The sequence below is a fragment of the Chelonia mydas genome, chromosome 12, assembly GCF_015237465.2.
Source record: "Chelonia mydas isolate rCheMyd1 chromosome 12, rCheMyd1.pri.v2, whole genome shotgun sequence".
Lineage (NCBI taxonomy): Eukaryota > Metazoa > Chordata > Testudines > Cheloniidae > Chelonia > Chelonia mydas.
In genome coordinates this window covers 3855273-3994769 of record NC_051252.2, presented here as the reverse complement: position 1 = coordinate 3994769, position 139497 = coordinate 3855273, and the positions used below count along the sequence as shown (strand labels likewise).

General features: G+C 56.1%; 3 protein-coding genes, 1 long non-coding RNA gene and 2 other non-coding genes across 11 annotated transcripts; 1 reads left to right on the top strand and 5 right to left on the bottom strand.

Annotated features, from left to right (window-relative positions):
* Window positions 1–5683: 5683 nt before the first annotated feature.
* ENKD1 (enkurin domain containing 1) lies at window positions 5684–21294 on the top strand. 2 transcript variants are annotated; one of them, XM_037877700.2, is made up of 9 exons: window positions 5684–5811; window positions 9175–9269; window positions 13309–13412; window positions 14672–14896; window positions 16322–16494; window positions 18281–18442; window positions 18602–18771; window positions 19551–19687; window positions 20195–21294. In XM_037877700.2, exons 3-9 carry the CDS (start codon window positions 13328–13330, stop codon window positions 20353–20355), a joined length of 1113 nt encoding a protein of 370 aa, XP_037733628.1. In that variant the 5' UTR covers window positions 5684–5811; window positions 9175–9269; window positions 13309–13327; the 3' UTR covers window positions 20356–21294. The 2 variants fall into 2 exon arrangements, with proteins under 2 accessions (XP_037733628.1, XP_037733629.1); XM_037877701.2 differs by having other exon boundaries at window positions 13286–13412.
* An 8743-nt stretch (window positions 21295–30037) lies between these two features.
* Window positions 30038–46595, bottom strand: PARD6A (par-6 family cell polarity regulator alpha). Of its 2 annotated transcripts, none has more exons than XM_037877936.2 (3): window positions 46430–46595; window positions 44358–44580; window positions 30038–31166 (listed from the first exon to the last, which is right to left on the bottom strand). In XM_037877936.2, exons 1-3 carry the CDS (start codon window positions 46490–46492, stop codon window positions 30415–30417), a joined length of 1038 nt encoding a protein of 345 aa, XP_037733864.1. In that variant the 5' UTR covers window positions 46493–46595; the 3' UTR covers window positions 30038–30414. The 2 variants fall into 2 exon arrangements, with proteins under 2 accessions (XP_037733864.1, XP_037733865.1); XM_037877937.2 differs by having other exon boundaries at window positions 30038–31163; window positions 46430–46592.
* On the bottom strand, window positions 34263–44351 carry LOC122462591. Its single transcript, XR_006285258.1, has 3 exons — window positions 40409–44351; window positions 34571–34580; window positions 34263–34274 (listed from the first exon to the last, which is right to left on the bottom strand). It is a non-coding gene; the product is annotated as an uncharacterized LOC122462591 (long non-coding RNA).
* Window positions 46596–71984: 25389 nt separating the features above from the next.
* TRNAF-GAA lies at window positions 71985–72062 on the bottom strand. Its single transcript has one exon. It is a non-coding gene; the product is annotated as a tRNA-Phe (tRNA).
* Window positions 72063–85007: 12945 nt separating this feature from the next.
* IL34 (interleukin 34) lies at window positions 85008–137641 on the bottom strand. Of its 4 annotated transcripts, none has more exons than XM_037877790.2 (7): window positions 137354–137511; window positions 122897–123350; window positions 122089–122192; window positions 121167–121244; window positions 120059–120232; window positions 106136–106274; window positions 85008–89531 (listed from the first exon to the last, which is right to left on the bottom strand). In XM_037877790.2, the coding sequence occupies exons 2-7, from the start codon at window positions 122922–122924 to the stop codon at window positions 89269–89271; spliced, it is 786 nt and encodes a 261-aa protein (XP_037733718.1). In that variant the 5' UTR covers window positions 122925–123350; window positions 137354–137511; the 3' UTR covers window positions 85008–89268. The 4 variants fall into 4 exon arrangements, with proteins under 4 accessions (XP_037733718.1, XP_037733720.1, XP_043382314.1 ...); XM_037877792.2 differs by lacking the exon at window positions 85008–89531 and adding an exon at window positions 104011–105467 and having other exon boundaries at window positions 137354–137641; XM_043526379.1 differs by lacking the exons at window positions 85008–89531; window positions 137354–137511 and adding exons at window positions 104011–105467; window positions 126881–126993.
* Window positions 113322–113392, bottom strand: TRNAG-GCC. Its single transcript has one exon. It is a non-coding gene; the product is annotated as a tRNA-Gly (tRNA).
* Window positions 137642–139497: the final 1856 nt, after the last annotated feature.

The following is a 139497-nucleotide window of genomic DNA, read 5'->3' as shown; positions in this document are numbered from 1 at the left end:
TGTCCTGGCAGCCAGGGGCCGGGCCAGGCATCGGAGCCAAGGGCAGGGAGCCTGTCTCTCCTGTGCACTCCAGGCTCCCAGGGCTGGCTCCCAGATAGCAAGGAGGAGGAATGGTTCTGATTTAGAATGCAGAGGGATGAGGAGTGGGCCAGGGGAGACGAGGGGTTTGCAGCAACCAGGGGTGTGGGAAAAGCAGAGTGGGCTGGGGGGCAGTAGCCAGAAAAGGGTGGGGGGAGAGCTGTGGAGGAGAGAGGTGTGCTACAGAGTGGGCCAGGAACCCAGTGGTATGGTTGGATGGGAGCAGAGGGGGAAAGGGCTGGGGGCTATATAGGCACCGATGGTGGAGACGATAGGAGCAGAGTGGGAGAGGGGGCAGGAACAGAGAGGGGGGGACAGAGACAGGTATGCTGAGGACAGGGGTGGAAAGGTCTGTAACCACCAGACACATTCCCCTCCAGAACCTGGAATGGAACCCAGGTGTTCTGAGTCTCACGATTCATCTGCTGTCAGCAAATAGCTGTGAAATGCACCAGCAATGCGTGTCTCATCCCATTCTCATGCCTGATCAGCATACTCAGCCTGCTACTGCTCCCAGTTCCTTTGTTAGCACAGGGCTGCTCGGTGGCACTAAAGAGCTGGTCCCTGCTGATGACCCAGTTTGGTTCCATCATGTGATGGAATTTCTGTTTTTTCAGTTTTTAAAAGACCGTTGGAAGGTGGCTCCATCAAGCCCCCTACAGTTAGGGGATGCCAGGGTTAAGGCAACCTGTGCAACTTTGATTCAGCCCCCTGGTGCATACGCAGTCTTTAATTACATGCACGGGCAACCTTAATTGTGACATTTCTCGACTTTCCAGTGTGTGACTGCGCTACATTTGTGGCGGTCACGTTGATGTATATCGGGCAAATATAAGTAGCTGAAGCGATACTGTCAAATAGTACGACAAATGTTGTTTTCTTCCCTTTGTTATTAAGAACCTCTCAGCCAATTGAATCTGAAATGTGCAAAGTGACATTTAGTGTCTGCTCCGTGTACAGCCTTTCTTAGTGCTTTAACATTAAAACTAGGTGGGGTGGGCCAGAGACCTGGGCTATAAAGTTAATAAGAAAAGAAATAAAATCCACCCAAATATAATGTCGCTGCTTAATGACATAGCGATTTGCAGCTTCATAGCAGGTTCCAGGCATCAGCTGATTAAGCCTCACACTACCCAGGTGAGGTGCTTTAAGTAATTAAGTATAAAACAATTAAGAGGCCTCTTGTTGCTTTCAACTGCAGTTCAATAGCAGTGATTACAGTAGCACTGAGGCTCAGGGAGAAGCCAGCAGTTGGTTGATGCTAATGTTCAGATTGTCTTGATACCCTTTTATCTGTGGGTCTCTTAGAGCTTCACAAAGGCATGTCAGGCTCGGTCCCACAAGGTGCTGGGAACTCTTCCAGCCTCAAGCCAGCAAAGCACTTAAACCCATCACAAGTCCCCTTGCAGCCAGTGGTGCTGCCTGCCTGCGTATAGTTAAACCCCTGCTCAGGTGCTTTGCTTTGCCAGAGCGCTGGGTAGGTACCTCGCCCGCTTGAGCCCCATTCCACAGCTGGGGAAACTGAGCTAAAAAGGGGTGCTGGGCCTTGCTGCAGGTCAAGCAGTGCGTCTCTGGCATGGGTCTGAACTGGAGTGCTAGGGACCAGTTTTCCCTGGTCCACTCCTGGTCTCATTTTCAGCTGTGCACAGGGGGTGGAGCTATCTCCATCCTCCCTCCCCCTCTGTATGGGCCCAGCCACCAACCTGCACGCCACAGCGGAGTCCCTAGGTGTGGTTCTGACACAGCTGGGCTCCTCGAGAGCCCTGCCCGGCTCCTGGGGGAAGAGGCAGCTCCCTCCACTGGGTCATTGCTCCATGCGATAACCCTCTTGGGCACCTGCAGAGCCCTCCCCAGAGAAGCCGGGAGAGGGGCTCTGGGAGAGGAAGCTGCAGTGAGGCTGTTTAATGCCTCTCTTCAGCGGGGGTATCAAATGGGGTAGAACGACCCTCCCAGCACGCTGGAACTGAGCAGAGACCTGTGCTGCCCCCGCAGCCTTCCCCTTGCCCAGCCCTTGGGCTGCATCGATACAACGGCCCTGAGGCTACGATCAGAGCTGCGCTGCTCTGGTCCGTTGTCCTCCTTGCTCTGATACCCGGGCCCCCCACAAATGGGGCCCGCAGGAGGAGGGAGCCTGGGGCTGCTGGGTTTAGGGTTATTATTGCAGGGGGTGGCAGGGAGTCACCCTTTTCCCACGTTGGTAGGGCAGGTGGTTCTCAACTTTTTTCTTTCCGAACCCCTCCCCCACCATGCCCTAAAACTCTCTGGCCCACCTGAGCCACAACAGGGGTTTTTCTGCATATAGCAGCCAGGGCCAGGAATGTGGGTAGTAAGCCGGGCAATTGTCCGGGGCCCTGTGAAGCTAAGCTGCTCAGGCTTCAGCTTCAGCCCCAGGTGGTGGGGCACAGGGCCACGGGCTTCAGCCCCGCACGGCAGGGCTTCGGCTTTCTGCCCCGGAGCCCCAGCGAGTCAAACGCTGGCCCTGCATGACTCTGAAACCTGCTCATGGCCCCCCAGAGACCCCCGGACCCAGGGTTGAGAACTGCTGTGGTAGAGAACTTCCAGCCTCCTTAAGCCACCAGTCACCTCCCAGCTCCAGCAAAGAACACCAGCCAGGCCTCCCGCTGGGGAGTGGTGAGGAGTTCACGGGATGGTACCCTGCCAGATGTTACATGCTGGGTGGGGGCAGCAAAGGGACTCAGCTCCCACGCTGAAGGGTGACCTGATAGGAAAGGTTCCTGGGCTGTGAAGGAAGCCACCTCTGGCCTGCCTCAGTTGAGAGAGGTTCACCTCCACGCGGGGGCAATGGAGCAGCCCCAGGGCATCTTTCCTCCTGCCCTGAACACACCTTTTAGGTGAAATTTCCAGCCTGAGCTTTGTTTTTACGCCTGCAATTTTGCAGGTGCAAATAATCTCAAGGCCAAAAATTGCAACCAGCCATGCAGAGGCTGCTGAGCTTGTGAGAACAATGAAGTCCTGAGGTGTGGGCACAACCAGGTACCCAGGAGCCCAGCCCATGTGACACTTGGGCACCTGCAAATAATTGCAAGGGGAAAATGGAGGCCAACGTTGGAGCAGCTGGCCCTTAAAAGCTACAGAAATCATAGAATATCAGGGTTGGAAGGGACCTCAGGAGGTCATCCAGTCTAACCCCCTGCTCAAAGCAGGACCAATCCCCAATTTTTGCCCCAGATCCCTAGATGGCCCCCTCAAGGATTGAGCTCACAACTCTGGGTTTAGCAGGCCAATGCTCAAACCACTGAGCTATCCCTCCCCCCCGTTGCCCTCCCCGCTGTGTGCTGCTCAGATGGGATCTCCCAGAGAGCCAGTCACAGAATGGCAGCCTGTTGTGAATGAGAGACCCGCTGCAGTGAAGTCCCCCAACGCCTGGACACATGATCCTGGTGCATGGCCTGTGCCTCCTTGGAAATGATCCTCTGCCTTTGATTCTTGCTTTCCTTTGCTGCAGCAGGGAAAGCTGTTTCAGCCCTCTCAGCTCCCGCTGTTTAGCTAGGAACAGACTTTCAGGGGGACTCCGAACACCCTTGACTGTTAGCTGTTAAGGCCAGAAGGGACCGTACTGGTCACTTCAGCTGCCCTCCTGACAGCACAAGCCAGAGAATGTCAGCCAGCGACTGCTGCTCGGAGCCCAGGCTGCTGGCTGAGCTAGAGGAGAGCTCAGACTCCCCGTCTTGGTGTAAAGCGTCTCAACCACAACCCTCAGTGAGCTGTTCCAAACGGTGGTTCTCCTCACCGTTAAAAAATTGGCACCTCCGCTCCAGGCTGATGTCACCCAGTGTCAATTTCCAGCCTGGGGATGTTCTTTTGCCTTTGCTAGGTGACGGAGCCCTCTGCAATCAGAAATCTCCACCATGGGGAGGTACCTGTATATTCTTTTTAGACGACAGGCCCCAGAACTGGCACTCTTCCTGTTTTCCTTCTTCAGGGCAAATGTTTGGGGTTATTGTCCCCAGGCTGCAATCAGAGCCGGGTGGGCAGTTGCGTGTGTTCGACTCCGCTGGGACTCCGTGTGGGGGTGAGGGTAGAGCCAATGGCAGGACCATTGTTTGAATTAATGCAGCCCATAAACTAAGCAGGCCCTGCAAGAAGCTGAGTAAATGCTGTGGGAGGAGCCTCACCCCTTGGCCTGCCCTGTGAGTGCTGCAGTGCGGTCAACCCCAAGCAGGCCAAAATCACGAGATTAGCTTCAGAATCACGCGATTTAAAACAGATACATGTCGGGCTCCATTTATTTGCCTTCTGCTTTTGTCTGTAACTAGAGGGCTAGAAACATAGACCATGGGAGGGCTGATGAGCGAGGGAAGGGGGGGGGGTGTCATTTTCTCAGGCCCCTCCCCCGAAACATCTGTAACTGGGGTGAAGTGCGGGGGGGAGTGAGTGTGATGTTGCATGGCCCCGAATTTCTCTTGATGAGCTGTCTGTGCAAGAAAGTTGTGCCAGTTTACCTTAATGAGCTTTTAAATGGGTTTGGTGAAACTGGTGCAACCCCCTATATAGATGCAGTTTGAGTGGCATATTGTGGTTTAGCTTAAATCTGGTTTGAACTGATTTAAGCTAAACTGAAAGGAGCGCATTTACACGGGGCTGTAGGAGTCTCACTAATGCAGTTTAAAATCTCACTTTTAGTTACGCCAGTGCAGCTTTCCCGTGTAGTCAAAGCCTTATAAACATTTTTAAAATTGCTAAGTGTGTCATAATCCCATGACTCTGGGAGCTGGGGCTTTAAGAAAAACACCAAAGGTCCCATGACTCTCCATACCATGCTGAGCACTGGAGATGGTAAGATTTCACTGGGGTATGGGGTGTGCATTAAGCTAGGGCAGTGGTTCTCAATCTGCGGCCCGTGGGCCACTTGCAGCCCAATCAGCGCAGCGCTGAGGCCCGTGTGAAATCCTCAGGGCCATACTGAGCTAGGGGCACTGGCTGTTGCTGGGTCCTAAATGAGGCAGAGTGGGGAGGGGAGGATAAGAAATGAGGGAATTATGGATTTTCCAGTTCTTTGGTTGTTTAAAAAAGCAAAATGTTTGGGTTGGAGTGAAAGTGAAAATTCGCAACGTTTTGGGCAAATCAACAAGTTGGAAAGTGATTGTGCTGGGTGAGATGAAAGGCTTTTATGTGTGCGTTACAAAAATCAAAACATTTGTTTCACATGAGATAATTTTTGGATTTAAAAACAATATAAAATTCAAGGCCCAAGTGAAGCAAAGAGTCATTTCAAACCCAACCAGCCCAACGTTTGGCTTAGAAAATGTCAGAGTGAAATGTTTGGAGTTTAACGCTTTTCCCCCCTTAAATGAACAAGTCCAGACACTCCAGCGGCGGAACCGGGGGGGGAATCATGACATGGAAGGGGGGGTCACAACAGGGAATCGGGGGGAGGGGAGCAAGACAGAGAATGGGGGGGTCACGACATGGAATCCAGTGGGAGCAAGACAGAGAAGGGGGGGGTCACGACACGGAATTGGGGGCGGGGGGGTTAAGGCGAATCACGACATGGCCCCTGTCGCCAAATCGGGCCCCTCCGGCCACCACTCCACCTGTAGGGCTGGAGCGTCAGTCACCTGGGCTGAGCCCGGCGCGGCCGGCAGGGGGCGCTGCTGGACCGGCCGGGCAGCGAACTACAGCTCCCAGCAGCCCCCGCGGCGGCCGGAAGCGGCGGCGACGCTGTTGCTTGGAGAAGCGGGGGGGCGTGTAACCGCCTGAGAGCGCGAGCCGGTCAGTGCCGGGCACGGGGGGCCTGCGGGGGGACGCCGCGCCGTGGGGGAATGAGGGGGGGCACCTCTGCATTATGGGGAGCTCGGGGCAGGGCGCCCCCCCTATGCTGTGGGGTGGGGGTCAGGTCGGGGCACCCCCCCGTGCTGTGGGGGTCGGGGGCACCTCACACTATGGGGGGGTCAGGTCGGGGCACCCCCCCGTGCTGTGGGGGTCGGGGGTATGGGTGGGGGCACCTCACACTATGGGGGGGTCAGGTCGGGGCACCCCCCCGTGCTGTGGGGGTCGGGAGCACCTCACACTATGGGGGAGTCAGGTCGGGGCACCCCCCGTGCTGTGGGGGTCGGGGCTATGGGTGGGGGCACCTCACACTATGGGGGGTCAGGTCGGGGCATCCCCTGTGCTGTGGGGGGTCGGGGGTATGGGTGGGGGCACCTCACACTATGGGGGGGTCAGGTCGGGGCACCCCCCGTGCTGTGGGGGTCGGGGGTATGGGTGGGGGCACCTCACACTATGGGGAAGTCAGGTCGGGGCACCCCCCGTGCTGTGGGGGGTCGGGGGTATGGGTGGGGGCACCTCACACTATGGGGGGGTCAGGTCGGGGCACCCCCTACGCTGTGGGGGCATCCGGTCTGTGGTGCCGGCAGGTTGGCACAGACTCCCTGTTGCAGGCTCTGCCTCGGAGCAGGGGCCCCATACTGCTGGGGGACCCCACAGTGTCCGGGGCCCCAAGCCTGCTCAGCCCCTGATCCCCCTCCTTCCCTGGGCAGGGACCCTCCTCCCTGAGGAGCCAGGTGGAGCCCGGAGTGTCCCGCTTGGACCCCAGCATGCCCAGGCCGCCCGGGACGCTGCAGGGGCTGGCTCCCTTTGGCCCCGCGCCTAGCCCACGCTCCAGCACAGAGCTCTGCTGCGGGGGGCCAGCGCCCTGGGGCTCTGCCACATTCATCAGGCACACCGAAAGACGGGTACTAATCCCTGCTCACCCCTCCTCCCCCAGGGCTCCTGACCCCACCAGTAACCGGCTCCCCTGGCTTGTTGCCCGTTGATTGGGGGAGCTTTGTTTGCATTCTGCCTGGAAGCGGTTTGCCCTCCAAGCCAGCAAAATAAATAAAGCACAAATGCCAAGGCTGGTACATGGCCAAGAGCACAGTGCCATTGCATGGACGCCTGGCCAGATGCTGCTTGGCTGGCTGGTGGGAGTCAGGTGGCTGGAGCTTGTTTGTTCATAATTCCAGTGATGCTGCCTTGGGAAGGGTGTGGGGTGTAGTGGTTGGAGAAGGAGACTGGGAATTCCAGGACTCCTGGGTTCTATTTCTGGCTTGGCCAGTGGCAGCGGCAAAATCTCTTTTCTTGGGCCTTCAGTTGCCCTGTGTGGAAAGGAGGAGCCATGCCAATGTACCCCACTAGGGTGCTGTGCAGGTTGGTTGATAGTTCTAATGTGCGCTGGGAGCACCAAGTGGGAGATACGAGAGGAGGTTACAGCGCTAGCAATAAAGGAGGCGGATAAAGGGGCTCCCCCTAGTTGATCATACCAGTAACCTGTCCCCAGCGGGACTTTGAACACCTGGTTCTGTTCCGACTACTGAGCTTTCAGCAGCATGTGTTGTGTCTGTTCATAGCAAGGGTATTTCCAGGGCTTGGTGTGTAGTGGGGCAGTGTGAAAGGGGGGCAGGATTAAATAACTCGAGAGGCTCTAGTGCTGGGCAGCTGTAGATTGAAAAGTGGTTGGAAGGCAGCAATCGTTGGCCAGTTTAGGAGATTACAGTGGAAAGAGATAATCTGGGGAACAGGTCATGGTGGTCAGGGAGGGTCTCTCTCTCTCACTCACCTTTGCTTCAGCCCTTGTCAGCAACTGTCCAGGTCATGTCAGTTACAGTTTTTTGTGGCCATGGTAGTATACAGTAGCGATAGACTGGAGATCCTCCAGGGAGAGGGGCTGTATAAAAATATGAAAGAGAGAGAATGGCATCCATTTCTGTAGCACCTTTCGTCTCCGGGAACCCCAAAGCACTATACACGCTGTAGCTGGGGAACACTCCTCTCCTACCGAAATACAGCCACTTCTGGAGTGGAATGTGGCAGCTGTTGAACAGCACGCAGTAACACCATGCAGCAGTTAAGGACAAGAAGTGGTCCCTCATTCTGGGACGTCTCTGAAGGGCTGTGTGTATGCGGTAGAATACTATGGACTTTGGCCAATCAATCAAAATGCTTTCCCAGTGAGCCTTCCCTTAGAGGTCTCCAGGCAATGGGCTTAGGGCAGTGCCCCGCCTTACCCATAATGTGAGCTGTCCATGCCACCTTGGGAGCTGCAGGCAGGGGCCAAGGTTGGGCCCAGAGCCATGCTGGGAGCGGGGCCAGGGCCTGGGGCCAGAGCTGCAGCTGGGGCCTGGGGCAGAGGCTGGGGCCGCGGCGGGGAGCAGAGCCAGGGACTGAGGCCGGGGCCGTGGCTGGGGTGGGTCTGGGCCCAAGTCCAGGGCCACAGCTGGGGAGTGGAGCTGGAGGTAGAGCAGGGCTGGGTGGTGATTTCCTCCCACCCTGTGGGGGCTGGCCTGGGCCTGCTGTGCCCTCCCACTGTTCCTCCCTCTCGGGGGCTCACCCCACAGTTTGGGGACCGTTGGCTTAGGATATGCCTGCCCTGGAGCTGGAAGATGTACATTCCAGCTTGGGGAGACATCCCAGGGTAGTGTGCCTAAAATAGCAGTGTAACGGCAGCGGTGCCAGTGGCGGGAGGGGCAAGTCACCCCAAGTACCATCCTGTCAGAGACCCTCGGTACGGAAATGAGAACTTCCAGCTCCAGGCAGATGTACTCTTTGTGCCCAGTGCTCAGAGAGGGTGATATTGTAACCTTAGCTGAAATCTCATTTGAAAATTTTCAGCTTGGTTCCTATTGGTTCTGGTTGGCCATCTAGGGGACCAAAGCTATGTAGTGCTCCAGGAGAAACCACCAGAAGCTAGTTGAGATCAGCTGAATTATTTTAATGGAGCCTGCTGGAATTTCCTTTAGGATAGGCCAGAGTTAAACCCAAGCCTCCTACTCTACCGGGGAAATCGGGGGCCGTGGAGGCCACTAGTTTCTCCCCCAAAGGTGGGGACTACAAATGAGAGCTGATTCCAATCCAACTATATTTAACTAGAGGTCTTCTTTTGTATGGCTGAAAGCCATCAACATTGGGTGTTCAGTGAGACGTAGGGCAACTGGCTGACCTCTCCAGTAGCAGGATCTTGGGCTTTTCAGGGCTTCAGTGGCTCACACCGTGAATCGGTGGAATGAGGATAATTGCATCCACCTTTGCAAAGTGCTGTGTGATCGCTGGCTGGTCCGAGCTGCTGCGTACAAGTGATTTTTGTTGCATCGTTTCCAGGTGGACGGTCTGTGGGAACCATTGGCTGATGCACACAGCGAGTCCTCTGGCTGCTTCCTGACATCTCTCTCCTCCTGTCACCTGTGAAGTAAAAGGTAAAGAAACCTGATCTCTGGGACACCAGAACATTGCCCAGTGGAGAGCTGCATCCCCTTCCCATATCTCTTATAGGAGAGGTGTGGCCTCTACAGATCCCAGCATGCAATGCTCCATCTTCATCCAAGTGGCTGGATCATTGAATGCTGAGTCCCGTAATCTCTGCACGGTCCATGCACCCTAGGTTAAGGATGAGGGAGCTGCAGACCTTGATGTAGCCCTACTACGTTATCCTACCTGCTCTGGCCACAGGACGTACAATCCCCTTGTCCTTGGAGCATTGAGAGGATCCTGCTGCCTCCCCAGCCTCCTCTCAGGGAAGTACCTGAGTACCCTCCTACCATCCCTTTTGGAAGAGAGCCCCGTTTACCTCCTCCTTCTAGGCTGTTGCTGCAGGGTGTAATTTCTGCTTGTTGGAAAGAACATAACTGCTAAGCTGGCTTTGTTCCTATGCGCAGTGCGTGGAGACCTGCCCAGCTCCTAGGGAACAGATGTCCCCATGCAAAAGCCACCAGCACAATTGGCTGTAATTGGCTGCTCCTCAGCCTCTCTGCAGACAGGCCTTGGAGGCCCAGTGGCAGGGCAGAGGGTACAGTGAGGCCTGCAGTCTCCATGGCTGCAGTGGACAGCTCTAACCAGCACTGACTTCCAACAGGAAGGAGTTAAAGGCAGAGTCCTGCTCTGTCCGGTTGCTCTCTGCATGGAACAGCGAGTGGGGAACTGTACACATGAGGCTGGAGTCATGGGAGCTCTGAGCCGTGAAGCGAATTGCACATCAGGTATAACTTAGGGGTTGGGAAAGCTCCTGTTGGCAGGGGAAGGTGGGCTCCCATCCCACCTCTCCTGCCAACTGCTTTTCCTGCCACCTCCCGTGCCCCCACATTAAACCCACCCAGAACTGCTTTCTGACGGCCTCGGGCCTGCTCCTGCTGTCACTGAAGTTGGGGAAATTTCAGCCACTGATGTGGATGGGAGCAGGCTCAGATTCCAGTGATGTACAGCGCCCTCCCTGCTGGCTCTGAATTTGCCCTGTCTCCCCCGGGGCAGGGGTAATGCCAGCAGCTCCAAGTGGCACTCTTCTGCCCCTTCCCGCTCTGATCTGCCACCAGCTCATGCGGCTTTCCAGGCAGTGGAAGTCACCCTGCCTCATTTGGAAGACTATTTGCACAGCAAGGCCAGGCACAGGAAATGCTCCATCTGTTTTAATCCTCGAGAGAGAGAATAGAAAGGGAAAGATGGGATAGGTCGGAAATGGGCCTTTGAATTCACTTGGGAGGCCCTGCTGCTGCCATCACAGCCCTCCAGTTGAATCATGGCTCCCTCCTGGCTTTGGGGCCAGTGGACTCCAAAATCCGCTGGATTATGTCTTTCATAATAGGCTATAAATGTACTTCTGCTCACGGTTCTTTTGTGTTAATCTCTGTGACAAATTTTCTACCGATGCTGCGTGATCTCTCTCGCTGATTTCCACCGGGCTCGGCTGATAACGGTGCGCAGCTGCCTTTGCTTTGCTCTGACTGTGCGTGTTGCTCTGCTGGTGGCTTTCTTATGGGACAGGGACTGGCTCGAACGAGGGACCTTGCCAGGAGGGGAAAGGCTGACAGTGAGACCTTCTGGGCCAAGGTTTTGAAAGTGGATGAAGCGAAACCGGAACAAGGCACTCTTATTCCAGAGTAGGAGTGTCCACAGCTGGAGCTGTTCCAGAATAGCTCCATGTGTTGACAAGCCCTTATGCTCTCTTACTGACATGTTACTGTCGCCGCATTTGTCACTGCTGCATTAGCCCCTGGGGGGCAATAATTAGCTCTTTGCTAATGGGTCTCATTCCAGTAAGAGCTGTACCTCCATGACGGCAGGCTTAGGCGGATTAGCTGTTAGCATCATAGGCCGCCTTATCCCCGCTCTGTATCAATAATTCATTGGCTTGTAAATGGAATTGGGGACCGAATGGCTCGGCAGCAGTTCTGCAGAAAAGGACCTGGGGGTTACAGTGGACGAGAAGCTGGATATGAGTCACCAGTGTGCCCTTGTTGCCAAGAAGGCCAATGGCATTTTGGGATGTATAAGTAGGGGCATTGCCAGCAGATTGAGGGACGTGATCGTTCCCCTCTATTCGACATTGGTGAGGCCTCATCTGGAGTACTGTGTCCAGTTTTGGGCCCCATATTACGAGAAGGATGTGGAAAAATTGGAAAGAGTCCAGCGGAGGGCAACAAAAATGATTAGGGGACTGGAACACATGAGTTATGAGGAGAGGCTGAGGGAACTGGGATTGTTTAGTCTGCGGAAGAGAAGAATGAGGGGGGATTTGATGGCTGCTTTCAACTACCTGAAAGGGAGTTCCAAAGAGGATGGATCTAGACTGTTCTCAGTGGTAGCTGATGACAGAACAAGGAGTAATGGTCTCAAGTTGCAGTGGGGGAGGTTTAGGTTGGATATTAGGAAAAACTTTTTCACTAGGAGGGTGATGAAACACTGGAATGCGTTACCTAGGGAGGTGGTGGAATCTCCTTCCTTAGAAGTTTTTAAGGTCAGGCTTGACAAAGCCCTGGCTGGGATGATTTAATTGGGGATTGGTCCTGCTTTGAACAGGGGGTTGGACTAGATGACCTCCTGAGGTCCCTTCCAACCCTGAGATTCTATGATTCTATGACCCTGCCTATCCCTGGAGCATCACTGTGCTCTCCTTGCTACCACGGATCACAGCGCAGTGGTGCCGAGATGCAGGGTCGGTGGGAAGGACTCTTCCCTCTGGAGGGCTCGCCTATCTGTGACGATTGTTGAGCCTTCCAAACTCTGCTATCCAGGGCTGCGGCCTGATTCCGTCCCAAAGTCCCAGGGAGTTGATGCTGCTCAGCTTGGCTCAGGGCCTGGCCCAGTCTTATTATGATTTTCTGAGTGGGGAGCGAGTCTCAGTGAGTGAGCACATGTCCCCTGGTGATATGGGGCTCTCTGGAGGGCTTCCTTCGGCGCTGCAAGGGGAGAGGTGCTGGCTGCTCCCGTGTCGGAGATCTAATGCCTGCCCGGCTCTTGGGGCTAAAGGGAACCAGCAGGTGCAGTTGTGACCAGGGGGCAAAATGAGGTTCTGCCCTGAAGAGTGACTGTACAAGCGGCATCACAGGCCTATGTGTGACCAAGTCAGGCTGCAGCAAATCTGTCTAACGGATAACTAAGCAGCCAGCCCAGCCCACTCCCTGGAATCTGAGGGTCAGGCTGGGCACTTTCCTTCTCATGCATTGTTCCCGGAATGGAAGTGCTGGGTGCTTCCGTTGGGTAGGGCTTGGTATTGCACCCTTAGAGGGAGCTAAGGCTTTAAGCTACCATGCATGCTCCCAGCTCAGCACTGCAGCAGGGGCCAAAGCAGCCTCCGGTGGAACAAAGCAGGCCAAGCCCCACAGCAGCATGAGACGGCCATGGCTGGAGAACCTTGGCCATCAGTTCTACTCATGGGGCCCCGAGAGAAACCCTCTCGCGCCCCAAAGCAGCACGTACCCATCTCAGTCCCTGCAGTGAGCAGCTCAGCCTCTGATACTCCTGGGGAGTGAGATAGAGCCATTCTTACAGTCACGCTGCAGAGAAAACCCACGGTGACAGCGCGTGAGCCAAGCGACCTCTGGCGAAGGGGAGATGCCATAAGAACGGCCATACTGGGTCAGACCAGTGGTCTATCTAGCCCAGTATCCTGTCTTCCACAGTAGCCAGTGCCAGATGCTTCAGAGGGAATGAACAGAACAGGGCAATTTATCACGTGATACATCCCGTCGTCCACTCCTAGCTTGGCAGAGTACAGCAGCAAACATGGATGCTTTGCGTGGGGGAGCCGTGCTGGTCACTCACTACCTGGTGGGGTTCCCAAGTGATGCCTGCAGCTTGGTCAGTGTCCAGATTGGAGGGTGGGTGTTTGTTTTCCCTAGCTGGGTGTCTCCAGCAAAGAGCAGCAGCCCAGATGTATTTAAATATTCACTGTGGCTGGTAAATGATTCCCAGGAAAAACCCAGCTGGTTTCTCTTCCCAGTGACGTCCGCTTGTTGATTGCAGCTGCAGAGCCGTGGCCGAGATGTCTGAGGGACCTTCCAGGATCTCGGGACCCATCCCTCCCGACCCCACGCTGTTCCCGGATTATTACAAACGCCCCCTGTCAGGTGAGTGCGGTGGAGCATGGATGGGGTCCTACATAGTCATGGGGTGGCTTGTTCTCATTAAAGCCTTCTCGTCCGTAGTCCCATTTTGCTGCACAGTCACACTGGATCCAAGGAGGGGGCCAGCATGGTGGCCCGTTGAGGTGCCAGGCCAGAGGGCTTTTCTTTGGCCTGGCTTCCCCCAAGTCCTCCAGTGCAGTCAGGCAGGGGCTGGGGGTTCCTGCAGAGCCAGCACGCTCTGCTCCAAAGGGCACGGAATGGGCCTGCAAAGAAGCTTGGCACCTCTGAGATGCTGAGCACTCCCAGGACCAGTCTGATGTTAGGAGCAGCGGGGCTGGAAATTAGGAGAAGGTGGGCTGGGGAGGCAAGGGGGCTCTCCAGCCCAGGGCTGGTGCAACCACTAGGCGAACTTGGCGGTTGCCTAGGGCGCCAAGTGTTGGGGGTGGCGGTGGAGCGGAGGTGAGCTGGGGCAGGGGGGCACGGGGAGGGCCGCCTGCAGCAAGTAACTGGGGGGGGGGGGGGGGGCGGCAGCGGTGCACAGGGGAACTGCTCCCCGCCCCAGCTCACCTCTGCTCCGCCTCCTCCCCTGAGCACCGCCCCACTCTGCTTCTCTCCCTCCCAGGCTTGCGCGCCAAACAGCTGATTGGTGTCGCAAGCCTGGGAGGCGGGAGAAGCGGTGGCGTGCTCGGGGACAAGGCAGAGCAGAGATGAGCTGGGGCGGGGAGCTGCCGCAGGGGGGGCTCCCCGGGCCAAGGAGAGGGAGGGAGGGAGGGAGGGGGTGGCGGGGAGCTGCCGCAGGGGGGCTCCCCGGGCCGAGGGGAGGGAGGGGGGCGGGGAGCTACTGCAGGGGGGGCTCCCTGGGCTGAGGTGGGGGGAGGGAAGGAGGAGGTGGCGGGGAGCTACTGCAGGGGGGGCTCCCTGGGCTGAGGTGGGGGGAAGGAGGAGGTGGCGGGGAGCTGCCGCAGGGGGGGCTCCCTGGGCCGACGGGGGGGAGGGAGGGAGGGAGGGGGCGGCAGGGAGCTGCTGCAGCGGGGGCTCCCCGGGCTGAGGGGAGGGGGCGGCGGGGAGCTGCCGCAGGGGCGGAGCAGCGCAAGGTGGAAGTTTCGCCTAGGGCGTGAAACCTCCTTGCACTGGCCCTGCTCCAGCCTCATCCGAGCCCGCCTTGGCCAGAATGGGGCTAGCCCGGAGCAAGCCTGGGGCATGGAGGGAGAAAGCAATGGGGTGGTGCTGTACATCTTGACTCTCACACTTTCTCTCTCTAGCTCGAGGGAGGCTGGAAGGGAATGCCTTGAAGCTGGACTTCTTCTCTGGCCCTCTAGCCCCAGATCCCAGCCTGTACCCCACCTGCTACAGTGCCCGCCCTGCCCATCCTGCCCCGCGTATCCGCCCCAATGGTCAGGACATCCTGGAGAAGGGGCAGAAGGGGACGGTCGGGGTCTTGCTGAAGCTGGAGGGGATCTCTCTCTACAGGGAGCCTCCCCTGAAAAGTAAGTGCAACTGAGCAGCTGGAGCTGACTGTGGCTAGGGGCAGGACGAATACTTTGATTGGACGCAGTGGCAAGGCCTTAGGGTGGGGATTTCCAACCGAATAGCCAAAGGTTGGATTTGTTTGGGGCTGATTAGCTCTGGGTGGGCTGCAATGGGAGCAGTGTCCGTACCCTGGGGTTATTGAGGTCATAGCCTCACCCTAACTGCAGCATGGCCTTTGTCTGGGGCTAGGAAGGGAGAGTGGAGAGGAGACCTGCTGGTGGAGGACAGGCTGAGGGGCAGTCTGGGAGCAAATGGAGCACTTCAGTTTACCCTGGCTCAAGGTTGCGGGATAGTGGTTCAGTAGAGAGGCAGCACGCTTAAAGCTGATGAAAAGAAGTGTTTTTTACACAACACGGTTAGCCTGTGGAACTCACTGCAACAAGAAGTCATGGAGGCCAAGAGCCAAGTAGATTCAAGGTGATTATCCGGGTGCGTGGATGATGAGAACAGCCATGGGGAGTGCCTTGCAAAGGAGGGCTCTGCTGGCCTTGGAATCTATGACCTTGTTCTGGCTCCCCTGTTTGCTGCCCCAGCTCAGCAGTCTGGAGACTGTTCTGGCTTGTGCCTGCAGAGGACAGCCAGAGTGCACCAGCCGCTGTCTGTCCGGGAGCTGGGAATGTCAGTGGGAAACTCCCCCGTCTGGGGTAAATACCCACAATCCTCCTGGTGGGGAATTTCTACAACCTGAGCTGAGGACAGAGAATTTGCCCTAAAGTACTGGCTGTGGACCCTAGACCTTTCTGAATCAGTCTGGTTGGCCCTCAGGCAGGAAGGGCAGATGGGTCCAACATAGAGTCTGGCATTGCGTTAACACTGCCCCACACACACTGGGAAGGCCTGTGGTTCCCCATCCCACCCTCCCCTGGGGCAGGAGTGACCAGCAGTATTTTTCTCCCCTGGGTGCTGGTGCATTTGTGGCATGATGCTGAGCTAGAGCATTGGCCCAGCCCTCTGGGCTGTCAGGTAGTGGAGGGGGAGGGACAGTCTCCGCTTGATCCCAAACAAGAGAGCTAGGATTCAAACCAGTCCCACCTCGAGCTGCGTGGCGGAGCCTTCTGGCTCTACTGATCAGCTGTGTGACACTTGTCTGCAGCGCTCCCGGGGCCAGCAGCAGAGGGTGCTAGTGAGTTGCTCTGTGTCATGGCACAATTGAGTCACTCCAGAAAAGCCAGTGTCTTACGTGTGCTTACAAGGGGCTCAGTGGGTATGATTCTATCACCCCCTGGTGGCTGGCACACAGGGAGGATAACAGCTTGCTGCTGTTTGCAGTGAACGGACTAGCTTAGGTAGAGGCCTTGGTCTCTGGTGCCAAAGGTCGTGGGCACCCACTTATGGCTCGGGAAGGTTTGTTGGTAAAAGCTGTCTCTCCCCGGGGCGTGCAGGGAAAGAGGCCAAGGACCATGAGAAGGAGAACGTGAGGCGGATGAGGGAGATCCAGAGGAAATGCAAGGAGAAGGAGCTGGCGCGGGAGCACAGCCATCCCAAACCCATGAAGGCCCTGTGGAAATCCCAGAAGTATGAGAATGTGGAGTCCAAGGTGAAGGCCAAGCTGCAGGTACCTGCCCACTGCCCTGTAGCCCTTCATGGTCCATTGCCCCGGCTACCAGCAGGTTCAGCCCAGTCAACATGTCCCGGAGATACCAGGCAGGGCACCTCGATTTGCAGGGAGATCATGCGTAGCTCTGCAGAGCCCTGCTCAGTAGCACAGGGGATGAAGTGTTCCCTTCCCATGCTGCTGCAGAGGTGAGAGCAGAGCCATGTCCCGGGCAGGAATACCCGGCTCTGGCGAGGAGACCAGTGGCTAACATCTGGTTAAAGGTGCCTCAGTGTGATGGGAAGGGTCTGGCCACTGCCCAACTTGGGGAGAAATGGAATCCCCGCTGTGGCCGTCGTGGGATGGGATCAGAAGATGTCCCCATGGCAGTTGGCTGCTCCAGCAGGTGGGTATGACGCAGCACTCGTTGGTATGAAGAGATCAGGGCATTCCGACGCTACTAGGTGGCGGCATCGCTGAGGCGCTGCCTGGAAAGCTGCTATTGTGGTCTGTGGTCTATGCCCTGCAGCTCTCACCTATGGAATCGGACGGGTCCACGCCGTGCTGTGCTGTCCCACTCTGCAAGTGGGTCGCTGGTCTCATGCATGAAACCAGATCAAAAGGGAAGAGTGACCCAGCCCCTCAGTCCGAAGGGCACAGAGCTCTTAATAGCTCAGACCCACTCGGGACTTAGACACTTGGCATTTTAACAGGCTGTCACAGAATCACAGGGTCTGGTCTATGCCACACCCGGGCCCCAAGGACCCACACGGTTCCACAGGACAGGCCCGTGACCATGAAACTGGGCCCTTGGGCACCTGCGACCCCTGTCTCTCTCCGTGGCTCCCTGCAGCGAATCCAGCCCAGCCAGGCTCCTGTGGGAGGCTTGTACTGTCCCCTTCAGGGCACAGCGCTCTCAGGACGTGTTTGCAGTGACACCAGGCAGGCTTTTCACAGCAGAGCCGGGTTTATTGTGGGGAATTCCTTAGGTCAGCACAGAGAAGTGAAGGTTGACATGGTCCGTCCTGGCTATGCCCGCACTCCACCCAGCCATGGTGCTGTTAATTCCATCTCCAGAGAGAGTTGCTGAGTCTCCCCTAAAGCCACCACTTAGCCCTTCCCTGACAACCCACGTGGAGGTCACATGTTCCTCCAACTGGAGATTTCCCAGGCTAGGCGTCAGTCGTTCGGCCCTTGGGGCTCCCATTGTTGTTCTGGATCCTCCACTGATATGGGTCAGTTTCAGCCAGTTCTTTAATGCCCCATTCATCCCACCCCAGCCAGTGACACCTCCCTCAGTCTCCCACTCTGCCCTAGTTGCAACCACTGGGTGACAATGCAAAGTGCAGAGGGAAACTGAGGCATGCAGAGGCATAATAAAAAGATTACAGAAAATTCCCACTTTGTCACACAGGTATGCTAGTCCCTGCCACAGCTGGCTGCAGTGTGAAGCCTAGGCTTGTCTGGGGGCACTCAGGGCACTGTATGTCCGAGTGCTAAATTCACTGGCAGCCCATGGGTTTGCTTCTTCAGATTCCTATGTCATACTCCAGTGTCACTCCATTGTAAATCTGCATTAGGCCATTGAATTCACTGGCAGGATCTGGCTCCGCGTATCCCCTGCTGGCTGAGTTCCCTGCCTGGCTGCCTCCTCGAGGAGACCTTCCCGTGGCATGCAGCAGCAGGGCCTGGGGTTGCCCATCTACCATGGAACTCCTGGGTGATCCTGGGCTCTGAGGGGCTTTGCCGTGTGGTTTGCCCTGTCCCAGCAGTAGTGTCTCTCTCTCTCTCCCTCTGCATTTCGCAGGAGAGCTCTCCCCCCCGCAACCCAGAGACTCAGAAATTCCTCCGGGCGTATTCCCGCTGCGGCTCCGGGGTCCAGCCACGCCGGTCGCTGTCGCCCAGCCCTGCCAAAACGAGAGCGGTGACAGACACAGAGGCTGCAGGAGCACCGCACACTGATGCCAAGGTAAGGGACTGTGCTCCCCTGGCTCCATGCTCCTGGTGCTCCAGAATCGCTCCTGCGTCTCGCTCTGCACAGGTTCCTTCACTCCAGCCACAGAAGGCCCCATGCTGTGCAGGGGGGTCACTGCTGTCTGGCCTCTCATGCTGCCCCCTTTCCTTCCAGATCCAGGTAGAAGGCACCAGTGTCGACTTCGTCAGCCACAATGCCCGCACCGCCAAGCGGGCCCCTATGCGGCGCTCGCGCTCGCTACAGTCACTGGCCGAGGTGCTGGAGCAGAAGCGCCGAGAGCAGGAGGAGTACAACGCCAAGCAGAAGGGCCACGTGCCCCAGTAGTACGTAGGCTCCTGCCCAGCCGGCGCCTCTGTCACAAGCAAGCCTGTACCCACTTGCTGCTCCGTGCGTGGGACGGCAGCGGCTTCTCTCGCAGCAGCGTGCTCCTTCGCCACTCTGCGGAGTGAGCTCCCGGGGTCGGTGCAGTTGCACCAGCAATGAGGTTGGCCCAAGAGGATCCAACGAAATCCCCGACGAAGCTGCTGTGTGCAGGGCAGCGGGGCCAGGGAAGGCTGCGCAGCGCGGCCTGGTGGCTCTGCGCAATGGAGCTGCTGAGTGTTAGCTGCTCCTGTTGCCTTGCGGGTGCTCAGCTCTGCTGGGAATGGGAGCCAAAGTGACTTAGGAGCCTCAGTCTCATTGAAAGGCTCCTCAGTGCCTGAGTCACTTCCCCTAAGTGCCGAGCATGTCCAACAATGGCCGGTGGGGCCTCTGGAGCGACACCCGTAGGGGACCGAGCAAAGCCCGGAGCCTAGGGCTGTGTGGAGATGCCACAGGGCTGATTCCTCCAGATCAGGCCCAGGCCCTGGCCCTGTGCTGGCACCATGATGTGTGGGAAGCCTGCACTGCCCGTGCTGTGCCAGGCCTTTGGAGAGACCGAGGCCCATGGTCTCCAGGGCAGTCTGTCACTCAGTAGGGTGACAAGTCAACTCCTGCTGGGCCAGTATTGGTGAGCCTGGCACCCATCCCTGTCCCATCTGAGCCTCTTGCCCCCGGCCATCTGGCCCTTCCTGGATCCCTTCCCTCGTGGCACGTGCTGACGAACCTCCTTCTCCCTCGGCAGCCTGCTGGAGCGGAAGGATCACTGGCGCAGGGAGATGGAGGAACGGCAGCGAAACCTGCCCGACCCTGACATGCCACCAGGTCACACCATGATGCCAGAGAGCGAGCGGCTGGAAACCCTCATCAACCTGAAGCAGAGTAAGGGGAGGAGAACCACTGGCGCCCGCTGGAGAGGCCTCCCCGGAAGGGTGGGAAGAGATGAGGCCGCGCGGCTCTGCAGTGCCACACGCTATGCCAGAGGACGGTTCTGCTGACTGCAGCACTAGCCTCGGCCGTGGGGTGTCACTCTTCTAGGATCCATGGTGCTAATCTCCCCTCTCCCCCCTGGACAGTCAGACGCCCAGCCCGCCCCAGCCCCAGCCCAGCCCAGCTGCCCCCTCTCCCTCCAGCTGAAGGGCCTGCAGAAGTGTGATGCGCGGAGTGGGACACAATGTTCTGGGGGGGTCTCAGTGCGGGGTGGCTTCTTCCCCCTGTGACATTCTGCCTCTGTGAACAGGGGCCTTTGTGTGGGTGTAGCAGGTCAGCTGCCCTGGGGACCACATAATGGCCTGTTAGCTGATCTCCGGCGAGTGAGAACCAGTGCTTAGTGCTACAGCAGGAAAGGCGCGGCTGTGCCCCCTCTCACCAGCTCCCTTCCATCCGCAGGCCAGGAGCAGCTGGTGAAGGACCTTGTGATGCTGCCGGTGCGGGCCGACACCCTGAGCATTCAGAAGAGGCGGGTGGAGCTGGAGAAGAAGCTGTCGCAGATCGATGAGGCCCTGAAAATCTTCTCCCGGCCCAAGGTCTTCATCAAGCTGGACTCCTGAGAGAGGGGGGTGGTTGTGCTGTGCTTGGATCTGCCACTCTGCTGCGGGGGCTCCTGGTCACTTCGCTCTGTGGGTTGGGGGGGAGGGAAACCAAACTCAATCTGCTTCCACTGGCTGCTGCAGCAGCTCCTGCGTTGGGGATTCCCAGAGCCCAGCCCAACGCCGCACAGCCAAGCTGGCCCCCGGCAGAGGGCAGCTGGGCCCTTGTGGGTCACAACACCAAACGAACCCAAGGGGTGCTGCCAGGTACCATTGTCTTCAAGGCAGCGCCCCAGCCTCTGACTGGTGCGGGGCTCCTGAGGGGCAGACTGGCCAATGGCACCTTCTGTGCAGCGTTGCTTGGAAAGCTGCAGGCCCGGTGCTGCTCAGCTGCCTCTCTGCCACTCTGTGCGACTGGGCTTACCAGCCTCTCACTTACATGGAGTGATGGTTTGTGGGGAAAAAGGAGGAGCAGCCATTCCTGTGCTGCTCTGCCCGGCACCCCCTCTCCGGCCCGCCTTCCTCCCAGGTTGGAGCTGGGAGCCACAGTGGACGTTTGGAGGGAAATCCTTTAAGGCGGGAGATCGGCAGCTCTACGGCTTGGGAGAGTCTGAGCGTAACCCTGCAGCACCCCACTGCTGGGGAGGGTGTGACACAGCCGGGCCTGAGAGCCAGCTCCCTGCCAGCCCAGGCTGGACCTCTGCCCGGTGCTTCTCTGGCCTGGCCACCCCGCCCCTGCAGCCCTCTGTCAAAGGCCTGGGCCGAGGGGCAGCCCTGCAGCCGTGGCTTGTCCCACCTGCTAGGGATGCTTGGTAGGCTAAGACTAGCAAAGGGGCAGAGTAACCAGGTGCGGGGATCCTGTCCCTGCTGGCAGGGAGCTGGCACTGGGGACTTGGGGGGAGCTTGGGAACCCTTCTGGGGATGTGTTGGACAGCTTTTAAATAAAGGGTTTTGTAGGTATTGTGTGCGGCAGGTGTGTGTGAGGGGGAGGGCTGGGTGGGTGCTGCTTTGTGCTGTGTGGCAGGTGAGGCTGGAGTGGGTAGAGTTGGCATTGGCAGGGCCCAGGGTGGGGAATGCCTGGCTGGGCACTGCACTGGCTGGCAAGTGGGGGCAGTGCATGGTTGGTTAGTATCTAGGCAGTGGGGCCCAGGGGCTGAGGGGGGAGCCTGCCAGGTGCTGTGCTGGGGGGGCAGAGCCTGGGTAGTCTGCACCTTTCATGCTCCTTGGTGATCCAGCTGTATGCACATGTGGTGCCAGATGCTGCTGTCCTCCAGCTGCGCAAGCCTGCTGCATGAGGGGGAGGCAGGGATGCCTCCAGCTGTTCCCAGCGGCTGAACCAGCCCCTTAAGGCTGAGCAGCCCTTCCCACCAGCTGAGGATCTGACCTCCTGTCTGGGACTGTCAGTGGTTGCTGGTGCTGCTTCTCCCTGCTGCCTTGCAATGGGCCATGGAGGAAAGAAGAAACTCCTGGCAGAGGAGGAGCAGCAGCTAAAGGCCTGTAAGTCTGGGGAAAGCCAGGCCAGGCCTTTGTGGGCACGCACTGTCTGCTGAAGCTAGCCCAGTCTTGCTGCTGGAGCAGGGGGAGCGTGATGTGCAAGCCCTGGACCACACTGCCCTAGCCAGGCTCCCACCAGGGCTAGCTGGTAAAGATGGGGAAGGAGGCTTCAGGCAGTGCAGTAACCCATGAGCTCTAGAGGCTGCAGGAGATGGAGACTTTCCCTTCCCAGTGGCAGAGAGTCCAGCCCCTCTCAGCGGTGGTGGATGGTGGCCTTTGCGCTGGGTGTGTAGCTGTTTCGTTCCCCTGCTTCATGGGTGACTCTCCCCATTGCAGGCAGTGCTAAGGCACCAGCGTGTCAGGCACACAGCCCCCACGCTGGCTTGGTGGGGGTGCTGCTGCACCGTCAATGCGAATCCCTTCCGCAGCACCAAACTGTGCCCCGCAGCCTAATGAAATAGCCGGGCTCAGAGTGCGAGCGGTTCCTGCTGCGCTGGCAGAGTTGTCCGGCCTGCAGGGCAAGCAGCCCAGGGGTAGGAGTGGGATTGGAATCTGCCCCCTGGGTTTTTGTAAATCTCCAGTCTTGTGCCCTGAGAATGGGAGCGGGCAGGGCCCTGTGCCTGCGGGCAGAAAGTGTGTGTGTGTGGGGGAGATGACCCCTAAATGGAGAACGTAGCTGCTGAGGCATGTGCTGGAGCGGGCTCTGTTACAATTGTCGGCTGCTCGGGCCCTGGCTTCAGGAAAGGGAAACGGCAGAAGAGCTGGTGGACTGGTTGCAAAAGCTGCAGCAAAACCACAGTTGTGTAAAGGAGCTGAACGCAGAGGAGCTGTAACTGATGGGGCCAGGGCAAGGCGGTCGAGCTCCCAGCCTACTCTGAGCAGGTCCTACACCCGCTCCTCCCCACCTAAGCAACTCAAACACCAGCTCATGCTGCCCTGTGGCTGCTCTGTGCTGCTGGGGGAAACCAGCAGGGGAATGCCCCCGGCTCAGGAATCTCACAGCTCTGCATGTGTCAGGAGGAGACTGCCGCATGGGTGAATGCTGGGCTCTCGAGACTGGATTCCCCACAGTCCATCATTACTCCTGTGCAAGGGAAGCATGACCTGCTGCCAGCTCAGGATGGCAGCATTTCCCCCTCACTGGACCCAGGGGCAGGCTGGGGGAACATCCACCCTGCTGCATTCCAGTCTGATGCTCCAAGGCCCTGGGCAATACATCAGCCAACTAGAGCTAAATTTGGAAAAGGAGCAACTCCAGCTGGGTAATTGTGCAGTATGGCCCCCTTGTGTATTGTTAGGCTTCTTTTTGTTCCTAATATACCTTAAAAAAACTCCTCCTTATTGTCCTTAACTCTGCTGGCCATAGATTTTGCCTTGTGTCCCTTTGCTTCCCTTATCAATTTTCTACAATTCCTAGTTTCTAACTTTATATTAATTACTAGCAAGTTCCCCCGTCTTCCTTGGTTATTTTTTATAGCTACCCTCACATGCCCTCTAAGCCAGGTTGATTTAACCAATATGGCCTTTTCCCTCAAGTATGGCTTTTTGGGCATCTAGTAAAGTGTTCTTAAACAATTCCCAATTATCATTCACATTGTTCAGATTAAATTCGTCCTCCCAGCTGATTTGGCTCCTAACTGTTTTTAGCTTTGTGAAATTGGCCCTTTTGAAGCACCAAGTGTGTGTGCGTCTCTAATCTATCTGTCTGTCTGTCTCTGTTGTGGACTTTATTCTGTTTGCACACTATAAATGTGATCAAATCATGAGTCCTTCTTTTTTAGTTCTGTGATCAGTTCCTCTTTAGCTATTCGGACAGGGTCTAATATAGAATTTCCCTGTATTAGAAGCAACAGTGTTTGAGTTTGGAAATAGTTGTCTATGGTTAGAAGTGCCAAGCGTGGTTTAGTGCGGCACCAGGAGCCTTACAGCGTGTGTCCCGCAGGTTGAAGTCCCCCATGGCACTTTTTTCTACGTTAGAGGTCGGTGCCTAGGGAACCACTCCTGCTGGTCCCTGCTGTGATTTGGTGGGCGGTAGCAGACACCAATTAATACCCCATCTTGTGCTTTATCTGTTAGGCCTTGATCTATATACGTCCAAGATAATTTTCTTTCACATTTTCCATGACAGAGTGCCATTCCCCCACCCATTTCGCCCACTCAATCCTTCCTAAATAGGTTAGAACCATTGATTTTAACATTCCACTCATGGGTCCCATCCCACCGGGTTTCAGTAATACCAGCGAGATGAAATTTATGATCCTATGAGCACTTGCAATTCCTCTTGTTTGTTACCCAGGCTCTTGGCATTAGTGTGTAGGGAATTAAAGCATTTCTTCTCTTCCTGTCCTTTGGTTCCTTGGTTAATTGTATTCTCAACATCGCAATGTTGTGCTAAATGAGCGCTCAGATCATCCCTTCTTTTACCCTCCCCCTTTAACACCCTCCAGACTACTGTAGTCAGCCTATCCCTGAACTGATTGGTTTCCTGTCTACTGAAGGGGAGGTCATCCAAACTATACAGCCTCCTCACCCCGTAGGTGGTGGACCAATGTTCCAGTAAACCAAACCCTTCCACGCTACCCCACTTATCTAGCCAGCAGGTCACTTCCAGCATCTTCTGCCTTCCTTTGCTTGTGGAACGGGGAGGCTCCGAGAGGCAATCACTTGGCCGTTCTGCTTCCGGGTTCCCTGAAGTCACCTACTAGCTGTAAAAAGAACAGGAGTACTTGTGGTACCTTAGAGACTAACCAATTTATTACAGCATAAGCTTTCGTGGGCTACAGCTCACTTCATCGGATGCATAGAATGTGAGCTCTAGCATAGAATACTAGCTGTGAGCTCTCCCGTGACGCAGTGTCCATCTGAACCATCTGTGATGTTGGCAGACCAGGTGCCGGCTCATGCCTCCATTGAACACGGACAAACACCGTGCTGGGATCAGTCTGGCGCCTCTGTGTGTTCGTATTGTTCAAAGAGGTATTAGCATGTTCAGGGGTTAGACTTTATTGAATGCTTGGGAGTTGCTGCCTGCGTTAAGCTCACTGACAACAGCTGCTTTCCGCACTGTAAGGTCATGTTTGAGCAGTTGTATTATGAGCCTCTGTAACTGTGTAAATCACCAGCCAGGAGCGAGCCCCATTAATGAGTGTGAAGTGCTGGTCTCCAACAGGAGGTGTTCCGGCCTGCCCGCCAAGGAAGGCCCCTCAACACCAGCTGACAGCAGTGGAACACATGAAAGAGGACAAAGGACTGTACTGTTGACTCCCACCCCCATAAAGAGTAGTCTTGCAAGTGAATTCCTCCCATCAGCTGAAGTTGCAGCTCAAAGCAGAAGTAGGGCAGGCATTAAAAACCCCTAATAAGAAGGAACTGGTTGTCTGTGTTGCTTGGACACTGCGGGCCAGGTTTCTAGGCATAAGCGAAAGATCCCCAGTGCTTAGCCTGAGTTAGATACACAAATGAGTTTCAGGCTTCAGTTTCCAAAGGTAATAGACATTTCTGTAATAAGCAAGTTCTGTATGTCCTTTAGGCCTATGTTTACCTGCTTTAACCTTGTCAATGCCTCTCATTTCCTTTTCCTGTTAATAAATCCGTAGATAGTTTGTGATAGGATTGGCTACAAGCATTGTCTTTGGTGTGAGATCTAAGGTGCAGTTGACGTGGGGTAAGTGACTAGTCTTTGGGACTGGAAGTAACCTGGATATTGCTGGTATAAGGGAGTATCTATCACACAGCTACTCACCTGGGTGCCAAGGCAGATCGGCGTGCCCAAAGGGGACTGTTGTGACTGTTAGTGCCTGAGGCGTTTACACTGGGTACTTTGGTGAAATCCAAGTATAGAGCTTCCAGCCAGCTTGGGGCTTGTGCCCTGTTTCGTAACAGCCTGCCCTGATGTCAGCACGCTTGAGCCCCTGCAGGGCAGGGTGCTGCCATCCCCAAGGGATCTGCTCCTGGTGCCGCCCGCCTTGGCCCCATCCTTCTGTTCCTGGCAGAATGTTCCGTTCGTTCTCCTGCGGACCGAGGCCCCAGCTTGGGCGGCTGGAGAACCCTTTGTGGATAAGCTTGATTTTTCTTACAGGTTGGGCTGAGCTGCCAACCGCACGTGTGCCCCGGACATTGTGCTGGTCCCTTAGGCCTGCTGGGTCTTGAGGTATCGGCCTTAGTGGCCCCATTGAGGACCTGGTATCGATTAGAAACTCTCAGCTGTGGCAGCCCCAGTCAGCCCACTCATATCTAGCCCTAGCCGTGTAGCAGATGGCCATGCCCTCTTGCCTCTCCGATGTCGGCTTTCACCAACTCATCTGCCTCAGCACACGCAGGGCTAACCCAGCAGCAGGCTGGGGCCAACCTGGCTTGCATCTTCCAGCCCCAGGCATGTGAAAGACCCATGCTTCTCCCAGACCGCCTCTTCTCCCCCCCGCCCCTCCCCCGCACGCATATTGGTGCCTGCCCCAGGGAAAGGCAGGGGCTTTCCTGGAGTGGGAGCCATGTTTGTATGAGCGAGGCACGGTTAGAACAGGCCGGGGGTAGGAGCCTGGGGGCTGGGCTAGCTGCCTGCACTGCTGCCCCACAGCCAGCATTAGTCTAGTGCTGCCCCTCCCACCCCCTGCACCGTCAGTGCTGGGGCCCGACCTAGCTTTGCTGAGACCCCTTCATCCTGCCCTACAGCCCCGCTGCTCGTCCTGTACCCAGACCGGTGTGGCACAGGGCCCATGGGGGCTCCTGGCTGCTGCAGTACCGCACACTCCTTGAGCAGCAACAGCATGTCGCTGGCTCCGGCGCCGGGGGAGAAGCTGGGATGTGCCGGCGTGTCGGCTCTAGCACTGAAAGGCCAGCGCCTTTGGCCAGGGCAGCCCCTCCCTGCAGCACACAGCCCGTGAGCACTGAAACCAGCCGCGTGCCTGCACCTGGCTCAACCCGACTGGCTTTCCGGCTCCTGCAGGGGATTTGCAGTGCAGCCTGCTGCCCGTTCCCCGCCTACATGTGCGGGGCTGGCTGCCGGAACTGGGCTGCCTTGGCGGGAAGCCCAGGCAGGGCCCGTGGACTCTGGATACACATGCACACACCCTGGGCGCCCTGCTGCACTCGCGAGGCCAGGCAGGACGCTCGGGATGACACCGCTACATGGGGGCTGGAGCTGCCACTGGGTCTCTTCCCCAGCCAGGCAGGCAGGGAGCACCCTGCCCTGCCTGCCCTTCTTCGCGCTCAGCTGTATTACACAGGTGCTCCCTGTTCTGGCCAGCCCCTAGGGCACTGGGGCTGTATGGACACACACGCCAGTCCCAGCCCTCTGGATGGAGTTGCATTGTCAGAAAACTAATGTAATCTGCCGGGTGCATTTTTTTTTTTTTTAATGTGGGTCTGACGCTTTGCCGTGTGAGCCCAAGCCACTGGGCTAACAGTAAACGTTTCTGTGGCCAGCTAGAGCCGCTGAGCGGTCCCGCTGCCTCCGTTCACGCGCGAACAGATCACACTGTTGCCAATACAGCAGCTGGCGTGCCCACAAGCGCCCCGCACGGGAGCCACGTGCGTGAGGGGCCGGGCGCCGTTCGCCATCTCAGCGAGATGTGTTTGTTTAGCGAGATGTGTTTGTGGCTGTTGGGGGGGAGGGGGTGCAGTGTGTGTGTTTGGGGAGTGGGGGAGGTTTTGTTTTTTTTTCCTTTTCCAAGGTAGTAACCTTAGGGCCAGACGGGCGGGCCAGGGCTCGTTGCTGGCTGCGACCCATTTCAGAGGCAGGCTCCTGCTCCCACTATGCAGTGCTCAGCCCCCAGGGCCAGCTGGGACCCACGGCCTCCCTGGCCTCGCACGCATGGCCCCAGGGTCTGTCCGTGGTGGGGCCTGTGGGTGCATTACCCCCATGGCAGGCAGGTGGTGGTAAAACGAGTGCAGCACAGGCCTGCGGCCCAGCTCAGCTCTGGGGCAGCGAGGGGGCCCTGCTGACTACAGCTGTGCTAAGGCCGCAGAGCCCTTGGCTTCACCCCGTGGCCGGCGCTGGATGCTGACGGTCCCATGCTGCCCTAGTGCCTGGGAATCCACCAGGCCCGTGGCCAGCGCTCAGCCCAGAACCAGCCAGGGCCACACTTAATTCCTGGGCCGTGCTCCCTGGGCAGCACCGTTAGCTCCACCGGGGCTCCTGGCCGAGAGGCGTTTCGGGGGAGGGTGATGAAGGCTGCTCCGAGGGGGTTGGTTTGGGGGTACCGGGAACACCTGGGAGCTGAGCACAGGTCTGGGGCTCGTGGGGCTGGTGCCACGGCATGGTTTGTTCTAGGCATGCCCTGCGCCATGTGACTCCCCCCGGCAGACGGTCTCTGGTTAGTGTCAGGCCGGGGCACCGCTGTGCTCCGGGGGAGGCGGGGGTGCCGTTCTCAGCAGTACGCACAGCGGGGGTGCCACAGGGGCACAGCAGCTCTCGGTGGTGCTCAGGGCGGCCACACGTGGTGGGGGAGGGGATCCTACATCCCCCCCCCCCACACCGAGAACACAGGTTCACGCCTTGGGGGGAGGGGTCACTGCCACCATGTCCCTCTGCCCGGCTCCCTGCAGCCAGCCCGGCCTCACCCCTCACGACTTGTGTCGCCCATGAGCGGGGGGAGGCAGCCGAGCCGGGGCCCAGCTAAGCCTTTGGCCTGAGCGTTTTGAGTGTCCTTCTGCAGCAGAGATGGGCGAGGGCCCCCCCTCACCTGGCACCACCCAGCTAGGCCTGGCCCCTGGGCATTTCTGTGGGTCGGTGCGGGGAGGGAGGGAGGGAGGGGGGAGCAAGGAAGGGCACTCCCAAGACAGCTGTGGCAGCGGCTGCAGGCCTGGCAGAGCCCAGCCACCCGGGCAGCATTAGCCCCGCGCGCCCCCCCACGCGGCGCTAACCCGCCAGCCCCACCCGGGCAGCGTTAGCCCCGCCCGCCCCCCCCCCACGCAGCGCTCGCAGTTTGACCTGGAGCCACTGGGAGCTGAGGGCCCCCAGGGCCCCTTAGGACAGAGCCACACTTGGGGCTCACCCCCCAGCCCCAGAGAACAGCAGCTGGCACAGTGCCCACCTGCAGCCAGGGCCCCCCGACCCTGCAGACAGTGGGTCACAGCACCAGCTCCGAGGGGGCCAGGGAGCTGCCACCCCCCCTGCCTGGGCAGGTGGCGAGATGAGCTTTGCCTCAAGGAAACGCTGAGGCAGCCGTGGATTACTGCTGGCCCGGGGACGAGGGCTGCCTGGGCACAGCTAATCCATGTCCTGCTAGTCACAGCAGGAGTCCTCCTGCCAGGGGCCGGCCTGTGGGGGGGATACCAGGGCAGGATGGAGGGGCCCCAGCTCTCTGTCCCCCCCAGGGGGAGGCAGTGGCGCCCCAGCCCAGAGCACGGCCCTGGCAGGAGTTTGTTCCTGGGCTGCAGCGGGGATTCTCCGGGGCAGGTTCACCCGGTTCCCTGGTTCTGGCCCATGGCAGGGGCCGGGGGCTGCTCCTGGCAGTACTGCACTCAAGCGGGCTGGAAGGAGGAGCGGCCGCTGGGCCCAGAGGGCCAGGCAACGGCTGCTCACCACGGGGAGGGCCCCAAAAAGCAGGGCCCGGCCTCATGCCAGCACCTCTGCTAGAGGCGAGTTCCAGCATCTCCTGCCCCGCTGGGGAAGGCGCCCAGCTCCGACTGGCACCTCAGGGACTTGTGATGTGATTCATGCCACATCCTTGCACAGGGGGTAGTGATTTATGGCTCCTGAGCCAGTGGGGGAAGGGCAAGGGGCTTGGCAGACCCCAGTGCCCTCATGCTGAATGGCACCCAGGCCCGGCGGGTGGGTGTTAACCCTTTCGCAGCTGGGGAGGCGGAAGTCCTGCTCCGTGGGGCAGAGTGGTGCCCAGGGCTATGCCCAGGGGACGTCCGTGGGATGGAGGGGGGGGGTGCCTTGGGCAGCACTCACCTGGTTCCGGAACGTGCCCCAGGGGTCTGTAGGGCGCAGCCACTGCCCTGAAGAGAGGCGGGGACTGGGGAGGCGCCATTCCCCTCCTTACGGGGCAGCCCTGCCCATGGGGTGTTAGCGGCAGCACTGATGCCCCGAGGGCCAGGCAGGCACCAACCCCTCCCTGCTCGGCATGTTAAGGGCCAGGAGTGCTCAGGGCTGCAGTCACTAGCATTTCCGCCCACCCTGCCCTCGTTACCCAGGTTTGGGGCTGGGGCAAGCCCTGGGCCCTCTTGGGACCTGCCCCCAGGGCAAGCACAAGAGACGAGCGGGCGCTTTCTAGAAAAGGTTTAATGGCCCATCGCAATATATTAATTTATGATGCATATTTTCATAAAACAATTTAAAAAACCCACTTGATTGGAAGGAAAGGGGCAGGGGAGGGGTGGGTCTGGCCCAGGGGGTGGGGCCCGAGAGGGGCAGTGTCTAGTCATTTGGTTCCCCACGAGGGTGGGGGAGCCCCACAGCCGGGGGAGGGGAAGGGCTCAGCGCTCACGTCTCCACTCCCGGCTGCCACCCTTCCTGTGGTGGGGACAGGGCGCCCAGAGGAGGAGACTGGCTGGGGCAGGGCCCGGCTGGCCACCGCTCCCATGCCGGCGACGGGGGAGGGCAGGCGGGCAGCCCCCAGGCCTGCCACCCAGGTGGTTCCCCTATAGGGTGAGGAGCGTGCCGTCCTCCTGCAGACTGCCCCCGCGGCTGCCACTGGCACTGCCCAAAGAGTGCAGGGAGCTGGGCAGCGCCAGGCTCTGCTGGCAGCTCTTGTCCAGGAGGCCGCCGTTGGGGCAGCGGGCGGCGCCATCGCTCTCGATGACCAGGTCCCCCTCCTCGTCGCTCTCGCCCTCGGCCGTGCTGTAGTGGTTGAGGTAGTGGGAGGCGGGGCTGGGCGTGCTGTCCGTCGAGACGCCCGAGCTGCCCGAGGCCTTGCTGCTGCGGATGACGTTATTGCGCTGGTTGGCCGGCTTGACGGTGACGATGAGGTTGTGGCTGTTGGCCACCATCATGTCCGTCACCTGGTCCAGCGACTTGCCGGCCACGTCGATGCCGTTCACCTCCAGGATCTCGTCACTGACAGCCAGCAGCCCAGTGCTCTCGGCCAGCCCACCCTTCACCAGGCGGGAGATGAAGATGCCGGGCACCTTCTCGACGCCCTGGGGGGCCACACGCACGCTGATGCCGTCGCGGATGTAGAAGCCCAGCGGCTTGTCGGAGCCGTGCTTGTGCAGCCGGACGCGCCGGTGCGTCTCGGGCAGGATGTCCACATCGATGATGGAGGAGATCTGCCGGAAGTCCTGGGGCAGGCCGATCAGCAGCTGGGGCTTGGCCCGGTGGTGCGCTGGCCGCAGCAGCCCCTTCTTCTTCCGCTGCAGGGAGTTGGAGGTGAAGACGCTGGAGTCGGCTTCTGCTGCAGGGAGCAAGGAGAGCGCCCGGGTCAGACAGGAACCTGCCGGCCCCGGCCCCTCCTACCTCCTGGAGACAGCGCCCCAGCCAGGAGGGCCAGCCCCCTTGGGCGCCCTGGCCCCACAGCCAGCTGCCCCAATGCAGCAAGCAGCCCACTTCAGGATCTTGACCCAGAGCCCAGGATCACCCATGGCAGAGGCCCCTCCCTGCTTCGGCTTTGCACTCGTCTTCTTGGGTTGTTTTAATGACATGGAGCCCCTGGTATCCCAGCCCTGGGCTCCCCACTACTCTGCCGGTGCCCCTCACTCCCGACCCGCAGCCCCCTGCTAGCCCAGCCCTGGGCTCCCCACTACTCTGCCGGTGCCCCTCACTCCCGACCCGCAGCCCCCTGCTAGCCCAGCCCTGGGCTCCCCGCTACTCTGCCGGTGCCCCTCACTCCCGACCCGCAGCCCCCTGCTAGCCCAGCCCTGGGCTCCCCCCTACTCTGCCAGTGCCCCTCATTCCCGCCCTGCAGCCCCCTGCTCCCCCACAGGAGGGGTCAGCAGCTTGGCAGCAAGACTCCACGGTGCCATCTCCAGGCGGGGGGCTCCGCCACTGGGCTGAATTGGGGCAGGGGAGCCCTCTGGTCTCTGTCAACCACACCAGCCCCGCAGGGACCAGGCAGCTGCTTCTGCTCAGCCCTACAGCCAGTGTCCCAGCCCCCGCCCCTCCAGCTGGGATCCCCCCATCCCCCACAATAGCCCATAATCTCCACCCGCCATCCTACCTGGAAGAGCCCCTCCCCCACCAAACCCACCCAGCAAGAGCCCCTCTCCCTTCCCCTGCAGGCCTGGAGCCCTCTGATAAGAGCACAGCAACCATGGGGGGAGGGGAAGGACTGGGCTGGGCCCCGTCACTCTCTGGGATCTCAAGCCCTGCCCCCCCTTGGGATCCCAGCTCACTGGCCTGTGGGTGGTGACACCTCACTCCCTTCCCACTTGGTGCCCAGCCCCACACCATGGGGAGAGCCACCTGGCAGGGCTAGAGCTTGGGAATCCCCAGGACTGAGCTCTAGGTGCAGCCCCAGGGCCTCTCCCCAAGGCATCGCCACAGAGACACCTGCCTGGCGCATGGCTATCCCTGCCCCAGCTCCAGCGCCATGTGCCCCAGCAGCGCCCCCGGCTGGCTGCCAAGAGCATTGCGGGCCTGCTCAGCACAGTCCCATGGCACCAATCGCTCCTTCTGGGCACCAGACAGGGCTGGTGCTGCCCACACGAGCATCATGCCAGCCAGATGCAGAACCCAGGACTGGCCAGGGAGTGCCCAGGCTAGGGGTGACGGCCCCTTCCGGCAGGCCTGGAGAGGGGGCCACATCCTCTGACCCCCAGGGGTCAATGCATATGTCGAGCCGGGCAGGTGTCTGCCCCAAAGTGCCATGGCAACAGGGCTCCAGCCCTGCCCTGGGGCAGAGACTGCTCCTGGGCTGGCCACAGCCGGGCAGCCTCCCTCGGGCTGAAGAGAGGGCACCTGGGGGCGACGGGAGCAGGTTCCCCAGGCTGTGAAATGCTCTGAGCCTTTTGCGACACCCCCGCACCGTCCTGACAGCTCCCCAGGGCACTCGCGCGGTGCCAGGCCCGGCTGGTGTCACGCGGGCTCCGGGCTGTCATGGCAGCGGGGAGGGCAGTGCCATGGGAACGCTGCTATCAGGATTAGCTCCGCTAGACCCGGGGCCAAGCGGCCAGCGAGGGGCAGCTCCTCAGGTCTGCCCACTGCCGGGCTGGCACAGGCGCTCCTTGCCAGGGCCTGCCGAGCTACATGCGGCCCAGGGATGGGGCGAGGGGAGACAGCACCATACGAATGCTCTGCGTGGCCCGCCCCCAGGCTTCACCACCCCCACCAAACCCCTCCCTGCTTCTCCTCCCCTCCACAGCACACCCCATCTCCCCAGGTCCTCCCTCCCCACCCCGTCAGGATAGGCCAGCCCAGCCCAGCCCACCCACTGATGGGCACAGAGATGCCAGCCCCAGATATCTGCCATAGGCCCCCTTGGCTCACACTCTGGGATGCACCTCGCCCCTGGGCTCCAGCCCATCCCCTGCTCCCCTCCAACACCAGACTCCCTCTGCCCCACTGGCTTCTGCTGGGGCAGCCATCAGACCCCGTGCCTGAGAGAGGGAGGAGCCTGCATGCCCAGGCCGCTAGCCCCTCCCAATCCAGCTACCCTGCTGCCCCTTCTCGTGCCCTGCCCCCACAGAGGAGCCTGTGCCCATGGCCCCATGGAGTCTGCTGCCCAGTCACGCTCTGCACCCTCGGCTGCCAAAACCCAGGTTACGCCCTTCGTGCTGGCGGCCGAAGTCTTAAAGCCCCAAGCCGAGGCCCCCAGGCCGCGCTGAGTGCCAGCACGCCAGGCCAGGCCATGGCAGCTGGGAGACGCCAGGCCCGTGCAGGGCCTGCTCCCTGCTGCTGCCGCCATTGTCAGCCAGGCACAGAAGCAGGCAGCCTGCGGCTGAGGGTGTTACCGCGCCAAGCCTGGCCCCACCACCTCCTCCTCAAAACACCCCCTCTGCCTGCATGCCCCCCCCCCGCCCACATACACCCCCCCATCATTCCCCTCCCTCACACAGGAGCTGCTGGCTCCCCCCATCCTGGGTGGGGGTGTCTCCCTGGGGCAGCCCCAGTCCCCCTCCCCAGGCTGACTGGCAGAGCAAGGACACCTGCTGCCAGGGCTCAGGGGAGGAGGAGCTCAGGACGCTCTGCTCAGGGAGGACCTGGCATTGGCCGACTCACTGGCAGCAATTCCCCTCTCTTCCTGCAACAAGCCCAGCTCTGGGGTGCCATGCAGCCTCTGATCGGGGCCCACGCCAAGGACACCCTGCTCTGCCCCGGCCCACGGCTGTCCCTCCCTGCAGCCAGGCAGGTGCTGGCACAGCGGTGGGTGAGAGCAGCGGTGGGGCTGTACCCGCCAGTGCTGGGGGAGCAGAGGCGCTGGGCCAGGGGATTACATGGCATGTGCTGGGCTGGGATTAGAGGAATCTGAATAACTCGGCTTTAATCGTACTGTGAGTCATGCCCCTTGGAGTTAACCCTGGAGCTGCCAGCTCCCACAGACCAGGTCAGGGCACCTGCATGCCAGCTTGGCCTCTTCCCACTCGAGGAGAGGCCAGGGCTGGCTGGCATGCGGGAGCCAGTGGGCACATTCCCTAGCTCCACTGGTCGCTCCCCCATGCATGTCCCATGATGTTGGGGGTGCAGATGCTCAGGGCAGTACCATCCAGTGCTCTGAGGGCACCCATAGCAGAGATGGGGAGCCCACCCCGGGGGTGGATCACCAGAAGGGGCACATCTCTATGCCAGGCCAGGCAGACTGCCGGCTCTCGGCACTGTGGAGCAGCAGACATGCCCCCCAAGGCAGCTGACGCCAGCCGGGACAGCACGGGAGCTAACCAGAGACGCTGCCCCGAGCTGCCAGGGCTGGGACTGGCACCAGCTGGCTTGGGGTGCCGGGCAACTGCAATGCGGCTTGCGCTCCCATGACCATGAGATCAAGCCCAAGAGAAGCCAGGGAGAAATGGCTCCCAGCCCCCTCCCCCCACGGGCATAGAGGGGGGCCCATGGGACAGACAGCTTGCAGCCAGCCCTTGGCCCCAGCTGGCCACAGCTAGGGATAGGCCCCTGGCGCCTCCAGCCCAGTCCAGGCAGACACCCATCTGCGCCCAGCTTCCCCACGACTCCAGGTGCCCCAATCCCAGTGGCTGCCATTGAGCCCAGGAGGGCAGCCCACCCCACAGCTCATGACACACCGCAGTACCTGGCTGCTCCTTGGAGATGTCCCCTGCAGGGCTCCTCGCGACAGGCCCCGCCAGCCAGCAGGTTTCTTTCGCGAGCGCCGCGAAGCTTTGGGCGTGGCGTTTACAGACAGGTGAGGGGAGGCGAGAGCCTCGGCCAGGTTGGGAAGGGTCAGACCCTGGGGCCGTCCAGACCCAGCCTGTGAGCCCTGCTGGGGACTCCTCCCAGAGATGCCCGGCTGAGCAGCGACCGCCTCTCAGGGCACACGCCCGCCTGCAGGGCTGGTGGCTATAAATATCTCACCGTGCACACACCACGCTGTATTTTTAGCCCAGGAAATTCGGCAAGGCCTTTCCCAGCTATTTCTGTGAGTGATTCTCCGCCGTCTGAGTCACCGGTGGATGCGAGCAGCTCAGCACCATCTCCTCCGGGGCAGCTGCCTCTGCACACCTGGGGCAGGCCAACCCCACCGCAGAGCAAAGCAGGGCTGCCTGGCTGCCCCCGCTGACACAAGCCTGAGGAAGAGGCCGATGATGGAGCCAGAATCCACATGCTCAGAGCCAAGGCCATTTCTTATCAGGCTGCAAGCTCTTCCTTCTGCATTCCCCCCCTGCCCTGAGAACCCCCCTTGGGACTCACCATCCTCAGCAGCGGCCAGCTGAGGGCTCCCGGCCTACAAGGGGGAAGTGCGCAGGTGGCAGGGGGTCCCCACATCACAGAAGCCTTCCTTGGCCACACAGCGGGGGCTCTGCCCCCATCCCATCATTACTGCCCCAAACCTGAGCCCAGGGGCTGCTGCAGAGCAGTGCAAGCATCAGTGTGCAGCAGAAGCAGATGGCTGGGCCTGGGAACTGGAGCCAGGTTTCCAGCTCACTAGGGACGCACACCAACATGGGCGCCGCGCCCCCTGCTGTTTACAGGGGCAGTGCCCAGAGAAGTGTGGCCGAACGGGCAGAGCACAGGGCTGGGACTCAGGAGAGCTGGGCTCTGTTCCTGGCTCTGCCACTGGCCTGCTGGGTGAGCCTGGGAAAGTCACTGCCCCCTTGGTGCCTCAGTTTCCCCATGGGTGAGGGGACGATAGCCACACTGCCTCCTTCGCCATTGGAGAGTCCAAGCTGAGTGGGGGGCAGGGGGTGGAGAACAGGAGTGCTGGGGCTCCTGGTAATGCTGTCAGGGACCCGGTGGCTCCGACGCTCCCCAGAAGCCAAGCTGCTGGCCCAGCCCTTTGCTACCCGCCTCCATTCCCCACCTGCCTAGCTCCACCAGTGTACCTATGTCACACTTCAGGCAACACACAACATTCCCCCTTGGTGGGTCCAGCAGGGGCACCCGCCCCCGGCTCCTCGGCTGTCACCTTTCTTGGACAGAGACGCGCATCTCTCCACCCACTGACCAGGGTTTTTCCAGGCTGCACAGTTCTCTGCCTACACAGTGCTGTTCCCAGCAAGCCAGACTGTCTAAACAGGCCTTTGATCTCTCTCCCGACACCATGAACAGCTGTAAATTGCCCACAGTGACAAGTCACCATGCAGCCCTTTGTAAGCGAGCACGTTTATTCTGAAGGTGAAAGCACTAGAGAGAAAACAATAATTCTTACACACATCCTAAAAACTTACCTGCGGTCATGCAACAGTCTTATGGGGCCTCTGGAGGCCAAAGCCCCCAACCCTTCCCAGGAAGGATTGGGGGCCCCTTGTACAGAAGGTCCGGTCCGGCTGCTGGATCAGAAGTAGGCCCTGAGTCAGTTTAAACTCAGGCTATTGATCCAAAAGTCCTTTCTTTGTCTGTTGGCCTCCGGAGAATCCAGTCTGAAGCGGTGCACGTGAATCTCTCCAGATGGTGGTACCTCTGGAGGGCGGGGGGGGTGGGGGTTACAAGCCAAATGAATTTCCCTCATCACCCTGCACTGTTCTTAGTTCATGGGGTGAGCTGTGGCCACTCTCCCCCATGGAAATACAGGCAATCCCTGGCCCACCGTGATGATATGTAAACTTAATACAGTGAGATCTCCCAGTGATACTGCAGGAAATTGCCGTATCTGTCAGAGCGGTCTTCAGAATGGGGAACAAAGCGGACCCGGGGAGTTTTAGACCAGTCAGGCTAATTTTGATACCAGGAGAGATACTGGAACAAGTTAACAATCAGTCAGTTTGTAAGCACCCGAGGATAATAGGGTTACAAGGAAGAGCCAAGGTGGATTTATCAAAAACAACTCATGTCAAACCAAGCTAATTTCCTTCTTTGACCTCACTGGATGGGGGCAGCAGTAGATTTAATCTAACTCCATTTTAGTGAGGCTTTTGTCACAGTCCCACAAGACATTCTCGTAAGCAAGCTAGGCAAACGTGGTCTAGATGAAATTACTCTATGGTGGGTGCACAACTGGTTGAAAGGCCAGACTCAAAGAGTCGTTATTGATGGCTCGCTGTCAAACTGGGAGGGCGTATTGAGTGGGCTCCCGCGGGGGGTCTGTCCTACGTCCAGTGCTATTTAGTATTTTCCTTAATGACTCGGATAATGGAGCAGAGAGCATGCCTACAAAAACCAGCAGATGACACCAAGCTGGGAGGGATCACGTGCACTTTGGAGGACAGCGTTAGAATTCAAGACAACCTTGACAAATGGGAGAATTGGTCTGAAAGCAACAAGATGAAATTCAATAGAGACAAGTGCCATGTATTACACATAGGGAGGGAAAAATCTCCAATGCACCGATACAAAACGGGGAAGACCTGGCTAGGCGGCAGTACCGCTGGAAAGGATCTATGGCTCATAGCAGATTGATAACTGTATTCAGTTTGCAATGTGATGCAGTTGCAACAGGCTAATGTCATTCTGGGCTGCATTGGGCGCCACATTTCAGGAAGGCTGTGGACAAATTGGAAAGTCCAGAGGAGAGCAACAGAAATGATTAAAGGTCTAGAAAACATGACCTACGAGGGAAGATTTTAAAAAATTGGGTTTGGTTAGTCTGGAGAAGAGAAGACTGAGGGGGGACATGATAACAACCTTTTATGTGCTTGAAAATGGTTACAAGGAGGAGGGAGAAAAATTGTTCTCGTTAACCTCTGAGGACAGGACAAGAAGCAATGGGCTTAAATTGCAGCAAGGGAGGTTTAGGTTGGACATTAGGAAAAACTTCCTAACGGTCAGGGTGGTTAAGCACTGGAATAAATTGCCTAGGGAGGTTGTGGAATCTCCATCATTGGAGGTTTTTAAGAATAAGTTGGACAAACCCCTGTCAAGGTTGCTCTAGGTTCACTCGGCCCTGCCTCAGCGCAGGGGCAGGACTAGGTGACCTCTCGGGGTCCCTTCCAGCCCCACACTTCTGTGATTCTGTCTGCTGCAGTGACAGGAAGCCAGGAGAGCGCACAGCGGGTTCCTCCTCTGTGCAGCAGCTGCCCCTGCACGACTCCTTGGAGGGTTAAAGGAACAGATGGGACAGAAGCAGAGTCAGCTCCATGCCTGGGATAATGCAGGGACGTGCTGCCCTCAGTGACTGTGCACGTGTGTGTGTGTGGGAGGGGGGGCTGGAAGGGCAACCTCCAGGACTGTGGGTTCAGGAGGACCCAGCTCATCTCAGATCCCGGCAGAAATAAAACCCCAACTCCTTGGCTCATGGGAGCCCATGGTGCCGCCTCCCCACAGCGAGGAGCCATTGCCCAAGACAGCCAGAGCCTGCCCCTGGCCTCCTGGGGGAAAGCGCGTCCCGCCCAGCAATACCGCTTCCAACAGCATGCGCACAGGCCAGTTTACAGCCAGGCTGGCACCTGGGAGTGCGGAAGTACACAGCCCTCAGCAGCAGCCCTGGGCTTTGCAGAACACCACGCGTGTGATGGCATGTGTCACCCTGAGCAATACACACACCCCCCGCCCTCAGCCCAAGCCCCAGCCAGACCTAGGGCGCTGGCCCAGCTGAGCAGGAGGGGACCGGGGCGAGTGGAGAACTCTGAGTCTCACCCTCCCTGCCCTGGACTCCAACACGTCTCAGCAGGACCTCTCTCCAAGGGGTGCCAGGGAAGGTCTCCATGGCTGGTGCCCCACCCTGGCCCCACCCCTCGCTCAGAGCCCCACCACCCATCAGCCCCAAGAGTGTCAGAGACAGAACCCGAGGCTCCTTGCTGGGCAGGCTGGCAGGGCGGGGGATGAAGCTAGGCCTGCCCCTGCTGTGCAGTCTCTAGGCTGGGCCGTCCAGCACCTGGCCCTGGACGTACAGTCAGAAGCGTGAGGAATTTGGGATTCTCCCCACAATAAATCGCTCACTAGCTGCCAGCACAGCATCCCCTGTCCCCCCTCCCCATGAACGGAGCAGCACAGTGGGGGCGGAGAAGCACAGCCCTAGAAGGAAGCCCCCTCCCCCACCCCCCCAACACTTCCCTTTCCTACAGTTCAGCGCCCTCCAGCCCTTCGTTCCTGCACTAATTCCCAACAGTCGCTTCCCATCAGTGGCCTAGGCTCACACACAGAGTCCTCAGCATAAGTCAGACCAGGGGAGGGAAGGGGAGCGACCCCAGATGAAGCAGGTCTGGCTCCATCCCTCCCCAGCCTGCGCATCCCGGTTCGTTATCCTTCGCCTCTACGGCGCCTGCTCCCCCACCCCCGAAACGCAGCCCACCTGGGGTGGGACGCGACACAGCAGTGTGGACAGGGGAGTCCTGCACCCTACCGGAGCCGCCGGGGGGGTGGGGGGGAGGGGTGTCTCGGCAAGTAGGAGGCGGCGGGGAGGTGAGGGGTAGCTCAGTGGTTTGAGCATTGGCCTGCTAAACCCAGGGTTGTGAGGTGAATCCCTGAGGGGGCCATTTAGGGATCTGGGGCAAAAATGGGGGATCGGCCCTGCTTTGAGCAGGGGGTTGGACTAGATGACCCTCTGAGGTCCCTCCCAACCCTGATATTCTAGGATACCCAGGCTGGGATCCAGAACTCAGTGCAGGCTGCAATTTAAGGGCTGTGCTGTGGGTCTCCGAGCCTCTGTTTTAGGTCTCGTCCTGCCCCCAGGGAACTTGCTCAGGCCTGACGCCCCGCCCTCCCCCCCACACTCAGGCAGCCCCACGCTTACCCTGTCTCCTTCCAGCCACTGGCTGGGCCCCGGGGCTCTGTGGGATCACAGGCTGTGGGGGCCCTGCTGCAGTTTTGCACAGCGTCCCCCCCACAAGGGGCCTGAGGCTGGGGGGCCCTGCATGTCCATCCCATGCTCTGCTCACAGGACAGGCTGGCTTTGCCAAGGGAGGGCTGCATGACAGCTGGACTCTTCCTCCAGGCCTGGGCTGGAGACCAGCAGGTGGGACGGTTGCCGGAAAGCGGCACTGCTCTCCCCAAGCAGGTCAGAGCCAGACCCTTGGCAAGCCCCCCAGACTCAGTCCCCACTGTCAGGCCCCTCCTTTCATGCTAGCTCCCGGGAGGAAGTGGGAAAAGCCAAGGCAGAGGCAGGGCAGAGACAGCTTTGGGGTTAGGCGGTGGCTTCTGGCAGTGCCCCACCACCACTGTCCTGCCTGCCAGTGCTTCAGGATGGGCAGATACAGAGGAGAGGGGTGGTTACCCAAGGGCCCCTCCCGTCTGACCCCCCTGGGACTTGGGGGTCCCTCCGCCATCCCAGCCTCGGCAGAGGTGCCCCGGACTGGGAGGGCCCTAGAACCAGATCCTCCAGGACCTCTGGGGCGCTCCCAGAGCCCGGCTCTCCGATGTGAGGGCAGCACCCCCGTCCCAACCTTTGCTCAGGGGCGGGGGACGCACACACACAGACCCTGGGGCAGACCCAAGCCGGTCTCCTTTTCCCTGCCCAGGACGTTGTCCCTTGGGGGCCTGCCCTCCACCCAGCTAGTGCCAGAGCCTCAGCCCCCCATCTGCCAAGAGCATCACTAGTGGGGCCTAGGCATGAGCCCCTCTGGGAAGGGGGGCCCAGAGTCACCGGGCCCAGGGGATGCTGCCTTCATCTGGGCCAGCTTTAGCTCCCGCCCAGCCTGGAGGTGAACTGGATCCTGTTAAAACCCCACATCAGCAGCTCCCAGACATCTCGCCCCTCACTGGCCGGCAGCCTGCTTCAGGGACAGCCAGCCTAGAAACCCCACGGAGCAGTTTGTTTTTACCAGGGCATCCAGCCAGACTCCCCCACACCCCCCGCCCCACCTTTTATCTTGGCTGCTCAGAGCACCCGGCCGACGCAGCCAGCACCATGCAGGCAGACAGACCCCTGGGCCGTGCTCTAGACCTGGGCAGAGTCTCCCATGCCTTCCCGCTGGCTGCGCTCTCAGGGCTTTCCCAGAGCAGAGGGCTCAGCCCTCCTGGCTTCAGCTCGAGCGACAGTGCTGGCTAGGGGGCGGCAGCGTGGGGAGCAGGGCTTGGCAGCACCGTGCATGGCAGAGCTCCATGGCGGCAAGATGGTATCATCAGCCCACGGCCTGCTCCCAAGCCAGTGCTACAGACAGCAGCCGCCAGCCACTGGGTTTTAGGTCTGTTCACCCACAGACACAAACGCGTGACTATGTCATTTAAAACGAAGTCCCCACCCAGCTCCCGCTTGGTGCGGCTGGAAGCCTGGGCCTGGCTGTGCCTGCACTCCTGGGGAGTGGACGGCTGCTTTAGTGCCTAGAGCCCAGGGACCAGAGTTGGCAGCTCCTTGATCGGGGGAAAGTCACTGCCCCTCTCTGTGCCTCAGTTTCCCTGACCTGGAAAACAGGGCCAGCCTCACCTCACCCTCAAATCCAGGGTTTTGGATTGGCTTAGATGGCAGGGGGTAAAGAAGGGCCAAGGATTAGACATGGGCTCTGTCTTTTGTGCGTCCTGGGCTCTGATCCTGCAGCGATCTGCCAATAATTTTCCTCTCCCTCCATGGCTGGCAGTAAGCCCCCACCCAGAAACGTGCACACTGGGCAGAGGAGGATCAAACCCTTCTCAGCCACCCCACAGGGCAAACAGGCTGAGACCAGGGGCACTCCCCAGAGGGGTTAGGACCTGGCTCTCGATGAGTATTCAGGTCCGAGAGAGTGAACAGCTCAGGGCTGCGTGGAGACCTGAGAGGAGCAGGTGTCTCCTCCCTCCAGTTCGTGCTTTGAGAGCACCCATGCCAGAGGCAGACGAACAGGTGGCTTCGGGAGCCCTTTAGAATTTTTTTTTTTTTAAGACTATCAGGGTTGGAAGGGACCTCAGGAGGTCATCTAGTCCAACCCCCTGCTCAAAGCAGGGCCAATCTCTGAGTTGCCCCAGATCCCTAAATGGCCCCCTCAAGGATTGAACTCACAACCCTGGGTTTAGCAGGCCAATGCTCAAACCACTGAGCTATCCCTTCTCCCCCCCGTACATGACAGCAGGGGAATCCCCAGCCCTCCAGTTGGTTTGGGGCATCATTCTTACCAAGGGGCTTCACAGGGCACCAGCAAAGCACTCCATCGGCATCAGCAGGGATGATGTTTGGCAACTCACTAGGCAACACTTCCAGAGAGCGGCACTCCAACCAGTGCCGTGGCGCAGCCCTAAAGGGCCTGTGCTGCCCCTCAGAGCGAGCAGCCGCTACCACTACTGGCCACATGTGGTCTGTAAAGACTCACAGGCACATTAGCCAGAATCATGATGTTTGCCCAGGACTAAATCTAGTTTACACTCAGTCTCACAATCTGCTGACTAATCCTCCCTGCAGTGGTGATCGGATATGGCCACCTCCACTTCCTGTCCTAAACTGCTGGTACAATTAAGTACAGCTTGTTCCACCCCAGAGGAAGCTGCACTTCAGCAGCGACCGGTCACCCTAGCACCTGCATGCACGTGATCATTGGAAGCACTCAGAGATCCTTCCGCATGAAAGAAGTTATAGGCATGCAGCAGATTCCGAGAGGTTCACATGTATTTCAGTTTTTGTTCTTATGATCTGCATATATGGGTAATGAAAGTAGTTTCCCTACCCAGGGAACATTCACCCATCTCTGGGGTGGAACACCGCCACTGCTCAGCAGCACGCAGCATCACCGCACATCGTGACAAGAAGCGAAGAATGCTGGGAGGAGATAAATCACAGTCCCGGTGGCTTAGAGTTTCACCTGCCCTTTGTGGAAGAGAAGAGCTACTTTCCAGGAACAACGTGTTCTTTAATTGAATTCACCCTGCAGGGCAGCGGGGCTTTAAAGCTGCAGGATTTTAAGTCTCTGGTATTTCTTCTGTTGAAACTTAACTAGTTTCACCCATTCCACAGAGAACTCAGTCTGTCCTGCAATACACTGCAAGGGCAGTAATCTGTGGCCTCACACACCAGAACCATCTCTCCCAGCACACACAACCATTAAATAAGGCCCAGCGCAGGAGGGAGAGCACAGGCAGAACCCCTCAGACACTTTGCAGTTGGCCCGTTTGTTGGATGGGAATGATGCATCAATGCAGTTTGTGAGATGGGCGACAACTTCTGCATTTTGTTAATGATTCCTCCACGCCTCCCTGTCCTAGGCTGCTGGGCCCTGCTCGAGTCCTGGGAGAGAGCCATGGCTTAAGGAACTCTCACAAGCTGCTATGAAAAGCCTCTAGGATTTTGGTATTGCTACCTTATAAAGCTCCAAGATAAACAGGCTCTGCTCCAGCTCCTATGGAGCCAGGCTGGGTGGGCAAAGCCAGCTCCAGGGCTGCAGACATAGTGACAGCCCTTGCTTTCAATGGGAAGAGAAAGCAACTTCAGCTTGCAAAGCCCCTGAGCCTGCCAACGGGGCTGGGTTGACAGCCAGGCCTCAGAGGTCAGTGCAGTTCCAGGACCAGCACTAGGGGACACAGCTGCACTCACTAGGGAGAGTGCTACATACTGCATTCTTAATAGGTCCCAGACAAACTTTCCCTAGAGCCACGCTTTCAGCAATGCTGGGATAGGTTTAAGGAATAAACCGATTCCTCGAGCATCCAGAGGATTCTCTTTCTTCGACTATAACGATCTGATAACAGGTCAGATCACAGCAGGCTCTCCCATCCCCAAATGCAAGATAAGGAAAAGGCACAGCCAGACCCCCCACCCCAAAATCACTTCTCCCATCTAGGACATTATGATAGGCAGAGCAGCTGCACGGTTAAAGTCCACCCAGCCACCCCTCCCACTGGGCCACAAGTCACCATCAAAGCAAAAGAACCACCAGAGCTAACAGTTCCCATCAGAGCCAGGGTATAAAATTCACTGGTTGATCACACGTGCCAGCTGGCTCCGCTCTCCTGTGCGGCAAGAGGTCCCGACACTGGTTGTGTACCGGAGCCTGTAACACGCAGCTGAAGGGGCTGGGCACCAACATACTGCAGAGTTATCACAAAACACAGGCTGCTGCTGGTCTGATGTTTCACGCTCTGGAATAGCAGGTCAACGCAATCCACGCCTCACTTTCCCCTTGGAGGAAGCTCTCAGTCAGGTAAGGAACCCGAGGCCAACGTGGGCAGCCGACAGCGTCCTGCGCTGGCCCCACTGGCCCAGACTTACCCCTCTTCTGGATGATGATCCTGAGCAGCGGGCTAGCGGAGGAGAGAGCTTTGTGGTAGTTATCGTCATTGTTGATGGGCAGCAAGTCCCCGTGAACGTCCGTGTACCCCAACAACACATCCACGCAGGGGATCTGATGGACCGTCTGGATCAGCTGGTAGAACTCCTGGAAGCCGCCCACGCTGGAGCGCTTCACGGCAAAGCGGCGGAACTCGGCGTCAAACTGGGGGCAGAGAAGAGGGGTCAGGGCCAGAGACCAGCGTAGGAGCCAGGGGGCTCAGCCTCAGCTCTGCCCCATGATTGGCTTCACGTCCAGCCCATAGGGGATCAGTCAGGGGCTCTCACCAGCCGAGATGGCCAGCGCTTGGTGTCTGCCTGAGGTCGGACTACACATCGCCCACTGGGTCCCCCACACCGACTCCTTCCCCAGGAGCCATGAGCTTCACCCCAGCACCCTCACCCCTCCAGGGGGCTCCTTCCCACCCCACACTGACTGACTCGCTGCTGCAGCGGGGCACCCTCTGGCCCATATGGGGTCCAGAGCCCAAGGATCTGCCTGGACCTAGCGTGTGGGCTGAGGAGTCAGACCCATGGGACGAGAGGTGCCACTGGGAATGCCAGGTGGCACCGCAGGTCAGAGGGAAGCTCCGAGGTGCAAGGAGGCCTGAACAGGGTCACGCAGCCAAGTCGCGCCCGAAGCGTTGCCTCCGCACTCGGCCAGTTCTAGCCACCGTGTGTTCACCATTGCAGGGGGCTATGGAAAGCCCCTTGCCCAGCATTACTTTGCAAGGCAGAGATAGCAGACCTGGGTCACCTATAACTCGGCTGCCACACAGGAAGGGACGCAAAAGCCTCCTCTGCGTCCCCTCGCTCCCCGGTAAGCCAAGCTTCATGAGACCCAGTAGCCAGCGCTCCACTTCCACCGCGGGGTTTACAGAGGCCCCCCCTTACCAACTGTAAGCCTGACACATGCAAGCAGCAGGGCAAGGCACGCCGGTGCCAGGAGGCAATTCCACAGTCACGTTTCCAGGAGGAGCTGCTGCCTACTAGAGTCTCTGAGTGGAAAGGTTAAAATCCATCCGGGGAGACGACTGTCAGGAGAGCCAAGCCCCCGGGTGTCCCCTCCGTCCCACGCCTCCTCCAGCGAAGCCCCGGGCCAGAGGCAACAATAAAAAGTCTACCCAGCAACTTCAGCCGCGACGGCGTGACGACTGGGCAGACCGGCACCGGGGACACTCAGAGCGGTGGCACTCAGCCCGGGCTGGCAGAATAAACGGTTAATCGGGGGGTGCAAGAGAACTTCCCTGTCCTAGGCCGCAGGGGAGGCTGCATATCCAGCCCCTCATCTCTCCTCAGACAACCCAGGCACTTGGTCCAGCAACCGCCCTCATTCCTGCTCCCCTCAGAAAAACCAGCCACCCCACAGGAGACCAAGAGAAGCGGATGACACGCCAGGTGCGGTGCTGCAGGCGCCAGCCAGACTCCAGCGGGCACAGATGCCAGAGGAGAAGCCGGGTGGATGCCGGGGGCGCCCAGCCGGGAACCTGCTTCTCTCCCCCCCGGCCAGAGACGGAAAGTTTCCGGCCCGCACACGCCGAGCAGATCGGCCGGTCCCTCCACCAGCTCCACAGGCGCGGGCCCTTCCCCGCGCAGCCCACGGGCGTCCCGGGGACCGACGCTGGAGCTGTCGCCCGGCAAGGCGGCAGCGCGGTTCCGTTGCATCGTTGCATAACCTGCCGGCTATTGCGAGGGCTTCGCGCTGCACAGGGCAGCCGAGCCAGCCCCCTGCCTCCCCCGGGAGGGACACGGGCTCGGGCGATCCAGCCCCTGCACTGAAGGGCGACTGGAGCCCCAGGCTGCAGCCCCGTGCCCGGAATAACCCGCCGGACCCCGCGCCCGCCGGAGCGGTGGATGCGCGGGCTGACTGTCCTGCCCCGGCTGCAGCCGCGGGCCGCGCGGGACCCCCCGCAACAGGGACCCGGGGCCCCCCGGGGCCGGAGGCTGCACGCGCCGCCCCCGAGGCTGCGGGGCGGGGCGGGACGTGCCGGGCGGCGCCGCTGGCAGAGGCTCACCTTGCTCTTGACCTCGATGACGGGCTCCGGGCTCCGCGCCGGGGTGCGATGGTGCTTGGCCATGCTGGGCCGAGCTGGGCCGGGCCGAGCCCGGCTGCTCCTCCCGCCCCGCCGCCTGCCCGCCCCGCACTGGCTGCGGCTCCTGCGGCCACGGGGGGGTTGTCACCGGCCATGACGTCATCCCGAGCAGGTTAGGGGCCGCCACGGGATTGGTGGAGGCCGGGCCCGGGGGCGGGCTCAGAACGTCCCCTGCGTCTGGATGGAAGATTGCTGACAACGTCGCCTAGGTAACTGGGGCGGGAGCGCTCCAAGGTGTAGCATCAGGATCTGAAGGGCGGGCGGGGGCAGGAGAGTGTCGGGGGGGCGGTGCTCCGGGGGGCGCAGGGGAGGAGCGTGGCCGTGCCCCGGGGGGCGCAGGGGAGGAGCGTGTCTGGGGGGGCCGTGCCCCGGGGGGCCCAGGGGAGGAGCGTGTCGGGGGGGCCGTGCCCCGGGGGGCGCAGGGGAGGAGCGTGTCTGGGGGAGCCGTGCCCCGGGGGGCCGAGGGGAGGAGCGTGTCGGGGGGGCCGTGCCCCGGGGGGCCGAGGGGAGGAGCGTGTCTGGGGGGGGGCCGTGCCCCGGGGGGCCGAGGGGAGGAGCGTGTCTGGGGGGGGGGGCCTGCCCCGGGGAGCGCAGGAGCAGGAGCGTGTCTGGGGGGCGGTGCTCCGGGGGGCGCAGGGGAGGAGCGTGGCCGGGGGGGGGGGCCGTGCCCCGGGGGGCGCAGGGGCAGGAGCGTGTCTGGGGGGGGGGGCCGTGCCCCGGGGGGCCGAGGGGAGGAGCGTGGCCGGGGGGGGGCCGTGCCCCGGGGGGCGCAGGGGAGGAGCGTGTCTGGGGGGACCGTGCCCCGGGGGGCCGAGGGGAGGAGCGTGGCCGGGGGGGCCGTGCCCCGGGGGGCGCAGGGGCAGGAGCGTGTCGGGGGGGCGGCCGTACCCCGGGGGCCTAGGGGAGGAGCGTGTCCGGGGGGGGGCCGTGCCCCGGGGGGCGCAGGGGAGGAGCGTGTCCGGGGGGGGGCCGTGCCCCGGGGGGCCTAGGGAAGGAGAGTGTCGGGGGGGGGGCCGTGCCCCGGGGGGCCGAGGGGAGGAGCGTGTCCGGGGGGCGCAGGGGAGGAGCGTGTCCGCGGGGGCCGTGCCCCGGGGGGCGCAGGGGAGGAGCGTGTCTGGGGGGGGGGGGGGCCGTGCCCCGGGGGGCCCAGGGGAGGAGCGTGTCCGGGGGGGCCGTGCCCCGGGGGGCGCAGGGGCAGGAGCGTGTCTGGGGGGGGGGGGCCGTGCCCCGGTGGGCCGAGGGGAGGAGCGTGGCCGGGGGGGCCGTGCCCCGGGGGGCTCAGGGGAGGAGCGTGTCGGGGGGGGGGCCGTGCCCCGGGGGGCCTAGGGGAGGAGAGTGTGGGGGGGGCCGTGCCCCGGGGGGCCGAGGGGAGGAGAGTGTCGGGGGGGGGGCCGTGCCCCGGGGGGCCGAGGGGAGGAGAGTGTCGGGGGGGGGGGGCCGTGCCCCGGGGGGCCGAGGGGAGGAGAGTGTCGGGGGGGGGGGCCGTGCCCCGGGGGGCTCAGGGGAGGAGCGTGTCGGAGGGGGGGGCCGTGCCCCGGGGGGCGCAGGATTCAGGGGCTGCGAGTTATATCGGCCCGTAGTGCAGGGCTCCAGCAATATTCAGGGCATGGGGGCCCAGCTCCACCAGTGTTTAGGGCTTGGTCTCACCCCGGCTCCGCCTGCCGCCCCCAAGTGTCCCCCTTGGCCCCCACTTGCTGCCCCCGCGCGTCTCTCCTGGGGCCCCAGAGCGTCCCTCTCCCACCCCGCAGCTCCGGCGCTGCCTCGGCTCTGCTCGCTCCGGGCGCCAGCTGCCACCGCAGGGTCCTAGCGCCCCCATGCACGAGGGCCAGGGCGGGCAGCCCTGACCCTCCCGCCGGCCTCGGACCCTTCCCTCTTCCGGCAGGACCCTCCACCAGCACAGGGGGCCTCCCGCCCGCAGTCACCACTTCTGCCCCACGCTGGGCAAGGGGCAACCCCACCCCAACCCTCTGCCCTAGCCCTGAGCCCCTCCCACACCCCAAACCCCTCATCACCAGCCAGAGCCTTCATCCCCCCGCATCCTAACTCTCTGCCTGAGCCCCTCCTCATCCCCAGCCCCACGCCTCAACCCTCTGCCTGAGCCCCTCCCACACCGCAAACTCCTCATCACCAGCCCCACCCCACAGCCCTCACCCCGCACCTCAACCCTCTGCCTGAGCCCCTCCCACACCCCAAACCCCTCATCACCAGCCAGAGCCTTCACCCCCAGGCACCCGAACTCTCTGCCTGAGCCCCTCCTCATCCCCAGCCCCACACCACAGCCCTCATCCCGCACTGCAACCCTCTGCCTGACCCCTCCCACACCCCAAACCCCTCATCACCAGCCCCACCCCACAGCCCTCACCCCGCACCTCAACCCTCTGCCTGAGCCCCTCCCACACCCCAAACCCTCATCCCCAGCCAGAGCCTTCATCCCCAGGCACCCTAACTCTCTGCCTGAGCCCCTCCTCAACCCCAGCCCCACCCCACAGTCCTCACCCTACACTGCAACCCTCTGCCTAAGCCCCTCCCATACCCCAAACCCCTCATCACCAGCCCCACACCACAGCCCTCACCCCGCACTGCAACCCTCTGCCTAAGCCCCTCCCATACCCCAAACCCCTCATCACCAGCCCCACACCACAGCCCTCACCCTGCACTGCAACCCTCTGCCTAAGCCCCTCCCATACCCCAAACCCCTCATCACCAGCCCCACACCACAGCCCTCACCCTGCACTGCAACCCTCTGCCTGAGCCCCTCCCACACCCCAAACCACTGATCACCAGCCCCACACCACAGCCCTCACCCTGCACTGCAACCCTCTGCCTGAGCCCCTCCCACACCCCAAACCCCTCATCACCAGCCCCACACCACAGCCCTCACCCCGCACTGCAACCCTCTGCCTGAGCCCCTCCCACACTCCAAACCCTCATCCCCAGCCAGAGCCTTCATCCCCAGGCACCCTAACTCTCTGCCTGAGCCCCTCCTCATCCCCAGCCCCACACCACAGCCCTCACCCCGCACTGCAACCCTCTGCCTGACCCCTCCCACACTCCAAACCCCTCATCACCAGCCCCACGCCACAGCCCTCACCCCGCACCTCAACCCTGTGCCCTTACCCCTCCCACACCCCAAACCCCTCATCACCAGCCCCACCCCACAGCCCTCACCCCGCACCTCAACCCTCTGCCTGACCCCTCCCACACCCCAAACCCCTCATCACCAGCCCCACCCCACAGCCCTCACCCCGCACCTCAACCCTCTGCCTGAGCCCCTCCCACACTCCAAACCCTCATCCCCAGGCACCCTAACTCTCTGCCTGAGCCCCTCCTCATCCCCAGCCCCACCCCACAGCCCTCACCCCGCACCTCAACCCTCTGCCCTTACCCCTCCCACACCCCAAACCCCTCATCACCAGCCCCACCCCACAGCCCTCACCCCGCACCTCAACCCTCTGCCTGAGCCCCTCCCACACCCCAAACCCCTCATCCCCAGCCAGAGCCTTCATCCCCAGGCACCCGAACTCTCTGCCTGAGCCCCTCCTCATCCCCAGCCCCACACCACAGCCCTCATCCCGCACTGCAACCCTCTGCCTGAGCCCCTCCCACACCCCAAACCCCTCATCACCAGCCCCACCCCACAGCCCTCACCCCGCACCTCAACCCTGTGCCCTTACCCCTCCCACACCCCAAACCCCTCATCACCAGCCCCACCCCACAGCCCTCACCCCGCACCTCAACCCTCTGCCCTTACCCCTCCCACACCCCAAACCCCTCATCACCAGCCCCACCCCACAGCCCTCACCCCATACCTCAACCCTCTGCCTGAGCCCCTCCCACACCCCAAACCCCTCATCCCCAGCCAGAGCCTTCATCCCCAGGCACCCGAACTCTCTGCCTGAGCCCCTCCTCATCCCCAGCCCCACACCACAGCCCTCACCCCGCACTGCAACCCTCTGCCTGAGCCCCTCCCACACCCCAAACCCCTCATCACCAGCCCCACCCCACAGCCCTCACCCCGCACCTCAACCCTGTGCCCTTACCCCTCCCACACCCCAAACCCCTCATCACCAGCCCCACCCCACAGCCCTCACCCCGCACCTCAACCCTCTGCCCTTACCCCTCCCACACCCCAAACCCCTCATCACCAGCCCCACCCCACAGCCCTCACCCCATACCTCAACCCTCTGCCTGAGCCCCTCCCACACCCCAAACCCCTCATCACCAGCCAGAGCCTTCATCCCCAGGCACCCGAACTCTCTGCCTGAGCCCCTCCTCATCCCCAGCCCCACACCACAGCCCTCATCCCGCACTGCAACCCTCTGCCTGACCCCTCCCACACCCCAAACCCCTCATCACCAGCCCCACACCACAGCCCTCACCCCGCACTGCAACCCTCTGCCTAAGCCCCTCCCATACCCCAAACCCCTCATCACCAGCCCCACACCACAGCCCTCACCCTGCACTGCAACCCTCTGCCTGAGCCCCTCCCACACCCCAAACCCCTCATCACCAGCCCCACCCCACAGCCCTCACCCCGCACCTCAACCCTGTGCCCTTACCCCTCCCACACTCCAAACCCTCATCCCCAGCCAGAGCCTTCATCCCCAGGCACCCGAACTCTCTGCCTGAGCCCCTCCTCATCCCCAGCCCCACCCCACAGTCCTCACCCTACACTGCAACCCTCTGCCTAAGCCCCTCCCATACCCCAAACCACTGATCACCAGCCCCACGCCACAGCCCTCACCCCGCACTGCAACCCTCTGCCTGAGCCCCTCCCACACCGCAAACCCCTCATCACCAGCCCCACCCCACAGCCCTCACCCCGCACCTCAACCCTGTGCCCTTACCCCTCCCACACCCCAAACCCCTCATCACCAGCCCCACCCCACAGCCCTCACCCCATACCTCAACCCTCTGCCTGAGCCCCTCCCACACTCCAAACCCCTCATCACCAGCCCCACACCACAGCCCTCACCCTGCACTGCAACCCTCTGCCTGAGCCCCTCCCACACCCCAAACCCCTCATCACCAGCCCCACACCACAGCCCTCACCCTGCACTGCAACCCTCTGCCTGAGCCCCTCCCACACCCCAAACCCCTCATCACCAGCCCCACACCACAGCCCTCACCCCGCACTGCAACCCTCTGCCTAAGCCCCTCCCATACCCCAAACCCCTCATCACCAGCCCCACACCACAGCCCTCACCCTGCACTGCAACCCTCTGCCTGAGCCCCTCCCACACCCCAAACCCCTCATCACCAGCCCCACACCACAGCCCTCACCCTGCACTGCAACCCTCTGCCTGAGCCCCTCCCATACCCCAAACCCCTCATCACCAGCCCCACACCACAGCCCTCACCCTGCACTGCAACCCTCTGCCTGAGCCCCTCCCACACTCCAAACCCCTCATCACCAGCCCCACGCCACAGCCCTCACCCTGCACCTCAACCCTGTGCCCTTACCCCTCCCACACCCCAAACCCCTCATCACCAGCCCCACACCACAGCCCTCACCCTGCACTGCAACCCTCTGCCTAAGCCCCTCCCACACTCCAAACCCCTGATCACCAGCCCCACGCCCCCCATGGTTAGTTTTCAATATGCCACAGAGTTTTTTATTGACAACACATAAGTGCCTCACATCATATCAGCCGGGCAGGAATCTCAAACTTCATTGCACCGCGACCCCCTTCTGACAACAAAAATTACTGCATGAACCCAGGACGGGGGAATGAAGCCTGAGCCTGTCCGAGCCCTGTGGCCCAGGGTGTGTGTGTGGGGGGCAAAGCCCAAGTCCCACCGCCCCGTGCGGGGTGGGTGGGGAGTGGAACTGAAGGCCAAAGGCTTCAGTCCCAGGCAGGGAGCCTGTAACTTGAGCCCTGCCACCCAGGGCTGAAGCCCTCAGACTTGGGTTTTGGCCCTGGGCCCCAGCAAGTCTATCCCAGGTCTGGTGACCCCATTAAAACAGTTTGAGAACTGCTGTGCTAGGGGAAAGCTGGAGGTTTGGGCAGCAGGGGAAGGAACAGCCAGGGCTTATGGCATCAGGGAAAGTGGGGAGGCAATTTGGGGTAAGAAAATTAGCTTGATAGTTCTACTGAAATTATCAATAGTGAAACAGATGTCAGCATTAGGCTTCAGAGTCAACCCTCCCTTTTGGTGATTGGGGCAGTTCAGGCCCCTCAGACCTATTGTTCCAGGCTCTCTGCACACTCAGGAAGCTTCCACTATTTCACATTTTCAGGTGTTTTTTTTTAAAAAACCAACCATAAGGGCTAGAAACATAATTTAAAAAAACAGAAAGCAAAGATTCTGGAGCAGAGTTTTGCTGGATCCTGTGTAGATTCCATGGCTTAGGAATTGTGGTGCACCTGATACCCTGGAGACTGGGGTCTAGGAGGGTGGGAATGAGTGCTCCTCCAGGGATGCAATTGTTTCAGGGTGACGCTGAGGACAGCTGCTTTCTGTGTTGAGATGGTATCTGTGGTGCTTTGAATGGCCTCTCTGTGCCATGGCTCCTCTAACATGATCAGAGAGATTTCCTGACACACAAACATTCTGAGGGCGACATGACACTTAAATATTCATCTGGCATCATGGCGCACACTGCTTTGCATGGCAAGGTGATGTGGCATGTGCGGGGCAGAGGGCATTGTCCAAACCCCATTTGTAAGGAGATTGCTTTCACATGTTAACACCAGGAAACAGAGGAGTGATAACCAGCGCACAGCCTGGTAGACACACTATGGTTCCTAACTAAGGGAGGGGACCGGGTTTTGTCTTTGCCCATCAGCTGTGATTGTCAGTTGTACCCAAGGTCTGACAGGGTGTTGCTGCTTTGTGGATGGGCCAGCCAAACTGTGGCTGTATTGCAGGGTTCGGCTGTCATGGCATCCCTCAGGGCCTTGCAGTCTGTTACCAGACGTGCTCTGTTGACTCACCTGCCCTCTGCCAGGCATCACACAGGGCTGGGATCAAAAGACACGTCCGAGGCATTGGCAGCATTTGGGAGCCCAAAAGAAAACGGGAAACCAGGACTCAACTGTCGTGCAGTTTGGTCCCCTGCCCCGGTTTGTAACTGTGGTGCAAACGGGAACATGTGCCACGGCCCTGGAACGGGGAGGCCCATGCTGCCCTCAAGCGTTGTCCAGTTGTCTGGTGTCAAGCTGGCGCTGGTCCGGAGAGCCCCTTCGCGTCACGCTTGCAGCGAGCACCGTTCTGCTCCCAGCAGCTTTGTCCGGACATGGGGAAGTGGTGGAGCTTAGGTCAGGCTCAGCTTTCCTGTCCTAGCCAAGCCTGGCCTCCACTCAACCTGTTTCCGAGTCGAGATGCAGAGTAACACCTTGTTGCCTGATTTAGCTGGTCGAGCTGCACATGGGCTCCTGCCTGGACTAGGACACGACCAGCTAAAATCAAGCTAAAGATGTTACTCTGGCATCTACATCAGGGAGAAGGTTTAAGTTGGGCTTAGCTAGCTCTGCTCACCTGAGCCTGAATGAAACCTCCTAGACAAGATAAACACTTTGTGGCTGGTGTCCTGAGAGTGATGGTAGCTCTCCCTGTAGACATGTGCATTTGGCAACATATTTGGAAACGGGAGCTGGATGCTTAGTCTACTGCTAGGTGTGTGGGTGTGGGTGTGAATGAGACAGCTGGTGTTTGTAAGCCAATAAACACATATACAAAAGCAGTGTGTGTCAGGATCTGCCGATGCCCCTCAATCCCGACCCGCAGCCCCCTTGTTATGCCAGCCCTGCTGATGCCCCTCAATCCGGACCCGCAGCTCCTCCCTCCATGATAACAAAGACCTCATCTATTAACCTGCTTTCTGTCTCCGGACAGTCATTCATTCTGGACCATTCAGCTGCAACCGGAGTCAAATCCTGTGCTGGGAGCCAGAGATGTTTTGGGAGGCTGTGGATCCTGTGGGGCTGGTTTAGGTTTGATAGAACTGGATAATCCAGGGATCTGTGGTGCCCCTTTGGTATGGGGCTAATTAGGGCAAATACCAAAGGGTTGGGCCCGGCTCTCTGCCCCAGGAGGGGCTGAAGGGGAGGTGAATCTCCTCCTCAGAGCCTGCACTGCCTCTGGCTGCTGGAACAGCATTCCCCAGTGCTGTAAGCCCCAGCTGCCCCTCCCCCAGTGCCCAGCTCCCACCTTCCCCCAATAGCTCCTACAAGGGAGCTGCCCCTCAGTTGTGTTGTGCATCCAGCTCCCGGCACAATGGGGTCCTGATCCCTGTGTGGGGCCCCATTTGCGCTACTGCAATCCCCATAACAAGGATACCTGCCCCACCCAGCTCCGGGCCACTTGGGGGCAGTGCAAAAGAAATCAAATCTACTGTCAAACCGTGGGGGAGAGGGCGAGGGTTTGGGAACGGCAGTGCTCGGTAATTGCAGGGTATCTGCCAGGTGGTATAAAGTACTGCCTAGAACACCCAGTACAAAGAAATCATTTCACCCACTCCCGCAATGCAGCCACCTCTGGGGTAGAAGACAGCAGCAGCTTCCCAGCACATGGCAACACAGCACAGCAAGTTAGAACAGAGGAGGCAGGGGAATCCCATGAAGCTGCTGGGGGTGGTTATGGAGGCTGAATGTAACTGGCTGAGCTGGACCCATGGCCAGGACCCAGTGGCTGATGCTCCCGCTGTTATGGAAGGACCCTGCCCATGAGCACAAGTGGCCCAGGAGCCCTTTCTCTTCAAAGAGACAGCACCGCTCGTGGCAGGCTGGAAAACTGCACCCAGCACAACATGGGTGGGAAGAGCGCCTTGACACTCCAGCCCTGCTTGCAGGAACGCAATCCCCTGCAGGAGGTCCTGGGAGGCCTCCCCGCTCAGCGAGCGAGCGCTGACCTGCCCTGCCCCCATGGGCTGCACAGCATCTCAGCTGGAGTCTGCCTGTGGCAGGAGTGACTGGTGGGGGGATGCTCCTGATTAGGTCCAAACCCCAGAACAGAGCTCAGCGTTAAATGGGGCTGGGGGCGAGTGAGGCTAGCTAACTCAAAGCACCGTTCCTGGAGCTAGCCAGGGCTCTGGCCCCTGCGAACGGACAGGGCTGCGGACAGCAGCTGGCCAGTGCCACGGGGAACAATGCTTTTGGCTGGAGAAGGCCCCAGTCTCCTTGGTCCTTCACACATCAACGGCCTTCAAGGCCAGGAACAGCAGACACAGGGAGCTGGGGCTACATTGGCCTGAGGAAATGGGGATCTTCTGCATCCAACCTGACCCCCACCCCGCCGCCCAAAGCCAGGTCCACGGGTACCCTCCCCTGGGCCCTGGAGATGGGCGTGGCTGGGCCCCTGAGTTCCCATCCTGGTTCCACCTCCTCAGTTTCAGTGCCCTACCCTGCCCCTGGCTCCATCTGCTCCTGCGCTGTGGAGGATCTGTTATCCCGGCACTCCCCGGCTCCTGTGGCCAGATGGGCCCATTTCTGGCTGGTGGGAAGCGGGGTGTGAGCGTGAGGCTGGGGGCTCTGGGAATGTTCAAGCCTCTGCTGTCTCTCTGCCCCACACTTTCCCCACATGTGGCTGGGGGGGACATGCCTGTCTTGTGGCCTCTCCTCCTCCCCCCTCCGCCCACCAGCTCTGCCCTCCAGTGCCTGTGTCTGGGGTGGGGCCCAGCTGCTTCAGTGATAATCTCAGGCATGGGAGGAGTGAGCTAGCCCAGACAGCTCCATAGGAACAGCCACACCATGCAGAGAGGGGAGAATGGGGCTGGGGCCGGAGGGGGAACCCAGGCTGGAGGCTCCCAGGGCAGGTTGGCACCTCCATGCACTTCAGGGAACTGGCCCAGAAAGGCAGGGACATGCTGCAGTGCACAGAGCCCGTGTTACCAACGGCCAGAGGGCTCAGCCCAGTGCGGCCGGACCCCAGGGGCAGACAGCTCAGTGCCAGGCCCTGGCTACAAAACGACTCCACCTTGGCAGACTCCAGAGAACCTTATCACATCTCTCCAGCTGCCAGCTGCAGCATGGCTCAGAGTAGAAAGCCCTGGGGGTGGGGGGGATCTCGCCTCTCCCCCCACCCCCCTCAGCACTGACAGCTGCTGCAGATTGAGGGTGTCTGCTGTTCTGCCTGCGGAGCATGAAGAGGGGGCTGTGCGCCTTGGCCCCATCGCTTGGGGACAGTCTGTTACTCTGCTGAGAATATACAAGTTAGAGAAAGCGCCCTTTCCCCAGACTGGCCCCTGACAAGCCCAAGGCTGGCAGCCTCCCTCTGGCATCAGGGAAATCCTTGGATGCCCAGCTCGCCCTGTCCCCAGCAGTGGGCACTGTCCCTTCCAAGCTGGTGCTGAGCCCAAGGCCCAGCAACACCCTGTGCAGCTGGAGCGTCTTTTAGAGAACGCTCTGCTGCCTCGTGGAATTTTTCCTACGTCCGGCGCTAGCCCCAGAACCTTGGCAAAATCCCATCTTGGGGACTTAGATCCCTAGCCCCAAGCAGCTGCGCCTGGAGACAGGGTTCGCCTTTATTTCCTGGCCTAGGCTTTTGAATGAAGTCACTGCATGGGAGTTAACAGTGGCTATGCTGTGCCCCAGAGGTGGCTGCATTTCTGTGGTGGGAGAAAGGAGACCCAAGTGCACACAGTGAATGCGTTAAGTGCGTCTTGCTCCTGAGGGGCCACTGTTGAAATGCAGGGGAATAAAGTCAGCTGACTGGGGGAAGGGATGTGAGGAGAGCCCCAGTGTGCTGAGGGGAGGGTTTTATCCATTAAAGTGAATGTGAGCTGCGTGGCTACGCCCCAGCAGACTAACAGGCTCGGTTCATCCCAGCCAGGGCGGCACGGCGACAGTGGCTTGGCAGATTGTGGCCCCCCTTAGCGCACTGCATCACGGACCAGGCAAGTATCAGCATCGTCAGCCCCAGCACGGTAACAGAGGGTGCCAGCTCCAAACAGTCCGGCCATTAACCTGCCCCGCAGCAAACAAATGGTTATTGCAGCTCCCTGCTAATGGGTGGTTTGTGTAATTCAAAACAAAACTGGCTCCAGCCCTTAACCTGGGAAAACCTGGAGGGAGGCTGCCCACGGGTGGGAGACAGGTGAGCAGCGAACAAGGCAGCAACTGGCCCCAGAAAAGAAGTGATGCAGCAAGTGGGGAGCCAGTGGATTCTGGCCTATAGGCTGGTTTAGGTTAAGAAATAAGTAGAAGTTAAGTTTAGGGCCTCAGTGTCAAGGAGTATGGGAAACTGAAGTTGCTACTGAGAAAAGTTAGAGAGAAGTTGGAGACAAAGTATTGTGGGAAAGTCAGAGCTAGCAAGGACATGGCCCTGGGTTATGTCCCCATTCAGTTGTGGTTATAACTGGTTGGAGCGGGGTTTATAAGGAGTGTATTCGAGAATCGCGAATGTTTTATTAAAATGCTTCTCCACTGACAGTCTGGGAAGGACATTGGCCCAGATGTTGATTTAAATAACAGGTGATGTTAAGAGTCAATAAGATGATGGAAATATAACTATGGTGAAGGGCAGTTTAATGTTGATAAGTATTATTGGAAGCAGAACTGACATCTAGTGACAATCTGTGGGACGAGGACTTGAGGAGCAGACTGTATTTGCATAGATCTGCCTACGCTGCCTGAGTGCTCAGCAAATGCAGCTGCTTTGCCAAAATGAGTTTTGGCTGGTTCTGGGTTACAGTTCACTCTAGTATTGAGTGTGGGGGTAATGAAATGTTGTTCTCCTTATTGGTACCTCTCTGATGGACTGCAACCGTGTCATGGTGGAGAGGCTTGCATGGGCTAAAAACACTCAGCATTATATCATCCGGAGCTTTTATACTCCTGCTAGGGTCCCCCTTGGCGAGCAGGCCTGAAGCGAGGCTCCTGACTAACCGTGGTCCAGACTTCAAAAGACCCCAATAGTGGATTGGATGCATATAGAGGACCTTCTAGTACTCTGTGGCTATGAAGGCGGATGAGGGCTGCAGCAGGAGGGAGGCCCCTGGATCTCCCTGCACTGGGTCAGGGTTTTTCTCCTGTCAAGTTTCATGTGGCTACTGCCCATGCACCAGGCTCCCGCCCATGCACCAGGCTCCCCATGTTAAAAGATTTCACACACAGGCCTCTGCCAAAGGGCTCACAGCCGCACAAAGTCCTGTGACGATGACTGGCAGGAAAGACAGGAGCTGTGATCTCTGGGAGTCTTTAGTCACAAATCTGCACACAGGCGGCAGCCGTGTGATGGTCGTTTTGTGCTTGGTTGAGACAGAAGTGCATTTTGGCAGCAGCAGCTGTGACTGACCAGGTCCTTTTTGGGATCCCCTCTGCTCACCCGAAATGCGGAGGGGCTAGAAAAGGTGCCCCAAATATCGGCTGTCTCACACTCTTCCAACTGGATGGCCACATGCAGTGGGATCACTCAACTCCGCGGCCGAAACAAGAGCTATAAGACAACGAATTTTGTCACCTGGAATGTCTGCACCCTTATGGACTCTCAGCTCAGCGAATGCCCAGAAAGAAGAACTGCCATAACTGCCAGAGAACTGGCAAGACTCAACATTGACATTGCAGCTCTTAGGGAGACCCACCAGGCCGACGAGGGCCAATTAAAAGAGGATAGCGGTGGCTACACCTTCTTTTGGAAAGGAAAGCCACCTGAAGGGAGACGCATTCATGGGATTGGCTTTGCCAACAAAAATAAGATGACCAGTCAGCTTTTGGAGCTTCCCGTGGGGATCAACGAGCATCTCATGACTCTTGGGCTCAAGGTCAGCAACAGCCAATATGCCACGGTCATCAGTGCATGTGCCCTAACACTCGGTGGTGAGGAAGACAATAAGGAGCGAGCAGTTTTATAGAACCCTTGATGCAGTCCTGACAACCACACCGAAGGCAGACAAACTCATCCCCTTGGGAGATTTCAGTGCCAGAGTCGGATGGGATTTCCAACTCTGGAGGGGCACAATAGGCAAAGAAGGGGTGGGAAATGTAAACCCCAATGGTATTCTCCTCAGCAAACGTGTGGAGCATGACCTGCTCATCACAAATGCCATCTTTAGGCAGAGTAACAAATTTAATCTCACCTGGAAACATCCTTGGTCCAAACACGCCTCCTTGACTATGTTATAGTCAGAGCCCGAGACTCTGCCGACGTCTGTGTAACACGAGCTATGAGAGGTACCGATCACTGTTGACAGATTTTACTAATCAATGATCTGTCCATGTACCTGCAGCTCACTCCACCAAACTGCAAACACCCAAAGACTAAGCAAAAGCGGTACAACATCAAAGCACTTCAAGACAGGGGTGAAAATAAGTCTAGGGACTTACCAGTATGGGGCTGGGCTGGGGCTGGCTCTGGCCCCCAGAAGGGGTGGGGTCTCAAGCGGAAGGGGCGGGACTGGGGGGTCAGAGCCAGCCCTGGCCCACCCTGTACCGGTAAGTGCCTCCTTCCCCCTCCCCTCCCCTCCTCCCCCCACAGGGGTAACAGCGGCAGCCGAGGGCTCTGGCAGCGGTTTAAAGGGCCCTGGGCAGTAGCGGCGGCCAGAACCCTGGGCCCTTTAAATCGTCCCTGGAGCCCCACCGCCGCTTCTCCAGGGCTCCGGCAGCAGGGCTCCGGCCGCCACTACCACCCCAAGCCCTTTAAATTGTCCCCGGAGCCTGCCGGAGCCCTGGGGAAGCGGCGGCGGGGCTCCAGGGACTATTTAAAGGGCCCAGGGTTCTGGCCCAGGGTTCTGCCGCTGCTGGGAGCCCCAGGCCCTTTAAATTGCACCTGGGGAAGCCGATCCACCCTGGTACGGCACACCATCTCTTGCCGGTACGCCGTACCAGCTTACTTTCACCTCTGCTTCAAGACCAAGCCAACTGCGAGACGTTCCAGCAACATCTGTCTGAGAAACTCTCTAACCTGCCTGACAACATCATGGACATTCAAGAGCACCGGGATCAGCTTAAAAAACACCATTCACGATGCATGTGCTGAAACCATAGGGTATTCCACACATCGGCATCAAAACTGGTTTGAGGAAGACAACAAGGAAATCCTAGCATTAACTCAACAGAAAAGAAATACATTTTGTAACTGGCAAAACGATTCCTCTAATACAGTGGTTCCCAAACTTTAACAACCCCTTTCAATAAAATGTCAAGTCTCTCGAACCCCCTCCTAAAAATGAATATTTCCAGGTATTTTCTCCTTTACCGGAGTATAAATTATAACAGCAGCGATCTTGGAAATATAAAATGTGTTTTTATGACATGCTTATTACACACTATTATTAATTATTATTTATTATTACAGTATTTTTATTACATTATGAACAGGGCAACACTCTTACAAGATCTCACTATCGTAGCTTGTATCACTTGGAATAAGCCTGTTATAAGACAAGGCTCCTAGGTTTCATCAAGGAGTGTCAGATGTGAAACAGCATGAAGATATTAAGAAGCCAACTCAGAGTTCCTCCTGCACAAGCATTCAGGTCTTGAGCAGTCCAGGCAAACAACAAAGCTTAAACTTGTTCTTCATAATCATTTTAAAAACACTAGCTGCCTATTTAATTTTAAAAACAGCAAAAAATACCCACCTCCCTTTCCATTTCTTATAAGGAATCTTGAAGTTTAAATCGCCTCAGTGTGATAGATATGCTTGCTTTGATCTGCTTAGCTTTTGGAAGTCCAGGTGCTCCAGGCTGCTGGCCCCAGGCTGCCTGGGGTCCCTAGGGACAGCTCTGTCCGCTATTAGGGAATTTTTCCCTGAGAACTCCCTGTAACATTTCACAAACCCCCAGGGTTCACAAACCCCAGTTTGCAAAAAGAAAAGGAGGACTTGTGGCACCTTAGAGACTAACCAATTTATTTGAGCATAAGCTTTCGTGAGCTACAGCTCACTTGGTTAGTCTCTAAGGTGCCACAAGTCCTCCTTTTCTTTTTGCGAATACAGACTAACTCGGCTGTTACTCTGAAACCTATCAAACTAAGTTTCCTTTTACATTTTCTAGGCACTTCCCTTTCTCTGGAGGTGATAGGAATACAATCCTGTCCTGATAGTGCCTAACAGCCCAATAGCACCTTATTTCAATGTGACTAGTTTGGAATGTGAGGAGGTGACCGGTCGCTTCCTAGCTTATGGCTGCCTCTGCTGCTTAGCCAGAGGCCTTAGCCTAAGAACAGGGCCTCAGACTGTCACAGTAAGAGAAGGCCCTTACACCAGCAGACAGTGATTTTGATTCTCTCTTTTATACCTCTAGAACTAGCCAAGTGATAAGAATACACCTAAATTCTTAAAGTACAGGCCTTTGCAGACAGGCCTGAATATCTATATCCTAACACACCCTGGGAGACTGGAGCCGCACGGAGTGGAAGCGGGAGAGGGGAGCCTGGGGGTGGAGCGTGGGTGGTGCCCTGCCTGGCTGTTTGGGGAGGCAACATGGTCCCACAGTAGCTCAGCTAATGGTTAGCACTTAGAGATCGTAATCACTCATTTCAGCTCCAGTGACCACTCAAAAAAAAATTTCTCATTTGAGTCTAATCAGCTCTCTCTTTAAATAGGCTGTCAAGGTTCCTCCCCCACTCTGAACTCTAGGGTACAGATGTGGGGACCTGCATGAAAAGCCTCCTAAGCTTATCTTTATCAGCTTAGGTCAAAACTTCCCCAAGGTACAAAATATTCCACCTTTTGTCCTTGGATTGGCCGCTACCACTACCAAACAAATACTGGTTACTGGGGAAGAGCTGTTTGGACACGTCTTTCCCCCCAAAATACTTCCCAAAACCTTGCACCCCACTTCCTGGACAAGGTTTGGTAAAAAGCCTCACCAATTTGCCTAGGTGACTACAGACCCAGACCCTTGGATCTTAAGAACAATGAACAATCCTCCCAACACTTGCACCCCCCCCCTTTCCAAGGAAGTGTTGGATAAAAAGCCTCACCAATTTGCATAGGTGACCACAGACCCAAACCCTTGGATCTGAGAACAATGAAAAAGCATTCAGTTTTCTTACAAAAAGGCTTTTAATAGAAATAGAAGTAAATAGAAATAAAAAAAAAAATCCCCCCTGTAAAGTCAGGATGGTAGATACCTTACAGGGTAATTAGATTCAAAACATAGAGAACCCCTCTAGGCAAAAACCTTAAGTCACAAAAAAGATACACAGACAGAAATAGTTATTCTATTCAGCACAATTCTTTTCTCAGCCATTTAAAGAAATCATAATCTAACACGTACCTAGCTAGATTACTTACTAAAAGTTCTAAGGCTTCATTCCTGGTCTATCCCCGGCAAAGACAGAATATAGACAGACACACATACCCTTTGTTTCTCTCCCTCCTCCCAGCTTTTGAAAGTATCTTGTCTCCTCATTGGTCATTTTGGTCAGGTGCCAGCGAGGTTACCTTTAGCTTCTTAACCCTTTACAGGTGAGAGGAGATTTCCTCTAGCCAGGAGGGATTTTAAAGGGGTTTACCCTTCCCTTTATATTTATGACATAGGCAAAAGGTCATTAGTTAACAGCTGAAATTGCTGACCAATTATGCGACAGAAACACTGTCCTGCCAGGGCCGCTGACTAGCAGCCTGCATGGCTTCCTGCAAGCCCCAGAGCTCGCAAGGTGCTAGCACGGAGCCTGGCGACTACACCCAAACATCCCGCAGAGTGGCACAGTGGACGTGTGCCCGGCCCCCCAGCCTGTGCGTCTGCCTGCCGGTGCCAGAGCTCGCAAGGCACTAGTCTGGATGCTGGGTGTTATCTGAGATGAGCTAGAAAAGTGGTGCAGCGCATGCGTGCTGGCCCCATAACCCAGAGGTGGATGGATCAAAACTCTCCTTTGTAAAAGATGGGCCTGTTTCTTTTGACTCTGGGCCTTTAATGAGTCAGCGACCAGCAGAGCGCCAAGAGCCTAGGCCATGAGGCAAGAGGCAGCTGAGGCAGCGGCCTGCCAGGGAGCTCCCCGGCACCTCTGGCTCCCGGGGCTGAAGGCAAGAGGCAGGCCTGCGCGAGGTGAGGGCCTCCTGACTTGTGTGGCTCTGCGCTCGGTCAGCCGGGGCGGGCCAGGCTGCAGACCCAGCGGAGGCTTGGCCAGCACGGCTGCGCTTCCCTGGTGAGGCATGAGGCAGGTCTAGAAGTTTGCCCAGGCACTGGGAAAGTGGGAGGGAGGCAGGCTTCGAGCCGGCACGTCTTGTCAGTTTCTCTCTTCCTGCTGGGGCGGAGGTGTTAGGGGAGCGACTCATGCCTGGGTGAAGGTTTTGCACTTGGGCTTGAGGATTAAGCCCAAGCCCCAGGCGTGGCTGCTCGGAGATGGGCTTTTACGGCACGGCCCCTGCAATCTTCCAGCCAGCAGGTCAACCCACTGTGTCCAAGAGGGCAGCAAAAGGGGACTTCACGGCTCCCAGCAGACCTTGAGGAGCCCACGAGGAGCACGCCTTCAGCGTCCCTGGGGAAGCATAAACCACCCTCCTTTCGATTAACAGCTGAACAGAGTGACCCATGATGCCACATTGACACCTACCAGCAGCTGGTTTGGCAGGGCCGCTGCCCAGCACCCTGCACCGCTTCCGGTCAGTGCCAGAGCTCGCAAGGCGCTAGCCTGGAGCCAGGGCCGCTCGGGGCTGCTGACGCTGAGACAGCAGCGTGGCACAGTGGAAGCCTGCTGGGCCTGTAACTCAGAAGCCGATGGATCAAAACCCTCTTCTGCTGGCACTGGGCCTCCTTCTTCTTACACTCGGCCTTCAAGCCAGGGGGCGGCTAGCACAGTGCCCAGATCCGGAGGCAGCTGACACCGGCAGCCTGCTGGGGAGCTCCCAGAAGTTGTTAAGGGACAGAGACTCCTAAATGTCCTGAGTAACAAGAGTTTAGGGTTCCCCGAGGCTGGTAAGGGGGTCACTCTCTCTGTCCTATCACCCTGGGTGTCCGGTTGCTGCGCAGCTTTGATCTAGAGCTCTGATTTCAGCAGCCCATAGCCTCACCTGGTTACTCCTTACAGGCTGGCCTTACCTCCCTTCCAGCCCCACACTCACCCCTAATTGTCCTACTGCCACCCAGAGCCACAGACGTGGAGGGGCTGAAGGAGGGAGGTGTGACTCTAGGATGGGGGCCTTCGCTAAAGATGGCTGGCAGAAAGGTGGTGCTCAGCTCTGTCAGCGACTTGCCTGGTTGCCTTGCTGACAGGGGATGTAGATATTTCTGTAAGGTGCATAAAGAAGGTATTTGGTTTCCAAGTTAATGGGAGGAATGTGCATTTGTGAGAGAGAATCTCTGTCCCTCCATCCATTGCAATGTGAGGCCCCAGTGGCCTAATGGATAAGGCAGTGGCCTCCTAAGTTAGGGATTGTGATTTCAAGACCCACCTGGGGTGAAAAGCTACTTTCTTCCTGTATATTGCACCCTTGGCCTTATTTTCACCAAGAAAACTGAGGGATGTTTGAACACAAAGTACCGGATCTTGGGAACAATCTCCCAGAAATGTCATCTTCCACACAAGAAGAGCTTTCTAGACCCCTCAGTAGCAAACAGTTAATACTAGTTTCAGAGTAGCAGCCGTGTTAGTCCGTATTCACAAAAAGAAAAGGAGTACTTGGGGCACCTTAGAGACTAACCAATTTATTTGAGTGTAAGCTTTCATGAGCTACAGCTCATTTCATCGGATGCATTCAGTGGAATAAATTTGTTAGTCTCTAAGGTGCCACAAGTCCTCCTTTTCTTTTTAGTTAATACTAGTGTTTGTCTGAGAATAGAGTACAGGGGAGTGTTTACTGAAACATCAGTGAGCGAAACGGACAAGAAAGAGCAAGGCCCTTCTGAAAGAGAAGGGAAGGGATCTGTCTGGAGACAAAGCAGCCCCTGAGATGTGAAAAGAAGAGGTTCAAATGTGTTAGGTATTAGTTTGGTATTTTCTTTAAATTTGCCAGACCAACCTATGCCCTTTGCAAGATGCAGACACTGGCTGTTTCTGACCTTTTACAAGGAGTTCATTGAGAAATATTTTCCTTAATTATGTTATGGAATATAGGGTGGGCTATGAAGACACCATTCTTCCTGCTTTCACCCTTCAAGACAATATGGCTACATGGCATGGGGCCTGTGATAAATGAAGGGGGGAGGGAGGAAGGTCCCTTTTATGGACACCCAGCCAGTCAATTAGCTACAAAATCCCTGTTAGTAGCTGTTCTCTACTTGCTTTACCTGTAAAGGGTTAAAAAAGCCCACAGGTAAAAGGAAGGGAGTGGGCACTTGACCAAAAGATCCAATGGGAAGGCTAGAACTTTTAAAATTGGGGGAAAACTTTCCCTTTGTCTGTCTGTTGTTGTTCTCTGGAGAGAGGGGACAGGGCTGGAGCTATGCTGTAAAAAGCTTTAAACCAGGTATGAAAAATCATCAAATTATACCTAGAACTACTCGTTGAACACCAGATATGTAAGTAGATCAGGAATGTCTAGGAACACGCGATTAGGTTTATTTATTTATGGCTTGTGGACACCTCTGTGCTAACCCCAGATGCCTTTGTTTTACTTGTAACCATTAAGCTGGACCCTAAGAGAGCTATTCTTGATGCTTAATTCTTCTTCTTTTTTTTTAATCTAGCAAAAAGTCTAAGTTCCAATTGTATTTTCTTCCTTGTTGTTTTTAATCAAATTTATTTTTTAAGAACAGGATTGGATTTTTGTGTTGTAAGAGGTTTGTGCACATGTTTAATTAGCTGGTGGCAACAGCTGATTTCCTTTGCTTTCTTTCTCAGCTCTTCCCCGGAGTGGGGTGGTGAAAGGGCTTGAGGGTACCCCACAGGGAGGAGTTCCCAAGTGCGCCTTCCTGGGTCTAAAGAGGTTTTTTGCATTTGGGTGGCGGCAGCATCTACCCATCCAAGGTCAGAGAGAAGCTGTAACCTTGGGAGTTTAATACAAGCCTGGAGTGGCCAGTATTAATTTTTAGAATCCTTGCGGGCCCCAACCTTCTGCACTCGAAGTGCCAGAGTGGGGAATCAGCCTTGACAGGGCCTATGCGCACCTTCCAGTCAGCTGCTGGAGAGCACAACAGCAACACCGCCGCGGATGGCAGCAGGACAGACTGGAACGCCAGCCAGATGATGGTACCAGATCTCACCAGCGGGGAGGTGGCCACCACAGCATGCCCAAGGCTGAGCCATCAAGTGTGGTGCGTGCTGCAGCGTGCCCCTACTCACTTCTGCAACTGTGTTGCCCTGTGGACACTCATATGTCTGGGTAGTATCAGATCCCTGGATTGGCTCACAGAGCAGCTCAGCTCAGCTCACGTAGCAGAGATCTGACAGAGCCCCAGGAAGGGGAGGGCGTGCACTCAGGCCCTGTAATGGGGTTCACTCACCAGGATGGCGCCTCCTGCTGTTTGTCTCGGGGATTAGGTGGCTCAGCCAGCATGCCCTCTCCTGGTGGCGCCTCGTCCATCATCATCACCGCTTGCAGACCCACCTCAGTTCAAGTACTGCAGCATCCTCTTTATGACTCGGCCATCCGGCCGTGCCATGATCTGCGCTCCTCCTTTCCAGGGCAACGGAAAGTGTGTGCGGGGGAAGCATCCCCCAGTCAGGGAGTTGGGGGAAGAGAAGAGCTGAGCCCAGGCTGGAAAAGGTGTCTGGCCTGTGAAAGAAATGCCTAAAACATTTAGGGTGAGACACTACCACTTGTAATCAGTTTTTTTAATGTATTGAGCTTAATTTGCGTGTTTGTTTTATTTGCTCAGTAATCTGCTTCAATCAGTTTGTTAACCCTTATAATCACTTAAAACCTATCCTTTGTAGTTAATAATCTTGTTTTGTTTATTAAAATCCAGTTTGTGGAATTTGTAACGGGGGAGCGGGCGCAAAAAGCTGTGTATATTTTCCTCCATATTGAAGGAGGGGGAAATTTTCATGAGCTTATGCTGTACAGATTTCTGTGCAGCGCAATACAATACAATTTTGGGTTTGCTCCCAAGAGGTGGTGTACACTTGAGTGCCGGGCAATCCCCAATCTGATTCTTCTCATGCAGGGCTGATATCAGTGTCTGTGTTTTTCTGCCACTGGGTGTGTTCCTACCTCTGTGTGTGTGTGCACGCACTGGAGGAGGCTTGAGGACCTGGCACAGCAGAACAGGGTGAGGGGCCCCAGGATGTTGGAACAAGCAGGCTCAGCAGGACCCCAGTACATCAGGTGGCACCCCGGAGCGGGGGGTAACCTGTCACAGGTGTTAACTCCTTGCAGCCCTGCAGGAACTCAATCCTCTCTCTGCAGACCCTTTTCTGCCCTGCGGCTCCCTTCTATATGAGCCTGCTGGGCTATAATTGGCTGCTCCCTATGCAGCCTCCCTTGGCTGCTTTTAACCCCTTCTTTGCTAGTGTGGAGTGAACACCCCATCACAGGCCCTGTTCCTGGACAGTTCAGATATTATTGGTCTGTTGCCCTTGTAAAGTTAACAAACAGGACTTGTTTCAAGGTCAAATCCTTCCCACATGTTCCCAGCAACAAAGTTGACCGTGTTCACAAGTCATGATCTGCCCCTAAAGTCAAAGGGCTGGTTCTTTTGTCTTCTGAAGTGTGAGAGAGAGAGAACTAGAGAGCAAGGTGACCTGAGGTGTTTTTGCCCATCTCTTTTATAGTCCCGTCACCCTTTGAAGTGGATTCATCTAATGATTACCCCTCAAAGCAGCGTTTATTCAAAGAGTAAAGACGGTGACATGGAGCCTTGTGGTGAAGGAGGTTCCATGCAGTGCTTGCTAAAATGTAAATCGATCTGCACCTGCTCCCCTTCCTGGCCAAAAATGGTCACTTGACAGGTCATTGCCAGTCAACTTTGATGACACCTGGCTGAAGGCATCAGCTTGTGCTTTGTGTTTGGGAAAGCCCTTTTCCCCCTCCCCAAACTTGTCTGGTAAACGCATACCCCTTTGTTCAGGATAGGCCTGTTTAATCATTTATGCTTAGGCAGGGCTTGCGTGATTTTGAACACGTGCTAATAACATCACAGAGGGGGATTTCATAACTATATATAATGTTGCTACATACATGTCACCATGATATTATTGACCAGAGAGCTATGGTTTTTAAATGATACTTCACAAGGCACATTGTGTACAAAGATTATTACAATAGTGTGTAGGGTGTGAATAGAGGGGTGTTTCGGTCACCATTGTATGGCTGTGTTGGAGTGTATGCACACTCCATCCCCTTTTGGGGGTGGATCAGGGTTGTGAGGGCACTGCGGTTGCAGTCTACCAGACTGTCCTTAAACTCAAGATTTAGGCACGCTAAATCCAGAGTCAACCTGGCTGTCCTTGCGTTCAGGACTGCGTGGCCTAATGGCCCGAGTCATTATGGCCACCCTTTGGTTCAGGGCTGCAAGGCCTAATGGCCAGATCCAGGGGCCACTTCCAAAGGGGGGGTAGCCGCCGGAGTAAGGGGACCTGGGCCCACCTGACTCCACTCCTGTCCCAGCCCAAGGCCCTCTCAGATTGAGTGCGTTCGCAACCCAGCCAGCTGGTATCCTACTGCAACATGCTGACCTTACACGAGTATGAGATATTGCTCACTCCGCCTGCCTGGGCCACTTCCCACGTTGTTTCCTGAAGCTGTAGCCCATATATCGTTGGGGTCGCCGAGTTCCCTGGCACTGGCAGCGCCATGGAACTTTGACTCCCACCAATTGACTGTAGGTAGCAGGTTTCCAGTCTGGTCCCTGGGATCTGTGGTTCCTACAGCCAGGGACTGTAGCAGCTCCTGGCCTGGAGCCTCCACCAAGCATGCTTCTTCCTCAGTGGTCAGCCCAGACTGAGCCAAGCTGTTCTCCTTTATACTTACACAGCAGTTGGAGCGTGCCCAGCAGGGTCTGAGGGGTGGGATTGCCTACAGCCACAGCGTGGAATTAACCCTTTCTCACCTAGTGCGCGATATGCACGCCCCACCATGGACTGTAATATTTGATGTTATTATTATACCCCTCCCATGCATCGGCTGAAGTATAGGCGGCACAGAGGCTTCTTCTGGGTCTCCTTTCTCCTGGCACTGAGCCTTTTATGGATCTTACGGTGGGCAAGAAGTAGGACTTTCTGCAAGGGTAATTAACAGCCAGAAGGGCCTGGCTTCGTAGGGTACTCGTCACACCAGCGCCTAAGGGTTACCTGATGAGTCTCTCAGGGAAACCTCTCCTGTTTTTCCTGATTCTACCACAGGATTCCTTTCCTCCTTGGGAAAGGACTGTGAATGAAGGGATGCTGGTAAAATACCGGTTGACACAGACAGGGTAGCCAGATCCATGAAGGATCCCAACAAGCTCCCACATAATGTAACCAGATGCCCCAAAGTCACTGGGTAAGGAACCACTGGATGTTTCTTCTCCCAAAATATAACTGTTCTGCCAGGTGGAGCCAGCAGCAATAAGGGCCGGGTTCAGTCTCTAGAGGTTCCTTTTCAACAATACAACACAAAATCAGCTTGAGCCCCCACCCAGTGACCTGGGACAAGTACACACCACGCCCAGGACTCCTCTAAGAGGCAATACTTCCCCTCTCGCAAGCACAGAGTCTGAGTGTAGCAAAAACTTTTAATAAAAGGAAGGAATTAACTCCAGCATTAATTTGGGAAAACACCTCAACTAGGGTTCATAAACACAAACCATGAGCAAAAGACCCACCCCCAGGTAAGCTGGGCAGTGTCCTTTTCCCATCAGGGCCTTAAATCCAGCAACCCAAAAGTTCCTTTAACTTGCCTGTCCCTTCTCTGTACCCCACTCAGAGTTTCTGTCCTTGGCCAGTGCAGCCCCAGAGTTCAGAGGTTCATCCAGAGTTTACCTCCCACCCTGTGTGGAAGGCGGGGGGTGGGGGTAAGGAAGCACCTTACACACTGGGCACTCGCTCATTACACCAACAGCTGATTGCCATGCCTCTGCAGGGCTCTGCTGGCCACTTTGCCATGCCTCCCTCCAGGGCAGCCACCCTGCTAGCTGCTGGTCCCTCCTCTCCACCAGCCACCCACTCACCAAGATGTCTTCAGGGCCCCCACCCTTAACACAGCACTGAATAATTTCAGCTGTTAGTGGGGGGAGCCTCATGGCTGGTGCACACAGAGCAGTCTCTTGCAATAGAGACACTGTCCCAAAGTAGAGCTAATACTTAGATCTAGGTACTAGTGATTTCAGCTTTCCATTGAGTCTAAATTAGCTCTTTTATTATAGCATGGAGAGCCCCACACCACCAAGGACAAGCACCTGTCATCTCCCCTCTCCCCCGCCAACTCATTGGGCTTTGGAACCCATGTCCCCTGCCTAGCGAGGGCCATTCAGTTGAGGTTTAGTCCCTCCATTGGGGTATGCCAGGTACAGTTCTGCTGCCCTCGGTTCACACAAGGATAACTTTTATTACTCCTGCCCCAATAACAAGGCATCCAACACCAGCCACAAGTGACCATTTGGGCAAGCAATCCCACCATGCTGAGCACCTAGGCAGGGTGGGTGTGTCCATCGGAAATCTTTTTCCAGAGCTCACCACTAGGTGTCAGGGGAGAGCTCATTCAGACTCCGCTCACACTGGTAAGACACAGGCAGGGCATAGAATCAGAGACTCTCAGGGTTGGAAGGGACCTCAGGACGTCATCTCATCCCACCCCCTGCTCAAAGCAGGGCCAATCCCCAATTTTTGCCCCGATCCCTAAATGGCCCCCTCCAGGATTGAACTCACAACCCTGGGTTTAGCAGGCCAATGCTCAAACCACTGAGCTATCCCTCCCCCCTTAAGAAATCTGGTGCTCCAGGTGAGGTAGTCATGAAGGGGCCCAACCACCTCCCACATAATGTTGCCAGATGCCCCAAAGTCACTGGGTAAGGAACCGCTGGATGTTTCTTCTCCCTTCCCTCATACCTGGGCAAATCATGCAAAATTCCAAGGGCAGAGGAGGCCAAGGCACAAGCCCCTAAGCGGTGACTGGCCTAATGCCTCTAGCTTGCCCAGGCCGATGCAAAAGTGCGTTCTGTCACCACCCTCTGTCATGCCGGGGCGGGGGGAGGGGGAGGAGGAGAGGGCAGAGGGAAGCCTAGGCATAGGTCAGTGGTAGAAGGAAAACTGCCTGCCAGGACAGCAAGGGGAACTGCAAAAAATGAGACACTGTTTCTGCCCAGTTTCGATGGGGGCCCTTTTGCGTGCCAGGCAAACAAGGTAATCACTAAAACACAGAAATGCTACTGGGCTCTTCTGCCGCTCCCCTGAAATTCCATCCCCGGGGGTGGCTCTTGCCCTGACACGCACGGATGGGCTAACCTGGACAGAGTGGGGGCCGCAGCAGCCAACAGCTGCCCTTGATAGCTCAGCTGGTAGAGCGGAGGACTGTAGTGGCAGGCGCTCAGCAAGATATCCTTAGGAGGCCGGTTTGACTGTGGCTCGAAGGTGAGCTTCTTTTTCTGCCCCTTCCTGAGGAAGAGCAAGCGAAGAGAGGATGGGCATCTTGGCACAGCAGAGAGTCAGGCAACATCCTTTCATGGAGCAACTCTCACCAGCTCAGAAGACATGGGGCACAGCTTTAACCCCAAGAAAAACCCGCAGTGACAAAGGGCCCTACTGAAGCCCAGGATTGAACCAGGGCCCTTGAGATCTTCAGTCTAATGCTCTCCCAACTGAGCTACTTTGGCGGCTGCTGAATGCCCGCTGGGCCGGCCGCATCTCTCTCGGGGATGTTTTTGACAGCCGTAGCATGCAAGAAGGAAGCTATTGCAAGTGGCCCAGCAAGACAAGATTAGTTTTGCCTGATTCCCTCAGCTTGACTTGCTTCTTTGCCCCATTCCTGCCTTAGTACCCGGGTTGACCTGGTGGCCAAATGGGACTGTGGCCCATTGGTGGCAGGGAAGAAGGTGGGTGGCACGACCCTGGCAGCAAGAGGGTCTGGCACAAGCCTCGCAGAGGTGACTGGCCTAACACCTCCAGCTTGCCCAGGCTCATGGCAAGGCCATTCTGTCATCACCCCCTGTCGTGCGGGCAGCGGAGGGAATCCCAGGCATGGTCAGTGGCAGAAGGAGAAATGCCCTCCAGGACAGCGTGGGGAGCCGCAAAATCCGAGATGCTGTGTTTGTGCCTGGTGTCGGTCGGGGGCTGTTCTGCGTGCGAGGCAAACGTGGTAACCACAATGACACAGAAACTCTACTGGGCTCTTCTGCAGGGCCGGCCTTTGGGGTGGGCCGTACGTGCCCCTGCCCAGGTCAGCCCGTCGAAGGGGGCGCCGTGCATTGGATTCCCACCAGACCTGCTGCCCAGAGCCAGCTGGGTTGACGGAGACAGCGCACTCACTAAGGCACACACACACACACTCTCCTCAACACAACACACACTGTCACACACTCCAGTCAACACACACACACTCACACACACACCTTCACACAGTCCCCCCAATATACACACCAGGGCTCCCTGCATCCAGGTCACTTCCCCACCTGGGCTGGGCTGAGACATCAGGAACTGCTGCTCTCCTGCCCTCCCCTTACGCAACCGGCAGGGAAAGTGACCTGGATGCAGGGAGCCCTGACAGCTCCTTGCTCCCCCCTCACAGGCTCAGCCCCCTAGGGTGCGGGGGGCGGAGGAGCAGCAGTCCAGTGGGGGAGCAAGAGCAGTGCCAGCTGCTTTGTGCATCCAGGTCAGTTTCCCCATGTGGGTGCAGGAGGGAGGTGCAGGGTTAGGGGCAAAGGGGGCACAGGGCAGGGGGTAGGGGCTCAGGAGGGAAGGACAGGGAGTAGGAGTGAATGGGTGCAGGGATTGGGGCACAGGAGGGGGCAGGTGTTGGGGCTCAAGAGGGAGGGGCAGGGGTTGGGGCGAAGGGGGCACAGTGCAGGGGTTAGGGGCTCAGGAGGGAGGTTCAGGGGGTGAAGGGGTGCAGGGAGCGGGGCACAGGAGAGGAGACCATCAAACACTCCAACCTGTCAGCTTTCTAGGAGCACACCCAGCACCGATGATTTGTAATGAAAGCAAAACACGTTTAACAAAAGAGCTTGGATTCACTGATACCAAATGTAACCTTCTGCCAGCAGCAAGGGCCAGGTTCAAAAGCCAGGGGCTCCCCTTAATACAAAACAGGACTGGCTTGAGCCCCCACCCAGTAATCTGGGAAAAGTAAACACCCCCCGGGTGACAATAAGAGACAACATGTTCCCACTCGCAAGCCCCGAGTCTGTGTATAGAGCAGAAAACTTGTAATGAAAAGGAACCCGACGCGTCCTTTTCCTCCGTTTCTCACCTTCCGCTGTGAAAACCCAGCAAACCAATGTTTCTGTAACCACTCCCTCTCCCTCCACGGCGCCCCGCGCACAGGTGCGGTCCTTGCTCAGAAGTGCCTTCATGGGAGTTCACCTCCCACCCAAGGGCAGGGCAGGGGGAGGCATCCAGCAATGCCTCCGCTGCGGCCGTTCACTCTGCGGCCAGGCCTTTGCTCCTCGGCCACTGCTAGTTCTCTCCCAGGGCTGGCCGTACCATGAGCAAAGAAACCCAGGTGCCAGACTGCGGGGGGCACAAGGACCCAGAGTGTAGAAAACGGTGTCTGCTGCTGGTGCATCTGTATCCTCTCTGCTCGAGAGGCACAGAGATGGGGGAGTGCTGGGCTGGAGGGAGGAGGGCACAAGAGACAGAACAGGCAGGCAGGAGAAAAGGGGAGCGGGAATAACAGAAAGCAGCAGGAGCTGCAGGGAGAGAGAGGAGGAGGAACCTCTTATGTCCCTCTCTAGCACCCCAGGAGCCTGGAGTGATGAGCCCCAGCTTCTCAGGGAGCTTCCTGTGTCCTGCTGCTTCCCTGAACCCACTTGAGGAGAGCAGGCTGTCAACTGGAGTAGTAGGAGCCAGTTAGGCCCTAAGACACTGATATCTTCCCTCACTCAGGCCCTGCTACCAGCCTGCTTATTTCTCCCCTTCAGCTGAGTGTTGAGAGCCACTCTAGCTGGCACAGAACAGCAGCCATGAGTGAAAGAAGAAAACGCCCCTCTGGGGCAGCATTCAGAAAAAGAAAGAAAGCAAAGGAAGCTTTTCTACCTAAGCAGGAAGGAGCTCTCCTGAGATACATTGACACAAATGTTCACGGTGAGCCTTCCGGCCCTAGTGAGGATGTGAGTGGTGAGGAGATGCCTGATCTTCCAGTCAGTCAGAGTGCAGGTGACCTGGCAGCTGCTGCAGCATCCATATCTCCATCTCAAGTGGATGTAACCATGCACATTCCTGAAGAAAAGTGTAGATCAGAGAAGAGTGTGGTGGAGGCGCAAGAAACAGCTGCTGCTGAGTTTAGTTCCTTGAGCCCAGATGATCCAGGACTGTGGACCCACTTGAGCAGTAGCCTGAGGGACCTCCTTCTACTGCATGGGCCACAGCAAGTGAAAAACTTCATGTTCCCCAAAGACAATGAAAATAGAAGTTTCCATCCAACACATTACTGGCGTGAAATCCCCAATGGTGACAAAGTGGAGAGGCCATGGCTTATGTACTCAGAAACCCAGAATGCTGCATACTGGTTTTGTTGCAAACTCTGCCAGTCTAATGTTCCAGCCACATTGGGTTCCACAGGAACAAAGGACTGGAAAAATATGGCTAGAAATCTGGCATGCCATGAGAAGGCAGCAAATCACCAGAGAGCATTCCACAGGTGGAAAGAGCTGGAGATGAGACTAAGGTTAAAGGCCACCATGGATGATCAGCATCAAGAGAAGATTGCGTCAGTCTCTTTACTGGCAAAATGTTCTGAAAAGGCTCATTGCCATTGTGACAATGCTTGCAGCCCAAAACCTAGCCCTGCGTGGCACTGCAGATCAGCTGTATGTGCCAAACCATGGAAACTTCCTTAAAATTGTGGAGCTGATGGCGGAGTTTGATGCTGTACTCCAGGAGCATCTAAGAAGAGTCACCACCCAAGAAGATAGATGATGCCATAATTGCCGTTATGCAGGATACTGCTATGAGAGGAACTGTTCGTGGGAGAACAGTGGCAGAGGGAAATGGAATCACCAGAAACATACATAACTTCACATTTCTGTGTGGCTTAGTGCTGTGGCATGACATACTGTTTGAAATAAATGTTGTAAGCAAGAGACTCCAAGGTGTTGACCTTGATATATCTGGAGCAATGGAACAACTGGACAAAGCAAAGTCACACCTACAGTCTTACCAGTCAGATGGGGGATTTCAAAACGTTCTGAAGAGTGCACAGAAGTTGGCAGAGGAACTTCACACTGAAGCTATTTTCCCACCCATTCAAGAATACAAGAGTCACCAAAGAAGAAGACTTTTTGATTACGAGGCACGGGATAATCCCATAAGAGACCCCAAACAACTATTCAAAGTTGAATTCTTTAACCAGGTACTAGATTGTGCAATACAGTCAGCTGAAGAACGTTTCATGCAGCTCAAGGAACACAGCAGTATATTTGGGATGTTGTGTGATATTCCAAAACTCCTCACTATACCTGAAGAAGACCTACAGCAGCAATGCAGGGCACTAGAGACACATGATGACATTCGCGATATTGATGCGAGTGATTTAGGTGATGAACTGAAAGCCCTTTCAAGATACATTTCAGCAGGATCAACTCCAAAGGCTGTTCTGGAATATATGTGCACAAATAAGATGACCACCTCTTTCCAAATGCTTTTGTTGCTCTGCGCGTATTTCTAACACTTCCTGTAACAGTTGCCAGTGGAGAACGCAGCTTCTCCAAGCTGAAGTTAATAAAAACACATCTACGCTCCACAATGACACAGGAGAGGCTGGTTGGCCTTGCAACAATCTCAATAGAGCATGAGCTGGCCCAGACTGTGGACCTTCAGCAAGAAGCAGTTCAAATCTTTGCAACCAGGAAGGCACGGAAAGCACCACTTTGATTATCCAAACAGATACAAATGCCAGTGTTTACTGTGCAGACAAGAAACGTGACATTTGCTGTTTAGGCTTTTGAAAGTGAAGAGTTTTGAACAAGGCATTTTAAGTTGTTAGTTCTGTTTTATTGGGGTAGGTAGCAGAGCCGTACCATGAGAGGAGTAGAACGGGAAGAAGGCAGAATGGCGACTTCAAAGTTTTGGCTCAAGCAAGGGGGCATGGGGGGCGTCATTTGAACTCCCTGCCTCAGGTACCAAAATGTTGTGGGCCGGCCCTGCTGCTTGCTACTCCCACAACATCATGTTCTGAGGCTCTGCCACTTAACCCAACTCCTAGTGATTTTAGCAGATAGTGGGGAACCTCACAGCCAATGCAGCCTCTGTGTTGTCTTTCACTGTCCCCACACAAGACCTGACTCTTGGTGCCTAGACTGGCTCAGCAGTGATGCCATAGCTAGGAATCACCAACCAGAAACAAGGACTCTCATAGAATCATAGAATATCAGGGTTGGAAGGGACCTCAGGAGGTCATCTAGTCCAACCCCCTGCTCAAAGCAGGACCGATCCCCAACTAAATCATCCCAGCCAGGGCTTTGTCAAGCCTGACCTTAAAAACCTCGAAGGAAGGAGATTCCACCACCTCTCTAGGTAACCCATTCCAGTGTTTCACCACCCTCCGAGTGAAAAAGTTTTTCCTAATATCCAACCTAAACCTCCCCCACTGCAGCCTGAGACCATTACTCCTCGTTCTGTCATCTGCTACCACTGAGAACAGTCTAGATCCATCTGCTTTGGAACCCCCTTTCTGGTAGTTGAAAGCAGCTATCAAATCCCCCCTCATTCTTCTCTTCCTCAGACTAAACAATCCCAGTTCCCTCAGCCTCTCCTCATAAGTCGTGTGTTCCAGTCCCCTAATCATTTTTGTTGCCCTCCGCTGGACTCTTTCCAATTTTTTCACATCCTCTTTGTCGTGTGGGGCCCAAAACTGGACACAGTACTCCAGATGAGGCCTCACCAATGTCGAATAGAGGGGAATGATCATGTCCCTGGATCTGCTGGCAATGCCCCTACATATACATCCCAAAATGCCATTGGCCTTCTTGGCAACAAGGGCACACTGTTGACTCATATCCAGCTTCTCATCCACTGTAACCCCTAGGTCCTTTTCTGCAGAACTGCTGCTGAGCCATTCGGTCCCTAGTCTGTAACGGTGCATTGGGTTCTTCCGTCCTAAGTGCAGGACTCTGCACTTGTCCTTGTTGAACCTCATCAGATTTCTTTTGGCCCAATCCTCTAATTTGTCTAGGGCCCTCTGTATCCTATCCCTACCCTCCAATTGAATCTACTCTCAATTGAATCTAATCAGCTCTGTGATTAAATGCTAGAGAGGAGACGGTCAAAGGATGTTTAGGACTCTTGGGGAGCATCCACACCCCCACGTAGGGACACCTGTCCCCACGCACTCTCATCTTCCCTGGGGAGCCAGAGGCACCCAGTCCAGAACAAGGCAGAACCCAGTTGTTTGGACAGTTTCCTGGTCCTGCTGATGGCTTAAGGAGGGCCAGCAGGCCAATCAGCTGCTCTTGGACTCTGCCAGGAGGACTCCAGGGTGGAGTCTCAAACTGGGGCTGGGCTTCATGTGTCCCAGGTAAGCAAACATCAGCTGGTTGCCAGAGGAAGGACTGGAGCCTAGCTATTTCTATTAACCATACGGATCCAGTTTTCAGACCCATGGGTTATTGTGACATCCCCAGGATACAACCTGGGCTGTGGAATTACTGTGTCCCCTTAACTCTCCAGCCAAGGCTGTCTCCTTCACTGCTACGCTACTGACAAGTAGCCCCTCCAGGCTTTGTTCTCGCACAGCCATCAGCACGTAGAGGCATACCCAGCTAAGTTGCATGAACGCTCTCCCAAGCCACTCATGAACTGTATATAGGGAGACACCAGCAATTGCCCCCAACCTTGAACCCCAGAATGTGCATCATACACTGCTCAAGACCCCCTGATCAGAGTAAGCTCATTAATTACTTCATCATACCACCAAAAGGTACAAATATGCAGCAGCCTTTTAAACCTGAGTAGATTCGCCAAACTTCAATCAAAAACACACCAGCTTCGCTGAAACATTAAAATGAGTTTATTACCTATCAAAGCTCGATTTTCAGTGATTTATACATGGTGTTGGCACAGGAGTTCAGAATGGGTTACAGAAAGAAATAAAAGATAGAATCACAGTCTAATTCCTAAATGTTATCAAGCTAAGTCAAATTGGAAGTAATAAGGTTTCTCTTACCCAGCAACCTACAGCAGTCTGTGCTTACTGGAAAGCTTTTCCAGTTCGGACCACTTCCCCCAGTTCAAAGGTTTCTTTGTCTTTCAAACAACCTTGTTGCCTTCAGCGCAGGTGTAGGAGGAGAGGTGAGGTGGTGATGTCATTGCCCCTTATTTTGTCCTCTCCTCCAGGTGCTGGAAGGATCCTTGCTGCGTCATGGGGGCTCGGCAGCCTCATGATGACATGCTCGAGCGACTGTCTTTCGTGTGAATTGTAAACCTCTTGTTTACAACTCCCCTGCTGGTGAACGGCTGGTGATGGTGGCGTAACCCCTGGCTGGATGTTGGTCACCCCTTTGTTGTCACTACAGAGCTAGTCTGTGGGCATTTCTCAGACTCACAACATGTTTCAGTAACAAAGTAAGAGCAAAACTTCATGTGCAGTGATGTTACGAACATTTTAGCAGGACAGTGATGCTCAACAGACTGCCTTGCCCAGTGATACCTCACACGGCACACTTTGTACAGAACAGATCATAATCCTCTACCGGTGGTGAATATGGGGCTGCTATGTTGAGATACAGTGGGTCACAGATATGACATCATTCCCTCCCCTATGGGTGCACCCTGCTTTCATAGATGACATAGATTCTGCTTTCTGAGATGTTCCTGTGGAAGCCCTGAATGAGCATGGAAGCATAAATATTTTCCTTTGGCTCCCAAGTGCATTCCTTTGGGTCACAACCTTCCCAATTGATCAGGTACCATAAATTGCCCCCTTTGATCTTACAGTCGAGGATTTCATGTACAATGTATTCCTCTTGACCCTGTACCAGTGGGGGTGGTGACTGGACTCTAAGGGGAAATGCATTGTCAGTAGAGCTGTCGATTAATCTCAGTTAACTCACGAGATTCACTCAAAAAATTAATTGCGATTAATCACACTGTTAAACAATAGAATACCAATTGAAATTTATTAAATATTTTGGATGTTTTTCTACATTTTCATATATATCTTGTATTCTGTTTTGTAATTGAAATCAAACTGTATATTTTGATTACAAATATTTGCACTGTAAAAATGATAAACAGAAGAAATAATATTTTTCAATTCACCTCATACAAGTACTGTAGTGTGATCTTTGCCCTGAAAGTGCAACTTACAAATGTAGATTTTTTTTTTTGGTTACATAACTACAGTCAGAAACAAAACAATGTAAAACTTCAGAGGCTACAAGTCCACTCAGTCCTGCTTCTTGTTCAGCCATTCGCTCAGACAAACAAGTTTGTTTACATTTACAGGAGATAATGCTGCCCTCTTCTCATTTACAATGTCCCCCGAAAGTGAGAACAGGCATTTGCATGGCATTTTTGTAGCCAGCATTGCCAAGGTATTTACATGCCAGATATGCTAAACATTCATATGCCTCTTCATGCTTCGGCCACCATTCCAGAGGACATGCTTCCATGCTGATGACGCTCATTAAAAAAATAATGCATTAATTAAATTTGTGACTGAACTCCTTGGGGGAGAATGGTATGTCCCCTGCTCTGTTTTACTCACATTCTGCCATATATTTCGTGTTCTAGCAGTCTCGGATGATGACCCAGCACATGTTCATTTTAAGAACACTTTCTCTGCAAATTTCGCAAAACGCAAAGAAGGTACCAATGTGAAATTTCTAAAGATCATTACAGCACTCGACCCAAGGTTTAAGAATCTGAAGTGCCTTCCAAAATCTGAGATGGGGACGAGATAGGGAGCATGCTTTCAGAAGTCTTAAAAGAGCAACACTCTGATGCGGAAACTACAGAACCCGAGCCACCAAAAAAGAAAATCAACCTTCTGATGGTGGCATCTGATTCAGATAATGAAAATAAACATGCGTCAGTCCTCACTGCTTTGGATGGTTTTTGAGCAAAACCTATCATCAACATTGGACGCATGTCCCCTGGAATGGTGATTGAAGCATGCGCATCTGGCACGTAAATATCTTGCGATGCCAGCTACAACAATGCTATGAGAACACCTGTTCTCACTTTCAGGTGACATTGTAAATAAGAAGCGGGCAAGTCCAGGGCTTGCGTGTTCCATCACAGAGCCCAAAGAAATGGCTTCCCATGGCTGATATGAGTGTGACAGTTTGGACCCCCGTTCTGGGATGCCACCTGATGTACTGGGGTTTCACGGAGCCCCCCATGCTCCATCAGCCTGGATTCCCTCTCCCTGATTTGCTGAATTAGGCTCTCCGGCCTCTTGCAGTGCACACACACAGGTAGGGCCACACCCAGCTGCAGACACAGACTGAAGTCAGCTCAGTGTGAGAGGATTCATTCAGCACTCACGTGCCCACCCCCTTTGGGGAATAAACCCAAAACAATACAGTCTTGTGCAGTATAGAAAGATCTACACAGCGCAAGCTCATAAAAATTTGCCCATTCCCTCAATGTGAAGAGAGATATGCACAACTTCTTGTCCCCACCCCCAGTTAGAAATTGCACAAACTGGGTTTAGTAATAAACCAAACAAATTTATTAACTATAAAAGGCAGATTTTAAGTGATTATAAGGGATAACAAACAAAATAAAGCAGATTACTGAGCAAATAAAACAAAACACGCATATTAAGCTTAAGATCTTAAAGAGACTAGTTTCAAGAAGTAATTTCTCCCCCTAAATGTTATTTTAGGCAAGTTGTAGAGTTTCTGTGGCTTAGAGTTCCAGTTATTTCTTCTTACAGAGTGGACCCCTGTCTCAGTCTGGACTCACCCCTGCCTTTCCCCTCAGGTTAGTTCCTTTGTCCCTTCAGGTACTTTCACCAGTCCTTCTTCTTGGGTAGGCAATGGAGGAGAGTCCAGATCAATCCCCTCCCCAGCCTTAAAAAGGATTTACCTAAGGCAGGAAACCTTTGTTTGATCCCCATCCCACTAAAGAGGAAAAGTACCAGTAGTGTCCAAGGTGGTATATTCCATCAGTGACATTATCACCTGACCTTGTAGTGTCGCAGCTATGTCCCAGGACACCTCTCAGGAAGGAGAGAGATTAGTATCTTCACAGTCTTGTTGTTTCTTCCTAATGGCCCATCAAGACTGTGATGGCTACTTGTCTGGTGGGTGTCTCCCAAATACACACACACTTGTAATTGTTACATAGTCAATATTCCTAATGTTAGATACAGAAATGATACATGCATACAGATTGGATAATCACATTCAGTAAATCATAACCTTTCCAATGATATCTTATATGAGCCAACTTGCATAAAGTATAACTTAGTTATGCCAAATTCATAACATAACCATATTTCTATGAAGAATATGAAGTGTAACGTCACAATAAGGTGTCCAGAGGTTGGAGGAGACAGTAGGGTTTCTGGTGAGGGATCTTGGTGTAGGAACACACCTGGTAGGAAGGTCTTTATCATGGAGCACAGTCAGGGCCACCAAAATAAATGGGGTGTTCATTGTTGGGTTTTATATCACCCTAAGTGTCCTGCCAAGGTGGTCTCATGCACAGTCAGAGAACCACCACACTTGCAAGTCCAGAGGGGACCATAGATGTGATCCTTCACAAACGTGATTCTTCCTTCCACCCCCACCCGCACCCCCCGGTATCGTGAAGTTCTTGGTTGACAATGGCCAACTTGTCAGATGGAATTCTGGAGACAGAGGCACAGCAGATGAGTTTGAGCAGGCCGTGGCGGTCAGTTGCATTAAGAAAGTTATGTGATTTGAGAATGTCCCTTCAGGTTGCAGACTGGGGCCTCATGGATCAGGGCCATAGCTTTGGGACAAGGCATCAGCCTTGCCCAGGGCACCATTTAGGGAGGGTAGGGGAAGCAGGAACCCCACCCTGAGTTTCATACAGGAAGTATGCAAACTCCTAGCTGGAGCTCTTAACTACAGCACAGCATTAGTGTAAAATGTCAGTTCTGCAGAGGGGAGGTGCCCCAGGGGCAGGGAGTCAGGATTTTGTTTACAAACTGAAGCAGGGTGATTAAAATAAGAGAGGGCTGGTCGTTAAATTAAGGATCTGGAAGTCTAGCCTGTAAAACAGGAATTCCCCGGGGAGGGGGTGGGGCAGGAAGGGTTGTTTTAAAGGGAACACAGGGGACTCAGAAAAATACAGTCACGCCCTCTGAGTCAAGGACACATACGAAAAAGGGGGAGAGTTGGAGGCATAAGTGAAAAGAAGGGGCCAAAGCCCCGGGAAGGGCCAGCAGGGGTATGGAGAGGTTCCCACTCTGCCTGTGACACTTATGTGGCCCCATCACCACAGTATCTGAGCACCTCCCAGCGTCGAACCAACTTCTCTTCTCAGCCCCTTGGTGAGGTAGAGCAGGGCTGTTATCCCCATTGTACAAGTGGGGCACTGAGGCACAGAGAGACTAAAGGGCCAGATTTTCAAAGGTGTTTAGGCACCTAGTGGGATTTTCAAAAGCGCCTAGCAGGTTAGGTGCTTTGTAAACCCCACTAGATACCTAGCTGCATCTTTGGGTGCCTAAAAGGCTTTGAAACACTGTCTTTAAGGCGAAAAGAACAGGAGGACTTGTGGCACCTTAGAGACTAACCAATTTATTTGAGCATGAGCTTTCGTGAGCTACAGCTCACTTCATCGGATGCATACTGTGGAAATCGCAGAAGACATTATTATATACACAGACACCATGAAACAATACCTCCTCCCACCCCACTCTCCTGCTGGTAATAGCTTATCTAAAGTGATCATCAAGATGGGCCATTTCCAGGTTTTCTCACCCTCCGCCCCCCCACAGACAAACTCACTCTCTTGCTGGTAATTACTGGGGTGGGGTGGGGGGGGTAGAACGCAGGTCTCTCAGGGCCAGCTCCTTATTCAGGGGACCAGCCTCTCTCTCTGCTGCATGCTGGGAAAAAAGATGGTACAGAAGGCAGCCAGTTCTCGGAGACTCCAGCAAACGGTCCCACGAGGCTGGGATGGCTGTCACGATCGCCAGCATGAAAAGCAGCACAGAGGTTGGGAAGGCTGGAGAATGAGAGGCAGATTAGAGGACATCACCTAACTCCCCGGGGGGGGCGGGTTCTGCCCCAAGCTGGGTCATAGAGCAATGGCTGTTGGGCAATTTTACATTTTAACGGAAAACTATTTTGTTTTGTCATTTTTTGTTCTGTGTTTGAGAAAAGGAAGGAATGAGACAGTGTCATATAAGTATCCGATGTGTTTGTGACTCAGGTTGTTAGGGTTTCAGCTGTATCCAGGCCAGTTCCAGAACAAAGAACAGACATTGCATCCAGAGTCCATAAAGCCGACGATTATTGTCATGATTGGTATTGATTTGTATTATTCACTGGGCACCATCTGTGTGCGCAGCACTGCTCAGAATATCTCAGAAACTGTAGTCCCTGAGCGAATGTGTATAAAACGTGTAGCCCTGGCTAAGACAGTTCCGACAGTTAAGCGTGAAGTTCAGCACATGTTCATATCTGTGAGCGGAGGTGCTGATGGCAATACAAGTTTTACTGAATTCAGGACTAGAAGACCAGCCAACTTTCTTTCAAGAGGAAGAGCTGCCCAGAGCTCCTGGGCCTGGTCGTTTTCCTTTCCTGCCTGCAGTGGCCCTGAGAGACCTCGGATGTCTCAATTTTTAACTCAACTTTCAAATGAGGAAGTTTCTTGGTGTTTGGTTTTAAATAGTCTCCTGTGAGAACTGCAACTCAATCACTGTCGTGTTGTGTTTTAAGAGCCTTCTGGAAAGTAACTAGCCCTTAAACAGAAGTAAAAGCAATGTTGCCAACTCTCATGATTTTGTCATGAGTCTCATGATAATTATTGTTTTCCTTAAAGCCCCAGCTCCTGGAGTCAAGTGGAGATGTGACGATTTCAGCCTTCCTTCTTAAAGAAAAATGAAGTTTCTAGCCCTCGTGGCTGTGGAGAAAGCTTCCAAATGTGACCCCAGTGCACCCTAAAGGCCCAAAAAACAGAAGGCAAATAAAAAGAACCCCCCATCTACTATTTTTACATAACCTCCTGATTTTTGGTGAGCCTGATTCATGATTTTTGAACATTTGGGGTTGGCAGCCCTGTGAAAGTGACTTGAAAGTGTCAGTTTCACTCCTGTCTAAGGCCAGTTTCTCCTCTATTATTTGTAGGGAAGAAACACTCCTAGAGTCCCAGGCAGGTGCTGTATAAACTCATGGGGCATTGCCCTACTAGGATGTTTCCAAAGTTAAATGGTCTATTCCAACCGTGGTGAACTGCAAAAAAGTTATAGAAAGTCATCTAGATTTTTCTACAATTGTTTCAATTGCTGTATTCAAGAGTTAGTAACAAAGTAAAAATATAGATTAAAATTTTAAACCTAACCAGTGTCCCTTAAGTGACTTGACACAAGATGTGAAAACATGTTAGTATTAGAGCTGAGTGGGTCTACTATTTATTTAATTCTCTTTTTTTTTATATAGGAATTAGATACAGTGCTCCTATCTGCTAATTTCTAAGTTATTATCTGCAAAAAAACCCTAGAGTTTTCAGGTGCCTAAGTAGCCCCTGGAATCATGGTTAAAGTTGACCCCTCCTCCCCCCCCAAATCTGAAATGGTGCCCCTGGGCCTTGCCTTTCCTGGTTCCAGGGCTGTAGGTCAGGGTAAAGTAGAAGCAAGAGAAGAATAGGGCCCATTGGAGCTGTCATTATTTCAGGGCCTTAGCCTCGCCAGGTACTCCATGTTCTTGTCATCTGTAAACACTTGGACCAAATGACAGGCTCTTTCAAGTAGTGTTACTATTCTTCAAAGGCCATCTTAAGTGCCAGGTGCTCCTTGTCCAGGATCTCAGAGTTTCACTCAGCAGGTGTGAGCTTCTCTGAGTAGTAGGCAATGGGATGCAGTATTCGCTTGGGTCCATGCCTCTGGGAGAGGACCGCACCACTCACTGTACTAGAGGCATCGGCTTCCACAACGAAAGCTTGTGCCATGTCAGGGTGGGCCAACACTGGGTCAGCGGTGAAGGCAAGTTTCAATTGCTCAAATATGTGCTGGACCTCGGGCAACCAATGGAACTTGGCATTTTTTCAGAGTAGGGCAGTGAGGGGCTCGCAAATTGCGGGGGGATGCCCAGTCACTGACAGCCTGGACCTTGTGCAGATCCATCTTGATGCCTTCTATGGGCAGGATGAAACCCAGGAATTCTGTTGAGGTATAATCAAATGCTCACTTCTCTAGTTTAGTGTACAGACCATGTTCTCGTAGTCTCTCCAGGACTGTGCTGCCATAAGTGGTGTGTTGGTCCAGGTCATCCAAGAACATCAATATGTCAGCTAAGTACACTACCGCAAACTGGTCCAGTAGTTCTCATAGCACATCATTAATGAAATGCTGGAATGTTGCTGGAGCATCAGTCAGTCCTAATGGCATAACTAAATATTTGAAGTGGCTGTAGTGGGTCTGCAAGGTGGTCTTCCATTTGTCACCTTCTCAGGTACAGATGAGATTGTAAACTCCATGAAAATCTAGTTTTGGGCAAATGCAGGCAGCACCCATGTGGTCCAACAACTCAAGGATCAGGGGTAGCAGGTAGTGGTTCTGGATTGTGATTTGATTTAGGGTGTTCGATAATTGACACAGAGGTGGAGGCTTCCATCCTTTTTTTTTTTTTTTTTTTTTTTAATGGAAAGCACCCGGGTGCTGACTGGTGAAGTCAATTTGCGGATGAACCCCCAGACCAGGCTCTCTCGGAGATATTCTCGCAATGCTGCCAATTTGGGCATGACATTTGTATTTGTCCAAATCGTATCTTTGACCCTGGCTGAAGTTCTCTGGGACAGTCATAGTCCCGATGTGGGGGGTGGTTTTCTGCTTCGTTCTTCTCCAAGATGTCAGTGTAGTCACAGTGCTTGGGGGGGAAGTTCCGTAATTCCCCCAGTAGGTGTTTCAATGCAGGCAACTACCCCTACTCCAGCCTTTTTGTCTCTGAGTGAAATGTTCATTGGTCCCTGGCCATGCTGTTGGCAGAATTCTGATGGGAAGGTGAATTTCTGTTCTCTCCAGTGAATGAGGGTGTCATGAAGGATCAGCCAGGAGATGCCAAGAATGAGGGGAGCATGCGGGGAATGGATCACACCGAATTGGGTCATTTCTCTGTGTCCTTGAATAACGGGAATAAATGCTGTCCTTGGCCTTCCGGGGGACAGTCTCCTTCACAACTGGACCTGAGGACAGTGGGGACCCCTCAATAGTTTTGACTGTGTCTTGCGTAGCAGGGCTATCTGTAGGATCTGAGCTGCAGCTGCATCCATGAAATTCTCCACTGCTTCAGAATCAATAAGGGCCTGTTGGAGGGGAATCTGTCAGGGGTCCCCCAGGCTGTACAGCTGGATAGGCACCTGCAAATGAGAAGCCTGTGTTGGGGTTCAGGGTGCAGCTCAGTGAGAACTAGGGTACAGCGAAGTTTCCTTCTCTCAAGTTCCAGTCATAATCCCCCACTGGACCTGGGTCATCTTGTTTCCCCATGCTGTTCAGAGTGGGCAGGTGAAAGATGGCATGGCCAGTTTCATCACCGTAGAAGCACAGATAGTACTTTTCTTCAGATGTGAGTTGCTGGCGAGCCAGATTGGCCTGCATGGGTTTGGCAGGTGGTACAGAAGCTGGAGTTCTGGTACGTGGCCTGAGAGGCTGCAGGCCAGCCCCTTTCTTCTCCCTTCATTCTAGCCTCGTCGAACGCATCTCCTATCAGCAGGCCGATTACCAGGGCCGCCTTGACCTAGTCAGAGGACACATCAGAACACATAAATTGGAGGACACATCAGAAATAGAAGATGGCATTGGTTCATGGACCCCCAGAACTGCCGGCATTTCCTGTCAAACCACTGGGGCAATGGTATTGCAGGTCCCTGCTTGGGGTAAGGCACTGCATGCTTGGTTCACAGCAGAGGATTCTCAGCGTTAAACCGCCTCACTTGCTCCTGCAGTCATTGGTTGTCTGAGGTCAGCTGCACAACTTGGGCCTGCAGTGCTTAATTAGCCACCTGACAGAGGAGGGCCCATCTGGGTGAGTCTGGTGCTTCTAAGTTACCAAACTGTTAAATATTGACCCTTTATAAGGGCAATGGACCTGTAATATCTGAACTGTCCAGGAGAGGGCTGGACAGTGCAGAACACAAGTTTTGGGGAAAATTTGGGACTGGGAGTGTGTTGAGGTCACCCTGCAATTAGTAACCCAGGCTGGTGGAAGCCAGAGAGTGACTGGAGTGTTGCTAGCAGGCTGCAGCTCTACACAGACACTCAGGATGTTACCTGCGTGCTTGTAGGTGGTTTATAAGCAGCTCAGGTTAGATGCTACAACAGCAAACCATTATGAGGCACTCAAGGTTGCACAGCCCCTCGGTGGTCTGGATTGCACCCCAGAATGTGATAATAATGCAACCACAAGAACCCTGGCATGGCACAAGAAATTGCACTTCCATGTAATACAGTAGACTGTGCACAATTCTTACGTTATCTTCCACCAGACATTAGGAGACTTTCACTGCACCTTTGTAAATGTCCAGCTCTCACTTGTATCCAGCCTGCTAGTAGTTCAAGCTGCGGTAGATGGAAGCATGGTTCCCTTTGACTGACTCATCAATTCATCCAAAAATTACTGCAGTCCCAAGGCAAGTGGAGGCCACAGAAGAGATGCAGAACCAGCAGCAGGCAAGGGAAAAGGTGAGATACACATTACCACTGCCCAAATACACAGGAAAGCCAGGTCTTTGCTTGGGTGCTTGTTTTCAACGTTACCAAACTTCTACTGGTCATTCTCTGTAAATAAACCCTTCTCGTGTACATCCAGCTTCTGTGATTCTTACTAGGGGACAAAAGTGCACTGTGGGAATTGATCCACCCCTCTCTGTTTGACCTGGGTGCACCCTGCTTAGTTTGGAGGGGTGCCACAGGTCGGTGGTGGGAAGGATATGAGCCCAAAGACCTAGGTAAGTGCTCCCAAGTGCCAGGGAGTCCTCAGGTGGTTTTGGAAGTCGGGGTCTCCTTTGGAGGAAATTGTGTGTGTGGGGGGGTGGATCAACACCTGCTCCCCTGCTCTAATTCCCTCTCAGGCTTGGCTAGGCATGGGTGGCTACTGGTAGTTTTGAAGTGGCTCTCTGTACCTCTGGTGGGGAAGATGGAGTCCCAGGGGTACCAGACCTTTCCCCCCAAGTGCCATGGATACCTCAAGTTGATTCTGTTTCAGGTGATCCAGAGAACAAATTTTACCTTATGCAGGCACTCCCTTCCTCCTTCATTCTGCCCAGTCTGGCTGGGACCTCTGACCTCACCCTGCCTGTGGAGCCAGGGGCTCAGGATGGAAGCTGAGTTATCCAGGGATCCAGGCCTGCTTCCCCAGGTGGATCCCTGTGCTCCTGGTCATATTGGTGAGACACAGGTGTCAGCTGTGGTGGGCCGAGGGGAGACGGGGGGAAAGAAAAAAGCAAAAAGAACAATTGCAACAGGAAGAAAGAATTATAAAGAAACTCTGCCTATACCTCCTGGGATTCCCAGATGTTCTCCCAACCAAGTACTAACCAGGACCACAAGAGTTCAGCTTCCGACATCAGACAAGACTGGGCGCATTCAGCCTGTAGGAACCTGCCTCCTTGCCAGCTTCCCTGTACTGACACACAAGCCTGCAAAAACCAAAACCAAACCAAACCCCACACGTCCCGCCAGGCTGCGAGGGTGGGATTGGCGCCCCCTTCAGTTGTTCGAATTGGCTTCTCTCATTCTCCCCAGGAAGCCAGGTGCGGTGGCTGTGGGAGAAAATACAGACTTCCAGGGGCCCGATCCTGGCTGAGAAAGAGGCTCCCCGTTGCTACTGCTGGGGAGGGAGAGCCCGAGACAGCTTGTGGGATGGCAGGCAGCCTGTCCCAATGGGCTTGACCTTTTTTCCCCTTTGAGTTCTGGGGCTCCCTTGGCTGGTTCATCAGTTTGGACTGGAGCCTCCCCACACCGTCAGGCCAAGTCCCGCCAGCCAACAGGTCAACTGCAGAAAAAGTAGAAAACATTTTCTAAGTTTAACTGGCCATCAGGTCGACCCCATTCTAGTCAACTGGTTGCTGTAACGGCTGGTAATATCACAGCTGTCCACAGGAGGCCACTCAAATTCTGTTTGTCACCTGTTCAAACCGCACAGGCAGCTTCGTCCCCCTGCACAGCTCCGCTGATGGGGCCAGGTGCCTTCCCATTAACTCCTGTGCAAAAAGTCCATGGAGACTTTGTTGACAGGGTTTTCAGCACCTGGTGAGAACAGAGCTGAGCCCAGGGGCTCAATCCCAGTGTTGTTCCTGACCTATATGAGGGCAAGGCAGATATTTAAAGGTGGGAACCAGCCCTCCGGTGCTCCTTCCAGTCGGTGCCGTTTTCCCCGGCTCGTGGTCTCTGGTGACCCTGCAGCCATCCCAGTGGCCCAGACTTGAGATCAGAGAGTGGGTGGCCTTGCCTGGGAGGGCCCTCCGTGCGCTGGCGCTGCTCCCAGGGTGCCAGTGCATGGGTGGGATGGGGTCCTCTTCCTTTTCTCCTGCCAGACCCCAGCACAACTATACTGTCCTCGGGGAATGGGCACGGATGCCCCTCGGGGAATGGATTTGGGTGCATGCCTTGGCTCCTACCCCTCGCTCCGTCTGACCATTCACTGGAGTGACAGGGAGGGCCCCTCATGGGCCAGCATCTCTCCCAGGGTGCCAGTGTCGAAGCAGATCGGGACCACTGGTCTCTCTAAGCTGTGCGCGTGCGCGCACACAGATCCTAAACCCCACGCACACAGCAAAACACCCCGCACACAACCATTTGCACAGAAGCACAACAGTTTGCACAGAAGAATTTTTTTGCACACGGCCTGTCAAAAATTAGAGGGAACACTGATTGGGACCCTCCTCCCTTTTGTGTATCACACCCAGGGACTCTCGAGGGTCTCCTCAGGGAAGAGGGTCTGGGTACATGCCCTCCCCTTCTGGGGGCTGGCCGATCTCTGCCAAGTGAGGCTGAGCTGCTCTGTGAGCCCATCCGGAGATCAGTTACGTCCCAGAGATGTGTGTGTCGGCAGGGCAAAGCAGTTGCAAAAGTGAGTAAGGGGCACGCGGTGGAGCCCACCACACACGATGGCTCACCCTTGTGCATGCTGGGGTGGCTCCTCCCCCTTGGTGGGACCCTCAGAGCCCCCTCTTGCAGGAGCTCCAGTCTGCCCTGCTGCCAGCCCAGTCTCTGTTGCTGCTGTCTTCTCTAGCAGTTGCCTCGAAGGCATGCATGGGCCCCATGCCAGCTAGCCATGTTGTCTCAAAAAGCCTTTGGGAAACAGGGAGAAGGGGGTCTCCATACTCCATCCTATATTCCACTGTCCTTTGCTGGTGTGACCCGGGGAAATGGGGAGAAGGGGGTCTTGATGGCTGTCCCTCTCTTCTGTCATCCTACCCTGCTGTGACCCAGACCAATCATGGGGGAAATGCCATCCCTGTCAGTCCACGTGTTGCTCTGTAGACCCTTTTCCTTCCTTCTGGGGAAGCCTGGTGGGGCCTGCCAGGGGTGCCCCCTGACCTTAAGCTGGGGCCTGTACTCTCCTTCCTAAGCATTGCTACCTGGTTGTTCCTGTCAATAGCATATGGTTGGCTCAAAGATTGAGCCAGGTGTGTCTAAGTACACACAGCCAGTACCCTGAAACTGTGAATGGCTCATTAAATCAGTTACGGTTCCTTCGGTCACTGTACCCAGTACCTGGAGAACGGTGGTAATTCCAGACATGCCAATGAGCTCTGACCTCAGGTGATGTGTGCATTTATCAGACCAAAACCAACCCACTCATCTGCTTTCGTGATTCTAGATAACCTTGGGTTACGCACACGACCCTGTGCTGAGATGGTGCAACAATGTCTGTCCTATCAACTTTTGATGGTATTTCATGTAGCTAAGATGGTGACCACGGGTAACAGGACATCAGGGTTCAATTCCAGAGACAGAGCCTGGGAAACAGCTACCGCATCTGAGGAAGGCAGCAGGCATCCACATTACCCACTCTCAAGCTGGGGAGGTAGTTATTGAAAAATAGCAGTACGGGACTCTTTTGAGGCCCGGCGATTGGAATGAGTGCACTTTAAATCCTTTAACGAGACTCCTCTGGAGCGTAAGTCTGGTGCCAGCAGCTGTGGTAATTCCAGCTCAAACAGGGTACATTGAAATTGCTGCAATTAAAAAGCTTGTCATTGGATATTGGCATAGGCATCAAGTTCCTCTCTACCCGGGGGTGCTCGACCCCCCCCCCCAAGCCTGCCCCCACTTCACTCCTTCTTCCAAGCTCCCACCCCTGCCTGCCTCTTCCTGCCGCCCCTCTGCCCCAGATCCCACCCTCACTCCACCTCTACCCCCATGGCCCCACCTCTTCCCAGCCCTGCTCTGCCCCCTCCCTGCCTCTTCCCTCCCCCTCCCTCCCAGAGCCTCCTGCATGCCGCTGAACAGCTGTTCCACAGCATGGAGGAGCTGGGAGGGAGGGGGAGGAGCTGATCAGCAGGGCCGCTAGCGGGCGGGCGGACGGACGGCACTGGCAGGGGCAAGCCTGGCTGCTCCTGGGTGCTAAGCCCTGGAGCACCCACAGAGTCGGCCTGTATGGATCTTGGGATCAACCTTGCAGTCTGCAGTGAGGTGAGCTTCTGCTTCTGCCAGCCCCTGCCTCTCAGTGCTCCCTCGCTACTCTTACCTGAGTGTCCTGGGGGTCTGAGGCATTTACTTTGAAAAAATTACAGTGTTCAGAGCAAGCCAGTAGCCAGAATACCCCAGCTAGGGATAACGGAGCAGGACTTCAGTTCTATTGTGCTAGGTTTTGGACGGGGGCCATAATTAAGGGAGATGGCCAGGGGCAATTATCTTGTGTCAATGGAGGTGAAATGCTTGGACCAGCACAACACAAACCAAAGAGAAAACATTTGCCAAGAATATTTTAATTAATCAAGAACAAAAGTCGGAGGACAAAGATGTTAAAATACCACTGTAGTTCCACCGATAAATGATTCTGACTGGCAATCCAGTAGCATTATTCCAATGACCTACCGGGCAGCTTATGGGAAGCCAGAGTCTTTGGGTTCTGGGGAAAAGGATGGTTGCAAAGCTAAAACTTAAAGTAAATGATCAAAGGGCACCACCAGGAGTGCAGCCTACAGCCTAATTTGACTCATCACAGGAAACCTCCCCGAATCCAGAGCTGGAAAGGATTGTCAGATTAATAGCTCTTTCTTGTTCCAGCAGGTGCTGGTGGATGGCTGTTCTTAGTTGGTGGAGTGACTTGGCTGGTTAATTCGGATAATGAACGAGACTCTGGCATGCTAACTAGTTCTGCGATCTCTGAGCAGCCAGCTTCCAACTTCTGAGTGGGACAAGTGGGGTTCAGCCACCCAAGGCTGAGCAATATCAGGTCTGGGATGCCCTTAGCTGTCCCAGGTTGCATGCGCACCACAGAGGCTAGCCTAGGCTGTGTCTACCCTAGGCTGAAAGGTGTAGGTAACTTACTGAACTCCATTCACGATGGGGATTGGGGATTGCAATTATTCCCCATGAATGAGGCATTCCTGGTAGGTGCAGATCATAAGCTAGCGTTACGTCCCTGCTCGTTGTACACACCACTCGTCACTGCTACCGACTGAAGGGTTTAGTAAGGTCCTTGGATCGACCCTGCTGGGCTTGGTTAATGGCCCTGGCGGAGCGCCGAGAAGACGGTCGAACTTGACTATCTAGAGGAAGTAAAAGTCATTAAAATGTTTCCAAAGGTGAAGCTGCAGCAGGATGATTCATGGGGCTGCATGTGCTAGCTCAGCCCCCGCCCCCGCCAGCCCCACAGCAGTGACGGAGCTGCACTGAAAGCCTTGGATGCCTCTCCATGTGCACAGTGGGGTGCCAGGCACGGGGATGTTCAGGCAGCCCCCTCCATGGTTGTCCTTCCCCCCCATCCCCATGCCTGGGGGGTGGGGGAAGAGTGAGGCTATTCAAGGGGGTTTCTTCCATCAGTGCTGGTCCACCACAGGGTCACCTTAATGCCTTCCTCCATGCATGTATCTGAGCTGCCCCCCGAGTGACACTGTGCTTCTGTCTGTTCCTGTCGCCTGGACCATCCTCCCCAACTGCATGATGCTTCGGCAAGCGTGAGTGCTTGGACCAGGATGAGAGGGGGTTGGCAGGCATCTGACCATGGGTCAGGAACACTCAATGCAGGTAGAAGCCATAATGGTGCATAGGAGTTGGTTGTGAGGTGGCCCTGTCCCATGTCTGCCTCCCAGGCAAGCCGGGAAAAAAGGGAAACCCTGGATCCCTTGGAGATGGTGAGGCTATGGCAGTGGTTCATGAGAGCACCTTCTGGGATGATGCCCCCCCCCCAAGGCACACGTAGACAGCTCACAGGTGCTGTTATCCACTCCATGTTCCATCCATCATACCCACCTCACTGAAGGCGGACCATGATGGATGGTGGTGGGGGACACCCCAGAGGGATGAGAACTGTTTCCCTCACCCAGATCCCTCTTGCTGTCCATGAGCGTGATGGCCCAGTGAGGTGGTGGTTCAAAGACTTGCATTGTCTGAGGCAGCCTGGGGACACCCATGGGGGATGCCAAGCAGGGACTACCAGAGCCTGCCACATTTAAATTTAGAGTCCAGGATCTCATGAACTACCTATTCCTGATGCCCTGTACCTGTACTAGTGAAGGAGGTGGCTGGGTCCTGTGCAGGAAAGGATTTTCTGGGTAGAGTTTAAAAAGTGAGATGTGAAACATTGGCTGAATCTTCAGAGGGCGGAGTAGATGGAATTCAAAAGCAACAGGATTAACCTGTTACAGGATCTTAAAAGGACCAAGGAACCAGAAGTCCAGCTTGTGAGAGGGTCTGTCTGTGTGGAGATGATCCATAGAGAACCATACTTTTGCTCCACTGCGTAGGTGGGGCGTTGCTGTTGATGCTGGTCTGCATACTGCTTATAGTCTGCTCTTGCTTTTTCCAGGTGCTCCTTCACTTCTTCTTGAGCCCAATAAATCTACTGTACTAGGTCTGAGGTGGCCGGGTGTCATGCAGTCCCTGGGCGATGCTCTGGAACTGCTCCCCATGAAGCCAGTCAGGAATCTGGGGAAGTCTCCTTTCTGTAAGCAGACTGTCTTCAGGACACAAAGCTCAGACAGCTTCCACCTTCCTGGGTCTGACCTCAGAGCATTCAGCATCCTCTGCCCCTCCATGCGCTTCCCCCAGCGAGTCCACCCATGTGGGGTCTTGGGGAAGCCAGAGGGTCCTGCACCCCAACTTCGCAGTCAGACGTGACTCTCAGCCAGCCAGTAAAACAGAAGGTTTATTAGACGACAGGAACATGGTCTAAAACAGAGCTTGCAGGTGCAGAGAACAGGACCCCTCAGCTGGGTCCATTTTGGGGGGCAGTGAACCAGACAACCCCGTCTGCACTTCACTCCATGTCCCCAGCCAGCTCCAAACTGAAACTCCCTCCAGCCCCTCCTCCTCTGGGCTTTGTCCCTGTCCCAGGCCAGGAGGTCACCTGATTCGTTTGTTCTCCAACCCTTTAGCTCCCACCTTGCAGGGGGGAAGGGCCCAGGCCATCAGTTGCCAGGAAACAGGGTGTTGGCCATTCTCTGTGTCCAGACCCCTGCACACACCTGCCCTCTAGGGCTCTGCAACGATCATACACCCTTACCCCACCACCTAGATACTTAAGAACTGCATCGGGGAAACTGAGGCACCCCCCCCACATTATTCAGAGGAAACATTAAGAACAGTCCCACTTCGTCACATCTCTCCCCCCTTCGAGATTGAACTGAGCGGGGTCACTTTAGCCAGTGACCCGGGGAAGTTGGAAGCCACCAACGTTCCCATGGATGCCCCAGCATCTCTCCCATTCCTTGGTAGGAGTTACACCAGGCCCTTCCAGTTTCACACCCTCCCTTAGGTTGGGGGTGGTCGATAGCACTCGCAGGCCGCATGTGGGAAGGTTTATGCGGCCCGTGCCCTTTGGCCACCCCCAAAACCCCAGGGGGTCAAACTGGGATTGGGTCTTGTCCCCAACAAGCTGGCCAAACACAGCCACTTGGTTATAGGACTGTTTAACTTTCTTAACAGCTTTCACTTCATCTGAGACCTTCTCAAAGCTATCCACACTGGATCTTTCAATAGGAAAGTCAGTGGATGCATTCACAACAGAAAATTTCTGGCTGTTAGGAACTGAAACTTTCTTGATTAAATCACTTTCACACCCTTCAGTTGCAGTAAACTGCTTGCAAAGACTCCATGAGGATTCTTTTCCCTAGGGCTTTTCTATGCAACAATTCACCCCTCACAGAAATTCTGCTCTTACCCTCTTCACCTAGGGCTTGCTCTAGAGGAACACTTTCCTGAGCAACAACAGACTCTTTCTGGGTCTCCCTTACATCCAGAATTACCTCTGGCCCATCAGGCGGATTCCTACACATTCCCCTTTCAGGCAACCTTACAGACTTCCTAGATAAAAGTTTGGAAGCATTCTCCTTCCCTTTGCCACACACAAGTTCAGGAATCTTTTCCTTCTTGCCACAGATTTCCACACCCTCAGTAGGTAACACAATCACATCACCTTCATGCTCTCCTTGTGCCCTGGCTAGGATCTCACCCTGATTAGACAGAGTTGCTATAGCCTTTCCCAACCACACACTAGCAACAGGCAAAATACAAGCATCAGAATTGTCTGGACACTAACTGGATGTGACCTAGTTACAGGGCCATTCTCCCGAGCAGACACAAACTTAGGACCATTCCCTTCCTGGGCTTTAGCTAAATCCAGAACAAACTCTGAGACAACTGCCCTACCCTCAACCATCACAGGCTGAAAGGCCCCTTCTGTCTGCTCCACAGACAAAGAAGAGCGGGACACACTTTCTCCTTTACCAGGCACACAGCTTGGGATCTCATTCCCCTTGCCCCAGCGCACAAGGCTGGTCACAGACAACTGCTTGGAGATCAGGGTAGCTCCCTCCATAGGCAAGTCAATACCCCTGACAGACACAGGCACGTTTCCTTCCCTGTCACACTTCTCCACCCAGCTAACAGGTAAGGTCCAGGGACACTCATCTTCCGCTCTCCTCGCTTCCCACACTGCTGACTAGACACAGCCATCAGCTCACAAGGCTGCCTAGGCTCATCCAGACTTTCCTTACCAAGCACCTTGCCACTCCCAACAGATCCCCTGCCCTGCCTGTGTCTCCCCCCACTCAGCTGGGGTCTCAGCTCCCACTGTGCTCAGCGCTGCCCTTGCTGTCCCAGTGGGGTTAGGCAGCGAGCTCGCTGCTTTCCTCACTGCATCAGAGCCAGTGTGAGCCCCCTCTCTGGTGTGCAAGGGGGGCGGGGAGCCCCAGGGGTCTGGTTACAGGCAGGCAGGTAGCCTGAGCCTAGCAGCTCCTCCCCCCTGCCAGCCAGGTCATCTGCATTTTCACTGACCATTTCCCTCTCCGCCGATTGGTTCCCTGGATTCAAATTCAAACCCTCGGCAGTTACAGGAGCAGGGCCTGGATCCTGTCCCAAAGAGACACAGTGACCCCACAACAGGGTCTCGCAGCTGGTATCCTGGAGCACCCCAACGGCCAGCCAGCCCGATCCCTCCTGTGTCTGCACAAGGATCTGGGCCATAGGCAGGGCGAGGGGCTTCATCCCTGGGACCCTCACCCAGCTCACACAGCCCCTCAGCATCTGAGGCTGCACCACCCAGGGCCTGACAACAGTTCTCTCTGTCCCAGGATCTCGCCACCCCAGGAATGTCTCCCCATTGACCATCACCTTCCGCTCCCACTGGGGGTCCGAGGGGCCTGGCCCCAGGAAACTCCACACAGACATATAGGTTGGGGTCAGGAGTGGGAGCCTGTCCACCTCCCCACCCATCTGGCTGACGGAGTCTATGGCCTTGGGACCCAGCAAGGGAGCTGGACACCGGGGCTTTTCTGCAGGATCCCCCGGTTCAAATCGCCAGCCTGCTCAAAGGCAGTGAGGTGGGCATCCACATCCCCCCCTCCTTAACCAGGGGCAGCAATTTAGTCTCGAGGTTCCCTGCGGAACTGGCCCCCCGGGGTCTATCCCCACTCACCCCAGGGAGGTCCCCTAGGCCTCTCCGCTCCCCCATCGCCAGTTCATGCTGCTGCTGCTTCTGCAGCTCTTTCTCGGGCTCTCGCTGTCTCTCACAGTCCTCTTGCTCTCTCGGCCTCAGCTCCAATCCCGTCTATCTCCGATCCCCCGATGGGGAACCCGATCGTGAAGACCCTCGTCTGGTCGGGGACAGGAGTCTTGGGGATGCCTGGCTACTACTCCAGCTGCTCCCAGATCCTGCGATAGCCCCATTTGGGGTCAGGAATCTGTTCCTTAGAACGGTCATCCTCCTCCAGCTGCACGGTAACTGTGCCTTGGTGAACTTTCCAATGCTCGACCCTCTCTTTCTGCACAGGGTTACAATGTCCTTCTTAAGGAGACAGTGACAGGCCAACACTCCGCTCTTCCCAAATTGTTGTGGACTCACAGCCCTGTGTGCTCTCAGCTCCCCACGGTTTCCAGGGAGAACCCCTAGTGTGCCAGCCCTTCTCAAGGTCACCACCTCTTTGCCAGGGTCCAGCTGCAGACTCCTCCGCCCCTTGGACTGTTCGCTGCAATCCCCAGGGGAATCCTGTTATTGCAAAAGTCCTTCTCTCTCCCAGGGCCAACCGCAGGCTCCTCCGCCCCTGAGACTGCTCACCGCAGTCCCCAGGGGGACCCCATTACTGCAGTGTCATTCTCGCTGGTCACACACTCCCAGGGTTTAACCGCCCCCTGAAACCATCTCTTTTTGAATCTTCAGCACGCCTGGTCCCCGTCAATCCCCCTTCGTTTTACTGCTGCCCAGTCACTTACTGCAGGAAGCGCCATCCACGGTGTGCAGTAGATCCCACCGCTGTCACCAGTTGTCACGGAGTCCCTGGGCGATGCTCTGGAACTGCTCCCCATGAAGCCAGGCAGGACTCTGGGGAAGTCTCCTTTCTGCGAGCAACCTGTCTCCAGGACACACAGCTCACACAGCTTCCACCTTCCTGGGTCTGACCTCGGAGCATTCAGTATCCTCTGCCCCTCCGTGCGCTTCCCCCAGCGAGTCCGCTCAGGTGGGCTCCTGGGGAAGCCAGAGGGTCCTGCACCCCAACTTCGCAGTCAGACGGGACTCTCAGCCAGCCAGTAAAACAGAAGGTTTATTAGATGACAGGAACATGGTCTAAAACAGAGCTTGCAGGTGCAGAGAACAGGACCCCTCAGCTGGGTCCATTTTGGGGGGCAGTGAGCCAGACAATCATGTCTGCACTTCACTCCATGTCCCAGCCAGCCCCAAACTGAAACTCTTTCCAGCCCCTTCTCCTCTGGGCTTTCCCCTTTCCCTGGCCAGGAGGTCACCTGATTCCTTTGTTCTCCAACCCTTTAGCTCCCACCTTGCAGGGGGGAAGGGCCCAGGCCATCAGTTGCCAGGAAACAGGGTGTCGGCCATTCTCTGTGTCCAGACCCCTGCACACACCTGCTCTCTAGGGCTCTGCAATGATCATACACCCTTACCCCGCCCCCTAGATACTTAAGAACTGCATAGGGGAAACTGGTTTCAGAGTAACAGCCGTGTTAGTCTGTATTCGCAAAAAGAAAAGGAGGACTTGTGGCACCTTAGAGACTAACCAATTTATTTGAGCATGAGCTTTCGTGAGCTACAGCTCACTTCATCGGATGCATACTGTGGAAGCTGCAGAAGACATTATATACACACAGAGACCATGAAACAATACCTCCTCCCACCCCACTCTCCTGCTGGTAATAGCTTATCTAAAGTGATCATCAAGTTGGGCCATTTCCAGCACAAATCCAGGTTTTCTCATCCCCCCACCCCCCTCCAAAAACCACACACACAAACTCAGTCTCCTGCTGGTAATAGCTTATCCAAAGTGACCACTCTCCTACTGAGGCACCCCCCCACTATTCAGAGGAAACATTAAGAACAGACCCACTTCGTCACACCGGGTTGGGAGACAATGCAGATAGCTGCAGGTGGAATCTGGGGTGGTCCCCATAATTGGAAAAAAGGGACTTTGACCCATAGATGTATGTTCTGCATTGTTGCAGGCAAATTCTGCCTAAAGGAAAAGTGAGGACTCCCAGCAGCACAGGGCCTCCTGCCAACACCAGGCATGAGCTGAGACCCCCAGTCAGAGATTGTGTGCTCCAGAAGGCCACGGAGGCAGACTACATGGCTGGGACATCTCTTTAGTGGAGCCTTTTACCCAGGGGTGAAAGTAACTTACAGGACTTACCAGTACTCTGGAGTCCTGAGCAGGGGGTGTGGCCTCAACCAGAAGAGGCGGGGCCTTTAAATACCCAGGCCCTTTAAATCAAGATTTAAAGGCCCCAGGGCTCTGGCTGCGGCTGGGAGCCCCAGGGCCTTTAAATCACCCCTAGAGCTACCAGCTGCAGAGACAGCTGGGAGCCCTGGGGCAATTTAAAGGGCCCCAGGCTCTGGCTGCCACTACCGCAGCGGAGCTCCGGGCCCTTTAAATCACCACCGGAGCCCTGCCACCGCTACCCTGGGGCTCCAGCAGCGGGGCTCGGGGGGCTGCGGCGGCAGCGGGGAGCCCCGGGGGCTGGGGCCACTGTGGGGAGCCCCAGGGGCGCTTAAAGCCCCCCCCCCGCCCCCAATCCCCGCTGCCAGAGCCCCAGGGTAGCGGTGGCAGGCCTCCAGCCAAGCTTTAAAGGGCCCGGGGCTCCCCGCAGTGGTCGGGGAAGCCGGTCCGGTCTGGTATGCTCTTGCCGGTATGCCGTACTGGACTGAACCGGCTTACTTTCACCTCTGCTTTTACCTCCAGTTAAATGATTCCCAGTTAACTTGAAGCCAGTTAACTGTGTCAAGGCCAGTCTGGATGCTGCCCAAACATTTGTTCCAAGCTACAAACATGTAGCTTGCTCATAGGCGCCAACTCCGTGGGTGCTCCGGGGCTGGAGCACCCAGGGGAAAAATTGGTGGGTGCTCTGCACCCACCAGCAGCTCCCTTCCCCCCGCCACTGCTCACCTCTGCCTCCGCCTCTTCCCCTGAGTGCACCGCGTGCCCGCTTTTTCCCCCTAGCTCCCAGCGCTTGCACCGCGAAACACCTGTTTTGCGCGGCAAGCGCTGGGAGGGAGGGGAGAGGAGGGGGAATGTGGCGCACTCGGGGAAGAGGTGGGGCTGGGGCGCAGATTTGGGGAAGGGGTCCAATAGGGGCAGGGAGGGGGCAGAGTTGGGGTAGGGACTTTGGGGAAGGGGTTGGAATGGGGGCGGGGCAGGGACGGGGAAAGGGTGGAGTCAGGGCGGGGCCAGGGGGGCGCGAGCTCCCACCAGTGCTGGGGAAAGTTGGCACCTATGCTTGTGCTGGATGGATCCCCACAGAGAACCACAAACATTCCTTAGCTGGAAGAAATATCTGGGGTGTGCGCACAGACTTGCCTTCACCAAGGTGCAAACTGCTTTGAGTTAATTGGGAATCAATTAAATCTGTTAAAATCTCAAGCGTCCATAAGGACATCCCAGTCCTGCTCTGCCCTGCTTTCACTTAGGGCATGTCTACACTACAAACTTATGTCGGTCCACGTGCAGCCACCACAGTAATTACTGGTTTTTCATGTCTACACTACCCTCCTGTCAGTGGTGTGTGCCCTCACCAGGAGCTTCCACTGACTGAAGAGGGGCAGTGTGGGGGCTGAGAGTCTGAGCTCTCAGCTTGGCACAGAGCTCCCCCCTGGGAGCCCAGCTACAACCGGGACTCTCAGCTCCCCAGCTCCCTGCTGGGAGCTCAGCTATCGCCAGGGCTCTCAGCTCCGCACGGAGCTCCCCCCCAGGAGCTGGGCTGCTGCCCCCCATGGAGCTTGGCTCCCTACTCCTCACGGGGCTCCCAAATCCCTGCTGTGAGTCCGGCTGCTGCCAGCTTGGAGCGTGGAGCCTCGGGGCAGCCAGGCTCCTAGCAGGGAGTGGGGAGCCCGGGTGGCAGCCTAGCTTGGAGCCAGGAGCCTGGGGGCAGCAGGGCTCCCAGCAGAGAGCCTGGGCAACAGCCCAGCTCAGAGCGGGGATCCCTGGCTGGGAGAAGGGAGCCAGAAACCCAGGGGACAGCCGATTTCTGTCTGGAACGCCCGCCCCAGGGTGACAGCCTAAGTTGTGAGTGCGGCGCGGGGTTCACAGCAGGGAGCCAACCAGCCTTTCTTGTCAAGTGACTTACAGCCAACAGCGGATGTAAGTGACGGCACTGTCTGCTCGGACACTGCGTCACCCTAACTACGCCGACGTAAGTCCATGCCTCTCCTGGAGAGGCAGTTATCATGTTGGTGTAGCAGGGAACTTGCATGGGGGGGAGCAAGGCTGGAATGTGGACACGGACATAATTAGGTCGATGGAAGCTGCCTTACGTCGAGCGAACTTTGTACTATAGACCAGACTTTAGCCCCGCTTTGTTCCCCTCCTCCCCACCTGCTCTTCCATGTGTAACTTACATCCACTACACACCTGGCTTCTGAACTTGGCCCGGGGCTCTATATAAGAGCGGACTTGGGAATTATTTGCCATGTAACCTATTAGTCCTCTGTTTGTGCGTCTCAACCTCCACCAGCTGGGACCTGCCTCCCCGTTTGCATTACGGAGTGACAGGGAGGTTGTGACCCCATGACGCCTGTGTGAGACTCCGCTGGGGGTCACAACCCAGGGAGAGATCACCTAGGTAATAAACACTGGCCACTGAATCATGCTAAATGGTCATTCCAGGGTGGCCCAATGGTCTGGGTGGCAGCTTATCATGGAAGAGACATGAGTGGAATTCCCTGCTTTGCCACAGACTCCTGGTGTGACCTTGGGTCAGTGCTTTAGTCTCCCTGTGCTGTAGTTCCCCGTTGCCCTGCCCGGTGGGGGGAGGGGTGGATATATTACAGATTGACAGGTTTCAGAGTAGCAGCCGTGTTAGTCTGTATTCGCAAAAAGAAAAGGAGGACTTGTGGCACCTTAGAGACTAACCAATTTATTTGAGCATAAGCTTTCGTGAGCTACAGCTCACTTCATCGGATGCACACTGATTGACAGGTGCTCTGATTCTCCAGCCGTGGAGGCTGTCTCACACTTCAGCTAGATTCAGACAAGGCCATTTCAGCTCCAGCCATGCTCCCGAACCATTTATTGCTATGTAATTCTTTGGCAACGGGCTGCATCTTACTCTTTATGTTCAATAACAACTTGAGAAATTCCCCCACCCAGCCCCATCCCTTGTTGAATCTGTTTGCTTCTCCATGAGCAACGTGAGTGCCAGCGTGGCGCCGTGGTGAGCCTGGAGCTGTGGGAAACAAGTCCCTGGATTTGGGAGAGAGAGAGACATCAAGGCGTCAAGTTTCACTCCTGACTAGTGTGGGGTGACCCACCCTTTGGGGCCCGATGGAGATGCCTTAAAGAGATCAGGGTGTGGTCAGCCTTTTCTGAACATCTGGCCCTTCAAAGGGGCTTCAATTGGGCACCTAAAAGTTGAGGTATTTGTTAACATGCAGGCCCTGGCTTCTTTGTATGAGCCACAGCACCTGCTACCAGTCTGCACCACGGCTCTCATCTCACTTCCCTGCCACCACACCTGGACAGACGGCCCCTCTACACTAAAGCCAACCACCATATGGAGGGAGGCAGCTGCAACATCGGTTCAAACCCAATTCCTGTTTGTGCGGGTCAAATGCTCCCTCCAGGTCTGCGAGACATGCTCAACCCTCGGGCCATCTGAGGAGTCAGCGCTTTCCAGGGAACCGGTTACAGGGCAGCCAACAGCACGGAATGGTAGCCGTGGCTCAGCAGTGGTGATCTGCCATTTGCCACCTTCATGAGCCAGGCTAACCCCGGGGACCAATGTTTCCATCAGACGCAAAGCTTCTGTGGCCAACTCCCTGTATGCTGCTCCCTCTCGTCATGCATCAGTGTTGCAAACCCTCTCTTTTTCCTCTCTGGCTTGACTTAGCAGGCAAACTTTGACATCATTCTCCACCAGTGGTGCCTACGACGAAAGCCGCAGTATAGAGAGGACTTGGGCATTTCTATCACGGTGTCCTCTAGCCATGCTCAAGGTGGAGTTAGACAGCACAGAGCGCAAAGTGCCCCTGCGCCATCTACACGGCAGCTTCCACTGTTGCTCCAGTTGGTGGAGAATTACAGCTACAAAGTTGGCTGGAGCAGACAGCCCAGTCCTCCCACATCTACAGATTTCCCTTTGAAAAGCACTTCAGCTTCTAGACACCAAACAGCTCTGTGTGATGGGGGAGGATCAGGGCAGCCCTTGCTGCTTAGCCTGCCCAGAAACCATTCAGCCCCAGCACATGGCCTGGGCAGCATGAGAGACGTGGCCAACGAGTCTCCCAGCAGGCGGGAGGGAGGACACATGACATCCAAGGGGTTCCCTGATCCCATGAATCATGAGACTTTAAATTTGACACATTTAGAGTTGGGTTCGCTTGCTGTTTATTGCATTTATTGGCATTGGAGCCTGTAGGGGACACATTTACAAGCTCAGCTGCGACCAGGAGAGCTAGAGACCAGCTTTTTTGGTTAATGCAAGCTGACAAGGTGCATTTATATGGTGATTCCAGGGCTCGGGGCTTTAAAGAAAACATGTCGTAAGATATGTGACCAAACCACACGAGTTGGCAGCACTGAAAACAGGAGCAGAGAACGTCTTCTAAAAGGGCAGGGAGACGCGGGTCAAAGGGAGATACATGTCTCCGGGTGCCCTAGCCCTAGGCTGGAGCCAGCAAAAGAACAGACAAGGCAGCCCAAGGGCCTGGTCATGAGCTCTAAGGTGCTGGGTGACAATGGTGGCAGGCATTTTAGAACCAGGGTTAGATCAATGGGCAATGGCTCATAGACACATATTGCAGGTGCACGGCTCCGTCATCCATCGGCTCGCTCAGGAGAGGAACCGCAACACAACCAGCTCTAGGAAGAGTCTGAGGGCAGATTGCTGTTGGCACTCTCAGCTCCTCTGGCTCCGCAGGCCTGGCCCTGCATTCGCATGCACCAGCGCTGGGGTGGGATGGAAAGTGTCCCTGTAGGTGGCTCCCTCGTACGCGGGGTCCAAAGCCCCTTGTCCCACTCGCTCCGTGGCCCGATGCTCCTTTCCTCTTTGGTCCCCAGGTGAGGCCAGGCCGAGCAGGGATGTTCCAGCTACAGCAGCTTTGTGTTAAACGTTCAGGGGTTGGAACATCCCTGCCGCAAAGCTGCCAGCCCAGTCACAGCAGTCTCCAGGGAGCACCCTCCAGCGGCTCGTCTCTGCAGGGGCTGCGGCGTACCAGCTGTGCGTCCTGACTCAGGCATGCGTTGAGGCCAACGCGCCCCAGGCCAGGTTACATCACGCTCTCTCTCTCTGACAACCCTTGTGAGAAAATCTCTTGCTGAGGCAGGCGTGAATGTGCCGCAAGTCTCCGTTGCTGCTGCAGAGCTGGCCCTCGGGTCTCTCTTCTGGTGGGGAGCTCGGGGAGCAACACACAGCCGCACCCTCAGGGCGACACAAATGCAGCCTGTTCATGGCAGGAGAAGTCACCACCTTCCCCGGATTCCCCGTGCCAGAAAGATTTCCTGAGCTTGTCCCCCGGCTCCGGTAGAGAAAATCCACTCCTCTGCACTCCCCTTCCTCTGCCTTTGCTCTCATTCTTCCCTGGGAGAGCAAGGCAAAGCTCCCGCTGCCGGGCACCTTGGAAGATGCTTCGTAGGGTGCTGGCTTCCTCTGGGCCCTGGGGAGATGGCAGGCACAACGCAACACAGAAGCCGGGATTGTGGGGCACAAGCAGACAGGCAGCGTGACAACAGAGACCACATGCCGAGGCAGCGCTGAGGGCACGGAGAGAAGGAGGAAATGGCCACGGTCCCTTCCTGATCATAGGCAGAATCCTATTTACCTGAGGCAGGAGAGAGCCGAGGCGTCCGTCACTAACGCAGCCAACAGGTCGGCTGAGTGGCCCTCCATGCAGCCACCCAGAATGCCTGGGCTAGACCCTTTTCCACACGTCTGTGTGCCCAGCTCACGGGACAGGGAACATGCTGGATGGGCAGCTGTCACAGCATGCAAAGGGCCCTCTGTACCCTGCAGATCTGCTCTCACGGTGCTTTCACAGCCTCTCTGCTGATCTGCACTGCCCATGGCCAGGGGTGCCAGAACAGGGGCGCCAGGGGCCATGGCCCCCCGTCTTTTACTGGCTGTAAGGGCGAGCAATGAGGGGAGGGGTGGAAATGAGCGAGAAGGGGGTGTGGATTCCAGGAGAAGGGGTGGTGCAAGGGCGGGGCCTCCGGGAGAAAGGGTGGTGCAGGGCGGTGCTTTGGGGGCAGCACGGCATTGGGGGTGGGGCCACGGTTCAGGCACCTGTGGCCCCCCACTTTTAGGGCGTTTCCACTGACCTTGCCCATCGCCTAGGAGCAACGCCAGAGTGATCTGCAGGCTGGGATTTCCCTACCGGAGCATGGACTGCTCACCTCCCCCAGACAGCCCCCTTCGTGAGCTGGGAGCTGCCTTGGCTCTGGCTAAGCTTATTCCGCCCTCCATGCTTCCCTGGAAAGGATCTCTACTCACATGATTCGCTGTACAGCAGCCACATGACCTTGACGCAGTTATCCAGCAGGGCTTTGGGGGGCACGGCCTTCTGGCTGCTCCCCGCGTCGCCAGCGAGAACCTGCTCTACCACGTCCTGAACATTTGCGTCCACGTTCCCCTGCAGAAACAACACACGTGCAGGGGAGTGACTGGCTTGGTCCCAAGACACCTTCCCCCGCCCGCTGCCTGGCGCGCAAACCCCCTCCCTTGCGGGCCTGAACTGCACAGCTCCCAGACCTAGAGCGGGATTTAAAGGTGGGATGTTGGATGGAGTCACCCAGCTCCATCTTGTTAGCACCTCCCCCAGCTCTAGGCAAGGCAGGGCGATGGCACTTTACCACGCGCTAAACCGAGCTGAAGCCTAGACTCGAGTGTACGGTGTTAACCCGAGTCCGCACTGGTGCTAAGTGGGGTCTCCAAACCACTCAGGACGCGGCTACATGTGAAAGTTTTTCCCGGAATGAGGCAGGGTGATTGCTCCTGCAGGGCGACTTCATGTGCAGGCCCGTAGGCTGGCTCGACCGAGCTAACGCCGCTGAGAACAGCGCTGGCGGGCTAGATCCCACCCCCGGGACGACTCCGTCCACTCCCCTCCACGCCATGACGGCATCAGGCCCCGTGCCGTTCTGCTCTGTCGAATGGCGTCCTCCAAATGGCGTGACCTCACAAGCCCTGTGTGGGCGAGGTCACGCCGTGTGGAGACCCCATTTCGTTTCTGTACGTTGCCTACAGGGGCGCCGCCCAGCTACGCGCGTGACTGCAAAGGTCAGACCGTCCGAGCCAAGCAGCTGTCTACACACAAGTTGTACTGTCACAAGCAACACAGTACAACCCCCGGTGCGGCTGTAGGTACAACGGTGTCTACACCAGATAGATTATTCCTGTTTGGAGAGGGGCCAGACTGGGACAAGGTACCTACCCCATGGGTTACACTGGTATACCGACACCAGTCAGACATCGCCCCCCTGGCCACACACACAACCGGCACAGTTATACTGAGACAAACGCTGTGTAGACCAGGCCCTAATCTAGTCCCAGCCTGAAAGAGCAACAGAGAACCACCAATGCTCCAGCCGTGAACCGACGCTTTCAGACAGACTTTGGGGTCTTGACTACACAAACCAGCAGCATTGCTTCAGCTCTCCACCCAGGTTCCTTGTCCTTCCAAAGTCACCTCACGCTCAGTCGGACATCCGCAGAGACATTTAGAAACCACCCAAACAACAGGCCTGGAGCTTTCATCACAATCCTCAGCTGCTAAAACAAACACCCACACAGACAGACTGGCCAGAATAGCAGAACTTCAGATCAGGCTGACCAAATTTTTCCACCACATTTGAAGTTGGAGGGAGGGGAAAGTGATTCTTAGCTTGTTTCAGCTCCTTGTTTTCAGCTTCTTTTTGTTCACATCTACATGTTTGCTAGCTTTGCTCAGGTGTAGAGCATTTTTCTACCACTTTAGAAGCGACTGGATACATGATTCCTGAATTACAATTCTGAGTGTTCCCTCACTTCCCATCTGCTTCCCACACACAGATGTAAGGACAATAATACCCCTTCAGTTTAGGGCTAAGAGCTGCCACGCCAGTTCTCATCCAAGGCCTCCTACAGAACCAGAAAACACCAGATTTTCATATCAATTTCATATCACCAGATATGAGATTCATGATACTAAGACAAGAAAACCCCCTCAGGAACCCAAGTACCCTCCTGAAGGGGTGCAATTTCTCTATAGACACATAATAAAGGGAACATGTCAGCTGATAGGTCTTGCCTTAGAAGTCATCTTAAAAGTGACGCTAACCTCCGTGACTGTGGAGCCCCTGGGCCTGTTGGAGTTTTCTAGTTTAGGCATTTGGGTGAGCTCACATCCTAGTTTCCCCTGGCCTAACTTCGGTCTCTGTTCCTAACCTAGACAATCCTGAAGAGAGGGAACCATGAATCCACCACTGGATGGTAGAGTCTGAAACAGACCAGGACTGTGTAGTAGGAAAACAGCAGCTAAATGGTGCCCAGCAAGAGGGTGTGGGGGAGAATTCTCCCCTGCCACACAGGAAACGCAAGAGGAAAGCCCGGGGCAGCTGAAGGCACTCACCCACACTGCAATTTAGCCAGGTTCCTTGCTTCTGAAATGGGCTGTGGGATCTTTAATCAGCACCTCCACTTCCCCTCTCCCAATGGCCAGCACCCGGCCCCTGAGCATAGGCTATGGCACTGTTTCAAGACTGACTGAAAGGGGAGGCTGCCAGCTGGCTGGTCCCAAAAGGGGATCTGTCAGGAGCGGTGACACCAATCACTGGTGCTAGTAGGACTTGTGGGTGAAGCACCGTTTCTCTTTGAAAGTCAGTTATGGTGGAGGGTCAGTGACAGCAAAGGCAGGCCCCTGAACAACAGGCATTACCCGAATGCAAAGACAATGCTTGTATCTTCGTCAGTCAGGTCCACCAGGGGCCTGCAGCAGGATTGTACAGAGACAGGACACTAAAAAAATGTCATTTTCAGCAGCTGAGAATCAAACTGAGCCTCCGATGTCGCAGGGGACAGTATCACCACAGAAGAACCAACGCTGCAGCCGTGAAGAGTTTCTTTCACTTGCGGTTTGATGTTTTGCTCACATGAGTCACCGCCATCTATAAATGTCAAAGATGACCTGCCAAAACCCCCAAACAAGACGGGCTTTCTGCCCTTCTTTGGTTCTGGCTGATGGATAAAGGAGAGCTGGCAATGAACATTTTCCTTTTAAAAAGTGGTTTTTTTCCTTTCTTCTTTACATTAAAAATTCAGTGGCGCTCACTGAAAACCGGAGCACAGTTTGGGCAGAAATTTTCATGACAATTACATGAATTGTTTGTTTGTTTTTTAATTGGGTCAAAATTTCAATGAACATGTGTCAGAATTTTATCATCTCTTTAGCTGGTCAGACAACAGGGCAAAATATTCACTATAACTTTCACCAGGAAGGTCACCCTTTTATGTCCATGTTTGAAACGTCGATGAAAAATGTCACTGAAATTGCATATTTTAAATGATTTTGACCAGCTGCGTGTGACCCCCAAGGTCATGCCAAGGCCCCCACAACTCACATGAACGCTGACAGATACTTAACTGGGGTCAGTCTGGGTCACCTGCGTGTTAGTATTGTTAAAAGAGGTATTCAAATGTGCTTAGTGTTTAGACTTTATTGAATGCTTGTGAATTGATGTCTGCATTAATCTCCCGTATAGCATCTGTAGCCCATATTATAAGGTAATATCTGAGCAGTTGCATTGTGAGCCTCTGTGACTGCGTAAATCACCAGACAGGAGAGAGACATTAACTAGCGTGAAAACATGTCCTGTTGGAGACCGCGTATGTCCTGCACCACATGGAAGGTCCATCCCAAACTATAGTGGAACATCAAAGAGGACAAAAAGACTTTGTTGATTGCTCTCCCCTCTCAACGCAATGAAGAGGAGACTTGCAAGTGAATTCCTCCTAACCTTTGAGTTTGCAATTTCAAGGGGAGTAAAAGAGGGCGAGGCAAACAAGGAGGAACTGGGGACAAGGATTACTAAGCAGAAGCAAAAGATCCCCAGTGCTTGGCTTGGGTTAGCCCTGAAGGACAGATACAGCTTGCTTATCATATAGACCTTTTATTACTTTTTGAAACTTAAGTTTGGAACACATTTGTGTGCATATAGGTTTACCTGCTTTCACCTGTAAATAATTTATTTCTTTTTTCCTGTATAATAAATCTCTAGATAGTTTATTATAGGATTGGCTACAAGCATTGTCTTTGGTGTGAGATCTAAAGAGCAACTGACCTGGCAAAGTAACCTGAATATTGCTGTGATCTTTGGTGTAAGGGACCATCTATCACAAAGATAAATTTACCTGGGTGGCAAGACAGATCGGTGTACCCAAGGGGACGGTCTGTGACTCTAGGGGTACGGTGTTAGAATGCCTGAGGAGTTTACACTAGCTCACTCAAGCAGTGGGGCGAACAGCCAGCCCCGTGAATCATTCAGTGCCCAACCCCTTCAGAGTAGGGCTGGAAGAGCTGCCCGTTCTTATTGGAGGCCTTCACAGGACACCCCAGCTGACATTCCTAGCACTCCCATGGTACGAACACAAGAAATGAACAAACCATAGTGACCGACCCACCCCTGGCATTCCTGGAGAGAGCGGCGAGGGAGAGCATGAGACACCCTGTCTGCACTTACAGATCACCTCTAAGGGGATGGCCCAGGCCGGCTTTTCTGGCCATCAATGGCACTGGGCTTCAGGCACTAGCTGTAGGGTTTGCAGGTCCCCTCTCCCATCTCGGTGAGGTGCCCTCCACCCATCACTGGGTGACAGAACCAGGCCAGGTGGGGAAGTCAGCACAGACACAACCCAGAGGGTGCGTTGGTGGTCCAGTGGCTAAATTTGTACCTCCCATACCCGAGACACGCGTTTGATTTGCCCTCCATTCGTCCCTGGAGTTGCCCCTGGCCACTCCGGACTGGAAGCGTCCTCCTGTCTGCTCGGTGGGGGCTGATGGCGGGGTGTCCCCCCCCCGGTGTACCGATTTCCCCTAAGCTGGGGTGACGGGACGGGGGAATCTGTGTGCGCTGCTGCCTCTCTGGGGCTGGAGCTGCTGGCGGCTGCTTGTGTCTGAACAAGCCAAGTTCAGGCTCCTGACCCTGAGTGCTTTCTTAAAGAGACAGCGCACTCACTCACTCGGGCGCACACACACTCCCCCCCAACACACACACACACACACACCAGGGCTCCCTGCATCCAGGTCACTTCCCCACCTGGGCTGGGCTGAGACATCAGGAGCTGCTGCTCTCCTGCCCTCCCCTTACGCAGCCGGCCAGCAGGGAAAGTGACCTGGATGCAGGGAGCCCTGAGATCTCCTTGCTCCCCCCTCACAGGCTCAGCCCCCTAAGGCTGCCGGGGGCGGAGGAGCAGCAGTCCAGTGGGGGAGCGAGAGCAGTGCCAGCTGCTTTGTGCATCCAGGTCAGTTTCCCCATGTGGGTGCAGGAGGGAGGTGCAGGGGTTGCGGTGAAGGGGGCACAGAGCAGGGGTTAGGGGCACAAGGGGGGCAGGTGTTGGGGGGCAGGGGTTGGGGTGCAGGGGGCACAGTGCAGGGGTTAGGGACACGGGAGGGGGCAGGTGTTGGGGTGCAGGAGGGGGGCAGAGGTTGAGAGTGAAGGGGGGCATTGGAGCAAAGGGGACACAAGGGGGTCAGGGGCATCAAAATGCGAGTTCGCCCAGGGTGCCATTTTCCCTAAGGCCAGCCCCATTCCTGACCAATGCAGAAATTAGCCCTGGGTCGCACACAGAGCCCTGCAGGATGGGAATGTCGATTAAAACCTCAACCTCTCCCATAAAAGCCATTTAAAAAAAAAAAAAAAGATAAGCTAAGCTGCAAAGTTTGTCTAAGTACTAGGAGAGAATTTTTCTACCACAGTAGAAGTGAATTGGGTACAGCATTCCTGAATGATGATATCCTGATTAGAGAGGCATCCTCCACACTTCTCATCTGTATAGACACACACCCAAAGGAGTTAAGGACAATAACAGACTTGTCTAAATCAGGGTGCACAGCTCCCAACAGCTGAGGGTTTCTACTAAAATGATCAGCAGTGAGATTAGCACTGTCTCTTCATTGTCATCACTGGGCTTCAGAGTTAACGCTGCATTGTGATGACTAGGCACAGTTCACACCGCTGAGAAGTGTAGGAGGGCCTGTCGCTATGCCACGACTGATGCCCCCAACTGCTTAACTGCCATGCAGGAGGATCTCAAAGTTACAAACCACCTCACCCAGCACTAATACGCAGCCACCTCTGGAGTGGACTGCAGCTGCTAGCTAACAGCAGCACCAGCAATGCCACAAGGAAAACAGAAAACACCTAAACCCACGGACTCTGCAGGAGGAATTCCTGGGCTGCAAGAGGCACTCGCCCACACTGGAATTTAGCCACGACACTGAGGTCTCCACAGCTATGCTAGCGAAACAGGCTGTGGGATCTTTAATGAGCACAATTGGTCAGCACCCCCATTGCCCCTCTCCCAACACCTGCCCCTGAGCATTAGGCGGTGGCACTGGCTCAAGGCTAACTCAAAGGGAGGCTGCCAGATGGTCCTGCCTCGCCCTGGCCGGTCCTCGGTACAGACCAGCTCCAGTCCTCCCCATACTGTCCACCTGAGAGGATCACAGCTCACGGGGCTACAGCTGCCAGGTGGCGACCCCAAGGTGCTAACAGGACAAATGGGTGAGGCACCGTTTCTCTTTGCAAGTCAGCTCTTCTGGACTCCGGTCAGTGACAACCAAGGCGGGTCCCTGAACAAAGGGCGTTTCTCAAATGCAAAGACAATGCTTGAGTCTTTGTCAGTCAGCTCCATTGTGGTCCTGCAGCGAGGTTGTACAGAGAGACAGGACGTTAATAAAAAGCCTCTTTTATCAGCTGTGAATTAAACCCAGGCCTGCCAAGTATCAGATCAAGAATTCTACTGCTGAGCCACCATCTTGGACCTCACCTGGCGCTCACTGACACGACTGAGGAGTATATTCTTCTCTTGCCTGTGGGAGAACCAGCATCTCCCACACCGGAGACAGGGCTCACTCCCCAGCCAACGCGGAGAAATCGGATTTCTGTACAGCTTGGAAGCTCTTTGCGGCAGGGACTGTTTTTTATTTTCAGTTTAATCCAGTGCCCAGTCCTGATCTGGGCCACTCTTTCCATATAAATAATAGCAACAGCACCATGTTTGGATCTAGACCAGGGACAGCAACTGGGGGGCATTTTTGCAAGGGGATTTGGTCAGGAATAATTCCCTGGGATTTTTAATGACAAATGCTCAGAGTTTTCATTTAGCTGAAGGCCACAGAGCCAGAGCAGCATGCTGCTGTATTAATATGATGGGGTACCTACTCAGCCCGCCATGCCAGTGATCACAGAACCTGGGTTCCCTTCGGGGCTAAAATAGCCCAAAGCTCTGAGCAAGCCTAGGCTCCCAGCCCATGATGGAACAGATCCGAGTTACAGGATAACCACATGTGAGGTCAACAGCCCTTAAAACTCCTGTAAGATTTCTACAAGGGAACAACAGGGGGTGAGAAAGATTGCAGCTCCCTTCCCCTGGCTGCAATTCAACAGGGCTTCGGAAGAGAAAAGAAAGAAAAAGACACAGCTGCATTGGCCGGGAATCGAACCCGGGCCTCCCGCGTGGCAGGCGAGAATTCTACCACTGAACCACCAATGCACAGGCTGTCTGAAGCCTCTTTGCAGCTGGCTGAACCCTGAAGAAAGTTGTGCTGGAAATCCCACCAGCAGCCCCTGTCTCTTCCCACAGTTTCCTCTCCCTGTGCAGTCCGTGCATTGCCACATTGGCAAACAAGGGCCAGCTGTGCGGCGAGACAGCACTGAGCCAGAGTGAACCACCTTCAGGACACCAACAACTGGTCCAGAGAGAGCAACAGCAGCTCACGGCCCAGGACAGCACGGGAGAGGCTGCAATCTGCCTCTTGGGCAATGCACTCACCCACCTTCCCCCTTGGGATGACTGCTGGCTTCGCCCTGAGCCACCCCACAAGGAGCCGAGGGGAATGCACCTGGCTGTACTGGGATCCAGCTCACTGCTCCCCTGAGCACCTCTCACTGGCAGAAAGAAAAGGAGTACTTGTGGCACCTTAGAGACTAACCAATTTATTTGAGCATAAGCTTTCGTGAGCTACAGCTCACTTCATCGGATGCATACTGTGGAAAGTGTAGAAGATCTTTTATACACACAAAGCATGAAAAAATACCTCCCCCCTCCCCACTCTCCTGCTGGCAATAGCTTATCTAAAGTGATCACTCTCCTTACAATGTGTATGATAATCAAGGTGGGCCATTTCCAGCACAAATATATGCCATCATGTGCCAGCAATGCCCCTCTGCCATGTACATTGGTCAAACTGGACAGTCTCTACGTAAAAGAATAAATGGACACAAATCAGATGTCAAGAATTATAACATTCATAAACCAGTCGGAGAACACTTCAATCTCTCTGGTCACGCGATTACAGACATGAAAGTTGCAATTCTTCAACAAAAAAACTTCAAAGCCAGACTCCAGCAAGAAACTGTTGAATTGGAATTCATTTGCAAATTGGATACAATTAACTTAGGCTTGAATAGAGACTGGGAGTGGCTAAGTCATTATGCAAGGTAACCTATTTCCCCTTGTTTTTTCCTAACCGCCCCCCCCAGAAGTTCTTGCTAAACCCTGGATTTGTGCTGGAAATGGCCCACCTTGATTATCATACACATTGTAAGGAGAGTGGTCACTTTAGATAAGCTATTGCCAGCAGGAGAGTGGGGTGGGAGGAGGTATTTCTTCATGCTTTGTGTGTATAAAAAGATCTTCTGTTCTTTCCACAGTATGCATCCGATGAAGTGAGCTGTAGCTCACGAAAGCTTATGCTCAAATAAATTGGTTAGTCTCTAAGGTGCCACAAGTCCTCCTTTTCTTTTTGCGAATACAGACTAACATGGCTGATACTCTGAAACCTCTCCCTGGCAGGGAACTCGGGGGTGCCTCCTGCAGTGGGGAAATCGCCTTCCACAGGCAGCAACCCCACTATCAGGCCAGGCCCCTGTGGAGGGCGTTGGCCCTTCTCAGCTTCTGCTGGACAAGGCTGCACTTCCGCAGCATCTGCCCTGCAGCCCAGGGCCCGGATCGGGCTCCTTCCAGACTGTACGGCCGCGAGAGGGCGCTCCAGGTCACTGCACCCCCTCCCACCCCCGCCCAGGGGCAGGCTGCAGGGCCGGCCCACAACATTTTGGCACCTGAGGCAGGGAGTTCAAATGACGCCCCCCATGCCTCCTCGCTTGGGCCAAAACTTTGAAAAGTCGCCATTCTGCCTTCTTCCCGTTCTACTCCTCTCATGGTACGGCTCTGCTACCTCCCCCAGTAAAGGAGAACTCACAACTTAAAATGCCTTGTTCAAAACACTTCACTTTCAAACGCCTGAACAGCAGATGTCACGTTTCCTGTCTGCACAGTAAACACTGGCATTTGTATCTGTTCGGATAATCAAAGTGGTGCTTTCCCTGCCTTCCTGGTTGCAAAGATTTGAACGGCTTCCTGCTGAAGGTTCACAGTCTGGGCCAGCTCATGGTCTACTGAGATGGTTGCAAGGCCAACCAGCCTCTCCCAGGACCGGCTCTAGGCACCAGCAAAGCAGGCACGTGCTCGGGGCGGCACATTCCCAGGGGCGGCATTCCAGCCATCCTTTTGGGGGAGGGGGAGGAGAGTTGCGCTCTCGGAGCTGCACCGCTTAGACGGGGCGAGGGCGCCGCACCCCCGGCCGCAGTGGGAAGGGGAAGCCCCAGCCCCGGGATGCTGAGCTGCCAGGGCCCAGCCACTACCTGGGGAGGAGAGAGAGAGTCCTGCAGGTGAGCCGGGGCTGCATTGCCTTGTGCCGCCCCTGATCTCGGGGCTTCTCTGAGCAGCCAGGCGGGTGGGGGGAAAGCCCCTGCAGGCGCTGGGAGAAGGTGATGTCACTCCCTCCACTTCCAGCGCCGCCTGCGAGCCCCAGCCCCACCTGAGCTCGGGGCGGCAAAAAACTTACAGCCGGCCCTGGCCTCTCCTGTGTCATTGTGCAGCGTAGATGTGTTTTTCTTAACTTCAACTTGGAGAAGCTGCGTTCTCCACGGTCAACCATTACAGGAAGTGTTAGAAGTACGTGCAGAGCAACAAAAGCATTTGGAAAGAGGGTGGTCATCTTATTTGTGCACATTGTGACGATGTGACGCAGCAGGGAGGGGGGAGTGTTGACCTGGGAATGTGCCCTGGGGATGGGAGACCTGATAGCCTGTCACCTGAGCCAGGAGGGGGAGGGGGAGGTAACACCTTTGCCCAGGAATGTGAACAGAGGCTGCAGAAGGGAACCTGCTGGGGGAGTTTTAGTTTCAGTCTGATGCTGGGTGGACGAACGCAGGGAACCCCAGGGCTGGGGTCTAAACTCCCTGCTCCCCCAGAAGGACTTGACTGAGGGGTCCTGGTTGTACCCACACGCTCTGTTTTGGACTGTGTTCCTGTTGTCCAATAAACCTTCTGTTTTACTGGCTGGCTGAGAGTCTCAGTGAATCCCAGGAAGAGGGGTGCAGGGCCTGGACTCCCCCACACTCCGTGACACACATATATTCCAGAACAGCCTTTGGAGTTGATCCTGCTGAAATGTATCTTGAAAGGGCTTTCAGTTCATCACCTAAATCACTCGCATCAATATCACGCATGTCATCATGTGTCTCTAGTGCCCTGCATTGCTGCTGTAGGTCTTCTTCAGGTACAGTGAGGGGTTTTGGAATATCACACAACATCCCAAATATACTGCTGTGTTCCTTGAGCTGCATGAAACGTTCTTCAGCTGACTGTATTGCACAATCTAGTACCTGGTTAAAGAATTCAACTTTGAATAGTTGTTTGGGGTCTCTTATGGGATTATCCCGTGCCTCGTAATCAAAAAGTCTTCTTCTTCGGTGACTCTTGTATTCTTGAATGGGTGGGAAAATAGCTTCAGTGTGAAGTTCCTCTGCCAACTTCTGTGCACTCTTCAGAACGTTTTGAAATCCCCCATCTGACCGGTAAGACTGTAGGTATGACTTTGCTTTGTCCAGTTGTTCCATTGCTCCAGATATATCAAGGTCAACACCTTGGAGTCTCTTGCTTACAACATTTATTTCAAACAGTATGTCATGCCACAACACTAAGCCACACAAAAATGTGAAATTATGTATGTTTCTGGTGATTCCATTTCCCTCTGCCACTGTTCTCCCACGAACAGTTCCTGTCATAGCATTCTCCTCCATAATGGCAATTATGGCAAGATTCCCAATTTGGTGTTTGATAGGCTTTATCGCCTCCACTTGACTTTCCCATCATGTGGCACTCAGTGGTTTCAGTGTCAGAGAGGATGTTCCCAGATGTTGCTTCAAAATTTGCCATCGATGAGTTGATGCAGAGAAAAATACATAGATGCTTTGAATTACATTAAAAAATTCAGCAGCCTCACTGGAAGCTGATGCTGCATCACTGGCCACCAAGTTCAATGAATGAGAACTGCATGGGACAAAAAAAGCTCGAGGGTTTAACTCTCGGATCCGTGTCTACACTCCTCTGTTCTTTCCTCTCATGTTGGCACCATTATCGTAGCCTTGACCTCCCATGTCAGCTATCGCAATTCCCGTATCTTCCAGCTTTTTAAGAAGCACATTTTTCATACCCGCTCCTGTAGTATCATCAATGTCGATAAATTCTAGAAAATGCTCTCTGACAGTCACCATTGCAGGGACATTTTCACTAGGTTCTGTTGTTGTTACAAAACGCACCATTAAAGTCATTTGTTCCGTATGGCTGATGTCAGGTGTGCAGTCCAGAATAACAGAGTAATATCATGCTGACTTCAGATCTGCCACAATCTTCTGTTTGACTTTTGTTGCCAGTAACTGTATGGTCTCATTTTGAATTGTTTTTCCAAGGTAGTTGTGTGTGTACCATGACTTGGGTGGTGACTCTTCTTAGATGCTCCTGGAGTACAGCATCAAACTCAGCCACCAGCTCCACAATTTTAAGGAAGTTTCCATTGTTTGGCACATACAGCTGATCTGCAGTGCCACGCAGGGCTAGGTTTTGGGTCGCAAGCGCTGTCACAATGGCAATGAGCCTTTTCAGAACATTTTGCCAGTAAAGAGACTGACGCAATCTTCTCTTGATGCTGATCATCTGTGGTGGCCTTTAACCTTAGTCTCATCTCCAGCTCTTTCCACCTGTGGAATGCTCTCTGGTGATTTGCTGCCTTCTTATGGCACGCGAGATTTCTAGCCAGATTTTTCCAGTCCTTTGTTCCTGTGGAACCCAATGTGACTGGAACATTAGACTGGCAGAGTTTGCAACAAAACCAGTATGCAGCATTCTGGGTTTCTGAGTACATAAGCCATGGCCTCTCCACTTTGTCACCATTGGGGATTTCACGCCAGTAATGTGTTGGATGGAAACTTCTATTTTCATTGTCTTTGGGGAACGAAGTTTTTCACTTGCTGTGGCCCATGCAGTACAAGCTACTGCTCAAGTGGGTCCACAGTCCTGGATCCTCTAGACTTAAGGAACTAAACTCAGCAGCAGCTGTTTCTTGCGCCTCCACCACACTCTTCTCTGATCTACACTTTTCTTCAGGAATGTGCATGGTTACATCCACCTGAGATGGAGATATGGATGCTGCTGCAGCTGCCAGGTCACCTGCACTCTGACTGACTGGAAGATCAGGCATCTCCTCACCACTCACATCCTCACTGGGGCCAGAAGGCTCACCGTGAACATTTGTGTCTACGTATCTCAGGAGAGCTCCTTCCTGCTTAGGTAGAAAAGCTTCCTTTGCTTTCTTTCTTTTTCTGAATGCTGCCCCAGAGGGGCGTTTTCTTCTTTCACTCATGGCTGCTGTTCTGTGCCAGCTAGAGTGGCTCTCAACACTCAGTTGAAGGGGAGAAATAAGCAGGCTGGTAGCAGGGCCTGAGTGAGGGAAGATATCAGCATCTTAGGGCCTAACTGGCTCCTGCTGCTTCAGTTGACGGCCTGTTCTCCTCAAGTGGGTTCAGGGAAGCAGCAGGACACAGGAAGCTCCCTGAGAATCTGGGGTTAATCAGTCCAGGCTCCTGGGGGGGCTAGAGAGGGACATAAGAGGCTCCTCTTCTCTCTCCCTGTGGCCGCCTCAGTTTGCTCATGGTAAGGCCAGCCCTGGGCCGTAACTCTACCGCTGGGCTTAGGGCTAGGGCGACCAGAGAGCAACTGTGAAGAAATGGGAGAGGGGGTGGGTTGGGGGGGGGTAATAGGTGTCAATATAAAAAAAGTCCCCCAAAAAAGGGACTATCCCTATAAAAACGGGACATCTGGTCACCCTAGTTAGGGCACAAGGGACGGGTAAACCCCAGCAATGAGCAGCATGTGGATACAGGGTCCCTTCTCCCTCTGGTGCCCCTCCTCAGGCCTGGCTCTCTCCCATGCGGCTCTTGCTTTATCACTGATTTCAAGGCTTCCCCCTCCGCAACAGCACTGCTCCCTCCCCGCCAGCTGCCCTGCCCCCGTTTTCTGGGGAGGCCACCAGCCCCCTGAGATGTTCCTGCTGTGTGTGTGTGTTGTTATTAATGGTGAGATCGGGGCCCTGTCACGCTAGGCGCTGTACAAACGAGCAATAGAAAACCCCTGCCCTGAAGAGCGGAGAAACTCACGGTGGGGAAGGGAGGTGCTCATGTGGGCCAGCTGCCATATCCACAGTGTGCCGTGCAGAGCGTATCATGCGCGGGGTGCAGGGAGCCAGGTGCACACTCAGCACATGTAGCTGGTGTGCTGTGCAGGACACGGGGACACAGTGGGCCAGACGCGGGGCGTGGGGCAATGCAGCAGGGTGCGCAGCGCCATGGGCAGCTGCAGCCCAGCATGCAGGACATGCACACGCAGCAACCCATGGGTCTCTGCATCTCTCACGTGTGCAGGTACAGAGCCCCGCCCTGCGGTTGGCACGGGGGCCACAGGAGCGTGGGCGAACGGCCTCTGTGTGTGCCAAGTGCACAGGGTATGCCGGGCCCCTAAACAGCATCTCAGCTCCCCCATTGCCCACGGCAGCCCCAACCCGCCAGCCAAGCCAGGAGGAGGACACAGCCACACGTGGGCTGGGGCAGGCCAGCCCCTTTCCATGCTGCCCTGTTACAGCAAGAGTCACCCCAGGGCAGCTCGTCCACACTGGCGCTGGCCACCGGGGTCTGCCCTGGCTCCCCCCTTCACTTCGCCCTCCCGTTTGGCCCCCGGACGGTCACTTGCTGAGCACTGTGCAAGACACAGGAATCGAACCCAAAAGGGGGCGGGGGGCGGGGGTCCCAGGAGGTTCCCCACCTGGTTGTAGCTCTCGTACTCCTCAGCCAGCTGCTCAAAGAGGCGGCAGAGATCTTGGGTGTACTCCCAGGACGGGTGCCTCTCCAGCAGCACAGCCCAGATCTTCAGCAGCACCTGGGAGTTCACACTCAGCCAGAGATAGCGCAGGGACAGCTCGCTGACGTTCTGATCCCGCTGGGGAGCACGAGGGGACAAGGGTCACGCACGGCCGCCCTCTGGGGGAGCCTCCTCAGGGGCTGCTGCCCTGGGCCCCAGCAGGTCCTCTGGAGAGCACCTCACAGCCCACACCCAGCCCCTGCCCACGGCCCCTTTGCCTTTTCCACTGCAGCCTCCAAGAGCTTCTGCTCAGCAAGCACCTGTGGCTGGCGCGTGCCTTGATCTCTGCACTACTTGGATTCAGTGGCCCTGCTTGCCAGCTCATTCCTGGGATCAGATCATCCCTAAGCTCTGGGGAAAGCTAGACCCAGACTTGGCAGCTGCCCCCAGATCCTGACCCCCCGGGTGTGAGCAAAATTCAGATCCCAACACCCCCGGCCTCTGTAAAGTTTGATTCCTCCTCAAAGCATCCCTCCCACTCTGGTATTTAGTAGGAACCTATCAATCCAGCATTTAACCTTCACAGCTGCTCCCTAGCTGGAAACTGGGGAGAAACAAGCACCCCCCTAGAAGTTCACGCTGCTATAGGACTGTTCGATTCCTGCTTGGGGAACCAGGTATGAGAACCAGGTATAGCCACGGCTTCAGTGCACAGTAAGGAATGATTGCTGAAGTGTCCTGGATGAAAAGCCCCAATGCCCAGGGCAGGTGTCAGATGCCATCCACTCCTGGCACTTGCTGGGATGTCAAAGATTTTCCTGACACTTGCGGTACCACCTCCAGCCCAGAGGCAGTGAGGGATTTTGAACAAGCCATGGGCCAGTATGGTTGGTCTAGAACGCATGGCCCTTGAGGCCGAGAACTGGGGTCTCGGCCAGCTGAGCTAAGGGAGCAGCTGTTCAGGGCGCCTGTAGAAAGACCATGGAGCTTACAGCAGAGCTGTTCCCAGGTGAGCTGGGACACCGGGATGGTAAACAGCGTGAGGATGGAAAGTGAGCACCAGACACCTTACCAGCCTGGTAATGTTGGCCGCCTTGAGAACCTCTTCGAACTGGACATTCACGGTATAGTTGATGGGGAAATAGTGTTTCTGCAAAGGCAAGAAAAATAAAATCCTAGTGGCGAACTAAAAGCTTCTCTCTTCCCCGGATCCTCCTGGGCTGTGCCCCCATCAGCAACCGCTCCTGTCCCCTCCCCCTGAGTTGATGGGGAAGCGTGTACCCTGCCAGGCACCTTGGGCATGTTTCCTTGTGGGTAAACAAATGCTGAAAACTAATTTGGGTTGTAACCCCTGGAACAGGTGTGCAGCCGCCTAATGCCGTGACACTGTCACTGTACACCACGGGGACCTTCCTGCTCCAAGAGCACAAGTCCCAACCACTTGAGCTAAAGGAGAATCGTCAGGAGTCACCTGTAGTCTAGGGCCTGTGACACACAGCTGGGCAGAAGACTCTGCCTGTTAGAAGGCAGAGTTGCACGTATGCACCAGTTTGCCCTCTCCGGGGGCTGCAGCCCCCTCTGCGATGTTTGAAAATGAGCCAAATAGTTTGCACTTGGGTACCTGGTCATGCACCTAAATCAGGGCTTGGAAATTAACCTACCAGCAGCCCGAGGAGGGACCTTGCTAGGCAGGGCAAATGTCAACAGGAACTGCTGGGGGCTCAGCACTTTAGAAAACCAGGGCTCCTTGCTGGCGTCCAAAATGGGCAGTTAGCTGGTTAGCGTCGGGCTGCTAGTTTGGAAAATCTTGGCCCCGGAGAAGCCAAAAGGGGTTGAAACAAGAGATGGTTCCGATTCCACAGCCCCCAGCACTCAGTGCGCTATCGGCAGAAAGGCAGAGGCTGCCCTACTGCCAGAGATGCATGTCTGGGCCTTTGGAAAGGGAGACACAAATCAACCGGTAACGTAGCCTGAGCCTAGAGGGAAAGAATTACCATGTACTGGAGCCGTTGCTGATACGTCAGCTTGTTCTGGAGAGCCTCGATAATCCTGCATTCCTTCTGCATTGCAGCCTCCAGCCCCAGGACAGCCACGAAATCTGCAAATCACCATCCCGTCCCCCCAACCCGAGGTGAACGAGAAGTGTAAGGCCATGCCCCAACTGGCTCCCATCACACGCTGGGAACCAGGAGGAACAGGCTTATGCTGCAGAGCAGGGCTCGGGAGAGGAGGGGAAGGAGAAGGGGGAAATCTGTCAGTGTTTTGAAGCAGCAGTATGGGGAGGGGAGGGCAAGAGACCTGGCCACCAAGGCTCAGGGTCATTTGAACGAAGGGGAGAGTGGAGAACATTCCCCCCAGTCCAATGCTAAGGGCCTGGCTGGGTTCCTGAACAGAGCGTTGGGTCCCACCCACTGAGTGCATGGACCAGCGCTGGGACTTCGACCCTGGGCAGCTGTTATCCAGATCCGCCCCAATAAGGAGCTTGTGAGCTGGACTTGGCAACAGCTCTGCTGCCTCCCTTGCATCCCTGCGTGGGCCCTCTGGCCATCCCCGCCCTGGCTTCCCAGATAGAGCCCTCTCTGGGGCAGCCCAGGGTCCACAGCAGGTCAGAGCGTGCCAGCCCATGGGAGGCACAGGAATGGGCTGGCACAGCCAGGGGCTGCCTGGGGAAAGGGTCTTGGCCCCCTGCTGTTGTGAGGGTATTGGTCCGGTGCTCTCCGAACCAGAACAGGGCCATAGGCGTGTCCGACCCCTTCCCCTGCCCCGCATGTGACAGGAGAGCGAGCGCCCCGTCGTACTCACAGAGGAAGGGTGCGTAGCCCCGCTGCATGCTGATGGCGTGTGTCTGGGCAGCGAGCAGATGGACAATCCGGCCTACATGACAATGGCTGTGTCAGCGGGAACAGCCTCCCGCGTGCGGGGAGCAGCGATTCATGGAGAGAGACCAGGGGGTGCCCCAGTACACTGCTGCCGCGGAAGGACCTGCAGGCTCCCTGCAACCCAGGGAGGCCGATTCCTTCCCTGGGTGAGGGGCTCTCCCCTCCTCTCTAGGGTGCCGTGCGTGTTTGCTGCAATTGGGCGAAAAGCTGCTGCCAACGTGGTCCCATCGCAAGGTGCCAGGAGGAATGAACGACCCAGCCCCACTGCACGTGGGGTCTAGGGTGAAGGGCTGGAGGCTGCGGATCCCCGAGGCTGTGGGGGGGGGGCAATGCTAGTGTTATCCTCCGTCTGCCCCGTCTGCGTCTGAAGCTGGGCTCTGTAACAGGAGACGGGAGGTAAAACCAAATGGCCGAGAGGCCAGCGCACCGAGCTGGCGTACAGCGCCTCAGCCGTTCGCTAATAAACAGAGCCCCAGCGAGCTCTGCTGTGGGCTCACCCTCCACCCACAGCTGGCTGCATTTCAGGGGCTTTGTACATCGCTGGGATCAATTTGTTTGATCTACTTCTACTGATCAAACCATTTTTGCTGGTCCCTCAGGTGGTGGCTTAGACAGGCCTCAGCGTGCTAAGACACAAACATGCTGTCTCGGACGGCTGGAAGCCAGCTCCTCCTGTTATGCTCTGCGCATGCCTCATCGCCCCAGAACTTGTACCCGGTGCTTTGCCAGCTCTCCTAATGTCTGTGCCAAGGGCGAACTACCCCCCTCTGATGCCCTACGGCAGAGATCCCCAAACGCTTGAAAGTCGTGCCCCTCCTTATCTCTGTCCGCGCCCTGCCAGACTGCAGCTGTGGGGGGCGGGGGGCATCAACAAGGGTAAGGGGGGGCAAGGCTGGGGCTGCAGGTGAGGATGGGTCTGGGGCCAGGAATGGAGCCGCAGCCAGCGCTGGGGGCAGAGGTCCGCCAGGAGCGTAGCCGCACGTAGGCTGGGGACAGGGACAGGGACAGGCGCAGGGTTGGGTGCCAGGGACATGGCTGGGGGAAGGACCGGAGCAGAGCTGGAGGCAGGGAGGGGCTGGATGGCACTCCCTCCCCGACCACACCCAAGGATGTGGCTCTGTGCCCTTCTCGGGGACCATGCCCCACAGTTTGGGGACCTCTGCCCCACGGATTTCCAGTGCAACATCTGCACAGGTGCCATTTGGATCAGTCCTGCACCTCGGGCAGAACAATCACCGATCGTGCAGCAGAGTTCTGTGCTGCTGGTTAGAGCCAGGAGAGCCCTGCCCTCGGTGGGTCCGGGCACAAGCCTCGTTTGAATGCGTTACATGGCCGTGTGCAGCTGGGCACGCCTTCTAGGCAGCGGCAAGGCAGTGTAAGAGCAAAAACGTACAAATACACAACTGAATCAGATGACCTAGAGTCGCTGATGCTGTGTGATCTGGCCTTGGCCCAGAACTAAGGGAGTGAGTTCCAGGGAACTTAGGATGGGGCCTTTTGACTGGTGAGAGAGAGTCCAAAGAGGAAATCCCAGAAACAGGCAATATGCGAAGTGGAATCTGCTACTACCCCAAGGACCTTGTCTGGGAGGAGACAGAACAAGCAGGGTGCACCTCTCAACACCAGACACACTGTGACTTGCTTTTTTCCCCTAGGCCACAGGACAACTGGACAGATAGATAGCTCGGGAGCCTGACTGGCCACTGGGGATCCCCCCCTACTGGTAACAACCTGTTTGAAAACAACCATGTTCTTTAATGGCCTTGCTGCTTCGGTCCATTGGTTACTAGAAAAAGCTGTAGTCATGACACCGAGTTCTCACAGCCTGTCGGACCGAGAGCTGGCAAAGTCACATCCACCACCACTCTGAACCAGAGACATTTGCATGTGTCTAGATTGTCACGGGGACAACTTGGTCAATTTAAACTACTCAGACAGGGCCCATGGGCTACAGAAACGTGCGTCGGGCTCAATGGCTTCAACCACGTAACGGGGCATTTTCTTGTGGGCAAACAACAAGTTTCACATCCGGCCCAACAGCAGCAAGGATTGATCCCAAGGGACCGATCGGAGTCCCTGAGCTGAGATGTTGAAACTTGTTCCATGTAACGTGAAAGCTGAGATAGTAGCTAGTTATTAGGTGGCTCAGTCCTGGGCAAAGAGGAGTCTGTGCCCTTTGTGCCAGATGAGAGATAAGGCAGCACAGTACAGAGAGTTCATCACTGCAGGGAGCTCAGACTAGCTGCCAGAAGAGAGAAAAGCAACGGCACGTGGTTAGTGAGGTACTGCAGCATGTAAGAACATACGAACGGCTGTACTGGGTCAGACCAAAGGTCCATCCAGCCCAGTATCCTGTCTACCAACAGTGGCCAATGCCAGATGCTCCAGAGGGAATGAACAGAACAGGTCATCATTAAGTGATCCATCCCCTGTGGTCCATTCCCAGCTTCTGGCAAACAGAGGCTAGGGACATTGATGGACCTGTCCTCCATGAACTTATCTAGTTGTTTTTTGAACCCTGTTATAGTCTTGGCCTTCACAACATCCTCTGGCAAGGGGTTCCACAGGTTGACTGTGCATTGTGTGAAGAAATACTTCCTTTTGTTGCTTTTAAACCTGCTGCCTATTAATTTCATTGGGTGACCCCTGGTTCTTGTGTTATGAGAAGATGTAAATAACACTTCCCTATTCACTTTCTCCACACCAGTCATGATGTTATAGACCTCTATCATATCCCCCCTTAGTCATCTCTTTTCCAAGCTGAACAGTCCCAGTCTTATTAATCTCTCCTCATATGGCAGCCGTTCCATACCCCCAATCATTGCTGCCCTTTTCTGAACCCCAATAGATCTTGTTTGAGATGGGACATCCAGATCTGCATGCAGCATTCAAGCTGCGGGCATACCATGGATTTATAGAGAGGCAATAGGATATTTTCTGTCTTAATGTCTCTCCCTTTCTTAATGATTCCCGACATTCTGTTCGCTTTGTTGACTGCGCTGCACATTGAGTGGATGTTTTCCCAGAACTAGCCACCATGACGCCAAGGTCTCTTTCCTGAGTGGGAACAGCTAATGCAGACCCCATCATTGTATACGCATAGTTGGGATGTTTTCCAATGTGCAACACTTTGCGTTTATCAATATGGAATTTCATCTGCCATTTTGTTGCCCAAACACCCAGTTTTGTGAGATCCTTTTGTAGCTCTTCACAGTCTGCTTGGACCAGGGGTGGGCAAACTTTTTGGCCTGAGGGCCACATCGGGCTGCGAAACTGTATGGAGGGCCAGGTAGGGAAGGCTGTGCCTCCCAAAACAGCCTGGCCCTTGCCCCCTATCCACCCCCTCCCACTTCCTGCCCCCTGACTGCCCCCCTCAGAACCCCCAATCCATCCAACCCCCCATTCCTTGTCCCCTGAGCGCCCCCTCCAGGGACCCCTGCCCCCTAACCGCCCGCCAGGACCCCACCCCCATCCAACCCCCCCTGCTCCCTGTCCCCTGATTGCCCCGACCCCTATCCACACCCCCACCCCCTGACAGGCCTCCGGGACCCCACCCCATCCCCTTCTCCCTCTCCCCTGACTGCCCCCCAGGACCCCTGCCTCTTATCCAACCCCTCCCCCCCCCGTTCCCCGCCCCCTTACCATGCCACTCAGAGCGGCAGGAGCTCCAGTGATTTAGGGTTGATCCATTCACTGACTTCACTGAACTTTGGATCAAGCCCCTGCCCTGATTCTGCAAACTCTTAGCCACGAGCTGAACTTTAAACACGAGCAGCTCCATTGCCTTTGATGGGGCTGGTCATGGGAGTCAGCGCGTGTGGGTCAGCGCATGCAGGGGCCTCGGTCTGTGACTGTGGGGAGAATGCTGGGGGAGAGGGGGCGCTGGGAGGAAAAGGTCCATACGTACACTGCCCATGGTTATTCCTGCCTGGGGAACTGCAGAGGGAGCAGGAAAGCAGGTTTACTCTCAGCCAAAGCACAGCAGAGGCTTGGCTGGGTGTCGACAAGCTTGGCTGGAGTCGGTGGCTTTTATCAACACCTGGGGAAAGAACGTTTCTAGCGGACGTTGGCTCCCTTTGGAAATCCCAGTCACGGACGTGGTGAGTTCAGAACACAGCCCGGCAGGATGGCCGAGCGGCCTAAGGGGCTGGCCCCCACGGCAGAGGGATCTGCCCTCGAGCAAACTCATCTCCGGTTAGCCAGGCTCTGGTGAGAGCAGCTCCCCCGCGAAGTAACATGTTCCCTGCCCAGAGGGTATCAGCAGCACAGGGGAGCTGCGTCTCCACCGGCACCAGCAGCACTCAAGCGTCGACCCTCCTGCAACAGGCTGGCTTGCTCAAGTTTAAAGCACCCCTTAACTGGACCTAGAGACATTCGTGTGTGGACGTGAGTCAGGGCAGGAGCACCACTGAGTTACAGCTTGAGCTGACGCTGCAGCAAAGACCCTTACGTGCTGCCTGCAGGTCACTGTCCCCCTCTGCGGGGCAGGAGCCATCTCCTTGTTCTGTGTATAGACAGCACCTAGCACCGTGGGGCCTGATCCCAGAGCATTGTAACATAACAGAGGCACTCTCAATAACTCCCTGACAGTGAAACAAGCAGACTGACCAGCCACAGCTCTGGATTAAGGGTCGCTGCTTGGACACAAATTGTCTTCCCAGGCCAGTAAAGAGAAGTTGCCCCTTGGGGACAATCCCAGGACTCCTGGGTGTTGCTCTGGATGAATCAAAGGGTTATTTAGTCTAGTAAACTTTAAACACTCTCACGCACTGCAGCCAGGCTGGTGCCCGTCACAGATCTGGCTTCATTTTACTGCTCGTAACTTTCTTATAATTGTCTTTACATTGTATTCCCATTAATGAAGCTCAGAAACACAGCAAGAGCCTCGCAGCTACTGCTGGCTGGGCAGTCTGGTTGGGGAGAGCAGCCTGCAATGGCTTGCTGCGGTTAGACCATGACCTGATTTCAAACGGTGCAGATCGAGGGGAATCGATCAGACAGGTCTTTCCACTGAAATGAATCATAATCCCTAGCTCGTATCTAGTGCTTCTCATCCGCAGAGCTCAGGAGCACTATAGAAAGGAGGTCAGTGTCATTATCCCTACTGCACAGGTGGGGAAACTGAGTCACGGGGACATGACTCACCCAAGGTCACCCAGCGGGCCAGTACAGAGGCAGGAATAGAAGGCAGGTCTCCTGGGTCACAGCACAGTCACAAGGCCACGCTGCCAGCCTGCACTAGTCAGGAAGAGACGAAGCCAACCCGGCCCATAGCACCTGTGCTGGCTCAGCAACTCAGGTTGTTCCCAGCTGCCCCCAAGGTTTCCAGGCCCTGCAGGTGTTGGAGCCGGCTCCGCATCACTGGGCGGTGGCCATGATCAGGGAGGAAGCTGGGGCTCAAGACAGACGGGGCTTGGCACCCGGGGGTACGGGAGGCTGCGTGAGTTTTTGGCACACAAAGGGCACGGGAGGCTTTTCCGCCTGGCGAGGGAGGGGCGCATCGCTGTTCTCCCCTCCTCTCCTTGGGCCGGGGCAAAGGAAGCTGCATTTTTGGGAGGGGACTTGATTTCACCACTCCAACTCTCCAGCACCGATCTACCCCAATCCCCATCACTGCCTCCAGCAACGAGGGGTAGAGGAGACGGCCTCGCTGGGTGATGTGGGGCCGATGGACCCTCCGTTAAAGTTCTGACGAGACCGTGCTCAGTGGCTGTCCAGCCCCAGCCTCCCTGCAGGAGCCGCCCTGGAACTGCGCAGCCAAGACCCTCCCCTCCAGGACAGGCACTCGGTGTCACGGAGTCCCTGGGCGATGCTCTGGAACTGCTCCCCATGAAGCCAGGCAGGACTCTGGGGAAGTCTCCTTTCTGTGAGCAGCCTGTCTCCAGGGCACACAGCTCACACAGCTTCCACCTTCCTGGGTCTGACCTCGGAGCATTCAGCATCCTCTGCCCCTCCGTGTGCTTCCCACAGCGAGTCCGCCCAGGCGGGGTCTTGGGGAAGCCAGAGGGTCCTGCGACCCAACTCCGCAGTCAGACGTGATTCTCAGCCAGCCAGGAAAACAGAGGTTTATTAGACGACAGGAACACGGTCTAACACAGAGCTTGTAGGTGCAGAGAACAGGACCCCTCAGCCGGGTCCATTTTGGGGGGGCAGTGAGCCAGACAACCACGTCTGCACTTCACTCCATGTCCCCAGCCAGCCCCAAACTGAAACTCTCTCCAGCCCCTCCTCCTCTGGGCTTTCCCCTTTCCCCAGCCAGGAGGTCACCTGATTCCTTTGTTCTCCAACCCTTTAGCTCCCACCTTGCAGGGGGCAAGGGCCCAGGCCATCAGTTGCCAGGAAACAGGGTGTCAGCCATTCTCTGTGTCCAGACCCCTGCACACACCTGCCCTCTAGGGCTCTGCAATGATCATACACCCTTACCCCGCCCCCTAGATACTTAAGAACTGCATAGGGGAAACTGAGGCACCCCCACACCATTCAGAGGAAATATTAAGAACAGTCCCACTTCTCCACACTCGGGCCTTGGCCCCGCACCACCACGGCACCTGCTCGACTCAATCAGCTTCGAAGCCAAGGGGCTTGCGCTGCGAGGATGCTCCGGCCAGTGTGATTTGGGCCTTCGCTCCAGTTCGGGGAAGGGAGCTGCTCCCCAGCGCAGGCTGGGCTCAAACACCCTCTCCGCTAGCTCCGTCCAAGCTTGGGGGTAGATCAGGCCTGGGGAGGTGGAGAACAGTTCTTGGCATGGGGTGGATCCCACAGCACAACCCGCGACCACGGAATCACGAAGCACAAGGGCTCCCTGCTATAAACCCATCCGCGATGGTCCGCGTCATTAATGCGCTACCGTGGAACCTCAAAGATAGGAGCATCAGACTGACCGTCAGCCAGACACCGTGTGGAACTGGAAGTAACCAGTCAGGCAGCAGCAGAGGTGGGAAAACAAAACAAAACAACCCCACACAAATCTTGTACTGCAGGGAACTCAATCTTTGTCTTTCCGAGGCCCCCCCACAACACACTATAAAAACTCCAGGGCCCAGCAGGTGGCCTGTGGGGCTCCGGACTTCAGCCCCGTGGAGGCTCGGGGCTTCAGCTATGTGGGCGGGGGGAAGCGCCAGCTTCAGGATCAACACTTCCCCTGTAGCTGAAGTCCTGAGCCCCAGTGCGCCCCCGCCCCCCAGCTGAAACCAGGACCAGAGCCATGGAGAGCCCCGAGCATCCCACCTGAAGCCCTTATGTCCCGAGGGTCAGAAGCCCCGACCCACCCCCGCAGCCCCAAACCACCCATGGCTGAAGTCCACAGCGTCTTGTTCAGAGTTAGGAACAACCTCCATCCCCGAGGTGTCCGGAACTCAGAGGTTCTGCTGAACCTCGTACGAGCGGAGGAGCTGGGCCCTAATTTTAGATTCACTTGTGGCCACAGCCTCTTCCATGGACGTGGCCACCTTGGTGCTAGTCTGACTGGAGTCATGCCCGCGGGGCGGGGGTCAGCACAGCCGTGGTGTATACGGTGTCACGCGTGGCCAGGTAGAGCAACTGGCGTCTATTCAGTGTGCAGGGAGGGCAAGTGTAACTTGCACCTGCAGCAGGAAAAGCAGCTACATCCGGCGGGAGAGACAATGTAAAGAGGAGGCCGGCTTTATCCTGCAACTCGGGTGAGCTGCTTTGCCTGCTCAGTGCCAGCTGCCCGTCACAGCGGTGGATCCCGTGCGCACCTTGGTGAGCTCTCACCCCTGGGAGCAGCTCCCCCTCCTGCAACGGCACCACGTGTGGCCGCGAGCGCTCACCCGCATGAGGGCCGCACTGCTGCATCCAGCGTTCCGCTCCGAAAGCTGAGCGCCCCGGGAGGAGGCCCTCTCTTCTCCTCGCCCCCGCGCTCCGTGCCCCTGCGCCCGCTCTCCCTCGTTGGTGACCCAACACAGACACAAACTCCAGCCTGCAAACCTGGCTTTCAACCGGGAGCAGGTCTTCTCTTGGGCGAGATAACACTGAACAATCAGCATCAAACCTCGGCCCCAGACTCTGCCTCCTGGGGACCGGCCCTGTCCATTCACACTGTCAAACAGATTGAGCTTTAAATGGCCTTTGAACGGCTTTTGCCCAGAACCCTGGTGCAGCGCGAACCTGGAAGCTTTTGTACGCAAGTCTGTGCTGAAGGATTCACTCCAGCCCTGCCCTGGAAGGAGCCAGATCCTCAGCTGGAGGCTCCATTCATTTCAGAGAGCTCTGGTGATGGATGCCAGTGGAGGATCTAGCCCTGCGCCTTCGGCTAGCTTCTGCAGGTTTAGCTCCAGGCTCAGTAATTGCCTTCAGGGCAGGGCACCCTTTGCCCTTGGGGCATGGTGGCCAGAGCTGGGCTCCGGTTCCCCTGCAGAGCGGGGAGATGAATTCATTGGTATTTATTCATGACAGCAGCACTCGGAGCCGCGCCACCTCCTCCAACCTCTGAAGACGAAAGTGACACCTGGCGGAGAGCTCCCGTGCCCTCCGGCTCTTCCCACACTGTCTGCCAAGCTGCCTTGGCATAGGGAACCTCGCTCCCAAATGAAACACCTTCCCAGACAGCCCCAAACTGGCGCCCCCCAATCCGCATGAGCGCAGCACAGGGAGATCCCCTGGGGCAGTCTGAAATAACCACAACGACCCCCAGCTTCCTGCCTTTGCGGTGTCAAGCAACAGAGGGGGAGAAGTGTCCTCCAGCAAACCACAGACTGGAAAAGAAAAGGACCAGGATTATGGGCTAGGATCAGGGAGCCTATTCCAGGCCTCGGTCTTTAATTTAGCTGTAAAGAGCTGGATTTGACTCTAGGGAAAATGCCGTGATAATCGGTAAGGTGACGGATGTTGACCTTGCATCCAGTACTGACGGGTATCTTGGATGGTGGGACTGACATACCAGCAGGTAAAGCAACTCGCAGGCGTGTACAAGCAGGGTAAATTAAATGAAGAAACCTTCCCCCACCCCACTGTAATGCCTGTGTTCCTCTTCCCCTGCTGCATAACTCCCATCCCTGACACATTGCTCTGCACGGTTGATATTTAATCAAGGCTGGAGGCAGCTCCTGGCACCTAACGTGTTTGCGTCTCTAGGCTCTCTGTACTGCTAACTCACTGCCCTGCTGAGAGCGCGAATAGCCCAACATCGCCAAGGCTAAACAGGGAGCTGTGCCAGCCCTAGTCAAGTTTCAGAGTAACAGCCGTGTTAGTCTGTATTCGCAAAAAGAAAAGGAGGACTTGTGGCACCTTAGAGACTAACCAATTTATTTGAGCATAAGCTTTCGTGAGCTAAGCCCTGTCCTCCTCCTCGAACTCAGAGTGTAATCTCCCCTTTGTTAACTAGCCTGCCAAGTTCCACATGGCCCTTTGGCCCTTAAGCATCGTAGCAATAAGGGTCACTGAATCAAGGAGCTAGATTAGCTTATTGATTGCCTGTACCGGTGCTGGGAAAGTAAAACAGCAATCCCAGCCATGAACAATAGCGGACTCCACGCTGTCACTGCACTCAGCGGACAGAAACTAGGAGGAGTCCTCCACAAGGACTCCTCGTTGTTTTTGCCAAAACAGACTAACATGGCTACCACTCTGAAACCTGCCCACAGACAGAGAAAGTCTTGGCACAAACACCACCAGGGGCGAGTTAGGGAAGTAATATGGGTAAAACATTAAAACAGTATGAGGCGGCTCCTTTGTGGGTAGGCACAGCGTGTGTCGGGGGTGATAAGGATTTACACAGCATCGGAGCGGGTTCACAGGGAGCATTAAAAAACAAAGCCTATGATAAAATCCTAACCAAGCTGCAATAAATTTAGCAAACAACCTTGGGTGCATCTGCGCTGGTGAACTGAGGTGCTAAATTATGTCACTAGTAGCAGGCGCACACACACACCCTGCACACTTCCCAACAGCCCATGCTTTACAAGCCCGATTTCCTGGCTCCTTCAAAGCACCTGTCAATGGGAATTAGGTCTCTAAAGACCTTGCAGGATCTGGGCATCAGCATCTCGGCTGCAGCATCGGGCGCGGAACCCTCCTGAAAACTTGGCCATGCCCCTTGAGCAGCCGGCCCGGAGCCATCTGTCCACCCTGCCGTGAGCCACTCTAAGCTGCCTCTGCCCTTACTTGTAATATACAGAGCTTGCGCAGAGGGGGAGCCCTGGCACATTGGCATGAAGCTCCCCACATGACCCCTCAGTGCACAGGACCTGCGGGCTTTGGGATGCCCTGGTTCTCTCTCTCTACCCTGGGCATAGCAGTTGTGCCAGGCTCTCCCTCTCTGTGGTGCTCCGCTTGCCCTTGTTCCTGTAGTATCCGAGCACCTCTCCATCACCAGGGTGTTCAGCTCAGGCACCCCTGGCGGGCAGGGCAATGATCCCATAGGTTACAGAGGGGATCTGCAGCAGACAGATGAAGTGGCCAGAGTACCCAGGGCTGTGCAGCACCTTACCATGAGGAAGCCTTGTCTGTGCCTGCCACGGGTTGGCTCCCAGGCTCTGCCAACCACGGGCAGCACAAGCCCTTCCCTCTCAGCCCACACTGGCTCCCCTGTCCCTCTGGAGGTTAGCGATAGGCAGGCCCAAACGCCACACCCTCTGAACATCCAGCCCCGGCTCCACTGGGCTGTCAGAATTACCAGGCTCGCAGTTCCGCAAAGAATAGTAACCCCAGCTGACTCACGACACCTGAGATCACAGCTTCGCCAAACACACACCCCTTAGATCAGGTAAGAGTGAAAACCAGAATAAGTTTATTTAACAGAGATTGGAGTACTAGGAAGTAGGTAGAAAGTATCAGAAACAACTGGTTACCTCTAACGCCAAATCATAATACACCTTTTAGCAGCTAGACTTAACTCCCAACACGGTCCTGTCTCATAAAGGTTCTCTCACCCTAAGTCCATCTCCCAGTGTTAACCAGACCAGCTGCGACCATCCATTCATATGCCAGCTGGCAGCTTGTCTCCTTGGTGAAGGATCCCGGGGGGGTCTCTGCATTCTCCTGACCCAGACTAATTATTTGATCTTAACCCGAACTAGGCCACCTGCCTGTGGTGTGCTCCTTCCTGTAGATTTTGTGATCTCTTGTTGACTTTGCAATAAAGCTGCTGGCTCTCTGTGCAACAAGCTTTACATTGTAAGCCACACATCATAATGGTCAGCAAGGGAGATAAGCGTCTCCTGCCCCCTACCTGAACAGAACCTGTCAATTACCTCCAGGCGACCTGTCTTAACTCACATACCTTAAGAGCATAGTTTTCAGAATAGATACTTAACTCCTTACAGATCATCCATACATCCCTCTTGCAATGATTAAGACAACAAGCGTGTACCTCATATGCCACTCTTCGGCGCATTGTCATGTAAACGTCAGACCCAGGGGATCCCTATACGCCCTATGCACCCCTTACGCCCTCTCCAGTTGGTCCCAAGGGATCTCTGGACCAAGGCTGGTTATCCAAGAAGTCTGTACCAGAATAGGTTATTGAATCCAAATCCCAGGCTAGCCTCCCAGTCACTGGGCCATCCTACCATCCTGTGCAACTGGGAGGTAAGGTCCCAGGGGGTAAAGCGCGGCTCCACTCAAGCATGCTGCTGTGGGCGGATGCAGAGACACACACAAGCGGAAGAGGGCTGTTGGTATGGATGAATGGGCCAGGTTTGCAAAGGCCAATGCTAATATTTAAATGACACGTGGTTGATACAACCACAGTTTGTGCATGGCTGATTTTTCACACGGCCCTGGCAGATGCACGGCTGAGAGACACAGGAACATTTCTGATGAGAGGTGCTCTTCGGGCGTGTGTCATGCTCACTGCTAATAATTCGTCCACGCTCCTGTCTGCCACCAGCTGGGAGCTCCGACACATCTGCCACTAACCTCACCACAGCCACGCCGGCTAGGCAGTCAGCCGGGGGCGGGTGATTTCTCAATCAGTTTGCTAACTGAGGATCAGGGTGGGAATCAGACAGTGGGAAGCAGAAGGATGGAAAAGTTGTGGGGTAAAGGGCTGAAGGCAGGATACAGGACTCCAGTCGAGTTAGTCTCCAAACCCACATCCCCACCACCATCCAATCTGCTCTGTGATGAAGAGTTCCTGGAAAAGGTTCCGTCTTAAATCTCTTTTTCATGCTATTTTTAAGCCTTCCCAGCAGAGCCCCCAGCCGACTCACCCGAATACAACTGGGCGGGGGGGGGGGGGGGTTGTTTTTGCAAACATTCTGCATTTGTCCACAAAAGCACCCACAGAGCCAGCCGCATCAGCTACCAGCTACCTGGCCTCTGAGGGGGAACACGACCCTCCGCCCGCCACAGCGAGGGAGGGGTAGAGGCCAAGGTGCAGTGGGATGGCATCTAAGCAACCGAATGCCGCAGTCCCTCTGTGCACACAGACCAAGCACTCACTTTGAGGCAGTTGTTTTCAAACTGTGGGTCACGACCCAGTAGTGGGTCAGGGAATGGAAGGCACTGGGTCGCGGCGGCTCTGGTCAGCACCGCCAACCGGGCCCTTAGGAGTCCCAGCAGCGGTGCTCCCAGCTAAGGCAGGCTAGTCCCCACCTGTTCTGACACCGCGCTGCACCCCGGAAGCAGCCAGCAGCAGGTCCAGTTCCTAGGCGGGGGGGACCACAGGGCCCCGTGTGCTGCCCCTGCCCCAAGCACCGGCTCCGCACTCCCATTGGCAGTTCCCACGCAATGGGAGCTGGCATGGGGGTGCCTGCGGGCGAGAGCTGCGCAGAGCCACTTGCGTGCCTCCGCCTAAGAGCTGGACCTGCTGGTGGCTGCTTCCGGGGCGCAGCGCAATCCACAGTGCCAGGACAGGCGGGAAGCCTGCCTCAGCACCCCCGCTCCGCCGACCGAGAGCCACCCGAGGTAAGCCCGTTCCCCTGCCCCAGCCCTGAGCTCCCCCCAAACCCAGAGCCCTCTCCTGCACCCCAAACCCCTCATCCCCAGCCTCACCCCAGAGCCTGTACCCCCAGCCCAGAGCTGACCCCCTCCCACACTCCGACCCCCTGCCTCAGCCCAGAGCCCCCTTCCACACCCCAAACCCCTCATCCCCAGCCTCACCCCAGAGCCTGTACCCCCAGCCCAGAGCTGACCCCCTCCCACACCCCAACCCCCTGCCTCGGTCCAGAGCCCCCTCCCACACCCCAAACTCCTCATCCCCAGCCCCACCCCAGAGCCTGTACCCCCAGCCCAGAGCTGACCCCCTCCCACACCCCAACCCCCTGCCTCGGCCCAGAGCCCCCTCTCACACCCCAAACTCCTCATCCCCAGCCTCACCCCAGAGCCTGTACCCCCAGCCCAGAGCTGACCCCTTCCCACACTCCAACCCCCGCCTCAGCCCAGAGCCCCCTCCCACACCCCAAACTCCTCATCCCAGCCTCACCCCAGAGCCTGTACCCCCAGCCCAGAGCTGACCCCCTCCCACACTCCGACCCCCTGCCTCAGCCCAGAGCCCCCTCCCACACCCCAAACTCCTCATCCCAGCCTCACCCCAGAGCCTGTACCCCCAGCCCAGAGCTGACCCCCTCCCACACTCCGACCCCCGCCTCAGCCCAGAGCCCCCTCCCACACCCCAAACCCCTCATCCCCACCCTAGAGCCTGTACCCCCAGCCCAGAGCTGACCCCCTCCCACACTCCGACCCCCTGCCTCAGCCCAGAGCCCCCTCCCACACCCCAAACCCCTCATCCCCAGCCCCACCCCAGAGCTGACCCCCTCCCACACTCCAACCCCCGCCTCAGCCCAGAGCCCCCTCCCATACCCCAAACTCCTCATCCCCAGCCCCACCCCAGAGCCTGTACCCCCAGCCCAGAGCTGACCCCCTCCCACACCCCAACCCCCTGCCTCGGCCCAGAGCCCCCTCCCACACCCCAAACCCCTCATCCCCAGCTCCGTTGGGCCGGGGGCGTCAACAATTTTCTTCAGCTGGGTCGGCCAGAAGAGAAGTGGGAACCGCACCGCTCTGAGGCCCTTTCAAGCCGAGGGGTTTTCCAGCGCGGGTCAGCACCGCTCCGGCTGCCGGCGCGCCCAGCCCGGGGCTCGTCCGCGGTCCGACCTTCCTGGCGCCCCCCAGCTGAACCCACCCTGCTCTGGGAGCCCCCTGGCCCGCCCGGGGGCTGCCGGATGGGAGGGGGCGCAGCATCGGGGCCCTAAAGGATCCGGACGAGGCGGCGAGACGCCTGGGAGCAGCGCTCAGAGCTGGAGAAAGCACCGGGGTCTTGCACCTCAGCGGAGCGGAACCCCCCGCCGCCCCCCAGCTGGCCGGGCCCCTGCCCAGCGCTTCCCTGCCCCCCCGGCACCCTGAGCCCCTTCCCAGCTTGTTCAGGCTGCTAAAACCCGCCGGGTGCAATTGCCCCCCCTGCACCCCGCCCCCCGGTTACCTAGCGGCCGCCTGCGGGCCAGGCAGGGGGCGTCTCGCGGCGGCCGGGGAGCGCCTCGCGCACGGAGGGACCCCGGGGCGGTCTGCGGCCGCCAGCCCCCGTCCCGCCGCTGGGCTCTGGGGGCTGGGCTGGAGCTCGCGCACCGGGGAGGCGGGGCAGGCCCGCGCCTGCAGCTGTGTGCCGGGGGCACGTGGATTCCCAGAAATCAGGGGCTTTCCCCTTGCTCGCGTGTGCACCCCAGGCGCTCCCCCCGGGCCCTGGCCCTTGCTGCACGGGAGCCGCCCCCGGGCCGGGCGCCTTGCATCCAGCCGCGGGCGCGTCTGGCCCAGCCCCCGAGTGGTGCGCGGCGCTGTCCTTGCGAAGGGCGCCCCGCGCTGCTCCCTGCGCCCAGTCGGACACGGGGCTGGACGCGCCTCTATTAACCCCGAGCAACTGAAAAGGCCCCCGCCCCGGGCCTCCTTCTCCAGCATGGGAACGGGCCCTTCTCCCCATCACAGCTGCCTGGGGGGCGATTCAGCCCCACACTCATGTGCCATGATTGAAACAGTTGGTCCCGCATCCAATTAACTCCAGGGGGGAGACGCCACTTGATTTGAGCCGGAACAGGAATTTTTGTCTGTTGAAAGTCTCTTGCCACCGGGAACAGTTGGGCCCCAATCCCGCCTAGCAGATCCCTGCGGGAGACCGGCCATACGGATCCCATAAGGGAGCTGGGGCCTGGCTTTGCTCAGCAAAGTCCACATGTAAAGTGCTACGGCCCCAAGCCAGAAAAGCTGAGCTCACAGCTGCCACTTGGGTTGCTGTGGGGTCTCTTGGTGGGAGCTGAATCACAGATCACAGCCTAGGGTCAGGGACTGGAATCCACATCCCCAGGATGGGGCCCTGGGATCCCACATATTGGACACAGATTCCTGGCCAAGCCAAGTTTTTCCCATTTCTCTCCATCTCATCCTTTGCCCTATGGGATCCTGCAACCCTGACTCCCTGATTTAGATTTAGATGGACACTCAGGCTGGCCAGCGAAGACAACCTGATGACCTCACTCATTGGGGGGGGGGGAAGGGGAGCAGAGGTGGTTCAGGCCCCAATGATTAAGGGCTCTTTCATGGCAGCCCTGCCTGGAGCCGCCTCCTGCAGCAGGCCAGGTCAGGAGAGGCACACCTGCCTCAGTTTCCCTCCTACAGTGTTCCCAGCAATAGTTCAACCAGTCTTCCCTGGTCTAAATATAGCCCTGGTGGGGTTCATTTCTTATAAAAGTCCCATGTACATAAACCATAGCAAAAGGGACAAGTCCCCATGGTCCATCAACAAATCAGCCCCACTGTCTCACCTTGTTTCTTCCCCAGCCTTCAGCCCTCTCTGGCTCTGAGAACCAGCTGGCATCTCCCTCTTCTGCTCCCAACCTTCAGCCCTCTCAGCCTTGGCTCTGGGATCAGGAAGGACTGGCCAGCCCCTCCCCTAGCTCCCCTCAGCCCTTTTCAGCCTTCCACCCCACCACTGGCTTTGGCTCTTGAAAGCGAGCAGGCTAGTCCTGCCTCTGGCTTCCGGCTAATTCCTCCCTCTTTCCAGGGAGGGCCTGCACAGGGCTGTCCGCAGCTGCCTCAGGGACCCTCTCCAGGCTCCCAGGCACCTGGCACCTTCCCCTTTTCCTGGCTGACTCTCCCAGGCTGCTCTGACACATCCAGTCTCTCTCCCTCACCAGTTCCTGATCCTTTATAACTTGGAGCACCTGTTCTGGCACAGGGGCCCTGGCCTTGCTTCATTTACTGAGGCCCACCAGCCTGGGACAGGCTCCGTGGACTATCACTAGCAGGAACCCACCCTGAGTGTCAATGTACAAGCTCACCATCATGGACTGTTACTGATTCCCTCGCGTCTGGTCCCTACTGCAGAGCAGACGGGCAGCTGTGATCTGCACCCACTGCAGCCTCCCTAGCCAGTCCCCGGAGAGCCCACAGAGCAGAGGTAGCCACAGGAAGGAGGAGAGACTATGCTGTGTAATCCGCCCATGCAGATTAAACATGAAGCCCATGCCCTGGCCTTGTAAAACGCCTGCAGTGACTCAAGGCATGAGTACCCACCACAGGGCAGGCTGTTAAGAACGGGCACAAACCCTCAATTGGTTGTGAGTTCTAAAAGCCTCA

Excerpts from the sequence above, each read along its gene's own strand:
- IL34 (XM_037877790.2), bottom strand. The coding sequence starts at position 122,924 with ATGCAGCGGGGCTACGCACCCTTCCTCT. Across the intron at positions 120,233-121,166 it reads CGGCCAACATTACCAGGCTG|CGGGATCAGAACGTCAGCGA; the intron begins GTAAGGTGTCTG and ends CGTGCTCCCCAG. Across the intron at positions 89,532-106,135 it reads GCTGCTGTACAGCGAATCAT|TTGACCTGTTGGCTGGCGGG; the intron begins GTGAGTAGAGAT and ends CTTTTTCTGCAG.
- ENKD1 (XM_037877700.2), top strand. The coding sequence starts at position 13,328 with ATGTCTGAGGGACCTTCCAGGATCTCGGGACCCATCCCTCCCGACCCC. Across the intron at positions 13,413-14,671 it reads TTACAAACGCCCCCTGTCAG|CTCGAGGGAGGCTGGAAGGG; the intron begins GTGAGTGCGGTG and ends TTCTCTCTCTAG. Across the intron at positions 18,772-19,550 it reads AAGGGCCACGTGCCCCAGTA|CCTGCTGGAGCGGAAGGATC; the intron begins GTACGTAGGCTC and ends CTCCCTCGGCAG.
- PARD6A (XM_037877936.2), bottom strand. The coding sequence starts at position 46,492 with ATGGCCAAGCACCATCGCACCCCGGCGCGGAGCCCGGAGCCCGTCATC. Across the intron at positions 44,581-46,429 it reads TCATCGAGGTCAAGAGCAAG|TTTGACGCCGAGTTCCGCCG; the intron begins GTGAGCCTCTGC and ends CTCTGCCCCCAG. Across the intron at positions 31,167-44,357 it reads GATCATCATCCAGAAGAGGG|CAGAAGCCGACTCCAGCGTC; the intron begins GTAAGTCTGGGC and ends TGCTCCCTGCAG.